General features: G+C 44.8%; 2 protein-coding genes across 4 annotated transcripts; both read left to right on the top strand.

Moving 5' to 3' along the window:
• Window positions 1-15,511: 15,511 nt before the first annotated feature.
• LOC106579239 (SH3 and multiple ankyrin repeat domains protein 1) lies at window positions 15,512-90,856 on the top strand. Its single transcript, XM_045701933.1, has 27 exons — window positions 15,512-16,052; window positions 35,501-36,081; window positions 55,976-56,179; window positions 60,053-60,124; window positions 60,234-60,342; window positions 60,527-60,678; window positions 60,831-60,998; window positions 61,479-61,520; window positions 62,220-62,336; window positions 62,888-62,965; window positions 66,469-66,535; window positions 67,529-67,707; window positions 67,898-68,034; window positions 73,006-73,160; window positions 73,258-73,371; window positions 73,772-73,850; window positions 81,275-81,357; window positions 81,584-81,708; window positions 82,057-82,195; window positions 82,349-82,429; window positions 83,032-83,058; window positions 83,157-83,213; window positions 83,395-83,507; window positions 83,779-83,887; window positions 83,998-84,309; window positions 84,396-87,237; window positions 87,336-90,856. The coding sequence occupies exons 2-27, from the start codon at window positions 35,563-35,565 to the stop codon at window positions 88,282-88,284; spliced, it is 7,029 nt and encodes a 2,342-aa protein (XP_045557889.1). The 5' UTR covers window positions 15,512-16,052; window positions 35,501-35,562; the 3' UTR covers window positions 88,285-90,856.
• Window positions 90,857-91,481: 625 nt separating this feature from the next.
• Window positions 91,482-107,304, top strand: LOC106579238 (protein kinase C and casein kinase substrate in neurons protein 2). Of its 3 annotated transcripts, none has more exons than XM_014158956.2 (10): window positions 91,483-91,803; window positions 96,110-96,178; window positions 96,370-96,526; window positions 97,517-97,752; window positions 98,583-98,738; window positions 103,043-103,218; window positions 103,799-103,919; window positions 104,112-104,179; window positions 106,428-106,507; window positions 106,645-107,304. In XM_014158956.2, exons 2-10 carry the CDS (start codon window positions 96,122-96,124, stop codon window positions 106,755-106,757), a joined length of 1,164 nt encoding a protein of 387 aa, XP_014014431.1. In that variant the 5' UTR covers window positions 91,483-91,803; window positions 96,110-96,121; the 3' UTR covers window positions 106,758-107,304. The 3 variants fall into 3 exon arrangements, with proteins under 3 accessions (XP_014014433.1, XP_014014431.1, XP_014014432.1); XM_014158957.2 differs by lacking the exon at window positions 91,483-91,803 and adding an exon at window positions 91,933-92,102; XM_014158958.2 differs by lacking the exon at window positions 106,428-106,507 and having other exon boundaries at window positions 91,482-91,803; window positions 106,645-106,876.
• The last annotated feature ends 3,619 nt before the right edge of the window (window positions 107,305-110,923 follow it).

The raw sequence follows: 110,923 nt of genomic DNA on the forward strand, positions 1-110,923 counted from the left end.
CCAAGACATGCTAACCTCTCACCATTACAATAATAAGGGAGGTTAGCATTTCACCTCAGTGTGCGCAACAGATCGCATCCTGAGGACACTTTGATCCAATTCTGATTGAGTACCGTAATTTCCGGACTATTGAGCGCATTTGAATATAAGCTGCACCCACTGAATTTTAAAAACATTATTATTTTGAACATAAATAAGCCGCACATGTCTATAAGCCGCAGGTGCCTAGTGGTACATTGAAACAAATTTACACAGGCTTTAACGAAACACGGCTTGTAACAAAAATAAATAGGCTTTAACGAAACACGGCTTGTAACAAAAAATAAAAAATTTGCAGTAAACAGTAGCCTACCAAGAAAGTCATTGCTCCAGACCAAGCTCCCGTGCAGCAGCTCTATTTCCTTTTCCAACAGCCAGATCAATCGCCTTCAACTTGAAAGCTGCATCATGTGCATTTCTCCGTGTCTTTGCCATGATGAGGGTGACAAAATGACTACCGTAATCAGAATGATGGGAAGTTTGAGCGCGCTCGATTTAATCTAAACAGTAAACAAAAAAGTTGTTTGACCTTAACCCGTTCGGCAATTTCATTGGTCTAATGAAAACTTCATGCCGCCAAAAAACTGAGCACGTCACAGAATGTGTTTTTTTATTTTATTTTTTTTAAATGTGAAAGCGGGAAAAATCCATATATTAGCCGCGTCATTGTTTAAGCCACGAGGTTCAAAGCGTGGGAAAAAAGTAGCGGCTTATAGTCCGGAAATTACGGTAGCTTTATTGTTTGATATTGTGATTTTTGCGGTATTATTTTTACTTGTCCATTCGCATTCGGACAACTTAAATCTACAATCTGCTTGTCCAACGATTTGTTTTACTTGCCCCAGGCAAGTGGACAAGCTTTAATGTCGAGCTCTGAAACCCTACAGGTGTCCGGCCCTTAGTCCACTTACACTGACAAGTGTTTACCACTGTACTGCAGATATCAGGAATTGAGTGACTTACAGTAAGTGCCTGTAAGTTTTATGACATATTACTCCAGCCTATTTGATCACAGGCAGCTTATCTTCTTTCAATTACTCATAACCGCCACTAGTGTTCACCACTGTGTTTTTCTTCACTAAATATGTTGTATACTTAGCCTACATTACATACACCAGATGGCTTTGTGATTTGAGGTCAAAGTTGAGTGCAGAAATTATTAAACTGGACTGATATATCTTTTGTGCGGTCCTTTGTCACTGCAGAAATGCCATTAAACCGTATGGTGGCAATTGCTTCCATAGCATTTGTTTGCAATGAATGGATAGATAGTAAGTTATAATATACAAGTGCATTTGGCTTTGTATTCTCCCTGTGTAATGAAAGCATTTTTTTTTTTACATTTCTTTGGATGAGCTATTCATACAACAGTATATAAGCTCACCCTTCTTTTCATCCTAATCATTAAATCATTTTTCTCCTCTCCCTTTACACACATACACACCACAGATATCCACACAATCCCTGCTCTCTCCTCTGCCTGCCCATGACCCACTTCTTCTCCTTCCCATTGGCATGCGAAGGGTTAACTCAGAAGGCAAGAGGAAAGCTTGTTTCTCAGAATCAGGACATAGGACAGCAAAACCAGATAGAGAGCCAATGTAGGACTGGAGTGTAGTGTGTTAAATAGAACAGGCACGCCACCTCAGGCTCAGAGAACGGGGAAGCAGAAAGCCCTTATGAGGGCCCTTACCGTATATGTACTGAAACAGTACTACAGAGGCTGGAGATGGCAGGTTCAGTGGTAGATGTACACCGGAGGGGGGCATACTGTCATGAGAGAATGTGTGTGAGAGAGGGTTGGAGGCAAGGAGAGAGAATAGCAAGGGACAAGGAGAAGGAGAGTGTGTGAGAGGGAGGTAGAATATTGATGCAGAATGTACAATACAATATAGCTTAATTCACTCCCATGGGGAAATTACAACTGGGCTGCAGCAGATGGGACAAACACACACACACAACACACACAGTAGTTGCGTACATATCTAAAGAAACACATTAGAGTGAAAAACGTAGGACTACTCAAGTCAAACGTCCTATATGCTCTGTTGCTTAAGTGCCATCAATTAAAGGCCTTGAGAAAGCTATCCTCAGATATATCCTTTTAACGAGCGTTCGATTGTTGTTTACTGTAACTGGCGTAACAGCCTGCCAGAGCGACACTCAATAAGATGGTGCAACACAACAAAATAGCTGTTCCACCTGACTCTGCAATTCTTTCATATTACATAGGACAGTCCCTAGAGCAGGGGTAGGCAACTAGATTCAACCGTGGACAGAAAATAATAATAATAATTTGTACACTGCAAATTGACCACAACTAAGCCCAAAAATAGATTGTATTGGAAAATAACTATCATGTCGTACCTTGATTACATTTAGACATGATCACATATAAAAAAAATATTTTAAAAATTGTGGGGAAACATGGGAACAGTTTTCCTAAATTAAACATTGTTTTTGGTGAATTCCTGGTGATTTTAGTATTTTTTTTACCAAACACTGAAAACAATTTTGTGAGACAGTTTTGGCCCACGGGTTGCCTGTTGCAAACGCCTGTCCTAGAGTAAAGATGTAGACTAGAAGACAAGCCAGCAAAGCTGGAGCTGGTCAAATGATTCCACTGTAATAACAGCCTTTAAAAACTAGTCCAACACAGAGCCAGATGAAGAGCAATCATCAGTGGCCTATACCCCATCCTTCAGAAGTGCCTAATTGTCAGTAAGCACAGAAATGTCCGTCTCCAAAACTAATCGCACTACAGTAATGAGTTACAGAACAAACCTTAACAAGACCCGACAGTCACTTCTACTCACACTTCTAATCTCAGGCATCATCATCTCAGGCATCATCCCCCTGTTGTCAGCCATATCTGACAGTGTTTATTAGGATCTTGTATGCTTCTGAAACTCACAAATGCAACCAGAACCCTTTGGAATATATATTACAGGAATACATATTACAGAAATATTACAGGAATACTGTCACGTTCGTCTGAAGAATGGGACCAAGGCACAGCGTGAGTATCGTTCCACATCTTTATTATATTGTGAAACTTAGCCAAAACGAACGTGACAGGACGTGACAAATACATACAGGAATACATAGTATTCTTTTTCTGCAGTCAAATGACCAAATCATCCTCTTGTGGCCTCATGGGTGGAATGTTATTAATATTTTTCATAATTAATAAACACATGTTTTACACGCCAAATAATACAGTGTTTCTACGTCAAATGATTTTGTTATATTTCATTCTTCTGTGATGTATAAAAAGTGTAATATTGGGATGCAAACTCAAAATTGAATAAATTTCAACTCTATATCTGACATGATACAGGTGTGAGGTGTTGTCACGTCCTGGCCAGTATAAGGGTTAATTGTCATTTTAGTTTGGTCAGGACGTGGCAGAGGGTATTTGTTTTATGTGGTTCAGGGTGGTGTGTTAGTTAGGAGGGCGTTTGATTTATTATTTCCGGGTTTTTGAGTTATGGTCTATGTTGATGTATTTCTATGTGTAGTCTGGTTGATCTGTTTCTATGTTGAGTTAATTGGGGTGGACTTCCAATTGAAGGCAGCTGTGTGGTGTTGCCTTTGATTGGAAGTCCTATATTAGTTGGGTGTGTTTGTCTGTGTATTTGTGGGAGATTGTTTAGTGTGTGTAAACCTAACAGGACTGTCAGTGTATCGTGCGTTCGTTTTTGTTATTTTGTATGTTCGTTTTGGAATTTATTAAAAGTTCAAAATGTACCATCTCAACTCTGCTGCATATTGGTCCTCATTTTCCGATGATGATTTCGCCATATCGTCCTCCGACGAAGAAATCCCTGACAGGTGTATACTTTTTTTTCAAAGTAGATTGGTTTAAAACTACCAAGAAACACTCTGTGTGACCCGGATTTAGCCCACTGCAGTAAAAGATTATCAAGTGAGTATGTCAGTCAGATTCAGTGGAATATTGGGCCATGATGATCCATAATCAGAATGACCCAGAGAAGGGTTCTTTCCTTTCTCTCAACCTGAGGGAGTTTTTTTTAAGCTGCTATTGGCCATGGCCTGCTTTTCTAGGGCTTCAGGCCACGGGTCTTTAGTGAAGAGCGCTGAGACAAGATCTGAAAAGCAAAACTTGCCCTTGGAAAATGCACGTCATAATGGGTACACAGGGATGAACTGTTGCGTAGACAGATATATGTCCATTGACCCTCTGTGTTTCTTTCTTTTCTCTGTGGATGTGAAACAGTAGAATCACCACTGAACCAAAATTCTGTAGCAAGTTTCAGCTGTTCTGACATGTCATATTGTCTGTGAACTGATGGCTAATCGTGTATAGAGAAATATACAAAATTCAAAGCGAGTTAGGGAGAAATTAATTGTAGTCAGATAACTGGGTCATTCCACTGACTCAGTGCCTTTTGAGAGGTGTAACTTGGTAAAAAAAACAACAACAAAAAACATTTCATTTCACCTCATTTGAAAATTCTGTCATAAAGAGCACATGTTCTACTTCATAAAAAACATTTTGGGATTAAGTGGGTTGAAAATCTTTCTCAAAGTGACGCAGAGTTGATGGGGGGATACGTCAAAAGGCTGAATTTTGGCACTACCAGGCCTTTATTCATATCCAAAATATGATTGATTGAATTCTCCATGTGGTCTATATTAAAGGACACTTCATTTATTGTAACAGACTTTTAAAATTCAATATTGGTGCACAATTTCTAAATAAAATATCAAAGGGAGGCAAAGGCACTCTTTTCGTGGAACGACCCAACAATTACCATTTGTACAATCTGCAAAATGCTGGAGCAGAAGTGCAAGGAAGGTCAGCAAACAACAGATGCTTTGTCTCAACATTTGTAGAATGTAATAACGTCCCAAAACAGACCATGAAAGAAGAAACAAGACTTCCTGTGAGAACAGGGGATTAGGTATACAACCAACAGGTCTAACTTAACTTTTAACTGAAATAAATTTGGGTTGACTTTTTCATCTAATCTTTAATAAATCCATGATTGCATCTGTGAGCTTTGCAACAACAAAGTCTGATAGACTTTACACTAAAAGAGGGACACTTGTTCTGGTCTTCTGTTACAGACAGGCCATAGATTTTGATTGCTGGCCGACCAGAGAGGCTGAGGAGATGTGGTTTCAATGTGTTGATTAGAATTGACAGTAAATAGCTTTTAGCTTCCCGTGAGATTTTGAGTACTGTGTAGAAATAGCTATGCATTCATAATGAAAGCGGAACCAGAGGCCAAACTCTGCTGGTGTCAGGCCCGTTGTCCACTTCCACTGAAAAGTGTTTACCACTGTACTGCAGACAACCGGAATTGAGTGACTTACAGTAAATGCCTGTTAGCAAGAGTTTCCTGTAATACAGTCTGTATGACTTATTAGGCTTAAAAATCAGTCTACAAAACATTAGGAACACTTGCTCTTTCCATGACATAGACTGACCAGTTGACATAGACTGACCAGGTGAAAGCTATGATCCCTTAGTGATGTCTGTCTGCTGAATCCACCTCGATCAGTGTAGATTAATTTCATTTAACCTTTATTTCACTAGGCAAGTCAGTTAAGAACAAATTCTTATTTACAATGACAGCCTACCCCAGCCAAACCCTAACCCGGACGACGCTGGGCCAATAGTGCACCGCCCTATGGGACTCCCAATCACGGCCGGTTGTGATACAGCCTGGAATCAAACCAGGGTCTGTAGTAACACCTCTAGCACTGAGATGCAGTGCCTTAGACCGCTGCGTCACTCGGGAGGAGACAGGTTAAAGAAGTATTTTTAAGCCTTGAGACAATTGAGACATGGAGGCATGGAGTTTTTCCTAGCCACTGTGCTTCTACATCTGCATTGCTCGTTTTAGGCTGGGTTTCTGTATAAGCACTTTGTGACATCTGCTTATGTAAAAAGGGCTTTATAATTTTTACATTTTTTTATTTGATTGTGTATGTGTGCCACTCATAGGGTGAATGGGCAAGACAAAAGATGTAAGTGCCTTTTATAACGGGGTATGGTAGTAGGTGCCTGGTGCACCGGTTTGAGTGTGTCAAGAACTGCAAAGCAGAATGGTCCACCACCCAAAAGACATCCAGCCAACTTGACACAACTGTGGGAAGCATTGGAGGTCAACATGGGCCAGCATCCCTGTGGAATTCTTTCGACACCTTGTAGAGTCCATGCCCCGACAAATTGAAGCTGTTCTAAGGGGATGCAACTCAATATTAAGGTGTTCCTAATGTTTTCTACACTCAGTGCAGCGTTTACCAAACTCGGTCCTCGGAACCCCAAGAGGTGCACGTTTTGGTTTTTGTCCTAACACCACACAGCTGATCAAAGCTTGGTGATTAGTTTATTATTTGAATCAGCTGTGTAATGCCAGGGCAAAAACCAAAGGACCGAGTTAGGGAAACCCTGATCAGTGTATTGGCCACAGGCAGCTTATCTTCTTTCAGTTACTAATAAACGCCACTAGAGTTCACCACTGTGTTGTTTTTCATTAAATAAATTGTATGCTAAGCCTACATTCTTAGATAAACCAGATGGCTTTGTGATATGAGGTCAAAGTTGAGTGTAGCAATGATCTTTCTGGACTGATATCTTTTTTGCGCTCCTTAGTCACTGCAGAAATGCCCTTCAACCGTATGGTGGCAATTGCTTTCATGGCATTTTTTGTAATTTTATATATATTTTCCTTTATTTTCTTCTAACCCTACCAGCCCTCCCCTAATTGGAGCAAAATAATGAACAACAACACTTAGGCTTCTACTTCCAGCTTATACATACTATATACATTTTACGGACACAATCTATTTTACAATAGTTGTATTTTGTTTGTTTTTACTCCTATCCTTCTGCTACATTCAACCACTCTCATCTATTTCTGAAGATTTCTATTTGCCACGTATTTTTAACTGTGCTGTTTCACAGAAGTTCCGGACCTATATACATTTTACGGACACTGTATATTTTACATTAGTTATCTTGTTATTAGTCCCACCCTTCAACTCCACTCAACCTCTCCCATCTATCTCTTAACACCATCTGTATTGGATTTCTATTTGCCATATATTTTTGAACTGTGCTGTGATGTTTCACAAAAGTTCTGAAACTTTCTATTCTCATAGTTTCTACAGATTGTAAATTAAATACTTATTTTTTCTAAAAGTATTATTATATTATTGATTGATTGACTCTGACTTTTCATAGCTGCAGGTAAATGTTGCAATTCTTCAGCCATTCCTGGACCTGCAACCAAAAACAAGCTACATATGGACAGTACCAAAACAAATGATCTAATGATTAACTCTTCGCAAGAAAATCTGCAGAGCTGGGATTGTTGTATCTACCATATATATAACATTCTATTTTTAATTGTATTTTTATTTAACCTTAATTTACAATGACGGCCTACTGGTTGCAAGAATTTTGTATAATGATGTAAATTGAAAAATGTGAAGTTTTGAATCCAGCGTTATTTAGTTATAGATCAATGTGACGTGGAATTGATACATCAAAAATCTCTTCACATTTAAGTATAACTTTTGTATGACTGATGCCTTTAGTGAGAGGTCTAATGCTTTAATATTTAATCATTTCTGCCCTCTGAATTCATATTCATTTTGTCTGGCTTGCCGTTCCAAATAAAATGGAATATCTTTTGCTCATATAATTAAAAAACTGGTCGCTAGGTGTCACGCCTGCTCCCGCTCTCCCTCCCTGGTGCCCGAGGGTGCCAGGCTGCCCAGCACTACGGACTCCTGCCACCATCATTACGCACACCTGCTTCCCTGGTCACGCGCATCAGCAATTCATTAGACTCACCTGGACGCAATCACCTGTGTTATTACCTTCCCTATATCTGTCTGTTCCCCAACTCTGTTCCCGGCTTCAGCATTAATTGTTGTCATGTCGTTTTGTTCCCCCTGTTCTGACGCTGTTCCTGTTCTGTCACTTGTCCATTTATCAAATGTTCAGTCCCTGTACCTGCTTCTCATCTCCAGCGTCAGTTCTTACAGAATGCTGAAGCCACCATTTGAAGCATCAGGGAGTGCTGGCTTTTTGGTCTTGGTGGTGACGTCGGGCCGCCGCCGATGGAACCAGGGGGGTGCCTCAGCTGACTCATCGGGCTTCCACGCACTAGTTGGCTCGGCAGGCTCCCATCCCATGTCATGCCTCAGCTGGATCGTCAGGATTTTAAGCCTTAGCCAGATCATCAGGCTCCCATGTCTCAGCATGCTCGCAAGGCTCGTGGGAGCAAGAGTTAATCAGGGTGATTTTTCCACAAATAGATAGGTATTTTCCTTTCCATGGTAGCAAGATCTTATCTATTTTTGCTAACTTTCTATTAAAATGTATTGTAGAGACATAACTTCTTTCTCTCGGGATATGTATATAGAGTATGTCCACATCCCCGTCAGACCATTTTATTAGTAAACTACACGGTAATGTAAAAGTTGTATTTTGACAGACGTTCCGCTAGCGGAACGCCTCGCCAATATCCAATGGAAGAACGTGGCGCGAAATACAAAACCTCAAAAATGCAATCATTTCAATTTTTCAAACATACGACTATTTTACACCATTTTAAAGACAAGACTCTCGTTAATCTAACCACATTGACCGATTTCAAAAAGGCTTTACAGCGAAAGCAAAACATTAGATTATGTTAGGAGAGTACATAGCCAAAAACAATCACACAGCCATTTTCCAAGCAAGCATATATGTCACAAAAGCCCAAAACACAGCTAAATGAAGCACTAACCTTTGATGATCTTCATCAGATGACACTCCTAGGACATTATGTTACACAATACATGCATGTTTTGTTCAATCAAGTTCATATTTATATCCAAAAACAGCTTTTTACATTGGCATGTGATGTTCAGAACATGCATTCCCACCCAAAACTTCCAGTGAATTTACTAAATTACTCATCATAAACTTTGACAAAATACATAACAATTATTTTAAGAATTATAGATACAGAACTCCGTTATGCAATCGCTATGTCAGATTTTAAAATAGCTTTTCGGCGAAAGCACAGTTTGCAATATTCTGAGTACATAGCTCAGCCATCATGGCTAGCTATTTTGACACCCGCCAATTTCGGGGCTCACTAAACTCAGAATTAGTATTAGAAAAATTGTATTACCTTTGCTGATCTTCATCAGAATGCACTCCCAGGACTGCTACTTCCACAAGAAATGATGTTTTTGTTCCAAATAATCCATAGTTATGTCCAAATACCTCCGTTTTGTTCGTGCGTTCAGGTCACTATCCAAAGTGTAACGCACGCATTTCGAGACAAAAAAATTCTAAATGTTCCATTACCGTACTTAGAAGCATGTCAAACGCTGTTTAAAATCAATTTTTATGGTATTTTTCTCGTAAAATAGCGATAATATTACAACCGGACAATAGTGTATTCATTCAAGGAGGAAAAGAAAAAACAGCATGGTCGCGTGAATGCGCATATCCAATCTCTTTGTCACCAGGCAGACCACTGACAAACTGAGCTACTATACTCTGCCCAGAGACAGAAGACGCCTCAATCCGCTTTCTGAAGGCTTTAGAGAGCCAATGGAAGCCTTAGAAAGTGCTACGTAACCCCACAGATACTGTAGTTTCGAAAGGGACTAGAAAGAAGAACTACAAATTCTCAGACAGGCCACTTCCTGCTTGGAACCTTCTCAGGTTTTTGCCTGCCATATGAGTTCTGTTATACTCAGACACCATTCAAACAGTTTTAGAAACTTCAGAGTGTTTTCTATCCAAATATACTAATAATGTGCATATTCTAGTTTCTGGGCAAGAGTAGTAACCAGATTAAATCGGGTACGTTTTTTTCATCCGGCCGTGAAAATACTGCCCCCTATCCACAACAGGTTAATCAGGGTGATTTTTCCACAAATAGATAGGTATTTTCCTTTCCATGGTAGCAAGATCTTATCTATTTTTGCTAACTTTCTATTAAAATGTATTGTAGTGACATAATTTCTTTCTCTCGGGATATGTATACAGAGTATGCAAAGCCAGCCCCACGCATCAGGCCTGCAGTGCGCCTGCCCAGCCCAGTACGTCCTGTTCCTGCTCCTCGCACTAGCCCTGTGGTGCGGGTTACTAGTCTGGCGCCACCTAAGCCAGCCCCACGCATCAGGCCTCCAGTGCGCAGTCCCAGTCCAGAGCTTCCGGCGACAGTTCCCCGTCCAGAGCTTCCAGCGACAGTTCCCCGTCCAGTGCTTCCGGCGACGTCCTACAGTCCGGAACCGACAGAGACGGCCTACAGTCCGGAACCGACAGAGACGGCCTACAGTCTGGAACCGACAGAGACGGCCTACAGTCTGGAACCGACAGAGACGGCCTACAGTCTGGAACCGACAGAGACGGCCTACAGTCCGGAACCGACAGAGACGCTCCTCAGCCCTGAGCCGACAGAGACGCTCCTCAGCCCTGAGCCGCCAGCGACGCTCCCCAGCCAGGAGTCTCCAGCGACGCTCCCCAGCCAGGAGTCTCCAGCGACGCTCCCCAGCCAGGAGTCTCCAGCGACGCTCCCCAGCCAGGAGTCTCCAGCGACGCTCCCCAGCCAGGAGTCTCCAGCGACGCTCCCCAGCCAGGAGTCTCCAGCGACGCTCCCCAGCCTGGAGTCTACGGAACGGGAGCTACGCCCAGAGCCAGAGCCACCTCTGTAGTGGGAGGATTGGGAGGGGGGGGTATAGCACAGGGACCATTGCTTGACGGTGGCCACCCTCCCTTCCCTCCCTTTAAGTTTGGGGTTGTTCTGTGGGGTATTTGTTTAAGGTGCATTCGGGGTCTGCACCTTTGGGGGAGGGGGGTACTGTCACATCCTGACCAGTAAAGGGGTTATTTGTCATTATAGTTGGTCAGGGCGTGGCAGGGGGGTGTTTGTTTTGTGTGTTTGGGTATTGTGGGTTTAGGTTCTAGTTTTCTTATTTCTATGTTTAAATCTAGCTTTTCTATTTCTATGTGAGTTTTGGCAATGACCTCCAATTAGAGGCAGCTGGTTGTTGTTGTCTCTAATTGGAGGCCATATTTATGGTGACTCCTTGCTTTCCCCAGTCCATCTGGCCGTGCTGCTGCTCCAGTTCCAACTGTTCTGCCTGTGGCTATGGAACCCTAACCTGTTCACCGGACGTGCTACCTGTCCCAGACCTGCTGTCCCATACCTGCTGGAACCCTGACCTGTTCACCGGATGTGCTACCTGTCCCAGACCTGCTGTTTTCAACTCTCTAGAGACAGCAGGAGCGGTAGAGATACTCTCAAAGATCGGCTATGAAAAAGACAACTGACACTTACTCTTGTGTTGCTGACTTGTTGCATCCTCGACAACTACTATGATTATTATTATTTGACCATGCTGGTCATTTATGAACATTTGAACATCTTGGCCATGTGCTGTTATAATCTCCACCCGGCACAGCCAGAAGAGGACTGGCCACCCCTCATAGCCTGGTTCTTCTCTAGGTTTCTTCCTAGGTTTTGGCCTTTCTAGGGAGTTTTTTCTAGCCACCGTGCTTCTACACCTGCATTGCTTGCTGTTTGGGGTTTTAGGCTGGGTTTCTGTACAGCACTTTGAGATATCAGCTGATGTAAGAAGGGCTATATAAATACATTTGATTTGATTTGATATTTAGTTCTGTTTGTTTTCACTTGTGTTTGTGGATGTTGTTTCTAGTATAGTCTGTGCACCTTACTGGACTGTTTTCGTCGTTTTGTTTATTTTGATTAAGTGTTTCTTTAATAAAGAAAGAAGATGAGCACTTTACCTGCTGCGTTTTGGTCCACTCCTTACGACCCTTGTGACAATGGGACCACGCAGTCGTCATATCCCGCTCAGGAAGGAGACGCGTTCTGTCTCCTAGAGTGAATGTACTTTGGTGCGAAAAGTGCAAATCAATCCCAGAACAACAGCAAAGGACCTTGTGAAGATGCTGGACAAACGCATCTACAGTCATGGCCAAATGTTTTGAGAATGACACAAATATTAATTTTCACAAAGTCTGCTGCCTCAGTGTCTTTAGATAATTTTGTCAGATGTTACTATGGAATACTGAAGTATAATTACAAGCATTTCATAAGTCTCAAAGGTTTATTGACAATTACATGAAGTTGATGCAAAGAGTTAATATTTGCAGTGTTGACCCTTCTTTTTCAAGACCTCTGCAATCCGCCCTGGCATGCTGTCAATTAACTTCTGGGCCACATCCTGACTGATGGCAGCCCGTTCTTGCATAATCAATGCTTGGAGTTTGTCAGAATTTGTGGGGTTTTGTTTGTCCACCTGCCTCTTGAGGATTGACCACAAGTTCTCAATGGGATGAAGGTCTGGGGAGTTTCCTAGCCGTGGACCCAAAATATTGATGTTTTGTTCCCCGAGCCACTTAGTTATCACTTTTGCCTTATGGCAAGGTGCTCCATCATGCTGGAAAAGGCATTGTTCGTCACCAAACGGTTCCTGGATGGTTGGGAGAAGTTGCTCTCGGAGGATGTGTTGGTACCATTCTTTGTTTATGGCTGTGTTCTTAGGCAAAATTGTGAGTGAGCCCACTCCCTTGGCTGAGAAGCAACCCCACACATGACTGGTCTCAGGATGCTTTACTGTTGGCATGACACACGACTGATGGTAGCACTCACCTTGTCTTCTCCAGACAAGCTTTTTTCTGGATGCCCCAAACAATCGAAAAGGGGATTCATTAGAGAAAATGACTTTACCCCAGTCCTCAGCAGTCCAATCCCTGTACCTATTGCAGAATATCAGTCTGTCCCTGATGTTTTTCCTGGAGAGAAGTGGCTTCTTTGCTGCCCTTCTTGACACCAGGCCATCCTCCAAAAGTCTTCGCCTCACTGTGCATTCAGATGCACTCACACCTGCCTGCTGCCATTCCTGAGCAAGCTCTGTACTGGTGGTGCCCCGATCCTGTAGCTGAATCAACTTTAGGAGACGGTCCTGGAGCTTGCTGGACTTTCTTGGGCGCCTGAAGCCTTCTTCACAACAATTGAACCACTTTCCTTGAAGTTCTTGAGGATCCGATAAATGGTTGATTTAGGTGCAATCATACTGGCAGCAATATCCTTGCCTCTGAAGCCCTTTTTGTGCAAACAATGATGACGGCACGTGTTTCCTTGCAGGTAACCATGGATGACAGAGGAAGAATAATGATTCCAAGCACCACCCTCCTTTTGAAGCTTCCAGTCTGTTATTCGAACTCAATCAGCATGACAGAGTGATCTCCAGCCTTGTCCTCGTCAACACTCACACTTGTGTTAACGAGAGAATCACTGACATGATGTCAGCTGGTCCTTTTGTGGCAGGGCTGAAATGCAGTGGAAATGTTTTTGGGGGTTCAGTTAATTTGCATGGCAAATAGGGACTTTGCATTTAATTGCAATTCATCTGATCACTCTTCATAACATTCTGGAGTATATGCAAATTGCCATCATACAAACTGAGGCAGCAGACTTTGTCATTCTCAAAACTTTTGGCCACGACTGTATATCCACAGTAAAACGAGTTCTATATTGACATAACCTGAAAGGCCACTCAGCAAGGAAGAAGCCACTGCTCCAAAACCACCATAAAAAAAGCCAGACTACAGTTTGCAACTGCACATGGGGACAAAGATCGTACTTTTTGGAGAAATATCCTCTGGTCTGATGAAACAAAAATAGAACTGTTTGGGCATAATGACCATCATTATATTTGGAGGAAAAAGGGGGACGCTTGCTAGCCGTGAAGCACGGGGGTGGCAGCATCTTATTGTGGGGGTGCTTTGCTGCAGGAGGGACTGGTGCACTTCACAAAATAGATGGCATCATGAGGGAGGAAAATTATGTGGATATATTGAAGCAACATCTCAAGACATCAGTCAGGAAGTTAAAGCTTGGTCGCAAATGGGTCTTCCAAATGGACAATGACCCCAAGCATACTTCCAAAGTTGTGGCAAAATGGTTTAAGGACAACAAAGTCAAGGTATTGGAGTGGCCATCACAAAGCCCTGACCTCAATCCCATAGAAAATGTGTGGGCAGAACTGGAAAAGCGTGTGCGAGCAAGGAGGCCTACAAACCTGACTCAGTTACACCAGCTCTGTCTGGAGGGATGGGCCAAAATTCACCCAACTTATTGTGGGAAGCTTATGGAAGGCTACCCGAAACGTTTGACCCAAGTTAAACTATTTAAAGGCAATGCTACCAAATACTAATTGAGTGTACGTAAACTTCTAACCGACTGGGAATGTGATGAAAGAAATAAAAGCTTAAATAAATAATTCTCTCTACTATTATTGTGACATGTCACATTCTTAAAATAAAGTGGTGATCCTAACTGACCTAGGACAATGTTTACTAGGATTAAATGTCAGGAATTGTGAAAAACTGAGTTTAAATGTATTTGACTAAGGTGTATGTAAACTTTCGACTTCAACTGTATGTTATGTTGGAAAAAGTCAATTATAAATTATTCTGACCTAGTTAAACACAAGTTATCATCCAACAGGCTTTGATTAATTTCCATTATCCTCGCCCACGTGGAAATTCTATAAGAGTAATGTTCATGCCAATTATTCTGTCCCCTCAACACTTTTTAAAACTTTTGGTGCAAGTGAGAAACACATACGAAAGTATTCAAGACAACTAGCTTGATTGAGCCTCCGCCATGTATATCTCACTAGGTCATGGCCTTTGTTTGTATTGAATTGATAGATAGATAGCCAAAATTACTTTTATATTAGAACTTACTATGTATTCTCCCTGTGTAATGAAAGCTAATTTTTACATTTCTTTGCATGAGCTATTCATACAACAGTATATAAGCTCACCCTTCCTTTCATCCTAATCATTAAATAATTTTTCTCCTCTCCCTTTACACACATACACACCACAGATATCCACACAATCCCTGCTCTCTCCTCTGCCTGCCCATGACCCACTTCTTCTCCTTCCCATTGGCATGCGAAGGGTTAACTCAGAAGGCAAGAGGAAAGCTTGTTTCTCAGAATCAGGACATAGGACAGCAAAACCAGATAGAGAGCCAATGTAGGACTGGAGTGTAGTGTGTTAAATAGAACAGGCACGCCACCACAGGCTCAGAGAACGGGGAAGCAGAAAGCCCTTATGAGGGCCCTTACCGTATATGTACTGAAACAGTACTACAGAGGCTGGAGATGGCAGGTTCAGTGGTAGATGTACACCGGAGAAGGGGGGGGGCATAAAATCATGAGAGAAGAGAGAATGTATGTGAGAGAAGGTTGGAGGCAGGGAGAGAGAATAGCAGGGGACAAGGAGAAGGACAGTGTGTGAGAGGGAGGTAGAATATTGGGGGACAAGAGGGAATATGAAAGTGTGTGTTTGTGAGAGAGAGAGAGAGAGAGAGAGAGGAGCGAGAGGGGTAGGATGAGAGGGAGAGAGAGGGATAGAAAGTCAGAATAGAGAGTAACAAGAGCAGCTAGAGTGAGTGAGTGAGTGGAAAATTGAGGTAAAGGGAGAGGGAGGAAAGTGAATGAGTGAGATCCACCTACGAGAGAGAGAGGGAGAGAGAGAGACAGAGAGTCAGAGAGAGAGAAAGAGAGAGAGAGAGAGACAGAGAGAGAGAGAGAGAGAGAGAGAGAAGGGCTGTTTGAATGAGCCACATTGGAGAGGGAGAGTGTGTGAGTGTGTGTGCGAGGGAGAGATGGAGACAGCGCTATAGAGGGGGTAGGGCAGGTGAAAGGGTGTGTGTATGTGTGTGAGAAAGAGGTTGTCAGATCCCCCTCGAAGTAGAGGCTGCTGCTCAGTGCAGTTGCTCTGGGTCCCATTGATACTCATTTAGTGGGAAGAGCTGAAAATGTCATTTTGAATGGAGGGAAAAACATTTGCTATTTTTTTATCTTTCCTTATTTGTCCTTCTGGATCTTTACTCATCTCCACTGGTCCTCCTTGCTCTCTTTGTGGGTGTATAAAGGAGGTCACTGCGGATACAAAGAAACAGAACACAGTCCAGTAAAAGGTATTTATGCTTCAGGTTTCTTTTTAGTTATATGCTGATGTATTGTCTTAAAGAATAATTACTAGAGTAACATTAGTAGGTAAATCATGAGAGCCACAGCAATGTAGAGCAGGTTTTAGTGATTGGGGACCGCCAGAGATAGGTGACAGGAGAAGTGTCAGGAAGGCGAAGGCACAGCGAGTAATAGGATAGGGGCGATGGTTTGATGACAGAGATCCACTGTGCAAAAAGAGAAAGGTAAGACGCTTAGAAGCAAGCTTGGATATACGCAAGAGGTTTGTGGCATAGTCTCAGCGATGCATGATTTGAACAGAGAGGAGTGTGAGCTGGAAAGGCGTTGTGTTCTTTAGAGAGGGAAGTGAGCACAGCGCTGGAGTCTGTGTTGAGAAAGCGGGGGGGGGGGTGTACTACAGAGTGATGGTGGTGAAGAGGTCTAATATAATCTATAAAGTTTTATGCATTATACAGAAAGTATACACACCCCTTGACTAAGATTCTGTGTCACTGGCCTACACACAATACCCCATAATGTCAAATAGGACTTTTTACAAATGAATAAAAAATAAAAAGCTGAAATGTCTTGAGTCAATAAGTATTCAACCCCTTTGTTAAGGTAAGCCTAAATAGATTCAGCAGTAAACATTTTCTTAACAAGTCACATAATAAGTTGAATGGACTAATAGTGGTTAACATGATTTTTGAATGACTACCTCATGTCTGTACCCCATACATACAATTATCTATAAAGGCCCTCAGTCGAGGAGTGAATTTGAAACACATATTCAACCACCAAGACCAAGGAGGTTTTCCAATGCCTCACAAAGAAGGGTACCTATTGGTAACTGGGTCAACATTTTAAAGGCAGACAATGAATATCTCTTTGAGCATGGTGTTAATCACACTTTGGATGGTGTATCAATCCACCCAGTCACTACAAAGATACAGGCGTCCTTCCTAACTGAGTTGCCGGAGAAGAAGGAAACCGCTCAGGGTTTTCACCATGAGGCCAATGGTGATTTTAAAACAGTTACAGAGTTGAATGACTGTAATAGGAGAAAACGGAGGATGGATGAACAACATTGTAGTTACTCCACAATCAATACTAACCTAAATGACAAAGTGAAAAGAAGGAAGCCTGTACATAATACAAATATTCTAAAACATACATCTTGTTTGCAATAAGACAATAAAGTAAAACTGAGAAACGTGTCCTAAATAAAAAGCGTGTTTGGGGCAGATACAACACATCACTGAGTACAACTCTTCATATTTTCAAGCATGGTGGTGGCAACATCATGTTATGGGTATGCTTGTCAGTTTTTTGGATAAAAATAAACTGAACAGAGCTAAGCAGAGGCAAAATCCTAGAGGAAAACCTGGTTCAGTCTGCTTTCCTAAAGACACTGGGAGACAAATGAACCTTTCAGCAGGACAATAATCTAAAACACAAAGCCAAATATACACTGGATTTTCTTACCAAGATTACATTGAATGTTTCTGAGTGGCCTAGTTACAGTTTTGACTTAACATTTTACTGCAGTGGGCTAAATCAGGGTCACACAGTGATTCTTGGTAGTCTTAAACAAGTCAACTTTAAAATAGATATAGAGTTGAAATGTATTACATTTTGAGTTTGCATCCCAATGTTACACTTTATATACAGCAGACTGAAATATAACACAAATGTTTGACATGGAAACACCAGTTAAATATATATATTTAAATTAATGATGAGATTATAAAAAAATATTAATAACATTCCACCCATGAGGCCAAAGAGGGCTCTTTTGGTCATTGACTGCAGGAAAGGGCAACATCAGCTTGAAAATCTATGGCAATCTAGCTATGATCAACAACCAACTTGACAGAGCTTGAAGATTTTTTAAATAATTATGTAAATATTGTACTATCCAGGTGTGCAAAGCTCGTAGAGACTTACCCAGAAAGACTCACAGCTATAATCACTGCCAAAGGTTATTCTAACATGTATTGACTCAGGGGGTGTGAATACTTATGTAAATTAGATCTTTTTGTATTTTATTTTCAGTCAATTTGCAAAAATTTCAAAAAACATGTTTTCACTTTGTCATGGGTGAGATGGGTGAGTGAAAACATATATTTAATCAATTTTGAATTCAGGCTGTAACACAACAAAATATAGAATAAGTCAATGGGTATGAATACAAAGTGGGACAGTACAGGGATTACATGATCACAGGGGGTTCTTCAAAGCCAACACTCGTGTAATCGGGCATATCACTTAAAGGGATACTTCGGGATTTTGGCCCTTTATCTACTTCCCCAGAGTCAGATGAACTCATGAATATAATTTGCATATATCTGCATTCAGTATGAAGGAAGTTAGAGAAAGTTTTGCAAGCCAATGCTAACTAGCATTAGTGCTATGACTTGAAGTCTATGTATCTACTAGCATGATAGCAGTTACTATAGCCTTCCAGACATTGCACTAACGCTAGTTAGCAATTATGCTAACGCTTGTTAGAAACTTCCTTCAAACATCACGCAGAGACATAAAAATGGTATCCATGAGTTCATCGGACTCCGAGGAAGTAAATAAAGGGCTTCATTGCCAAAATCCTGAAGTAGCAGTTTAAGAGTAGATTAATATAACTCCATCACTTATCCATTTAAATTGAGTTTTCTTAGTGTGAATAATTCCTTAATACGTACGGTAGTGCCCCACTTGGACCAGGATTGGGAAATGGTTGAGTATGTACAAACTAGAGCCGAAGAATGAGTAAGGTTGCAAAGCTACTGGTAATTTACCGCAATCTTCTGTAATTTTGGTAATCTATGGTAATTTAGGTCATTTATGCTTGAATAACTTTTTACAAATGCATTTATATTGAATATTTTTTTACATCTGTGACAATACTGTCCATGAATTTCTAGTGGATAAACCATATGGTTCAAGTGACAATAGCCTAATTCATGAAAAAAGCATCTAATCAACAATGGCATTATTTTCAATGAACTCTGCAACTCTTCCAAATATTGACTTTTTTTCACAACTGCAACAAGTTTGTTGCCAAAACATTTACAACAAAGACATATGGACATAGTCAAATGAAAAGGATATTTCATTTCATAATAAACACCAATGGTATTCGCTAAGTTGATGGTTTATATTTATGATAATGTTTTACAGCTTTGTCATTCTATATATTATTTAAAAATAATTTTATTTAATTATTTTATATATTTTACATGTGATAATGCCACACAGAGGGCCAGAGATTAGAAATAATTAGACACCTGTGATAATCGGAGGTACCCAAGAATGCCACTAAATGTCATCTGATAAAATTCCACCCAAGAATTTAAAGTTACCCAGATTCCGGTAGTTTACTGGTAAACTTAGAAAGTTTCCAATAATATACCCTCCCTTTGCAACCCTACATCCTATGTACTACAATTTTGGAAAGGCAATATTGATTCAATGGGTGCATAAACTATTAGAGTTATAAAATGCATTGCATCTTGCTGTGGGAGTTCAGAGGGGTAGAATGAGGAAATGGAAAGGTGAGGAGAATCATCGCAGAACTCATCAACACCCAATTTCACACACTTCCTTTTCTGATGCTTGTCAACAAAATAGATACCATTACCTGATCTCTCTATTCATGTGTTCAGGCTTTGCCGAGAGCACTAAGTAACAGTGTACTTGAAGACAGCCACACACCATTTTAGTTGTATCTCTGGGGTCATGGCCTGGCATAAAAAAACAGTCATATTAGCTAGCCAAGTTGTGCGTGGTAGAGGTTGTTATATGATGGGAATGTGCTATGCGTCAATGGTGTAAGACGTGCACATGAGCTGCAACTCAAGGAGACTTTGATCTTATAGATACAGAAAGTAATTGGCTATGCCTGCCTCTCTCTGGACTTAGTGTACATTATACCAGTCTTACTACAGACACTTATATTTTCTATGGGAAACTGGGAATTAATTTACAGAGAGGAGAAAATACACAGAACTGCAGTTTAATTCCACAAAGATGGTGAAATTACATTCAAAGCGTAATGAGATCAAATTAACCGAAAGAAAATGGGGTTCATGGAAAGCACAACAATGAAAGAAAGCATGAATGTATACCACAATGCTCTTAGTCTCATTGGGCGCTTTTCCACTTGACAGAAATGGGAAATTTCCCTTTGTACCCCTACTATAATTTCTGAATAAAGGAGAGCAATGGACAGGTCACTGTGTAGGAGATTTAACTCTGGTGTTTGCTGCAGTATCTCTCAAGGGTTTATTATGGAGAGTGGGGAAGACAAGAGGGAGACATGTTGGCCATGTTTTTGTGGCAGCGAGACTCCTACAAGGAATAAAGAGGGTGAATTCCGAGCTACTGCACAGTAAGATGCAGAATTTACAATACGACATAGCTTAATTCACTCCCATGGGGAAATCACAACTGGAGTGCAGCAGATGGGACAAACACACACACACACACACACACACACACACACACACACACACACACACACACACACACACACACACACACACACACACACACACACACACACACACACACACACACACACACACACTCACAACTAAATCAACATATTATTCGAGCGAAAAACGTAGGACTACTCAAGTCAAACGTCCTATATGCTCTGTTGCTTAAGTGCCATCAATTAAAGGCCTTGAGAAAGCTATCCTCAGATATATCCTTTTAACGAGCGTTCGATTGTTGTTTACTGTAACTGGCGTAACAGCCTGCCAGAGCGACACTCAATAAGATGGTGCAACACAACAAAATAGCTGTTCTACCTGACTCTGCAATCCTTTCATATTACACAGGACAGTCCCTAGAGTAAATATGTAGGCTAGAGGACAAGCCAGCAAAGCTGGAGCTGGTAAACTGCTACATAGCCATCAGCACTATAAAAATATATATATGTTAAAATAATCTAATCGTACATTGTCAGTTGCTCTTATATTCCAATAACAAAACCATAATGTAGGTTTAACGACAGAATTATACTATAGTAATTTCATTCCCCTTCTGCTGAAACACCACAATTCCTAGCTAATGATTCCACTGTAATAACAGGCTCTAAGAACTAGTCCAACACAGAGCCAGATGAAGAGCAATCATCAGTGGCCTATACTCCATCCCTCAAATAAGTGCCTAATAGTCAATAAGTACAGTCTCCAAAACTAATCGCACTACAGTAATGAGTTACAGAACAAACCTTAACAAGACCCGACATCATAGTCCCCAGTTGTCAGCCATATCTGACAGCGTTTATTAGGATCTTGTATGCTTCTGTTCCTCACAATTGCAACCAGAACCATTTGTACTAACAGGCATACATATTAAGTGAGTCTCACTCAGATTACAGTGGAATATTGGGCCATTGAAATGACCCAGAGACAGGTTCTTCTCTTTCCTTTCTCTCAACCTGATATATATATTCCCACTGGCCCTATGTGTTTCTGTCTTTCTGCTGTGGTTGTGAAACAGTAAGTTACCTGCAGCAGAGATCCCTTTAATGTTCAGTCGCTCTTTTCATGGCATTTTAATGCACTCGGTGAAACCGTGCCAGCCATGAGAGGAGGGAGCTGGGGAGAAAGTGTGCTGCCTCGTGTGCATATTACGCTACTGTTTAAGGGTCATTCTACAGAAGTTGTGCAAATTGGGGGTAACCACTTTTTTTTCCAAATGTATAACCTATTTTCCCCAAACTTTCAGCACACTTCTTACAACACATTATGTCAGGTGGACAGACGTACACTGTATTCAGGAAAGTATTCAAACCCCTTCACTTTTTCCACATTTTGTTACGTTACAGCCTTATTATAAAATGTATTAAATACATTTGTTTCCTCATTAATCTACACACAATACCCCATAATGACAAAGCGAAAACTATTTTTTAAATTTTTTGCAATTGTATTAAAAATAAAAAACTGAAACATCACATGTACATAAGTATTCAGACCCTATACTCAGTACTTTGTTGAAGGACCTTTGGCAGCGATTACAGACTTGAGTCTTTTTGGGTATGACGCTACAAGCTTGGCACACCTGTATGTGGGGAGTTTCTCCCATTCTTCTCTGCAGATCCTCTCAAGCTCTGTCAGGTTGGATAGGGAGCATCGCTGCACAGCTATTTTTAGTCTGTACAGAGATGTTTGATTGGGTTCAAGTCCGGGCTCTTGTTGGGCCACTCAAGGACATTCAGACAGCTGTCCCGAAGCCACTCATGTGTTGTTTTGGCTGTGTGCTTAGGATCGTTGTCCTGTTGGAAGGTGAGCCTCTGAAAAACATCCCCACAGCATGATGCTGCCTCCACCATCCTTCAGTGTAGGGATGGTATTGGCCAGGTGATGTGTGGTGCCTGGTTTCCTCCAGATGTGACACTTGGTTTTCAGGCCAAAGACTTCAATCTTGGTTACATCAGACCAGAGAATCTTGTTTCTCTTGGTCTGAGAGTCCTTTGGGTGCCTTTTGTCAGAGTGACCATTGGGTTCTTGGTCACCTCCCTGACCAAGGCCCTTCTCCCCCGATTGCTCAGTTTGGCCGGGCGACCAGCTCTAGGACGAGTATAGGTGGTTCCAAACTTCTTCCATTTAAGAATGATGGTGGCAACTGTGTTCTTGGGGACTTTCAATGCTGCATAAATGTTTTGCTACCCTGTGCCTCGACACAATCCTGTCTCGGAGCTCTACGGACAATTGCCACAACTTTGGAAGTATGCTTGTGGTCATTGTCCATTTGGAAGACCCATTTGTGACCAAGCTTTAACTTCCTGACTGATGTCTTTATGTTGCTTCAATATATCCACATCATTTTCTTTCCTCATGATGCCATCTATTTTGTGAAGTGCACCAGTCCCTCCTGCAGCAAAGCACCCCGACAACATGATGCTGCCACCCCTGTGCTTCACGGTTGGGAGGGTGTTCTTCGGCTTGCAAGTCTCCCCCTTTTTCCTCCAAACATAATGAGGGTCATTACGGCTAAACAGTTCTATTTTTGTTTCAAGCATGGTGGTGGCTGCATCCTGTTATGGGTAGCTTGTCATCGGCAAGGACTAAGGGACTAAAAAAAAATGGAATAGAGCTAAGCGCAGGTAACATCCTAGAAGAAAAAGGTCTACTTTCCAACAGACACGAGGAGACAAATTCACTTTTCAGCAGGACAATAACCTAAAACACAAAGCCAAATATATACTGGAGATTCTTACCAAGACGATGTTGAATATTTCTGAATGGCCTAGTTACAGTTTTTACTTAAATTGGCTTGAAAATCTATGGCAAGACTTGAAAATGGCTGTCTAGCAATGATCAACAACCAACTTTACAGAGCTTGAAGAATTTAAAAAGAATAACATCAAATATTGTACAATCCTGGTATGCAAGGTTCTAAGAGATTTACCCAGAAACTCTCACAGCTGTAAATGTCAAAGATGATTCTGACATGTATTGGGGTGTGAATACTTATGGAAATGAGATATTTCTGTCTAAAATGTTCAATACATTTCCAAAGATGTTTTCACTTTGTCATTATGGGCTCATTATGGAGTATTGTAGATGGGTAAATATTGTTATATTATTTTATTATCCATTTTGAATTCAGGTTGTAACACAACAAAAAGTGGAATAAGTCAAGGGGTATGAATACTTTCTGAAGGCACTGTAAGTGTACTGACAACGTCATCCCCACAATGACCGCACATACATATCCCAACCAGAAGCCATGATTTACAACATTAATAATGTCTACACTGTATTTCTGATCAATTTGATGTTATTTTAATGGACAATTTTTTTAAATTTCTTTCAATAACAAGGACATTTCTAAGTGACCCCAAACTTTTGAACGGTAGTGTACGTCCAAGAAAACATATTTTAGTCCCAAAACCGTATATTAGATGTTCAGTTGTGACACTTTTTAAAAATACATCATTTACTGACTTGCTCACTCATTTTCTCCAAAATGTTTGCAGACAGACTACTCCATTTGGCCATGCTGGAGAGGGGTGCTTTCCCATCACCTGGTGCTATTTGTAGGGATACGGCTTAAGGCACACATTCTACAGTCTTATAATGTGTGTGATTCGGTAGTGACATCAGAAGGTGGGCACACTTTTTTTTTAAAGATGTTTTAAAATGAACAAAACGACTATTTAGATGAGTACATTTCAATGTTATAAATGAACAACTCAAGATGTTCTATTAAAATAATACTGTTAAAAAATTACTAAAATAATGAATTGCTTTATTTTCAAACATGAAGTTCAGGAGTCAGGGTTTGGGACAGCCACCTCACATTGGAAATAGGTGTTAAAACAATGAATTTGTACTATATTAATTTAACAGCATGTTTGTTATTGCCTTGAATCCCCCATATACTGCCCCCCCCCACCCCCCCCACAATACATTAAGTTCATTGGAAAGTAATGGATTATTCCAAATGGAAAGCCCCAGAGATTGAGTCATTATTCATCTAAATTCTTGAGGAAACATTTCATGACGGGATTGTGTTGGTAATAAGATCTGCATAAGTCTAGCTCATACAGAGTCTGCAGTCTGCACAATGTTACTATACTGAACAAAAATATAAACGCAATCATGGGTGGGCCTGGGAGGGCATAGGCCCACCCACTTGGGAGCCAGGCCTACCCACTGTGGAGCCAGGCCCAGCCAATCAGAATGAGTTTTTCCCCACAAAAGGGCTTTATTACAGACAGAAATACTCCTCAGTTTCAACAGCAGTCCGGGTGGCTGGTCTCAGACGATCCCGCAGGTGAAGTAGCCGGATGTGGAGGTCCTGGGCTGGCATGGCTACACGTGGTCTGCGGTTGTGAAGCTGGTTGCACGTTCTGCCAAGTTCTCTAAAAGGACGTTGGAGGTGGCTTATAGCATTAAATTATCTGGTAACAGCTCTGGTGGATATTCCTGCAGTCAGCATGCCAATTGCACGCTCCCTCAAAACTTGAGATATCTGTGGCATTGTGTTGTGTAATGACAAAACTGCACATTTTAAAGTGGACTTTTATTGTCCCCAGCTGAAGATGCACCTGTGTAATGTTCATGCTGTTTAATCAGCTTCTTGATATGCCACACCTGTCAGGCGGATGGATTATCTTGGCAAAGGAGAAATGTTCACTTACAGGGATGTAAACTAATTTGTGCACAAAATTAGAGAGAAATAAGCTTTTTGTGCATATGGAAAATGTCTGGGATCTTTTATTTCAGGTCATGAAACATGGGACCAACACTTTACATGTTGTGTTTATATTTTTGTTCAGTGTAGAAAGATTTAAAAGTTAATTTTAAATGTAATACATTTATCAGCTTGAAAGCCAAAGAATTACATTCCGGTAGAAAGGGAGCTTTCAAAAATAGCATTGGGGACATTAGAGCTAAAATGTGCTCTGCACAGTAGGCTCCCCACCCTCCCCACCAAGTTTAGCCTATCCCAGGCAGGCAAGGCCCTCAACACACATTCCACCTGACCCATTTACACCCAGTCTGGTGGGGAAAGAGAGCCCACTTTTGATATGCACTAGACCACCGCCAGCCTAGCCCGGATTGAGTGGTCTGTCACCTTAGCTGCTTTCTAGCGAGACTCAGCACAGATGAGTGTGATAGCTGTCTATGAGTGTGATTCCAAGCTGTCTGTTTGAAACCTTGTCAGCCCATCTGTAACCTTGGGGGATGGCTAGATGTTTCCAGAAAAAGGATGACCCTTTGTGAAGTGAAGTTGTTGGATGGGGAGGCTTAAGTGTAGATCAAAGAGTTGGGAAATGTTTACCAAATAGTGTAGGCTCGGGGTAATTATTTTAATCAAGCACTTAATTAATTATTAGATATAATGTCTGTTTGAATAACTGTTTGAATTTCATTTCCCCATGAAATTAGGGTAAGATAATCACTGTTGAGGATGCTGAATTATACTATTATTTGTTCTTATCTGATTTAAAATACATTTTAAGGCACCAGACATTTATTTTTGACAGACATTTAATTGTATTTACCTGCAAAATCTGAAAATGTATACATTTTAGATAGTTGACTGTCTCACATTGAATTTTTGCATCAAGTGCTGCCTCAGTTTGTTATAAAACAGTAGTTAGAAACGTAGCTAGCATACAACAAGGCCTCAAGGAGTGTTTGTGCCCTGTATTGAGTACTGCAGCCGCCCTTCAGAAATTATCCACTGAAGCTTACAGTGCCTAGTGAAAGTCTACACACCCCTTGCACAATCTTAATATTTTGCTGTTTTAAAATTAAATGTAAAACAACTATTGTGGTGGCGCATCATGTTACGGATATGCTTGTCACCTGCAGGGACTGGGGAGTTTGTCAGGATCAAAATAAATATGAAAGGAACAAAGCCCTGGTAAAACGTTAGAGGAAAACCCGCCTCAGTCTTCTGAAAACCCTGGGATAGAGTTTTAATTTATCACTGGGACAATTACACAATTTAATGTCAAATGGCTTTTCCAAGAGATGTTGAGTTTTCCTGAGTGTTCCAGCCACAGTCCTGATTTAAATTTGCTTGAAATCTGAGACGGTTTGAATATGGTTGCCCATCAATGAACTCCCAACCAAATTTACTGAGCTTGAGCAATTTTGACAAAAACAATGGATAAATATTGCCCTAAGAGTTTTGCAAAGTTGGTAGAATATTATTCAAAATTATTCACAGCTGTAATGGCTGCCAAATGTGCTTCCACCAAGTATTAACTCTGGGGTGTGTAGACATATGTTTTTTGAAAGTTTGTTATTAATTTGGAAAATGATCTATCATTTTCTTTAACTTTGAAAATGTTCAGTAGTTTGTGTAGATCGGTAGGAAAAATATCCAATTTATTCCGTTTTGAGATAAAAAATATAACGCCGCAAAATGTGAGGACTGTGCAAGAGGTGTGTAGACTTTCAGAAGCGACTGTAGCTCTTCCTCCTCATCTTCTCTCATGGGAGTAACTATCTACGTCAGAGCTCTGATAACTCTGACCACTCCCCACTTCGATGACCAATGACCCACTCGTAGGTAAAGTACCTCCCATATAACTTATCAACGCCCCTGTCTCATTAAAAGTGTTTATTCCGTCAGTCTCTCTATTTATGAAATAGACCTAGGCTACAGCACATCCCTAACTGTCCCATATCTAAATAGAGGGGACTAGCAGCGTGAAAGCGGTAGAAGGACGGAGACCCAGTGAAAGAGAGGGATATGGAGGACAGAACTTGGCCGCTCCACTTTCACAGGACGTAAAAGTGGGACAATCTGTTCCTTGGATACTCTCCTATTCTAGTTTCTGGGGACCAATACACTGAAAATATATCTATACTCATGCTCTGTCCTACATAGACAGCGAGGGAGAGGAGAGCGTGAGTGTGAAAGAGAGTGGAATGCTGTGCCTTTAAAGGAAAATTCCACCCCAAAACGATCTTTTGGTATTTGTTTTATTAGTCCATCATTGATACAGTCCCAAAATGTTTTGCATGTCACCTATCAAGTTTTCAATATATAGAACTTTCAAAATATAGAAATACAGCTTGTATGATGCATTTTGCATCATATGATGCAGCATTTTGCACAGTAGCGTTTGGTGCTGTTTAAGATGAGGGAGACAATTCTTTTTTTCTCTTACAGCATATTGGATAACTGTCATTCATATTCCATTCCCCAGCTCAATGTAACATTGATAGGTTTAGGCAACTAGATGATACTCACATTTTCCCTATACCCATCATGAGGTTGCTACAACCTAACCTATGAATGAAAGTTTACAATGTAGGTACACAGGTCGAGAGAAATTTGAGTAATCAAGGCGACAGACATTGACACATTCAATACCGCCTTGCACAGTTTTGCCTGCATCTAGCTGATCTAGGGTGTAATCCTTAGTCCAACAGTTGCAAACGAGAGTTCCTATTGGACAAATTCAGTTATGTTTATTCTCGCTTTGTTCCATTTGCTTCCGTTTAAGAAACATTTTTCAACAGAATAGGCGGATTGAATCCACAACTGATCACACGCAAACACAGTTAACTTTCATATAGGGGTGTGCCGAGTAGTCGGACAAAACAAGTATCGTAACGGATATGGGCAATTTTCTGGATACGATTATGATCCGAGTATGTTCTGTAATTATCCGTGAAAAAAATATATATTTTCAGGTGCCAGCAAGCATATTTCTCATGTCAGTCAGTCACAGAGTTTCTAAACCATTCTGTACTGTCTTCAAGTCAGTCATATGTGGTCTAAATAACTCAACTGGCTAGTTTGCCTGTCTGTAAAGAGAAGGGTGGGCTGTACGTTGATCCTGCTGCTCTGATTGGATAGAGTGAAGCTGTATTTCTCCATCCACTCGCTTCATCATTTCACCCAATCACTTTTCCTCACATGTTTTTGGTCTGATCATTTAGATTGCTGCTGCCGGCTACTATGATAGATCACATGGGGAGGATGTTTGCTATCAATGTGCATAATATTTAATACATGGGGCAAGGGTAGATTAAACTAATGCACGTTCTGACTGAGTGACAGCAGACTTGGCTGCCCGCTGCAAGTTGACACAGACACCGACCCCTCCGTTCGCTGCTCCTAATCTGCAGCTTTTTTGCAGTGAGAACGGTCAGGGATGTATTTTGCCAACATACACTTGAAGTCGGAAGTTTACATGCACATATGTTGGAGTCATTAAAACACATTTTTCAACCACTCCACAAATTTCTTGTTAACAAACTATAGTTTTGGTAAGTCGGTTGGGATTTCTACTTTGTGCATGACACAAGTAATTTTTCCAACAATTGTTTATAGACAGATTATTTCACTTATAATTCACTGTATCACAATTCCAGTGGGTCAGATGTTTACATACACTAAGTTGACTGTGCCTTTAAACAGCTTGGAAAATTCCAGAAAATGATGTCATGGCTTTAGAAGCTTCTGATAGACTTATTGACATCCTTTGAGTCAATTGGAGGTGTACCTGTGGATGTATTTCAAGGCCTACCTTCAAACTCAGTGCCTCTTTGCTTGACATCATGGGAAAATCAAAATAAATCAGCCAAGACCTCAGAAAAATAATTGTAGACCTCCACAAGTCTGGTTCATCCTTGGGAGCAATTTCCCAACGCCTGAAGGTACCACGTTCATCTATACAAACAATAGTACGCAAGTATAAACACCATGGGACCACACAGCCGTCGTACCACTCAGGAATGAGACGTGTTCTGTCTCCTAGAGATGAACGTACTTTGGTGCGAAAATGCAAATCAATCCCAGAACAACAGCAAAGGACCTTGTGAAGATGCTGGAGGAAACAGGTACAAAAGTATCGATATCCACAGTAAAACGAGTCCTATATCAACACAACCTGAAAGACCGCTCAGCAAGGAAGAAGCCACTGCTCCAAAACCTCCATAATAAAGCCAGACTACGGTTTGCAACTGCACATGGGGACAAAGATCGTACTTTTTGGAGAAAAATCCTCTGGTCTGAGGAAACCAAAATAGAACTGTTTGGCCATAATGACCATCGTTATGTTTGGAGGAAAAAGGGGGACGCTGGCAAGACGAAGAACACCATCCCAACTGTGAATCACGGGGGTGGCAGCATCATGTCGTGGGGGTGCTTTGCTGCAGGAGGGACTGGTGCACTTCACAAAATAGACGGCATCATGAGGGAAAAAAATTATGTGGCTATATTGAAGCAACATCTCAAGACATCAGTCAGGAAGTAGATGCTTGCTAGAAAATGGGTCTTCCAAATGGACAATGACCCCAAGCATACTTCCAAAGTTGTGGAAAAAATGGTTTAAGGACAACAAAGTCAAGGTATTGGAGTGGCCATCACAAAGCCTTAACTTCAATCCTATAGAACATTTGTGGGCAGAACTGAAAAGGCATGTGCGAGCAAGGGGGCCTACAAACCTTACTCAGTTACACCAGCTCTGTCAGGAGGAATGGGCCAATATTCAACCAACTTATTGTGGGAAGCTTGTGGAAGGCTACGCAAAACGTTTGACCCAAGTTATGCAATTTAAAGGCAATGCTACCAAATACTAATTGAGTGTATGTGAACTTCTGACCCACTGGGAATGTGATGAAAGAAATAAAAGCTGAAATAAATCATTCTCTCTACTATTATTCTGACATTTCACATTCTTAAAAGTGGTGATCCTAACTGACCTAAGACAGTGAATATTTACTAGGATTAAATGTCAGGAATTGTGAAACTGAGTTTAAATGTATTTGGCTAAGTTTTACCGTATGCAAACTTCCGACTTCAACTGTATATTTAGGTACACTACCGTTCAAAAGTTTGGGGTCACTTAGAACTGTCCTTGTTTTTGAAAGAAAATAAAACATTTTGTCCATTAAAATAACATCAAATTGATCAGAAATACATTCTTAATGTTGTAAATTACTATTGTAGCTGGAAATGGTTTTTTAATGGAATATCTACATAGGCGTACAGAGGCCCATTATCAGCAACCATCACTCCTGTGTTCCAATGGCACGTTGTGTTAGCTAATCCAAGTTTATCATTTTAAAAGGATAACTGATCACTAGTAAACCCTTTTTCAAGTATGTTAGCACAGCTGAAAACTGTTGTCCTGATTGAAGAAGCAATAAAACTGACCTTCTTTAGACTAGTTGAGTATCTGGAGCATCAGCATTTGTGGGGTCGATTACAGGCTCAAAATGGCCAGAAACAAAGACCTTTCTTCTGAAACTCGTCAGTCTATTCTTGTTCTCGTACAATACTGTGTACTACTCCCTTCACAGAACAGCGCAAACTGTCTCTAACCAGAATAGAAAGAGGAGTGGGAGGCCCCGGTGCACAACTGAGCAAGAGGACAATGACATTAGAGTGTCTAGTTTGAGAAACAGACACCTCACATGTCCTCAACTGGCAGCTTAATTAAATAGTAGCCGCAAAACACCAGTCTCAACGTCAACAGTGAAGAGGTGACTCCGGGATGCTGAGTTGCGAAGAAAAAGCCATATCTCAGACTGGCCAATAAAAATAAAAGATTAAGATGGGCAAAAGAACACAGACACTGGACAGAGGAACTCTGCCTAGAAGGCCAGCATCCCGGAGTTGCCTCTTCACTGTGTTACTACAGATCCTGGTTCGATACCGGGCTGTGTCTCAGCCGGCCACAACCTGGAGACCCACGAGGTGACGCACAATTGGCCCAGCGTCGTCCGGGTTAGGGGAGGGTTTGGCCGGCCGGGATTTTCTTGTCCCATCGCGCTCTAGCGACTCCTGTGGCGGGGCGGGCTCATGCACGCTGACACAGTCGCCAGGTGTACTGTGCTTTCTCCGACACATTGGTGCGGCTGGCTTCCGGGTTAAGCATGCATTGTGTCAAGAAGCAGTGCGGCTTGGCTGGGTTATGTTTCAGAGGGCGCAGGGCTCTCGACCTTTGCCTCTCCTGAGTCCATACAGGAGTTGCAGCGATGGGACAAGATCATAACTACCAAATGTATATAACGAAAAAATGGTTAAAAAAACAACAAGTTATTTACCTTATTTACATAAGTATTCAAACCCTTTGCTATGAGACTCGAAATTGAGCTCAGGTGCATCCTGTTTCCATTGATCATCCTTGAGATGTTTCTACAACATGATTGGAGTCCACTTGTGGTAAATTCAATTGATTGGACATGAATTGGAAAGGCACACACCTGTCTATATATGGTCCCACAGTTGACAGTGCACATCAGAGTAAAAACCAAGCTATGAGGTCGAAGAAATTGTCCATAGAGCTCTATGACAGGATTGTGTCCTAGGCACAGATCTGTGGAAGGGTACCAAAAAATGTCTGCAGCATTTAAGGTCCCCAAGAACTCAGTGGCCCCTATCATTCTTAAATGGAAGAAGTTTGGAACCACCAAGACTCTTCCTGAAGCTGGCTGCCCAACTGAGCAATCTGGGGAGAAGGGCCTTGGTCAGGGAGGTGACCAAGAACCCGATGGTCACACTGACAGAGCTCCTCTGTGGAGATGGGAGAACCTTCCATGGACAACCATCTCTGCAGCACTCCACCAATCCACCAATCAGCCACTCCTCACTAAAAGGCACATGACAACCCGCTAGGAGTTTGCCAAAAGTCACCTAAAGGATTCTCAGACCATGAGAAACAAGATTCTCTGGTCTGATGAAACCAAGATTGAACTCTTGGCCTGAATGCCAAGCGTCACGTCTGGAGGAAACCTGGCACTATCCCTATGGTGAAGCATGGTTTGTGGCAGCATCATGCTGTGGAGATGTTTTTCAGCGGCAGGTACTGGGAGACTAGTCAGTATCAAAGAAAAGATTAACGGAGCAAAGTACAGAGAGATCCTTGATGAAAACCTGCTCCAGAGAGCTCAGGACCTCGGACTGGGGCGAAGGTTCACCCTCCAACAGGACAATGACCCTAAGCACACAGTCAAGGCAACGCAGGAGTGGCTTCGGGACAAGTCTCTCAATGTCCTTGAGTGGTCCAGCCAGCGTCCGGACTTGAACCTGATCTAACATTTCTGGAGACACCTGGAAATAGCTGTGCAGCGACGCTCCCCAACCAACCTGACAGACATTGAGAGGATTTGCAGAGAAGAATGGGATAAACTCCCCAAATAGAGGTGTGCCAAGCTTGTAGAGTTTTATCCAAGATGAATTGAGGCTGTAATACCTGCCAAAGGTGCTTCAACAAAGTACTGAGTGAAGGGTGTCAACATTTATGTAAATGATTTATTTCAGCTTTTGATTTATAATACATTTGCAAAAATTCAAAAAAAACAGTTTTTGCTTTGTCAATATGGGGTATGGTGTGCAGATTGACGAGGGAAAAAAATATTTAATCCATTTTAGAATAAGGCTGTAACGTAACAAAAAGGGGCCTGAATACATTTACATTTACTTTACGTCATTTAGCAGTATCATGTCTTGATTGTTTACACAGCTACTGAGGGTGGTGAGACATCAATGCCAGCCCAAAGTCATTGTGACTTTGTTGCAAGATGCACAAGTGATGAGCTCTAGATACTATGTTCCAACGTGAAGATGAAAAGAAAGATTGAAGAAAAATATATTATGGAACCTTTCCACAAACCCATCCAGTCATCTTTGCTTCCTGGGCCCTGAAGGAGGGCAATTCATCTTATTCCTCGTTATCATGATTAATCCTCCTCTGAGCCTCCTCTTATTTTCAACTCCTTCTCCCTCCCCTTGGCTACACACCTCAGTGAACCCATATGTTCTGTTCCCCATATCCCTGTTAAAGACCCTGTTTGAGCCCCAAACCCTTTCTCCAGGTTTCCACCAGGGTTTATGGTGCTAATCAGAGTTCCGACCTGTGAGTTTAGGCCCTAATTTTCAGATCATTCAATTTTCCCCTTGGCAGCCTCTCTCGCCAACTTCAGCAGCCTTTCAAAAACACAGTCGTCAGATGGTCCTGAGCTCTCACTGTTTTCAATTCAGTGTGGGCCAACTCCATGTACAATTGGTCATGCAGAGCAAGCCAACAAGTGTGATGTATTCAGTTTTTTAAATCATAAGAGTTTTATCCTTTTATTGGGAGGTTCATGAGGCTTCAGTACCTATTGTGATTGTAAATGTTGCTCAAACATGTGATGTAGGCCTATTTCCAGTACCATCTCTTACACTCCTTGTTTGCCAATGAGTTCGTCCTCTCATCGCTCCTCATCCAGTCACTTTCGCTTATATCCTACTTTTCCTCTCAGCGCTCTCTTCAACTTTCTCTCATCACCCTTCCAACCGCCCAATTGTTCTCACTCTGTATTTCTCCCTCAACCTGATTACTCTGCTTTATGCAGAATACATCTCACTCTCTCTCTTTCCCTCCCCAATAAGTTAGCTCTTTGACGCTCCATTGGCCTGTCTACCTTCTGTCTGTCTTTCTCTTCTCTTCTCTCCTCCAGTGCAGACTCCCAAGTTCTTCAATATTTAATGAGACAATGTACATAAATCAGCCTATCTCCGTCCCTCCTTGTTCATTTCATGACGGTGGTAACCTCCTAAAATTTCCGAAGCATTAACATGCTGCGGTTTAGCAACATGTGAATTATAGACACCATCACCATCAATGTGAGGCGTGGTTCGGGAATGTCGAATATAATGCCGCCAACAACAACTAGAGTGTAGGATGAACGGTAGCGTTGTCCATTTCATAGGTGGTTTCCTGCAGTTCCTTTTACATGTGTTGATGGATTGTTTCTAAGCGATTTTCATTGAGCCCCCTCTATAATGTATAGTATGTGTGTTAACTGAAGTGGTTAGAGACACATTTCCTTCTTCACCATTCTCCAGTTGGCCGGCTCATCTCTCTGTCATGCCCGCCTCCTTTGGAGCCCGTCACTCACTGGCTCCTTGGGGATCCCTTTCCCACCTTGCTCAATCCTCGGTTCCACATCCTCTTTACACAGCAGCTATTCAATGGGTATGCTTCCTGTTTGCCTTATGTGTACTGAGACATGAACAGACCCTATTGATCTGCATGCATCAAACATACCTCCAGCATACTGTCATTCAGTGGTGCTAACACAAACACTGGTTGAAAACACCAAAACCTATCTATCATGTTTTCCATGTAAACCTATGTGAGTGATGTGTCTGTGCTTTTTTTCATGTCTGTAATTCTTAAATCATCATGAGCTTTCCAGAAGCGGCCCTTCTGTGTTAGTTTGCCTGCTACTAGTCTAAAATGAATGCTGTCCCTGTGGCGTCATGTGATGTTTTATTGAGCTCCGTCTGTCCATTTGAGTCTACAGATTCACATCTACAGTATGTGGGGCTCACCGCCTTCATTTTCAATTCCGACCTCAAAACTGCCAATAGGGCAGTGGGGAATCCCAACTTCATCCACCATCGTTAAGACGTTTTTTTGGACAAGATCCAACTCTGCATGATGGCAGGCCCTGTAGCCAGACTACGCCTCATAGTGAAACCAGTACAAAGCATATGGAGGGCTTTCCCAGCCAAATGCTCATGAAAGGACAACATTATTACTGGGCAACTTGCTGTTAGTTTCACTAGAGAAAACAATAGGACTATACCATTAAAAAAAATGAAGCACAAAGCTCTTGACCATTTTCAATACTAAACTGCCTGTCCTCTCTCTCCTGCAATGAACCTGCAAATATTCATAGAGTTTATATATAGGCCGTCTTTCATCAGCCCTATTCCCCCATGTATTCTCGACAGCAAAATGGAAAATGTGGACCAGCACTCATTCACCTAGGCTATGTGAGAAACCAATGTCACCAATGAGTTATTACTTCTATTGCATATGCCTACGCTACTGTTAATACCAAATGCTTTACATTTTATGCGTTCATTTATTTTCTCACAGTTTGAGAAGTGTGTTGATTTGAGTGTTGTCAGTCAATGTGTTAATTAGCCATTCGTTTAACCCTTTACGTCCCTCTCTCCTCCACAGCATGTTTTTGGGGGTGAAGACAGTGTCGCACGGGACAGCCATGTCACGTTGCCACGACAGCAATGTCACCTGGCCCTCTCTGCAGTGACCCTGCACAGCAAAGGATGCTGGGAAATAGCAAACACTATTATCCCGGGGAGGACGACAAGTATGGGGAGGATGAGGAAGAGGAAGAGGAGCAGGGACGAGAGAACAGAAAGGGGGAGAGTAGAGAGAAGGAGAATGGAGGGATAGAAGGGCTCGAGGAGATGGAGATAAAGGGAGGCAGACAATCACGCGAAGGTAAATGGGAGGGAGGTAAACCCTCGGCCATTGTGGTTGGAAGACAGAGAGGAGACCGGACACTGAGGCCAGCCAATCCAAGAAATAGAGGCATCCCCTATACATCCAATCAGGCCCCCCAAAAGCAGCAACACCATCTCATTCCAGCCAATCAGCAGCAGTATCACCCGGCCCCGTCCACTCAGACCCAGAAGAGACGCGCTCACATGGAGCGCAGTATGACCACAGTGGCGCCCATAGAGGACACTCACCTGACCATGATGGTGTTCCGCATTGGAATCCCTGACATCAAACAGACAGTAGGTGCATGTTTCATAGTACTGCTAAGTACAATTATGTCAAGCTGTTATTATATTCTTCTCACATTACTATCATTGGATACATACAGTGTAACAGCCAAGCCCAGGCCAGAGATCAATCCTGAGGGGAACCATACTACATTCAGAACAACCATCTCTCTCACATGGGTTATGAATCTATGAAGAACAGAGACTTGACTCAGGTTAGGCTACATGCAAGTGCTAAACACGGCTCACTTAATAATCCAAAGTAATTGACAGTGTTCTCACTTCTCAATAAAGTTATCAATGATTTGAAGCGATAGATGCTTTCTCAGTACTGCATAGATAGGTGTGATTGTGGGTGAGAGTTGGCCAACCCCCTTGCTCCATACTGTATCGGCATTTCAGGTGAGAATGGATACCCTTTGTTAACCCCTCCCCCGATATGATTCTTCTCCGTACTCCAATTCCCAGAACATTCCCAACTGTTCTACATGTCAGCTGATCTGCCCTCAATATAACAGTAATTGCTAATTATCTAATAGAGTTTTAATGAGTTTGAGGAGGGCGTGAACACAAAAGAGGGCATTTGGTGTCTTGGTCTTAAAGCACCGTCACCCACGGGGCATCCTAGACTATCCACTACCCACCCCAACAAACAGCTTAAAGTACCTCGCACAGGAAATATAATTGTTCACAATTAGATGGAGAGAATGAGGAAATGAAGTGGAGTGGAGGCTGAAAGAGAGAAAGAGAAGGAGAGAGGAGAGAGAAAGAGAAGGAGAGAGAGAGAGAAGCGCAAGATGTTAGAAAGGGAGACAAAAAGAGGCATGAATAGGTAAAAAGAGGAAGATCAAGGTCACAAACAACATACTTGGGCTGAGAATTCCCAGGGACCTCACGTTACGATATTATCACGATACTTTGGCGCCGATATGACATGTATTGCGATTCTCAGAATTCTATAAATATTGCACTTCGATACTGCGATTTTACTGCAATTCGATGTTCCAAACATATTGCTCACCATATGTCTGCTGCAGAGGGACAAGAGTGAGCCCATGAGAAAATTTGTTTTGATCTGTCATGGAAATAAAGGTGCTGAAAACAAATTGGCTCACCTCACTACTTAAAAAGAAGATGGAGAACAAGCTATGAACAGAAAATACTGGAGTTTTGGTGCAGGTACAGCCGACTAGCGCAAAAATATTATTGCGATATTGTGAACAATAATATTGTGATATATCATCAAAAATAATATCCCAATATGTAACTGTATCGATTTTGTCCCCCAACACTACAACATACATCTCTGTACATTGATAAATCTCTCAGTAGTTAATAATTTCTGAACAATGCTATATTTAATGCAATGAGGATAGCTGCTGAGAGCATCCCAGAAGAACCCTGTCAGAAACAACAGAATGATAGGGTGGAAGTGTCACACTGATATATAAAGTGCATTCAGAAAGTATTCAGACCCCACTTTTTCCACATTTTGTTACGTTACAGCCTAATTCTAAAATTGATTAAATAGTTTTTTCCCCTCTTCAATCAACACACAATACCCCCAAAACAGGTTTTTAGAAATGTTTGCAAATGTATAACATATTTGAAACTCAAATATCACATTTACATAAGTATTCCGATTTTTTACTCAGTACTATGTTGAAGCACCTTTGGCAGCGATTACAGCCTCGATTCTTCTTGGGTATGACGCTACAAGCTTGGCAGACCTGTATTTGGGGAGTTTCTCCCATTCTTCTCTGCAGATCCTCTCAATGTCTGTCAGGTTGGATGGGGAGCGTCGCTGCACAGCTATTTCCAGGTGTCTCCAGAGATGTACGATCGGGTTCAAGTCCGGGCTCTGGCTAAACCACTCAAGGACATTCAGAGACTTGTCCCGAAGCCATTCCTGCATTGTCTTGGCTGTGTGCTTAGGGTCATTGTCCTGTTGGAAGGTGAATCCTGAGCACCCTGGAACAGGTTTTCATCAAGGATCTCATTGTGCTTTTCTCCGTTCATCTTTCCCTCGATCCTGAGTAGTCTCCCAGTCCCTGCCGCTGAAAAACATCCCCACAGCATGATGCTGCCACCACCATGCTTCACTGTAGGGATGGTGCCAGGTTTTCTCCAGATGTGACGCTTGCCCTTCAGTCCAAAGAGTTCAGTATTGGTTTCATCAGACCAGAGAATCTTGTTTCTCATTGTCTGAGAGTCCTTTAGGTGCCTTTTGACAAACTACAAGCGAGCTGTCACGGCTTTTACTGAGAAGTGGCTTCCGTCTGGCCACTCTACCATAAAGACCTGATTGGTGGAGTGCTGCAGAGATGGTTGTCCTTCTGGAAGGTTCTCCCATCTCCACAGAGGAACTCTGGAGCTCTGTCAGAGTGACCATCAGATTCTTGGTCACCCTGACCATGGCCCTTCTCCTCCGATTGCTCAGTTTAGCCGGGCGGCCAGCTCTAAGAAGAGTCTTGGTGGATCCAACCTTTTTTCATTTAAGAATGATGGAGGCCACTGTGTTCTTGGGGACCTTCAATACTGCAGAAATGTTTTGGTATCCTTCCCCTGATCTGTGCCTTGACCCAATCCTGTCTCGGAGCTCTATGGACAGTTCCTTCGACCTCATGGCTTGAACTGTGGGACCTTATATAGACCGGTGTGTGCCTTTCCAATTCATGTCCAATCAATTGAATTTACCACAGGTGGACTCCAATCAAAGTTGTAGAAACATATCAAGGATGATCAATGGAAACAGGATGCACCTGAGCTCAATTTCGAGGCTCATAGCAAAGGGTCTGAATACTTAAGTAAATAAGGTATTTCTGTTTTTTATTTTTAATACAATAGCAAAGTTTCAAAAAAACTGTTTTTGCTTTGTCATTATGGGGTATTGTGTGTAGATTGATGAGGAAAATAATTAATTTAATCTGTTTTAGAATAAGGCTTTAACGTAACAAAATTTGGAAAATGGGAAAGGGTCTGAATACTTTCCGAATGCACTGTATTACAGTGCCTTCAGAAAGTATTCATACCACTTGACTTATTCCACATTTTGTTGTGCTAAAGTCTGCATTTAAAAAGGATTAAATATACACTACCTGTCAAAAGTTTTAGAACACCTACTCATTCAAGGGGTTTTCTTTATTTTACTATTTTCTACATTGTAGAATAATAGTGAAGACATTAAAACTATGAAATAACACATATGGAATCATGTAGTAACCAAAAAAAGTGTTAAACAAATAAAAAATATATTTTATATTTCAGATTCTTCAAAATAGCCACCTTTTGCCTTGATGACAGCTTTGCACAATCTTGGCATTCTCTCAACCAGCTTCACCTGGAATGCTTTTCCAACAGTCTTGAAGGAGTTCCCACATATGCTGAACACTTGCTGGCCGCTTTTCCTTCACTCTGTGGTCCAACTCATCTCAAACCATCTCAATTTGGTTGAGGTTGGGGGATTGTGGAGGCCAGGTCATCTGATGCAGCACTCCATCACTCTCCTTGGTAAAATAGCCCTTACACAGCCTGGAGTTGTGTTGGGTCATTGTCCTGTTGAAAAACAAATGATTGTCCCATTAAGCCCAATCCAGATGGGATGGCGTATCACTGCAGAATGCTGTGGTAGCCATGCTGGTTAAGTGTGCCTTGAATTCTAAATAAATCACTGGCACTGTCACCAGCAAAGCACCCCCACACCATAAAACCTCCTCCTCCATGCTTTACGGTGGGAAATACACATGCGGAGATCATCCGTTCACCCACACCGCATCTCACAAGCACACATCTCCAATTTTGTCTGCAGACCAAAGGACAAATTTCCACCAGTCTAATGTCCATTGCTCGTGTTTCTTGGCCTAACCAAGTATGTTCTTCTTATTGGTGTCCTTTAGTAGTGGTTTCTTTGCACCAATTCGACCATGAATGCCGGATTCACACAGTCTCCTCTGAACAGTTGATGTTTAGATGTGTCTGTTACTTGAACTCTGTGAAGTACTTATTTGGGCTGCAATTTCTGAGGCTGGTAACTCTAATGAATTTATCCTCTGCAGCAGAGGTAACTCTGGGTCTTCCATTCCTTTGGCGTTCCTCATAAGTACCAGTTTCATCATAGCGCTTCATGGTTTTTGCGACTGCACTTGAAGAAGCTTTCAAAGTTCTTGAAATGTTCCGTATTGACTGACCTTAACGTCTTAAAGTAATGATGGACTGTCGATTCTTTTTGCTTATTTGAGCTGTTCTTGACATAATATGGACTTGGTCTTTTATCAATTAAATTTTTTTATTTTTATTTCACCTTTATTAAACCAGGTAGGCTAGTTGAGAACAAGTTCTCATTTGCAACTGCGACCTGGCTAAGATAAAGCATAGCAACTTCGACACATACAACAACACAGAGTTACACATGGAATAAACATAACATACAGTCAATAATACAGTAGAACAAAAGAAAACAAAAAGTCTATATACAGTGAGTGCAAATGAGGTAAGTTATTAAGGCAATAAATAGGCCATGGTGGCAAAGTAATTACACAATAGCAATTAAACACTGGAATGGTAGATGTGCAGAAGATGAATGTGCAAGTAGAGATACTGGGGTGCAAAGGAGCAAGAAAAATAAATAAATACAGTATGGGGATGAGGTAGGTAGATAGATGGGCTGTTTACAGATGGGCTATGTACAGGTGCAGGGATCTGTGAGCTGCTCTGACAGCTGGTGCTTAAAGCTAGTGAGGGAAATATGAGTCTCCAGCTTCAGAGATTTTTGCAGTTCGGTCCAGTCATTGGCAGCAGAGAACTGTAAGGAAAGACGACCAAAGGAGGAATTGGCTTTGGGGTTGACCAGTGAAATATACCTGCTGGAGCGCGTGCTACGACTGGGTGCTGCTATGGTGACCAGTGAGCTGAGATAAGGCGGGACTTTACCTAGCAGAGACTTGTAGATAACCTGTAGCCAGTGGGTTTGGTGACGAGTATGAAGTGAGGGCCAACCAACGAGAGTGTACAGGTCGCAATGGTGGGTAGTGTATGGGGCTTTGGTGACAAAACGGATGGCACTGTGATAGACTGCATCCAGTTTGTTGAGTAGAGTGTTGGAGGCAATTTTATTGATGACATCACCGAAGTCGAGGATCGGTAGGATGGTCCGTTTTACGAGGGTATGTTTGGCAGCATGAGTGAAAGAGGCTTTGTTGCGATATAGGAAGCCGATTCTAGATTTCATTTTGGATTGGAGATGCTTAATGTGAGTCTGGAAGGAGAGTTTACAGTCTAACCAGACACCCAGGTATTTGTAGTTGTCCACGTATTCTAAGTCAGAGCCGTCCAGAGTAGTGATGCTGGACGGGCGAGCAGGTGCGGGCAGTGATCGATTGAAAAGCATGCATTTAGTTTTACTAGCGTTTAAGAGCAGTTGGAGGCCACGGAAGGAAAGTTGTATGGCATTGAAGCTCGTCTGGAGGTTAGTTAACACAGTGTCCAAAGAAGGGCCAGAAGTATACAGAATGGTGTCGTCTGCGTAGAGGTGGATCAAGGAATCACCAGCAGCAAGAGCAACATCATTGATGTATACAGAGAAGAGAGTCGACCCGAGAATTGAACCCTGTGGCACACCCATAGAGACTGCCAGAGGTCCGGACAACAGGCCCTCCGATTTGACACACTGAACTCTATCAGAGAAGTAGTTGGTAAACCAGGCGAGGCAATCATTTGAGAAACCAAGGCTGTTGAGTCTGCCAATAAGAATGTGGTGATTGACAGAGTCGAAAGCCTTGGCCAGGTCGATGAATATGGCTGCACAGTAATGTCTCTTATCGATGGTGGTTATGATGACATTTAGGACCTTGAGCGTGGCTGAGGTGCACCCATGACCAGCTCTGAAACCAGATTGCATAGCGGAGAAGGTACGGTGGGATTCGAAATGGTCGGTAATCTGTTTGTTAACTTGGCTTTTGAAGACCTTAGAAAGACAGGGTAGGATAGATATAGATCTGTAGCAGTTTGGGTCTAGAGTGTCACCCCCAATGAAGAGGGGGATGACCGCGGCAGCGTTCCAATCTTTGGGAATCTCAGATGATACAAAAGAGAGTTTGAACAGGCTAGTAATAGGGGTTGCAACAATTTAGGCAGATAATTTTAGAAAGAGAGGATCCAGATTGTCTAGCCCGGCTGATTTGTATGGGTCCAGATTTTGCAGCTCTTTCAGAACATCAGCTATCTGGATTTGGGTGAAGGAGAAATGGTGGGGGCATTGGCGGGTTGCTGGGGAGGGTGCCGGGCAGTTGACCACGGTAGGGGTAGCCAGGTGGAAAGCATGGCCAGCTGTAGAGAAATGCTTATTGAAATTCTTAATTATAGTGGATTTATCAGTGGTAACAGTGTTTCCTAGCCTTAGAGCATTGGGCAGCTGGAAGGACGTGCTCTTATTCTCCATGGACTTTACAGTGTCCCAGAACTTTTTTGAGTTAGTACTACAGGATGCAAATTTCTGTTTGAAAAAGTTAGCGTGGTGAGGAAGGCACTTTTAAAGAATAGCCAGGCATCATCTACTGACGGGATGAGGTCAATGTCATTCCAGGATACCCCGGCCAGGTCGATTAGAAAGGCCTGCTCGCAGAAGTGTTTTAGGGAGCGTTTGACAGTGATGAGGGGTGGTTGTTTGGTCGCAGACCCATTACGGATGCAGGCAATGAGGCAGTGATCGCTGAGATCTTGATTGAAAACAACAGAGGTGTATTTGGAGGGCGAGTTAGTTAGGGTGACATCTATGAGGGTGCCCGTGTTTACGGATTTGGGGTTGTATCTGGTAGGTTCATTGATAATTTGTGTGAGATTGAGGGCATCAAGCTTAGATTGTAGGATGGCCGGGGTGTTAAGCATGTCCCGAGCTCAGAAGATAGATGGGGGGCAATCAATTCACATATGGTATCGAGGGCACAGCTGCGGGCAGAGGGAGGTATATACAGTGGGGGAAAAAAGTATTTGATCCCCTGCTGATTTTGTACGTTTGCCCACTTACAAAGAAATGATCAGTCTATAATTTTAATGGTAGTGTGTGCTCCTAATCTCAAGCTCCTAACCTGTATAAAAGACACATGGGAGCCAGAAATCGTTCTGATTGAGAGGGGGTCAAATACTTATTTCCCTCATTAAAATGCAAATCAATTTATAAAATTTTTGACATGCGTTTTTCTGGATATTTTTGTTGTTATTCTGTCTCTCACTGTTCAAATAAACCTACCATTAAAATTATAGACTGATCCTTTCTTTATCAATGGGCAAACGTACAAAATCAGCAGGGGATCAAATACTTTTCCCCCCCACTGTAGCAAGCGGCAACAGTGAGAGACTTGTTTCTGGAAAGGTGAATTTTTAGAAGTAGAAGCTCGAATTGTTTTGGTACAGACTTGGATAGTAATACAGAACTCTGCAGGCTATCATTGCAGTAGATTGCAACACCGCCCCCTTTGGCAGTTCTATCTTGGCGGAAAATGTTATAGTTAGCGATGGAGATTTCAGGGTTTTAGGTGGTTTTCCTAAGCCAGGATTCAGACACAGCTAAGACAGCCGGGTTGGCAGAGTGTGCTAAAGCAGTGAGTAAAACAAACTTAGGGAGTAGGCTTCTAATGTTAACATGCATGAAACCAAGGCCTTTACGGTTACAGAAGTCAACAAATGAGAACACCTGGGGAGTTTGAATGGAGCTAGGCACTGCAGGACCTGGATTGACCTCCACATCACCAGAGGAACAGAGGAGAAGTAGGATAAGGGTACGGCTAAAGGCTATACGAACTGGCCGTCTAGCACGTTCGGAACAGAGAGTAAAAGGAGCAGGTTTTTGGGGACGATAGCATAGATTCAAGGCATAGTGTACAGACAAAGGTAAGGTAGGATGTGAGTACATTGGAGGTAAACCTAGGCATTGAGTAATGATGAGAGTGATATAGTCTCTAGAGACGTTTAAACCAGGTGATGTCATCGCATATGTAGGAGGTGGAACAACATGGTTGGTTAAGGCATATTGAGCAGGGCTAGAGGCTCTACAGTGAAATAAGACAGTAATCACTAACTAAAATCTCTAAATAGGGTTATCTTCTGTATACCACCCCTACCACAACATAACTGATTGGCTCAAACGCTTTAAAAAGGAAAGAAATTCCACAAATGAACTTTTAACAAGGCACACCTGTTAATTGATCAAATCCCTGAGCTGACAAGGTTAAAAATCTGTTGTTCTGCCCCTGAACAAGGCAGTTAACCCACTGTTCCTAGACCATCATTGTAAAATAAGAATTTGTTATTAACTGACTTGCCTAGTTAAATAAAGGTTAAATAAAAAAATGTAATTGAAATGCATTCCAGTTGACTACCTCATGAAGCTGGTCGAGAGAATGCCAAGAGTGTGCCAAGATGTCATCAGATTACCTGGCTTCCAGAATCATCCGACCTCAACCAAATTGAGATGGTTTGGGATGAGTTGGAACTTAGAGTGAAGGAAAAGCAGCCAACAAGTGCTCAGCATATGTGGGAAGTTCTTCAAGGCTGTTGGAAAAGTATTGTAACACTTTGGGCTTCGTGGGTGTGGAGTCAGTCGCAGGAAGCAGGAAAACGTTTGTAATGTAATTTAATAAGTACTGAAAACCGAGGAAATATGTCCAAACACAACAGGGCGAAACAATAACCCCGAAGTCCAAAATGCATGTACCACAAAACATACAAAGTGACGACACGTAACAAGCCCACACACAAAACAGGTGGAGAGGCGGGCTTAAATAATACAACTAATTACTAATGGGAAACAGGTGTAACTCATAAAGACATAACTAACAGAAAAACGAAAAAGGGATCGATGGCAGCTAGTAGGCCGGTGACGACGACCGCCGAGCGCCACCCGAACAAGGAGAGGAACCGCCCTCGGCAGTAGTCGTGACAGTACCCCCCCCCCCCCCCCCCGACGCGCGGCTCCCGCAGCGCACCGACACCGGCCTCGAGGTCGACCCGGAGGACAAGGCGCAGGGCGATCCGGATGGAAGCGATGGAAATCAACTAACAATGATGGATCCAGTATGTCCCCCACCGGGACCCAGCACCGGGACCCAGCACTTCTCCTCCGGACTGTACCCCTACTGCAGGCCCCCCACCTGGCGTCTTGAGTCCAGAATGGAGCGTACTGTATACGCCGGGCCCCCGTCGATGTCCAGAGGGGGCGGAGGGACCTCTGGCACCTCACCGTCTTGTAGGGGACCAGCTACCACCGGCCTGAGGAGAGACACATGAAACGAGGGGTTAATACGATAATAAGAAGGGAGTTTTAATCTATAACACACCTTGTTTATTCTCCTCAGGACTTTGAAGGGCCCTACACGCTGCGGACCCAGCTTCCGGCAGGGCAAGCGGAGGGTCAGGTTTCGGGATCGAGAGCCAGACCCTGTCTCCGGTGCGAATATGGGAGCCTCGCTGCGGTGGCGGTCAGCGCTCCTCTTTTGCATTTCTCCTGCTTGTTTGAGGGATTCCTCCACAGCTCTCCAGGTGTCCTTGGAGCGCTGTACCCAATCCTCCATGGTGCCAGGACCGGCTGGTAGCCTAACACACACTGGAAAGGCGACATGTTAGTGGATGAGTGGCGGAGTGAATTTTGCGCCACCTCAGCCCAGGGTAAATACCTCGACCACTCACCTGGCCGGTCCTGGCAGTACGACCGCAGAAACCTACCCACCTCCTGGTTCACTCTCTCCACCTGCCCATTGCTCTCGGGGTGATAACCGGAGGTCAAGCTAACCGAGACCCCCAGACGCTCCATAAACGCCCTCCATACATGGGACGTGAACTGGGGACCCCGATCAGAGACGATGTCCTCCGGCACCCCGTAATGCCAGAAGACATGGGTGAATAGAGCCTCCGCAGTCTGTAGGGCCGTAGGGAGACCGGGCTATGGGAGGAGACAGCAGGACTTAGAAAACCGATCCACAACTACCAGAACCGAGGTATTCCCCTGAGACGGGGGAAGATCGGTAAGAAAGTCCACCGACAGGTGAGACCACGGCCGTTGTGGAACGGGGAGGGGTTGTAACTTCCCTCTAGGAAGGTGCCTAGGAGCCTTGCTCTGGGCGCATACCGAGCAGGAAGAGACATAAAACCTCACGGCCTTAGCCAAGGTGGTACCAGTACTTCCCCCTAAGGCCGTGCACTGTCCTCGCCACCCCAGGATGACCCTACGAAGGTAGCGTATGAGCCCATCGAACCAACATGGGCGCATCAGTGAACAGCGCCTTCAACTGGTTGAAGGCTCTGTCCGCTTCAGCCGACCACCGCAAACGCACCGGTCCCCCCTTCAAAAGTGAGGTAACGGGAGCCGCAACTTGGCCAAAACCCCGGATAAACCTCCGGTAGTAATTGGCAAAACCCAAAAACCCTGCACCTCCTTCACCGTGGTGGGAGTCGGCCAATTACGCACAGCATTAACACGATCACACTCCATCACCATCCCTGAGGTGGAAATGCGATAACCCAGGAAGGAAACGGCTTTTTTGAAGAACTCACATTTCTCAGCCTTGACGTATAGATCATGCTTCAGCAGTCTACCAAGCCCTTTGCGCACTAGAGACACATGCTCGGCGCGTGTAGAGGAGTAAATAAGGATATCATCGATATACACAATCACTCCCTGCCTGTGCAGGTCCCTAAGAATCTCATCCACAAAAGATTGAAAGACGGCTGGAGCATTCTTCAACCCATACCGCATGACGAGGTACTCATAGTGGCCCGATGTGGTACTAAATGCGGTTTTCCACTCGTCTCCCTTCCGAATACGCACCAGATTATAAGCGCTCCTGAGATCCAGTTTCGTGAAAAAACGCGCTCCGTTAAATGATTCCACTGCGGTAGCAATGAGAGGTAGCGGGTAACTGAACCCCACTGTGATAGAATTGAGACCTCTATAATCAATGCACGGACACAAACCTCCCCCCTTTTTTTCACAAAAAAGAAACTCGAGGAGACAGGTGAATGGAGGGCTGAATGTACCCTTGCCCCAGAGCTTCCGTGACATATGTCTCCATAGCCAACGTCTCCTCCTGAGACAATGGGTACACGTGACTCTTAGGAAGCGCAGCGTTATCCTGGAGGTCTATCGCACAATCCCCCGGTCGATGAGGTGGTAATTTAGTCGCCTTCTTTTTACAGAAGGCGAGAGCCAAATCGGCATACTCAGGGGGAATGCACAAACCTGGTCTGAACTCTCCACCGACGTGGCACCGATGGAAACACCTAGACATCTACCTGAACACTCCTCTGACCATCCCTGGAGAACCCCCTGTTTCCACAAAATCTTAGGATTGTGACTAGCTAACCAGGACACCCCCAGCACCACTGGAAATGCAGGTGAGTCGATAATAAAGATACTAATTTGTTCCTTATGATTCCCCTGCGTTACCATGTCCAGTGGCACCGTGGTCTCCCTGATCAGCCCTGACCCTAATGGTCGGCTATCTAAGGAGTGCACGGGGAAAGGGGATTCTAACGGTACCAGCGGAATTCCCAACTTAAGGGCTAGTCCGCTATCCATAAAGTTCCCAGCTGCGCCTGAATCGACTAGCGTCTTATGCTGGGAAAAGGGAGCAAAATCAAGGAAAAAAATTAAGACAAACCCATGACCAACAGAGGATTCTGGGTGAGTGTGGTGCTGACTCACCTGGGATGAATGAGGAGTGTTCTGCCTGCCTTCTCGACTCCCAGAGGGACCCCCCCAGCACCGGTCGGCCGTGTGTCCTCGTCAACCACAATTGGTGCAGGAGGGGCGCCCTCCTCCGGTTCCCCTTGACGCAGTTCCCCCGAGCTCCATAGGAATCGGTGCAGGCAGGCTAGGAGCTGGAACTGACAGGACCCTCTCTGAACGCCCGCGGGCAGCCAGCAGATTGTCCAGTCGTATAGACATGTCGATCAGTTCATCTAGGGAGAGTGTAGTGTCCCGACACGCTAGCTCCCTGCGGACGTCCTCCCTGAGGCTACACCGGTAGTGATCTATTAGGGCCCTGTCGTTCCACCCAGCTACAGCCGCAAAAGTCCGGAATTCTAGGGCAAAATCTTGCGCGCTCTTCCTTCCGGGGGATGATCGAAGACGGCCCTGAAATGGCGGGTGAACTCAGAGTAGTTGTTTCGTGCGGAATCGGGTCCATTCCACACAGCGTTGGCCCACTCCAATGCTCGGCCCATCAAGCAGGAGATGAGGAGGCTCACGCTCTCCTCCCCCGAGGGAGTCGGCCTCATGTTCGCCAGGTATAATTCAAGTTGTAATAGGAATCCCTGGCACCTTGCCGCTGCTCCATCATACTCCCTCGGAGGCGTAAGACGTAGTGCCCCAGATCCAGACGGGGAAGGGAGTGGAGGAGGTGAGCTCGTCGGGTGAACCGGAGGTGAAGGGAGGAGACCACTCCTCTCCCATCGATCCATTCTCTCCATCATCTGGTCCATGGCTGACCCAATCCGATGGAGAACGGTGGTGTGATGGAGGACCTGTTCCTCCATCGATGGTAGAGGGGTGGTGGCTGCTTCTGCTGACTCCATTTCTATGGTGCGGGCTTTCGTAACACTTTGGGCTTCGTGGGTGTGGAGTCAGGCACAGGAAGCAGGAAAATGTTTGGTACAATATGTAATTTAATAAGTACTGAAAACCGAGGAAATATGTCCAAACACAACAGGGCGAAACAATAACCCCGAAGTCCAAAATACATGTACCACAAAACATACAAAGTGACGACACGTAACAAGCCCGCACACAGAACAGGTGGAGAGGCGGGCTTAAATAATACAACTAATTACTAATGGGAAACAGGTGTAACTCATAAAGACATAACTAACTGTCACGATTCCCACCGACGGTGGCGCCCCCTCCTGCTCGGGTGGCGCTCGGCGGTCGTCGTCACCGGTCTATTAGCTGCCACCGATTCCCTTTGCTTTTCCCTTTTTTTTATTTTACACACCTGTGGTAAATTAGCCATTAGAAGGGCTATTTAGGTTAGCTGGCCCGCTCCTTTTCGTGCGGGATTAATTGTTGTTTCTGACTGTCTTGTTCATGTTCGGCTTGGCATTGTCACACTTTATTTATTCCCCTGTGTTTGGGAACTTTGATTTTCTTTCTCAAAGTGTTATTAAAAGTACAACACTCCCTGTGCTCGTTGCTTCCTGCGCCTCATTCCTAATCACGACTACCAACGCCGTTACAGAATCCCGCACCACCATAAAGGTATGGAATCAGCGGAAGCAGCGAGCACTCCTCTGCCCTCGATGGAGGAACGCGTGCTCCACCACACGACAGTCCTACATCGCATCGGATCGGCCATGGACCAGATGATGGAGAGGATGGACCGATGGGAGAGAAGTGGTATCCTCTCTCCACCTCCACCTCCCCCGATACAGCCATCTGCGCCTCCCCTGACGTCTGGCTCTGGCGCGCTTCGTTTGGCGCTCCCGAGGGAGTGCGATGGGGCGGCGGCTGGGTGCCAGGGGTTTTTGCTCCAGCTTGAGCTGTACCTGGCCACCGTCAGACCTGCTCCCACGGGGAAGGAGAGCGTGAGTGCCCTCGTTTCCTGCCTGACGGGCCGAGCTCTGGAGTGGGCTAATGCGGTCTGGAACGGTCCAGACTCGGCGAGGGACCACTACCCAGAGTTCACCCGCCGCTTTCGGGCCATGTTCGACCACCCTCCGGAAGGAAGAGCGGCGGGTGAACGGCTGTTCCACCTCAGGCAGGAGACGAGGAGTGCGCAGGACTTCGCGCTGGAGTTTAGGACCTTGGCTGCTGGGGCGGGGTGGAACGACAGGGCCCTCATAGACCACTACCGCTGCAGTCTCCGGGCGGACGTCCGCAGGGAGCTGGCCTGTCGGGACACAGCTTTGTCCCTGGACGAGCTGATTGATATGTCCATACGTCTGGACAATTTGCTGTTCGGAAAGGGTCCTGCCCGTTCCACCCCCGTGCACCCCCGCTCCTACCCCTATGGAGGTGGGAGGAGCCGTGCCAAGGGGCACCGGAGGAGGTGGCTCCTCCTGCACCAGCTGTGGTCGGAGAGGACACACGGCCGACCGGTGCTGGAGGAGCCAGTCAGGGAGTCGAGATGGCAGGCAGAACACTTCTCAGTCACCTCAGGTGAGTCAGCACCAGATTCACCCAGAACCCCCTGTTGGTCACGTGTTTTTACCAGTTTTTTTTACTAAATTTTTCCCCTCTTCCCAGCATAGGGCGCTAGTCGATTCAGGCGCAGCTGGGAATTTTATGGACCGTGGACTTGCCATTAAGCTGGGCGTTCCGCGGGTGCCGATAGATTCCCCTTTCCCCGTGCACTCCCTAGATAGCCGACCATTAGGGTCAGGGCTAGTCAGGGAGTCTACGGTGCCACTGGACATGGTAACGCAGGGGAATCATAAGGAACGCATTAGTTTTTTCCTTATTGATTCGCCTGCGTTTCTGGTGGTGCTGGGGGTCCCCTGGCTGGCTGGTCACAATCCCCGTATTTCGTGGAAACAGGGGGTTCTCCAGGGGTGGTCAGAGGAGTGTTCAGGGAGGTGTCTAGGAGTTTCCATAGGTGCCACGTCGGTGGAGAGTCCAGAACAGGTGTCCACCTTGCGCATTCCCCCTGAATACGCCGATTTGGCGATCGCTTTTTGTAAAAAGAGGGCGACTAAATTACCACCCCATCGACAGGGGGATTGTGCGATAGATCTCCAGGTAAACGCTGCGCTTCCCAGGAGTCACGTGTACCCCTTGTCACAGGAGGAGACGGCGGCTATGGAGACATATGTCACGGAATCCCTGGGACAGGGGTACATTCAGCCCTCCATCTCACCCGCTTCCTCGAGTTTCTTTTTTGTGAAGAAAAAGGAGGGAGGTCTGCGTCCGTGCATTGATTACCGAGGTCTAAACGCTATCACGGTGGGATTTAGTTACCCACTACCTCTCATCGCTACGGAGGTGGAATCATTTCACGGAGCACAGTTCTTCACAAAATTGGATCTCAGGAGCGCGTATAATCTGGTGCGGATCAAGAAGGTAGACGAGTGGAAAACCGCCTTTAGTACCACATCAGGCCATTATGAGTACCTCGTCATGCCGTATGGGTTGAAAAATGCTCCAGCCGTCTTTCAATCCTTTGTTGACGAAATTCTCAGGGACCTGCACGGGCAGGGCGTGATTGTCTATATCGATGACATTCTGATATATTCCGCCACCCGTTCCGCGCATGTGTCCCTGGTGCGCAAGGTGCTTGGTAGACTGCTGGAGCATGACCTATACGTTAAGGCTGAGAAGTGTGAGTTCTCCAAACGAGCCATCTCCTTTCTGGGTTATCGCATTTCCACCACGGGGGTGGTGATGGAGTGTGACCGCGTTAAGGCCGTGCGTAATTGGCCGACTCCAACTACGGTGAAGGAGGTGCAGCGGTTCTTAGGCTTTGCCAATTACTACCGGAGGTTTATCCGGGGTTTTGGCCAGGTAGCGGCTCCCATTACCTCACTGCTGAAGGGGGGGCCGGTGCGTTTGCGATGGTCGACGGAGGCGGACGGAGCCTTCAAGAGGTTGAAGGCGCTGTTCACCGACGCACCCGTGTTGGCGCACCCGGACCCGTCTTTAGCATTCGTAGTGGAGGTGGACGCATCTGAGGCTGGGGTGGGTGCCGTGCTATCACAGCGCTCGGGTACGCCATCGAAACTCCGCCCCTGCGCTTTCTTTTCGAAGAAGCTCAGTTCGGCGGAGCGTAACTACGATGTGGGGGACAGGGAGTTGCTAGCGGTGGTTAAAGCTCTGAGGGTGTGGCGGCACTGGCTTGAGGGGGCTAAACACCCCTTTCTCATCTGGACCGACCACCGAAACCTGGAGTACATCCGGGCAGCGAGGAGACTGAATCCACGTCAGGCGAGGTGGGCCATGTTCTTCGCCCGGTTTAGGTTTACCATCTCCTATAGACCGGGTTCCCTGAATACTAAGGCCGACGCGCTGTCCCGTCTCTATGACACGGAGGACCGGCCCATCGATCCAACTCCCATCATTCCAGCATCTAGGCTGGTGGCACCAGTGGTATGGGAGGTGGACGCGGACATCGAGCGGGCATTAGTGTTGGAACCTGCGCCTGCGCAGGTGCCCGTAGGGCGCATGTATGTGCCGCTCGGTGTTCGTGATCGTTTGATTCGGTGGGCGCACACGCTACCTACTGCGGGTCATCCTGGTGAGGCGAGGACAGTGCGGGGTCTAAGGGGGAAGTACTGGTGGCCCACCTTGGCTAAGGACGTGAGGTCCTATGTCTCTTCCTGTTCGGTGTGTGCCCAGAGTAAGGCTCCTAGGCATCTACCGAGAGGGAAGTTACAGCCCCTCCCCGTTACACAACGACCATGGTCGCACCTGTCCATCGACTTCTTAACAGATCTTCCCCCCTCTCAGGGGAACACGGCGATTCTGGTGGTTGTGGATCGGTTCTCTAAGTCCTGCCGTCTCCTCCCATTGCCCGGTCTCCCTACGGCCCTGCAGACTGCGGAGGCCCTATTTACCCACTTCTTCCGGCACTACGGGGTGCCGGAGGACATTGTCTCTGATCGAGGTTCCCAGTTCACGTCCAGGGTCTGGAAAGCGTTTATGGAGCGGCTGGGGGTCTCGGTCAGTTTGACCTCCGGTTATCACCCCAAGAGCAATGGGCAGGCGGAGAGGGTGAACCAGGAGGTGGGCAGGTTCCTGAGGTCGTATTGCCAGGACCGGCCAGGGGAGTGGGCGAGGTATATTCCCTGGGCTGAATTAGCCCAGAACTCACTTCGCCACTCCTCAACTAACATATCACCCTTTCAGTGTGTGTTAGGTTACCAGCCGGTCCTGGCACCATGGCACCAGAGCCAGACCGAGGCTCCTGCGGTGGAGGACTGGGTCCAGCACTCCAAGGAGACCTGGAGAGCCGTCCAGAACTCACTCAAGGAGGCCAGTGCGCGGCAGAAGAGGAGTGCTGACCGCCACCGCAGTGAGGCGCCCGTGTTCGCACCGGGAGACAGGGTCTGGCTCTCGACCCGGAACCTGCCCCTCCGCATGCCCTGCCGGAAGCTGGGGCCGCAGTGTGTAGGGCCCTTCAAAGTCCTGAGGAGGATAAACGAGGTGTGTTATCGGTTGCAACTCCCTTCCTATTACCGTATTAACCCCTCGTTTCATGTGTCTCTCCTCAGGCCGGTGGTAGCTGGTCCCCTTCACGAAGATGAGGTGCCGGAGGTCCCTCCACCCCCTCTGGACATCGGGGGGTCCCCGGCGTACAGCATACGGGCCATTCTGGACTCGAGACGCCGGGCGAGGGGCCTGCAGTACCTCGTGGACTGGGAGGGGTACGGCCCGGAGGAGAGGTGCTGGGTGCCGGCGGAGGACGTCCTGGACCCATCTATGTTGAGGGATTTCCACCACCTCCGTCCGGATCGCCCTGCCCCTCGCCCTCTGGGTCGACCTCGAGGCCGGTGTCAGGAGGGGGGTACTGTCACGATTCCCACCGACGGTGGCGCCCCCTCCTGCTCGGGTGGCGCTCGGCGGTCGTCGTCACCGGTCTATTAGCTGCCACCGATTCCCTTTGCTTTTCCCTTTTTTTTATTTTACACACCTGTGGTAAATTAGCCATTAGAAGGGCTATTTAGGTTAGCTGGCCCGCTCCTTTTCGTGCGGGATTAATTGTTGTTTCCGACTGTCTTGTTCATGTTCGGCTTGGCATTGTCACACTTTATTTATTCCCCTGTGTTTGGGAACTTTGATTTTCTTTCTCAAAGTGTTATTAAAAGTACAACACTCCCTGTGCTCGTTGCTTCCTGCGCCTCATTCCTAATCACGACTACCAACGCCGTTACACTAACAGAAAAATGAAAAAGGGATCGATGGCAGCTAGTAGGCCGGTGACGACGACCGCCGAGCGCCACCCGAACAAGGAGAGGAACCGCCCTCGGCAGTAGTCGTGACAAGCATTCCTCATGAAGCTGGTTGAGAGCATGCCAAGAGTGTGCAAAGCTGTCATCAAGGCAAAGGGTGGCTATTTTGAAGAATCTGAAATATAAAATATATGTTGATTTGTTTAACACTTGTTTGGTTACTACATGATTCCATATGTGTTATTTCATAGTTTTGATGTCTCCACTATTATTGTACAATGTAGAAAATAGTAAAAAGAAAGAAAAACCCTTGAGTAGGGTGTGTCCAAACTTTTGACTGGTAGTCTATATCTACTACACTAGATATAGGACAGACACTTCAAAACCTTATTCCTTATGATGTATTGTCGTACTGTCTTGTTATGCCATTAATGAATGTGTTATTCAATGCATCCCTTCCCCGCCCTCCACCCCTTCCCCCTGTCCCCGTCCCCATCCCCCTTTAAGAGGGTACACACTGTCATTGCACACGGAATGAGTCCATGCAATTTATTATGTGACTTGTTAAGCATATTTTTACTCCTGAAATGATGTAGGCTTGCCATAACAGTGGGCTTGAATACTTATTGACAATTTAGCTTTTCATTTTGAATTCATTCGTAAACATTTTGAATAACAGTAATTCCACTTTGACATTATGTGGTATTGTGTGTAAGCCAGTGACAAAAAATCTACATTTGATCCATTTCAAATCCAGGCTGTAACACAACAACATTTGGAAAAAGTCAAGGGGTGTGAATACTTTCTGAAGTTCCGCTCTCTCCCAGGAATCACACACACCATACGTCTTGCATACACACGTCTCTCTCACACATAGACACACACACACACACACACACACACACACACACACACACACACACACACACACACACACACACACACACACACACACACACACACACACACACACACACACACACACACACTCAGGTATTTCCTCCAAGGGACGGCATTGCTATGGCAACGGGTACATTGCTCCTCTAATGATCTCGCCATGTGTTGTTGGCTACAGTATCAAACGGCTAGACAGAGGGGGAGAAAACTATAGAAAATGTTGTCCCCCTAAAAATAAAACAATAATATGGAAATATACTCCATAAACATCAGCATAAAATTATATTAATGCAAAGTTACCAGATGCATATAAAAACATCAAAGACATTGTCCATTGTGACCAGAAAGCCTCTAGTGTATCAAACACAGACATACGTGGGGGGGGAAAGCGCTTTATCCTCCAAAGAAGTCTATGAAGAAAATCTCTGTCTTCCATTGATTGCAATGCAGGTCTAAGGTTATGGCTAAGGCAGATAACTGGTTTAGTTGACAGAGTGAGTGTTGTACTCTGGGTCCTTGTAATTATTGAGTCTCATTGTGTGTCTTGAGTCTTGTTAGATAGTTAATAGACATGGCAACTGATTAATAATTTACACACATTTCATTTGTATTCAAATGAGTCAGAATGGTGATAGCTGAATCAGTAGCTTTGCAGCGAATGAGCACATTTGACGCTCAATAGTTAGTATGCTAGATCGGTTAGATTATTTGTTTATTTCAAGTAGAGTAAACATGATTATTGTCAGTTTTCAATGAGACCAGTAAAAGGCCAATGATAGAAAGGTGAAACTAATTTCCATAAAGTACTTTCTATGTCTACTTTTAAAACAAACTCTTGTCAATCACGAGCCGATAATACAGCCTTGTCGCTAAAATGTCACCATGTTATAAATAATTAACTGCCATGATGCTTTAGATTTGGATCACAAATTGTATGTCAAGCTAATTATACACCTTCCAGTCAAATCAAATGGCATTTAAAATGTAGAACTCACCTTTGCCCCAATCCTTGCTTCCACCCAACACTCACACACGCATGCACGCACACACACACACCACCTTGAAAATAATACACTCATGATTTTCATACCTATTAACTGTCCACTGTGCTTTCTCGTCTCTCATCTCCTCCCTCTGTCAGAGGTGTCTGCAGTTTGACCCTGACTTCACGGTGTGGAGTGCCAAGCAGCAGGTCGTCTGTTCGCTGAGCGAGCCACTGTGGGACATCTACAACTATGGCCTCTTCCAACCCGCCGGAGAGGGACGAGATGCCATGTTCCTGGAGGAGGAGCGCTGCCTCCGAGACTACCCACAGTCCTTTGAGAAAGGGGTGCCTTACCTGGAGGTATTTTGATGGGAGACACTGGATGTTAGAGAGTGATGCAATAATAATACACTACCGTTCAAAAGTTTGGGGTCACTTAGAAATGTACTTGTTTTTGAAAGAAAAGCTACTTTTTTTGTCCATTAAATAACATCAAATTGATCTGAAATACAGTGTAGACATTGTTAATGTTGTAAATGACTCTTGTAGCTGGAAATGGCAGATTTTTTAAATGGAATATCTACATAGGCTTACAGAGGCCCATTATCAGCAACCATCACTCCTGTGTTCCAATGCCACGTTGTGTTAGCTAATCCAAGTTTATCATTTTAAAAGGCTAATTTATCATTAGAAAACCCATTCGCAATTGTTAGCACAGTTGAAAACTGTTGTTCTGAATGAAATAAGCAATAAAACTGGCCTTCTTTAGACTAATTGAGTATCTGGAGCATCAGCATGTGTGGGTTCGATTACAGGCTCAAAATGGCCAGAAACAAAGTACTTTCTTCTGAAACTCGTCAGTCTATTCTTGTTCTGAGAAATGAAGGCTATTCCATGCAAGAAATTGCCAAGAAACTGAAGATCTCGTACAACGCTGTGTACTACTCCCTTCACAGAACAGCGCAAACAGGCTCTAACCAGAATAGAAAGAGGAGTGGGAGGCCCCGGTGCACAACTGAGCAAGAGGACAAGTACATTAGAGTGTCTAGTTTGAGAAACAGATGCCTCACAAGTCCTCAACTGGCAGCTTCACTAAATAGTACCCGCAAACACCAGTCTCAACGACACCCAAAAAAAAGCCATATCTCAGACTGGCCAATAAAAATAAAAGATTAAGATGGGCAAAAGAACACAGACACTGGACAGGAGAACTCTGCCTAGAAGGCCAGCATCTCGGTGTTGCCTCTTCACTGTTGACGTTGAGACTGGTGTTTTGCGGGTACTATGTGTGCTAACTGTGCTAGCAGCTGGCTAACATAATTGCAAAAAGGTTTTCTAATGATCAATTAGCCTTCCAAAATAATAAACTTGGATTAGCTAACACAACGTGCCATTGGAACACTGGAGTGATGGTTGCTGATAATGGGCCTCTGTACGCCTATGTACAGTTGAAGTCGGAAGTTTACATACACTTAGGTTGGAGTCATTAAAACTCATTTTTCAACCACTCCACAAATTTCTTGTTAACAAACTATAGTTTTGGCAAGTCGGTTAGGACATCTACTTTGTGCATGACAAGTAATTTTTCAAACAATTGTTTACAGACAGATTACAAACCAGACTCAGTTATACCAGCTCTGTCAGGAAGAATGGGCCAAAATTCACCCAACTTATTGTGGGAAGCTTGTGGAAGGCTACCCAAAACATTTGACCCAAGTTAAACAATTTAAATGCAATGCTACCCAATACTAATTGAGTGTATGTAAACTTCTGACCCACTGGGAATGTGGTGAAAGAAATAAAAGTTGAAATAAATCATTCTCTCCTATTATTCTGACATTTCACATTCTTAAAATAAAGTGGTGATCCTAACTGACCTAAGACAGGGAATTTTTACCAGGATTAAATGTCAGGAATTGTGAAAAACTGAGTTTAAATGTATACTGCTCAAAAAAATAAAGGGAACACTTAAACAACAACATCCTAGATCTGAATGAAATAAATAATCTTATTAAATACTTTTTTCTTTACATAGTTGAATGTGTTGACAACAAAATCACACAAAAATAATCAATGGAAATCCAATTTATCAACCCATGGAGGTCTGGATTTGGAGTCACATTCAAAATTAAAGTGGAAAACCACACTACAGGCTGATCCAACTTTGATGTAATGTCCTTAAAACAAGTCAAAATGAGGCTCAGTAGTGTGTGTGGCCTCCATGTGCCTGTATGACCTCCTTACAACGCCTGGGCATGCTCCTGAAGAGGTGGCGAATGGTCTCCTGAGGGATCTCCTCCCAGACCTGGACTAAAGCATCCGCCAACTCCTGGACAGTCTGTGGTGCAATGTGGCGTTGGTGGATGGAGCGAGACATGATGTCCCAGATGTGCTCAATTGGATTCAGGTCTGGGGAACGGGCGGGCCAGTCCATAGCATCAATACCTTCCTCTTGCAGGAACTGCTGACACACTCCAGCCACATGAGGTCTAGCATTGTCTTGCATTAGGAGGAACCCAGGGCCAACCGCACCAGCATATGGTCTCACAAGGGGTCTGAGGAGCTCATCTCGGTACCTAATGGCAGTCAGGCTACCTCTGGCGAGCACAGGGAGGGCTGTGCGGCCCCCCAAAGAAATGCCACCCCACACCATGACTGACCCACCGCCAAGCCGGTCATGCTGGAGGATGTTGCAGGCAGCAGAACGTTCTCCACGGCGTCTCCAGACTCTGTCACGTCTGTCACGTGCTCAGTGTGAACCTGCTTTCATCTGTGAAGAGCACAGGGCGCCAGTGGCGAATTTGCCAATCTTGGTGTTCTCTGGCAAATGCCAAACGTCCTGCACGGTGTTGGGCTGTAAGCACAACCCCCACCTGTGGACGTCAGGCCCTCATACCACCCTCATGGAGTCTGTTTCTGACCGTTTGAGCAGACACATGCACATTTGTGGCCTGCTGGAGGTCATTTTGCAGGGCTCTGGCAGTGCTCCTCCTGCTCCTCCTTGCACAAAGGCGGAGGTAGCGGTCCTGCTGCTGGGTTGTTGCCCTCCTACGGCCTCCTCCACGTCTCCTGATGTACTGGCCTGTCTCCTGGTAGCGCCTCCATACTCTGGACACTACGTTGACAGACACAGCAAACCTTTTTGCCACAGCTCGCATTGATGTGCCATCCTGGATGAGCTGCACTACCTGAGCCACTTGTGTGGGTTGTAGACTCCATCTCATGCTACCACTAGAGTGAAAGCACCGCCAGCATTCAAAAGTGACCAAAACATCAGCCAGGAAGCATAGGAACTGAGAAGTGGTCTGTGGTCCCCACCTGCAGAACCACTCCTTTATTGGGGGTGTCTTGCTAATTTCCTATAATTTCCACCTGTTGTCTATTCCATTTGCACAACAGCATGTGAAATGTATTGTCAATCAGTGTTGCTTCCTAAGTGGACAGTTTGATTTCACAGAAGTGTGATTGACTTGGAGTTACATTGTGATGTTTAAGTGTTCCCTTTATTTTTTTGAGCAGTGTACTTCGCTAAGGTGTATGTAAACTTCTGACTTCAACTGTAGATATTCCATTAAAAATCATCCGTTTCCAGCTACAATAGTCATTTACAACATTAACAATGTCTTCACTGTATTTCTGATCAATTTGATGTTATTTTAATGGACAGTTTTTTTCTTTTCTTTCAAAAACAAGGACATTTCTAAGTGACCCCAAACTTTTGAACGGTAGTGTATTCGTATCCTATTTAGCTTGAGACTTTTCAGGGAGTGCATTTAAAAACTCATTAAGACTAATGGGCTGGCTCCAAGTCAGATTTTCATTGCATTTTCTTTAACTGACTTGATATGCATTGATTTGACCTCAACCTTAAACACAACCAGCTTGTAGGTCAAAACAGATTTGGATAGATGTATTTATATACATTTGTTTTTTAGTGGGTTTGCAGTGCTTCGATTTTTCACTGCGGAGCTCCACTTATTGTGAAAGCAATACACAGTACAGTGATACCCATGCACTGATATTATGATGCCCTCTGGTGGTGTGTCTGTTGCGGGTGTTTATGACCTGGGTGGGGTTCCAAATATGTAAGAGGTCAGGGCTAGAGTTGGTTCCAGAAGGACTACAGTGTTTAGATTAGGCAAGGTTGAAGCCAGGGGTATGAAAATAACGTGTTTTCATCCTTCAGATGGTTTTAAAGATTTGATTCTACTGCAAATATTTTCTGTTCCACAGTTTAGGTACAAGACCAGGGTATACAAACAAACAAACCTGGATGAAAAACTACTTACTAAACTGCACACCAAGGTACTTCCTATGTCCCCTTTTTTAGGTGAAACATATTTGTACAGCTATGGAAATGAAAGTTTATGGCAGACCAATATTTTTAATGTCCAGTCAACATCTTCCATTGCAGGCGAGTCTGAAAAAGTTCATGGACTACATTGTGAGTGGATCATTAGATAAGATATCAAAGGTCCTGGACAAAGGTCTCGACCCAAACTACCATGACCCTGACAATGGAGGTGAGTTGAAAACTAGCTTGATAGGGTTACTACTGCATGACTCTGACACTGTTTTCAGTCAAATGTCAAATGATCATTACCGATATTAACAACCCCCATAATCTCAAACTCTTTCCCTGCTCCTCCCTCTCTTCTTGATCCTCCATTTCCCCCTCCCTCCTTTCTCTCGCTCGCTCATCTTCAGAGTCTCCCCTGTCTGTGGCGGTGCAATCTGGTATGACAGTGGAGGGGATCAGGGCGCTCGTTCAAGGTGGGGCCCATGTCGACTTCAGAACCAGAGATGGACTGACAGCTGTACACAAGGCTGTCAGGGCACACAATCATGTTGCGCTGCTGGTAACTAGGACCACACACACACACACACACACACACACACACACACACACACACACACACACACACACACACACACACACACACACACACACACACACACACACACACACACCATGGGTTTAATAAGCATGTATTTTCTCCATCCTTGCAAGGCTCTACTATCCATGGGAGCGTCTCCTGATTACAAAGACAGATGTTGCCTGACCCCGCTGTACCACTCAGTGCTGATAGGTGGCGACACCTCCTGCTGCGAGACCCTACTCTACTACAGGGCCAGACTGGGAGTGAGAGATGAAAACGGCTGGGAGGAGTCTCACCAGGTATCCGTCTGGCTGTCTAAAGCAGATCAATTTCCCTAAAAAATAAAAAAAAGAATCGTCTCCATCCGTATGATTGTCACAAACAATGTCTCAGACAGCACTGGCCCTATTTTGACAAAAATTGGCTGAGGGATGTGTCTTGCCATAGAGATATGATATCTACAAAATTACACTGACTGGACCAAGGCGGTAGCTATAGTAATGAACTGAAATTTGTTAGTCACACACAATAACTGGATCATTTGTGGAAGGTGACATGTATACTGTTGTTTTTTTGTCTATTCATATTTTTGTCTTCTGTGTATTATCATACGTTGGTATAGTACATTAGGTTTTACTTTACTTTCAGTCTCCTGTCCTGTCCATGTCTTAAACATTTCATCCCTCTTTCTCTACTCTCCTTTCTCCTCCATTGAGAAACACTCTCACTCATCTCTTTCCATTCATTCCCTTTCCTCCGCTCTTCCTTTCTCTCCACAGCTCAGGGATGAAGAGGAATTTGGAATGCAAGAAATACACAAGGTACTCATCATGTAATCCATTAATACTTCGATTTAAGTCATGAAGTTGGGGGAAGAGTAACACTTAGGGTCATGACCTTACATGACCTTCCATGGTCTCAAAGTGGTTAAGAAAGAAAGAAAGAAAGAAAGAAAGAAAGAAAGAAAGAAAGAAAGAAAGGGGAGATTGGTCATTTCTTCCTGAAACAGTGATCCTTCCCAAGTGCCAAATCCGTACATTCATTTAATGTAACTGTTGAGTCCAATGCGAATAGACATTAGATACCATCTCGTGCTGACATCTTCTATCTCTGCATCATTTCCTCAATTTTTCTGTGCTGTGCTGTTCACCAGTGTGGTGTCATGCTATTTTACTTTTGTTCACATTAGCTTGTGTAGTGTCCTGTGGTACTTCTTTAATTTGGTTTCTTGTGTTATTTCAAGTGCAAAAAAGAAAGAGAAAACCTTTAAGCAGAAGGGGAAGTCAAAGCTAATTTATATCATTTTATTTTGCAATGGTTCAGGTATTCATCAACTCTATATCTTTCTATTCTGTTTATCTTTCATGTTGTCACAAATGTTGCTACATACAGTATATTTCATTTGTTTGAAATTGATTGTGACGTGATGATCCTTCTACAACCCCTGAGATTTTCTATTGCTAATAATTGTCATATTTAGATATTTAGATTTACACTTTCTTTACACACCGTCCCCCAAGGCCTGCCAGAATGGTTTTGCCCAGCACCTGGAGCACCTTCTGTTCTATGGGGCAGATACCACTTCTCAGAATGCCTCAGGGAACACTGCACTTCACATTTGTGCCCTGTATAATAAGGTAAGTATAATTTAAAATACGCAATAAAGAGTGTGTGTGTGTCCATTCAAAGTTGAACTTAAAGAAACTGGTATGTGAGTTCCAAAACTACTGTATGATACTTTAGTCCTGAATCAAGTTAAGGTCTGCTGCAGCCATTTTTACCGAAATTCAAATCATTTCTGGATAACAATGAAGTACCTTTACAATTAAAATGGTAAAAAAATAAACAAATAGTTTCTTAGCAAAGAGCAATTTCTCAAGCAAGTATGTTGCTAGAACTTTCTGGGAGTGGTCTGAGTGGGGAGGGGAAAACATTACATTTGCTGTTATTGGCAGAGAGGCTTGTAAATCTCTTTCTTATTGGTCTATTAACTAATTTACCAAAACTCCCTCCCACCAAAAACAGGCTGAAATTTAACATCTCTTAAACTAAAAGGGCATTATCATCACTTTCACAATTTCACAGAATTATTCCAACCTCAAAGTGTGGAAATAGAAATAAAACACAGGAAATTACATTTTTGACTGCACTGAGCCTTAAAACAGTGACTTTCTTTCTGGCCTATCAGGAAAGCTGTGTTCGTGTTCTGCTCTACAGAGGTGCCAATAAGGAAATGAAGAACAAGCATGGACAAACCCCCTTTCAGGTATCAATAACAACGTCATGGTTTCAGGGTTATTATAGGTACTAGACGGTACTAGACGACCAGTTTTGATAGCCTTTAGCCGTACCCTCATCCTACGCCTCCTCTGTTCCACGGTGATGTAGAGGTTAACCCAGGCCCTGTGTGTCCCCAGGCGCTCTCATTTGTTGACTTCTGTAAGCGTAAAAGCCTTGGTTTCATGCATGTTAACATCAGAAGCCTCCTCCCTAAGTTTGTTTTACTCACTGCTTTAGCACACTCCGCCAACCCTTATGTCCTTTCCGTGTCTGAATCCTGGTTTAGGAAGGCCACCAAAAATTCTGAGATTTCCATCCCCAACTACAACATTTTCCGTCAAGATAGAACTGCCAAAGGGGGAGGAGTTGCAATCTACTGCAGAGATAGCCTGCAAAGTTCTGTCATACCTTTCAGGTCTATGCCCAAACATTTCGAGCTTCTAAATTAAAAAATTAATCTCTCCAGAATTAAGTTTCTCACTGTTGCCACCTGTTATAGACCCCCCTCAGCTCCCAGCTATACCCTGGACACCATATGTGAATTGATTGCCCCCCATCTATCTTCAGAGTTTGTTCTGTTAGGTGACCTAAACTGGGATATACTTAACACCCCGGCACTCGTACAGTCTAAGCTAGATGCCCGCAATCTCACACAAATTATCAAAGAACCCACCAGGTACAACCCTAAATCTGTAAACATGGGCACCCTCATAGATATTATCATGAACAACTTGCCCTCCAAATACACCTCTGCTCTTTCAATCAGGATCTCAGCGATCACTGCCTCATTGCCTGCATCCGCTATGGGTCCGCGGTCAAACAACCACCCCTCATCACTGTCAAACGCTCCCTAAAACACTTCTGCGAGCAAGCCTTTCTAATTGACCTGGCCTGGGTATTCTGGAAGGATATTAACCTCATCCCATCAATAGAGGATGCCTGGTCGTTCTTTAAAAGTAATTTCCTCACCATCTTAAATAAGCATGCCCCTTTCAAAAAATGTAGAACTAAGAACATATATATAGCCCTTGGTTCTCTCCAGACCAGCACAAAAACATCCTGTGGTGGACTGCACTAGCATCGAATAGTCCCCGTGATATGCAACTTTTCAGGGAAGTCAGGACAGAACAGAAATTTGCATCCTGTAGCTCTAACTCCAAAAAGTTTTGGGACACGGTAAAGTCCATGGAGAATAAGAGCACCTCCTCCCAGCTGCCCACTGCACTGAGGCTAGGAAACACTGTCACCACCGATAAATCCACGATAATTGAGAATTTCAATAAGCATTTCTCTACGGCTGGCCATGCTTTCCTCCTGGCTACCCCAACCCCGGCCAACAGCTCTGCACCCCCCGCAGCTACTTGCCCAAGCCTCCCCAGCTTCTCCTTCACCCAAATCCAGATAGCAGATGTTCTGAAAGAGCTGCAAAACCTGTACCTGTACAAATCAGCTGGGCTAGACAATCTGGAACTTCTCTTTCTAAAATTATCCGCCGCCATTGTTGCAACCCCTATTACCAGTCTGGTCAACCTCTCTTTCATATCGTCCGAGATCCCTAAAGATTGGAAAGCTGCAAAGGGGGTGACACTCTAGACCCAAACTGTTACAGACCTATATCCATCCTGCCCTGCCTTTCTAAAGTCTTCAAAAGCCAAGTTAACAAACAGATCACTGACCATTTCGAATCCCACCGTACCTTCTCTGCTGTGCAATCCGGTTTCCGAGCTGGTCACGGGTGCACCTGGGCCACGCTCAAGGTACTAAACGATATCATAACTGCCATCGCTAAAAGACAGCACTGTGCAGCCATCTTCATTGACCTTGCCAAGGCTTTCAACTCTGTCAATCACCGTATTCTTATCGGCAGACTCAACAGCCTTAGTTTCTCAAATGACTGCCTAGCCTTGATCACCAACTACTTGTCAGATAGAGTTCAGTGTGTCAAATCGGAGGGCCTGTTGTCCGGACCTCTGGCAGTCTCTATGGGTGTGCCACAGGGTTCAATTCTCGGGCCAACTCTTTTCTCTGTATATATCAACGATGTCGCTCTTGCTGCTGGTGATTCCTTGATCCACCTCTACGCAGATGACACCATTCTGTATACATCTGCCCCTTCTTTGGACACTGTTTTCACAAACCTCCAAACGAGCTTCAATGCCATACAACACTCCTTCCGTGGCCTCCAACTGCTCTTAAATGCTAGTAAAACTAAATGCATGCTTTTCAACCGATCGCTGCCTGCACCCTCCCGCCCGACTAGCATCACTACTCTGGACGGTTCTGACTTAGAATATGTGGACAACTACAAATACCTAGGTGTCTGGCAGACTGTAAACTCTCATTCCAGACTCACATTAAGCATCTCCAATCCAAAATTAAATCTAGAATCGGCTTCCTATATCGCAACAAAGCCTCCTTCACTCACGCTGCCAAACATACCCTCGTATAACTGACTATTCTACCGATCCTCGACTTCGGCGATGTCATTTACAAAATAGCCTCCAACACTCTACTCAGCAAACTGAATGCAGTCTATCACAGTGCCATCTGTTTTGTCACCAAAGCACCAAATACCACCCACCACTGCGACCTGTATGCTCTCGTCAGCTGGCCCTCACTACATATTCGTTGCCAGACCCACTGGCTCCAGGTCATCTATAAGTCTTTGCTAGGTAAAGCTCCGCCTTATCTCAGCTCACTGGTCACCATAACAACACCCACCCGTAGCACGCGCTCCAGCAGGTATATCTCACTGGTCATCCCCAAAGCCAACACCTGCTTTGGCCACCTTTCCTTCCAGTTCTCTGCTGCCAATGACTGGAACGAATTGCAAAAATCGCTGAAGTTGGAGACATATCTCCCTCACTATCTTTAAGCATCTGAGCAGCTTACCGATCGCTGAGCAGCTTACCGATCGCTGCTGCTGTACGCAGCCCATCTGTATATAGCCCATCCAACTATCTACCTCATCCCCATATTGTTTTTTTTTACTTTTTTGCTCTTTTATTTAAACACAAGTATTGCACATCATCATCTGCACATCTATCACTCCAGTGTTCATTGGCTAAATTGTAATTACTTCGCTACTATGGCCTATTTATTGCCTTACCTCCTTACGCCATTTGCACACACTGTATATATACTTTTTCTATTGTGTTATTGACTGGATGTTTGTTTATTCCATGTGCAACTCTGTGTTGTTGTTTGTGTCGCACTGCTTTGCTTTATCTTGGCCAGGTCGCAGTTGTAAATGAGAACTTGTTCTCAACTGGCCTACCTGGTTAAATAAAGGTGAAATTAAAAAATAAAATAAACAGGTAAATAAACCATTGAGTTAAAAATCAGTTGCTTGTTTTAAATGTATTATTTGCAAAGCATTTATTAAATTCTGTGTTTTTGTAGAATTGCTCCTGTACCTGGTGCATGTATTAGGGGGAGTGTTGCACAGTTGCATGTAATTGTGTGTCTACATGTGTTTGTGTTTTGAAGGTAGCAGTAATGTCAGGCCATTTTGAAATCGGGGAAATCATCAAAAACCACAGAGATGCAGATGTAGGTAAGTTTTGGTCCTCCACTTGGGTTATCTTCAGATTCGGGAGTGATTGATAGTGTGTTTTGATGCATGAGTGTCTACTATATTTGTTTTGTTCTGTCTGCTATAAAACACCTTTCAGTGCATCATTTGGTATGAATGTTCTGCTACATCAATCAACCTTTGACTCACAATATATGTTGTCTTTTGTCATCTTAAGTTGTTTGATCACACTGATAGATAGTATTTGAAGTGGTGCATTGGATCAGAATAGAGGCTAATCCCTAGACATTTTGCAAACTATTTTGTTTCTGAAAGCACTGTGTTGGTTCAGAGGTGGCCTGAACTTGTGGATACCATTTATGTGCAGTTTCAAAGGAAGTTGCTAACTGGCATTAGCTGAATGACTGGGAGTCTATGGTAACAGCTTTTTTTTAAACTTGGCACGTCAGTTAAGAATTCTTATTTACAATGACGGCCTACCATTGAACATTGGGTTAACTGCCTTGTTCAGAGGCAGAACGTCAGATTTTTAACTTGTCAGCTTGGGGATTCGATCTAGCAGCCTTTCAGTTACTGGCCCAACGCTCTAACCACTAGGCTACCTGCTGCCCCAACAGCTAGCTGTTACCGTAGACTATAGACTTCCAGTTATTGTACTAGTTAGCATTGGCCCGCAAAACTACCTCTAACTTCCTTCATAATGGATGCAGAGAAAAAAAAACGATAGCCATGAGTTCCACTGACTGAGGGGAAGTACATAAAGAGCTTTATTGCCAAAATCCCGAAGTATCCCTTTTACCTCAAGTTATCCTTTTGATGATTGCTTGCCCAGTTTCAGGGTTGTGTGTGTGGTGTTCAAGTCCATCCGTGTTGCTTGTGTATTGTCTTTCCATCCGAATCACTTGGGTCTGGTTGATAATTGTTCACACTCTCACAATATTTCCTCCTTCTTTCTCTCCCCCTCTTCCACTAACCTTACTGCTCTCCCACCTACCTGTCACTCTCTTTTCTCAGTGCCCTTTCTGGAATTCCCAAAGTATGCTCCCAAAAGAGGAGAGAGTGCACGCACGCTCCCTCTCCTCATGGCTCACCCCCACCCCCTCCTGCGTGCTAACAGTGATAACAGCATGACAATGCCTGATACCATGGCCCTGCCCAACAAGGCTGCTAGATCCAATCCCATCCCTGGACAGGTACTGAGAGGCACAGTATGGAGATGCAGTGGGAAAATGTTTATTGGGGAGCTATGCTTTAAGCTACTTTTAGTTAACAATTTGTGAGATTGGGTTTGTGTAAGTGTCAACACAATTATATCATTCAGCCTATGTATTTATATAATCAGTGTGTGTGTTTGTGTACTTGTTTGTTCCCCTCTCTCTCTAGGGTCGCAGGGCCTCTGTAGGTGTGAGGAGCTCCAGCAGTCCCAGGGCCCGAACCCGCTCCCCATCACGAGGAAGAGGAGGAGGACAGAGTGACACAGAGGAGAGGCATCACAGCAAACCACAGCGCGGCAGACAGGGGTGAGGACATAGTGGAGGGAGTGACCGTGCATAGAGTTGAAGTCGGGAAGTTTACATACACTTAGATTGGGGTCATTAAAACTCATTTTTCAACTACTCCACAAATTTCTTGTTAACAAACTATAGTTTTGGCAAGTCGGTTAGGACATCTACTTTGTGCATGACACAAGCAATTTTCCAACAATTGTTTACAGACAGATTATTTAATTTATAATTCACTGTATCACAATTCCAGTGGCTCAGAAGTATACATACACTAAGTTGACTGTGCCTTTAAACAGCTTGGAAAATTCCAGAAAATTATGTCATGGCTTCAGAAACTTCTGATAGGCTAATTGACATAATTTGTGTCAATTGGAGGTTTACCTGTGGATGTATTTCAAGGCCTACCTTCAAACTCAGTGCCTCTTTGCTTGACATCATGGGAAAATGAAAAGAAATCAGCCAAAAACCTCAGAAAAGAATTGTAGACCTCCACAAGTCTGGTTCATCCTTGGGAGCAATTTCCAAATGCCTGAAGGTACCACGTTCATCTGTACAAAAAATAATATGCAAGTATAAACACCATGGGACCACGCAGCCATCATACCGCTCAGGAAGGAGACACGTTCTGTCTCCTAGAGATGAACGTACTTTGATGTGAAAAGTGCAAATCAATCCCAGAACAACAGCAAAGGACTTGTGAACATGCTGGAGGAAACAGGTACAAAATGAGTCCTATATTGACATAACCTGAAAGACCGCTCAGCAAGGAAGAAGCCACTGCTCCAAAACCGCCATAAAGAAAAACAGACAACGGTTTGCAACTGCAGATCGTACTTTTTGGAGAAATGTCCTCTGGTCTGATAAAAGAAAAATATAACTGTTTGGCCATCGTTATGTATGGAGGAAAAAGGGGGAGGCTTGCAAGCCGAAGAACACCATCCCAACCGTGAAGCACGGGGTGGCAGCATCATGTTGTGGGGGTGCTTTGCTGCAGAAGGGACTGGTGCACTTCACAAAATACATGGCATCATGATTGAGGAAAATTATGTGGATATATTGAAGCAACATCTCAAGACATCAGTCAGGAAGTTAAAGCTTGGTCGCAAATGCGTCTTCCAAATGGACAATGACCCCAAGCATACTTCCAAAGTTGTGGCAAAATGGCTTAAGGACAACAAAGTCAAGGTATTGGAGTGGCCATCACAAAGCCCTGACCTCAATCCTATAGAAAATTTGTGGGCAGAACTGAAAAAGCGTGTGTGAGCAAGGAGGCCTACAAACCTGAGTCAGTTACACCACTGGGAATGAAAGAAATAAAAGCTGAAATAAATCATTCTCTCTACTATTATTCTGACATTTCACATTCTTAAAATAAAGTGGGGATAAAATAACTGACCTAAGACAGGGAATCTTTACAAGGATTAAATGTCAGGAATTGTGAAAAACTGAGTTTAAATGCATTTGGCTAAGGTAAACTTCCGACTTCAACTGTATGTAAATGTATTTATAAAATAATGTGAAAATGCTTGTCAGGGATTTCTTCGTCGGAGGACGATATGGCGAAATCATCATCGGAAAATGAGGACCAATATGCAGCAGAGTTGAGATGGTTCATTTTGAACTTTTAATAAATTCCAAAACGAACATACAAAATAACAAAAACGAACGCACGATACACTGACAGTCCTGTTAGGTTTACACACACTAAACACGGAACAATCTCCCACCAATCCACAGACAAACACACCCAACTAATATAGGACTTCCAATCAAAGGCAACACCACACAGCTGCCTTCAATTGGAAGTCCACCCCAAATAACTCAACATAGAAACAGATCAACCAGACTTCACATAGAAATACCCCAACATAGACCATAACTCAAAACCCGGAAATAATAAATCAAACGCCCTCCTAACTAATACACCACCCTGAACCACATAAAACAAATACCCTCTGCCACGTCCTGACCAAACTAAAATGACAATTAACCCTTATATTGGCCAGGACGTGACAGTACCCCCCCCTTAAAGGTGCTAACCCCGGAAGCACCTTAAGAAAATTAACCACAAACAACAACAAAACCAAAATTCCCCCCTACTAAAGGGAGGGAAGGGAGGGTGGCTGCCGTCAACGACGGCACTGTGCTACACCCCCCCTCCCCAACCCACCTATATCTGGAGGTGGCTCCGGTTCTGGCCGTTCCAGGCCGTCGGGCCACTCTGGCAGACCCGGGGGGCAGTCGGGCCAGTCTGGCAGCTCGGGGCAGTCTGACCAGTCTGGCAGCTCGGGGCAGTCTGGCAGCTCGGGGCAGTCGGCAGCTCTGGCAGCTCGGGGCAGTCGGGCCACTCTGGCAGCTCGGGGCAGTCGGACCACTCTGGCAGCTCGGGGCAGTCTGGCCAGTCTGGCAGCTCGGGGCAGTCTGGGCAGTCTGGCAGCTCGGGGCAGTCTGGGCAGTCTGGCAGCTCGGGGCACTCTGGCAGCTCGGGGCACTCTGGCAGCTCGGGGCAGTCTGGCAGCTCGGGGCAGTCTGGCAGCTCGGGGCAGTCGGGCCACTCTGGCAGCTCCGGGCAGTCTGGCCACTCTGGGAGCTCGGGGCAGTCGGGCCACTCTGGCAGCTCGGGGCAGTCGGGCCACTCTGGCAGCTCGGGGCAGTCGGGCCACTCTGGCAGCTCGGGGCAGTCTGGCAGCTCGGGGCAGTCTGGCAGCTCGGGGCAGTCTGGCAGCTCCGGCAGCTCCGGGCAGTCTGGCCACTCTGGCAGCTCGGGGCAGTCGGGCCACTCTGGCAGCTCGGGGCAGTCGGGCCACTCTGGCAGCTCGGGGCAGTCGGGCCACTCTGGCAGCTCGGGGCAGTCGGGCCACTCTGGCAGCTCGGGGCAGTCTGGCAGCTCGGGGCAGTCTGGCAGCTCGGGGCAGTCTGGCAGCTCGGGGCAGTCGGGCCACTCTGGCAGCTCCGGGCAGTCTGGCCACTCTGGCAGCTCGGGGCAGTCGGGCCACTCCGGCAGCTCGAGGCAGTCGGGCCACTCTGGCAGCTCGGGGCAGTCTGGCAGCTCGGGGCAGTCTGGCAGCTCGGGGCAGTCTGGCAGCTCAGGGCAGTCAGGCCGCTCTGGCAGCTCCGGGCAGTCTGGCCACTCTGGCAGCTCCGGGCAGTCTGGCCACTCCGGCAGCTCCGGGCAGTCTGGCCACTCCGGCAGCTCCGGGCAGTCTGGCCACTCTGGCAGCTCCGGGCAGTCTGGCCACTCCGGCAGTTCCGGGCAGTCTGGCCACTCCGGCAGTTCCGGGCAGTCTGGCCACTCCGGCAGTTCCGGGCAGTCTGGCCACTCCGGCAGTTCCGGGCAGTCTGGCCACTCCGGCAGTTCCGGGCAGTCTGGCCACTCTGGCGGCTTCTGACTAGCGGGCGGCTCTGGCGGCTCCTGACTAGCGGGCAGCTCTGGCGACTGTTGACTGGTGGGCAGCTCTGGTGACTGTTGACTGGCGGGCAGCTCTGGTGACTTTTGACTGGCGGGCAGCTCTGGTGACTGTTGACTGGCGGGCAGCTCTGGTGACTGTTGACTGGCGGGCAGCTCTGGTGACTTTTGACTGGCGGGCAGCTCTGGTGACTGTTGACTGGCGGGCAGCTCTGGTGACTGTTGACTGGCGGGCAGCTCTGGCGACTTTAGACTGGCGAGGCTGGGTTTACGCACTAGATGCCTGATGCGTGGTGCTGGTACTGGATATGTCAGCTGTGAAACACACACCTTAGGGCTAGTGCGTGGAGCGGGAACAGGACGTACTGGACTGGGCTGACGCACTATAATCCTGGTGCGTGGTGCTGGTACCGGATATGCCAGCTTGTGAACACGCACCTCTAGGCTAGTGCGTGGAGCGGGAACAGGATATATAGGACCATGGAGGCTTACTGGCGGTCTCAAGCTTAAACCTGGCATCGCCCTTTCTGGCTGAATGCTTACTACCCCCTGGTAACTGCGGGGCGTTGGTATAGCGCGTACTGGCCTAAAAACACTTGGCCTCGCCATAACACCCATTACCCCGAAGCATAATACCTGTCCATTAACTGGCCTCCGAGAAACAGTCCGGGGATTTGGCCTGGGGCTCCAAACTTGCCCCGCCAAACTACACATATGCCCCCCCAAAAAATTATTGGGGTTGCCTCTCGGGTTTAATCGCCAGTCGTGTTCCTCGGTAGCATTCCTGGTCTTTGCTCCATTTCTTCCATGTATCCAATCCAAATTCCCTCTGCTCCTTCCTCTGCTGCTTGGTCCTGGTTTGGTGGGAGATTCTGTCAGGGATTTCTTCGTCGGAGGACGATATGGCGAAATCATCATCGGAAAATGAGGACCAATATGCAGCAGAGTTGAGATGGTTCATTTTGAACTTTTAATAAATTCCAAAACGAACATACAAAATAACAAAAACGAACACACGATACACTGACAGTCCTGTTAGGTTTACACACACCAAACACGGAACAATCTCCCACCAATCCACAGACAAACACACCCAACTAATATAGGACTTCCAATCAAAGGCAACACCACACAGCTGCCTTCAATTGGAAGTCCACCCCAATTAACTCAACATAGAAACAGATCAACCAGACTACACATAGAAATACCCCAACATAGACCATAACTCAAAACCCGGAAATAATAAATCAAACGCCCTCCTAACTAATACACCACCCTGAACCACATAAAACAAATACCCTCTGCCACGTCCTGACCAAACTAAAATGACAATTAACCCTTATATTGGCCAGGACGTGACAATGCTAAATATTGTGTTTTTACATCCTTCTCGGTTGTCTACAGCAAATAGGCTTTTACCAACTTTGAAGCTTCAACACGCTTTATTTTAATAGTGTAAACCACTGGCATGACTCCTAAGCCATTTTATTTCCATCTCGGCTACTGGTATCACCAGGTGTTGTTCCGCTACACACTAACACAAATTCTTACTCTGTCCCGCCCTGTCTTTCCTCTTGCAGTGCGACCTCAACAACGGGTGGTGGTGGGGGGTCAGCTGGGGGTCAGATGAGGCGTATGTACAGTGCGGTACCAGGGCGAGTGTACGTGGCCACGAGGGCCTACAATGCCCACGGAGACAAAGAGCTTAGCATCAGCAAAGGAGACAAAGTCAAAGGTAAGAGAGATTCAGAGAGGAGTGGGTTTTTTGGAATGCATTGTGTTGATTATAAAGTTTTGATTCACCTCTCTTCTCTTTTCTCCCTCTCCCTCAGTGTTGAGTGTGGGAGAGGGGGGGTTTTGGGAGGGCACAGTGAAGGGTCGTACAGGCTGGTTCCCCTCAGACTATGTGGAGGAGGTGGGTCCTCCCATTAAGGACAATCGATCAGGTGAGACGACATTACCAACCTTATAGAAACCAAATAATATGTGTGTTCAGACAAAGTCACTATCTCCACTCGCATTTCATCAGCTCAGACGAACACCAACCAAAATCCATCTACAGATGCTAGCCCCGCATTTACTGAATGACTCGTTTTCCCTTCATTCAGTTCCCAGCGTTCTATTGACTGCAGGACGTCCTCACAATGCTACAAGCAGTAGGCCATGTATCACACCCACCCAGTAACAGTAATGACACCACCACAACCGACTTGATCATAGTGTGTTTCAGAGATGTACTGGAATACAAAGTATACAAAGACAACCGGAATAAACAAATAGTGGAACACAAAGACACACAAAACACACATCAATATAATTGTGACACATTAACTTTTTGTGTTCCAGAGACGCGCAGTGAGAAAGCCAAGAGGAAGCTGTTTCGTAATGTTACCGTGGGAGCATATGATGGTGTGGATGGCCCCAGGTAAGACTGGAATTGATAAAAGCTTGTCATGTGTTGCTCCTCAAAGATTAGATGTAGGGATGAATGACCTAATTTTGACCCCTGGGAAACATGGTCACCATGGTCACCAAGTTACAGTGCCTTCAGAAAGTATTCATACCACTTAACTTATTCTACATTTTGTTGTGTTACAGCCTAAATTCAAAATTGATAAAGAAAAAGTATATATCTCTCCCATCTACATACAATACCCCATAATGACAAAGTGAAAACATGTTTTTCGACATTTTTGCTAATTTATTGAAAATTAAATACAGAAATATCTCCTTAACATAAGTATTCACACCCCTAAGTCAATACATGTTAGAATCACCTTTGGCAGCAATTACGGCTGTAAAATTCTTCAAGCTCTATCAAGTTGGTTGTTGATCATTGCTACACAGTCATTTTCAAGTCTTGCCATAGATTTTCAAGCTGATTTAAGTCAAAAATGTAACTAGGCCACTCAGGAACATTCAATGTTGTCTTGGTAAGCAACTCCAGTGTATATGTGGCCTTGTATTTTAGATTATTGTCCTGCTGAAAGGTACATTTGTCTCCCAGTGTCTGATTGTAAGCAGACTGAACCAGGTTTTCCTCTAAGATTTTGCCTGCACTTAGCTCTTTTCCATTTATTTTTAACTCCAAAAAACTCCATAGTCTTTGCCGATGACAAGCATACCCATAACATGATGCAGCCTCCACCATGCTTGAAAATATGAAGAGTGGTACTCAGTGATGTTTGTTGGATTTGCCCCAAACATAATGCTTTCTATACAGGACATAAAGTTTATTTCTTTGCCATATTATTTGCAGTTTTACTTTAGTGCCTTGTTGCAAACAGGATACATGCTTTGAATAGTTTTATTCTGTACAGGCGTTCATCTTTTCACTCTGTCATTTAGGTTAGTATTGTGGAGTAACTACAATGTTGTTGATGGAATCAGCTAATTTGTTCGTGTTTCTGAGGTGTGTGTTTCTGGGTTGAGAATTGGACGAGGATGTGTGTGTGTGTGTGTGTGTGTGTGTGTGTGTGTGTGTGTGTGTGTGTGTGTGTGTGTGTGTGTGTGTGTGTGTGTGTGTGTGTGTGTGTGTGTGTGTGTGTGTGTGTGTGTGTAGTGTGTAGTGTGTGCGAGTGTGTTTGTGTGCGTGTATCAGCTGTATTTAGAACATGCTAGTGCTAAAGGCACTGAACTAAACACGGGTCAATTCTATTTCTTCAAATCAAATTTTATTGGCCGCATACACATATTTAGCAGATGTTATTGCGGTGTAGCGAAATGCTTGTGTGCCTAGCTCCAACAGTGCAGTAATATGTACATCTAGCACAGTGTTTCCCAACTCCAGTCCTCGAGTACCCCTAACAGCACACATTTTTGTTGTAGCCTCGGACAAGCACACCTGATTCAATCATCAAGCCCTCAATGAGTTAAATCAGGTGAGTTTGTCCAGGGCTACAACATAATGTGTGCTGCTGGGGGTACTAGAGGACTGAGGTTGAGAAACACTGATCTAGCAGACAGTCGCTTGACTCTCCTGCGACTCTTCCTTGGCTCTCGCTCGGCACTTCCTTGGTTCTTCCTTGGCTCCCCCTCGACTCTTCCTTGGCTCCCCCTCGACTCTTCCTTGGCTCTCCCTCGACCCTTCCTTGGCCCTTCCTTGGCTCTCCCTCGACTCTTCCTTGGTTCTTCCTTGGCTCCCCCTCGATTTTTCCTTGGCTCTCCCTCGACCCTTCCTTGGCCCATCCTTGGCTCTCCCTCGACTCTTCCTTAGCTCTTCCTTGGCTCTCCCTCGACTCTTCCTTGGCGCTTCCTTGGCTCTCCCTCGACTCTTCCTTGGCTCTCCCTCGACTCTTCCTTGGTTCTTCCTTGGCTCCCCCTCGACTCTTCCTTGGCGCTTCCTTGGCTCTCCCTCGACTCTTCCTTGGCTCTCCCTCGACCCTTCCTTGGCCCTTCCTTGGCTCTCCCTCGACTTTTCCTTGGCTCTCCCTCGACTCTTCCTTGGCTCTCCCTCGACCCTTCCTTGGCCCTTCCTTGGCTCTCCCTCGACTCTTCCTTGGCTCTCCCTAGACTCTCTTCCTTGGCCCTTCCTTGGCTCTCCCTCGACTCTTCCTTGGCTCTCCCTCGACTCTTCCTTGGCTCTCCCTCAACCCTTCCCTGGCTCTTCCTTGACACTTCCTTGATCATCTTTGCCACGAGGAGCCCAACTTGTGTTGTCCTCGCTCACATGACTCATCACCCCTCCGAATTTGCCCTTCCAGTCCCCTGTTTATTTTTCCTGTTAAAAATAATGGCGAAATGTTGACAATGGTTTCCCTTCTCCCCCATAGACGGGTTAGTTGTTTAGCAACAAACCCGACGCGTGCACAGCTATGAGTCAAAACAGACGAGGTTGGCTTAGACTGTTAACAATATGTAAACTCAATTTTGTCTCCAAATGTTCTTTAAAACTTTAATACATTTGCACAATGAGCACTTGTTGTCTCTCAAATACATTGTTACAGTTATTGGTTAGTTAACTAGCAAATGTTTGCCATATTAGCATAGACATGACATCAGTCAAAACACCTCAAAACAAGATAGATACAACGAGCTGAAAAGAACCAACTACGATTCCCCACAAGGCAGCTTGTTGCTAGCAATTTGACCGTTCAGAATTGTTACAACGCACGCCTTCTGGCCACATTGATGCGCGCGCATCATTTTCTTGACGTTGTCAGCCAACCCTTCTATTGCATCTGTCTACTCCGCTAGCGTCAAACTGCAGCCCAGCCCTAGGAAGCTGTAGCTGTGCTGTGCATCATGAGGGCTAACAGTGCTCTGTGTGTATGTGTGTTTGTCTGTGTGTTTCTACGCGTGTGAGCGTGCGGCACGACGTCCTGATGATGAGTCATGGGGATTTGGAGGTGATGAGCGTTCGTTCGGTCCATCGGCAAGTGTGAGGAGGGACTCCACGCCCCCGGCGTTTTTGGGTTTACAGTGTGTAGCTGACATTAGCCGTGCGCTAAGAAGCTCTCATTATCAGTCACAAAGTCAATCAGCTTAATAAAGGTTTACTGGTATTTGGCAATGTGAACAATGGCCAGTGACTCAGACGGTGAATGACGTCTGTGTGAAGAGGGAGAGGGAGAGTGCATGTAGGAATGTGTGTAGTACAGTGGTAGTGATTATGTGGCCTATTGTAATACAGTGGCATTTTGAGCCGGATCCAGCTGCAGATGTATGTATGGCCGCTGCTACCCACTGTATTTTCTGTGCTTGGGATAATGTCAATGAGAATTTTGAGTGGGTTTGGTTTGAATGTGAATGTTGTGAGTGCTGTTCTGTTCATAGGGTATTGTGTATTTTGGCCGATAAGGAAATCTCTCTGGAGCGGAAATCAGCTGTTTGGGAATCAGTGGACGTTCAAATAAACACACCATCCCTGCTTCCTGTTACCCCATCTCCCCTCACATTATATCCACCCCCCACTTCCCCCAACTGCAAAATCACCTCTTTTCTCTCTCTTTCATGCTAAACCACCACTCTCACATCTATAGTTCACTCCCTCCACTCTCTTGCGCTGTCTGTCCCTGTCGCGGAGAACCATCTCTGTCGCTCTCCCTTTCACTCACCCTCCCTCTTTCCCACCCCCTCTCTCTCTCCCCCTCTTTCGCTCTGTCTCAAGCAGGCAGGGTGTAGACATGCTAGGCCAGCACTCACTCGCTCTCTCTCTCTCCTCTCACTCTTCCCATCTCTCTCTCCTCCTCTCCTCCACTCTCGCGGCTCTCTCTGGCTGTACTCTCGCTGGAAGACCGGGAGGCGGAGGGAGAGGAGGGGGTGGAGGAGAGAAGGGGGGGGGTGGCAATGGGGGGATGCAGAGAGAGAGATCTGTCTCGCTCTCTCTCCCTCTCTTCTTCGTGGCCGTCACTGGGCCCCAGAAACAGAAGCGTGTGGTTCATTTACAGGTAGAGGCTGTTTCCTCATTCATTGCCTGGCTATGGATGTGAGGAGAGGACAATGGAGAGAGGGGAGAGGTAGATGCAACAGAAAGGCCGTGGATTTGAAAGGCAGATTAATGAGCTATGTATTGCGTTTGTGCATGTGTGCTTGTGTATATATGTGCGTGTGTGTGTTGAATCGTCTTTTTCCTGTGTGTGAGAACGTTTGTGTGTGATGGAAGTGGCTATTGAATGTACTGTAGGCTCTGACTGCAGCGTGTTTATCTCTGTCTCTCCTCTCATGTATTTCTGAATGTAATCTGAGAGCATTTTGTAAATGCATTTCTTGTAATGTCAGCCGGTGTGTGTTTCATTTTGTATCACCATTTCAAATGATTTATTTTGTTCATGGTATCATTGATTCTGGTTAGGTAGGTGGATTTTTATAGCTACAGTATATATTGCCATATCTCATGAATTGTGTGTGACATTCATTTTGTGTTTCATAAATGTGCATCTGTGTTGGTACCACTGACATATAGGATGAAAGTCTTGTATAGAAAGGGACAGAGGACACAGTGGTTTGTTTGTGGTTTCCTTCATTTGACTGTGTAAACTGGTGTGAGCATAGTCACAGTGTGGTTGAGGGTCGTCTTGGGACCAGTTCATCTGTGTCTCTGTCCCTGGGTTGTGGCTGCATGTATGTGTCATTGTGTCTCATGGTTTCATTGTATGTATGGAAATGTCAGTGGAGGCTGCTGAGGGGAGGACGGCTCATAATAATGGCTGGAATGGAGCGAATGGAATGGCATGAAACACCTGAAAACCATGTGTTTGCTGAATTTGATACAGTTCCACTCATTTCGCTCCAGCCGTTACCATGAGCCCGTCCTCCCCAATTAAGGTGCCACCGACCTCCTGTGGTAAAGGTAGAAGATGAGTGTGTATGACTAACATGCTGCTTCGTCTGTATAATTGTGGAGGCTACAGAGGATGAGTCAGGAGGGAGGGTACATGATAACACTTTAGGCTACTATAATACTAGACTCCTGTAATAATGTAGACTACTGTAATACTGTAGGCTACTGTAATAACGTAGGCTACTGTAATACTGTAGACTCCTGTAATAATGTAGACTACTGTAATACTGTAGACTCCTGTAATAATGTAGGCTACTGTAATACTGTAGACTCCTGTAATAATGTAGACTACTGTAATACTGTAGACTCCTGTAATAATGTAGGCTACTGTAATAATGTAGGCTACTGTAATACTGTAGACTCCTGTAATAATGTAGGCTACTGTAATAATGTTGCCTACTGTAATAATGTGGGCTACTGTAATACTGTAGACTCCTGTAATACTGTAGGCTACTGTAATATTGTAGACTCCTGTAATAATGTAGGCTACTGTAATACTGTAGACTCCTGTAATAATGTAGACTACTGTAATACTGTAGACTCCTGTAATAATGTAGGCTACTGTAATAATGTAGGCTACTGTAATACTGTAGACTCCTGTAATAATGTAGGCTACTGTAATAATGTTGCCTACTGTAATAATGTGGGCTACTGTAATACTGTAGACTCCTGTAATACTGTAGGCTACTGTAATATTGTAGACTTCTGTAATAATGTAGGCTACTGTAATACTGTAGGCTACTGTAATAATGTAGGCTCCTGTAATAATGTAGGCTACTGTAATAATGTGGGCTACTGTAATAATGTGGGCTACTGTAATAATGTGGGCTACTGTAATACTGTAGACTCCTGTAATACTGTAGGCTACTGTAATATTGTAGACTCCTGTAATAATGTAGGCTACTGTAATACTGTAGGCTACTGTAATAATGTAGACTACTGTAATACTTTAGGCTACTGTAATATGTGAGTGTCATACTATGAGCACTGAGTGTCATACTGGCCAATGGGGAATTCATGTTACATAAAAACACTCATGCACATTTAAGATCCTTTCCTGAACAGCAGGGACAGAGCGAACAGGAGCGAGAGGGTTAAATGGTGGACTATTTCAAAGATCCACAGCATCATAGCTACACCTCTATTGCCTCGGGGATAGAACGATACCGTTCTCAGACAGTAGTGGATTGCAACCAGCCGTTTGAACACACTGCTGCATGTAGATTTGATCCTTTGAGAGGGAACGCGCGAAGGAGTCAGGGTGAGAAAAAAGGAACGAGGCGTGAACAGCAGATGGATGGAAGGCGGCTTTTTTTTGCGTTGGCGAAACACTAACGTTGACAGTATGACAGAGCACAAGCGACGGATGAAAAGGGACGGTGCAAACTGTAGACCTCTTGCACGAGAAGTTAAAAGTTGAATCTTCAGCTTTGCAATGGCTTCCGGGCACTGCCTGCTCACACCAAGTTCAGCAACTCCCAATAAAGCAAAGACTCTCGTCCCCAGTCACATTGTACCTGGGTGGATTTGCACAGTCAGTAGTCGGTCGGCGGGGCCGCCGTCAGTTTGAGTTTATTCGAGCAGCTAAATGCAGAAAAAAGCAGAACCCGGAATTAGCTGCTGGGATTTCAAACCAATGGATTCAACCACAGGTCATACAGCGACCAAAGAGCCAGACATCCTAATGGAGCTACAACAGTGTGAATTGAGGCCGGCTGCATAGAATTGAGACCTTAAATGAACGGAGATGGAGACCCTGTTGTTGTATACGGCTGTGGAGCCGGAGTCTACAGTATGAGCTGACCTCGGAAAACAGTGCGAATTGAGACCCGGCCGGGCTGTCTAGGATGGCGACCTCAAATGAATTGGAGACACTGTTGTTATAGTACAGTACATTATATGGGTACTGTGGAGTGTGAGGCTACAGTATACATTGAGCTCTCTGCATGAGGCAAAACTGCTGTAATGCATCTGTAAATCTGACAACGAATAGGAGTTCCAGACATGGTAATGGAGCAATGAAACAGCATGGACAACTCTGGCTGCCGCGCCATAACACTACTCCTACCATCTCATAACAAGACGGCCATGTCAATCATCAATTAAGAAAAAAAAACATCCTCATGTGGCAATGAGTGGTAGCCAAGATATCTAGTGCAGTGAACGCTTGAGGAAAGCTAGTGCAGCATTACAGGTGCATTTATAAGTTCTAATTATTAACAGTGAAGAGTCTAGGCACCCTTTTTCATGTACATTCCCTCGTGCTTCCTGGTGCTAGTCAGCATTATGCTGGATTATGTAGAGGTCTCTCCAGTGCACTCATCCTTGCCCGTCATGACATCGACTCTACCCTGGTTGTCGGGTGTCTTCGTATGGTGGTGGTCTTGGTATGACATGCCTCAACCCCCCCTCCCATCTTTTGGTGCAGTGTGATTTCATAATGCGATGCAGTATAGCTGTCTCCCAGATTCAGAAAAGCTTTATTTGCATGACAATTAGACTTTCTGCTGCTGAAGAAGTCATGTAGCTTGCGCTCTCTCACCCCCCCCCTTATTATTATCTCTCAGTGACTACATCATTAAGGAGAAGACAGTGCTCCTGCAGAAGAAAGACAATGAGGGCTTTGGCTTTGTGCTTCGGGGAGCCAAAGGTGAGTGCGAGCCTCCCCCCCCCCGAAATACCCCTGGATGTCTACAATCTCCGGCTTCCGCAGTCCTCTACTCTTCTGTTATTTCACGTTCCCTCCTTGCACTTCCTCTCTCACCCAATTCTTCCATCGTATCTCTCGGCCTCCCTTCTCCCCCTACTTTAACACTATTTTATTGCTTCTCTCAAATCCCCCTCATCCTCTTGTTCTTGACTTGTTCTCTCCGCAGCCCAGACTCCTATAGAGGAGTTCAGTCCGACCCCAGCATTCCCCGCGCTGCAGTACCTGGAGTCTGTGGATGAGGGGGGGGTGGCCTGGAGGGCTGGTTTAAGGATGGGGGACTTCCTTATTGAGGTATGGATCCCTGGAAAAGCTTGTCACCCTGACAGTTTATGCAGGCCTGGTAACGTGGGTCCAACTTTTGTGATCACTATCAAATTGTACATTTGTTGATTTGTTAAGAGTTTGAACTTGTATCGTGTTGAGTGCAGTGTGACAGTTTAGTGTTGTTGACAGCCAGTGTTATCTCTCTGTGCGTGTGCATGAGTGTGTGTGCGCGTGTGCATGAGTGTGTGTGTGTGTGTGTGCGTGTGCATGTGCGTGTGTGTACGTGCGTGTGCGGGTGTGTGCGTGTGCGTATGTGTGTGTGTGTGCGTATGTGTGTGTGCGTGCGTGCGTGTGTGCGTGTGCGTGTGTGCGTAGGTTAATGGTCAGAATGTAGTGAAGGTGGGCCACAGGCAGGTGGTCAACATGATCAGACAAGGTGGCAACGCTCTAATGGTCAAGGTTGTCATGGTGGCCCGCAACCCAGAGATGGAGGAGACCAACCTCAGGAAGAAAGGTATACTTTTTAGCTTGTTCTGTGTAATGTACACAATTCATGTTTATAACTTTGTAATAATAATGCTTGTTCGCAATACCGTAACAGCTACTCTGTGTATGTTTATAATACAGCAGTAAGCAGTAAGTTTGTTTGGTCCTTGTCCCTTGGCAGTCCCCCAGCAGGCTAAGAGGCTGACTCCTCCTGCCATTGCCCTGCGCTCTAAATCAATGACATCAGAGCTGGAAGACATGGGTAAGACAATGGAAGAAGAAGGGTCTGGGAAGCATAAAAAGCAGGGAGAAAAGGAGAAGAAAAGGATTGTTCACATTAGAATTCTGACCCATAGAAAACGACGTTAATTGAAAAAGTCCATTAAATATTAAGTGAGTTGATGCAGGGAAGCTTGGATGTTTCGGGGTATAGGTAAGATTTCATGTTTTAATTACCAATGGCTTAATGAGGAGGACTGTGGGGATACATGTCCTCTTTCAAGTGAATGTATAAACACTAGGTAAGATGTAGATACAGTGAAGTCATTCACATTGTGGAAGCTCGACGTTATGCACATAACCTCTGCTCAATGTCTTCTTTTTCTGCTAAATCAAATGGACGACTAACAGTGGAGAAAGGTGGGAAAAGGTTGAGTTGTGTGACGTCATTGTCATGGTCGTCGTCTTCCTCCTCACCATCATTATCACCATCACGTCATCAGAGTCATCATCAGTGTTAATGTAGAAAATGTACTGTACTTTATTCATGTTATTTTGTGATACTACAGAGATGCCTACAATAGCAGTCTCAGTATACTGTTATAGCATAATATGACAACCTTCTTTTCTCTAATTATGCTGCAGTTGCCTCTCCATGGAAAAAGAAAGCAGGTGAATATCTCTCTTATCATTACCTTAAATCAGCCCTTAAGCCTCCATTCAAAATCAGTCTGCTCGGGTCCTAAGAATATATCACCTCTGTTTTTCAGAGTACGAGTCCTCCCAGGTGCCTGATAAGAAGAGGACAGTCTATCAAATGGCACTGAGTAAGATCTGACCCCTGTCCCCCCCTTTGTGTTTCCAAAAAGGGCCATCTTTGAACTGGGTGACAATAATGTGCCGCCGCTTTCAATCGTCTTACGCTTTTGATCTCTCTCTTCCTTCTCTTCTATATTTTATTTCTCTCCCTCTCCTCGCTCTGTCGCTCTATCGCCCTCCGTCTTTCAGATAAACTGGATGAGATCCTGGCGGCAGCTCAGCACACAATCACATCAGACGGACAGGGTCAGCGGGGTCACGGAGGGAAGAGAGACCGAACCAAGAGCATCGCCCCCAATGAGGTAGTGCATCATTCTTGACATTACCCTACCATGACTGTACCTGCAGGTCCAACTGGCCCTGGGGATCTTACCCTCAATTCAGTGCTTGTGTCTGTAACGCTGGATGTGAAAGAAACCTCACAGAACAGGATATGAACTTATTGCTTCCTCCATATTGCACTATATATCCCTTTTACTGCCAATGCACTTTTAATGCGGCATCACTTCCTCCCGTTCTCGGGCATCTCTCCCTGTGTGTCTTTCTCCATTGTGTGTCTTGCAACACATAAAGCCAAGTCATGACCAGTTGGTTGGTGTGATGCCGCCTGGATTTGGTTACAGCCAGGGTCAATATCCCCCCGGCCAGCCTCATGGAGTAATGCTGCGACAGAAATCTATTGGTAAGTCCTACAGATATTATTGCTATGACTGTCAAAAAGCTACATTCTGACTGTTTGTTAACTGTTTTCCAACCAGATAGTCTGTTTATCTCTGTGTGTCCCTGTTTCAGGTGTGATGGAGGAGGAGAGGCAGTACCTCCACAACCCGGCCATGAAACTGGCCCGTAGTCTGTCAGAGGACATCCCCCCTCCCCCCAACACATCCGCCCCAGAACCCCCCTTATCTTCTGACCCCCATACTGTTTGGAGGGGGGAGCAGTCTGCCCCCCAGCCCCCGTCCTCCCAGGCCCAGGCCCTCCTCACCCAGCAGCAGGCAGCCCACGCCACCCAGGCAGGCTGGGACAGGGAGGCCCTGGCGGGGCCAATCAACAGCACGGCATGGCCCCGACGCTCCGGAGAGGAGGAGGACAATACACAGGGGAGCCCCCGGAGGGGATGAAGAGAGGTGGGGGCAAAATGGGGCCGTTGAGGAGGGGCTACAGTAGTGCTACTCCACCCACAAGCGCAGCTCCCAAAACTCAACAGCAGCCCCAGCAGCAGCAGCCCCAGCAGCAAGTGGCGACCCGGGAGAGGGGCGGAGGGGCAGGCAGGGGTGGGGGAGGCAGGAAGGGCGGGAGGGGCCCTCTAGTAAAGCAAACCACAGTGGAAGGTGGGCTCAGCAGGCACCACCGAGGGGGGCAAGGCCAGGGGGGTAAGCGCTCAGGGGCCAAAGAGAAGAGCTCCATCCCCATCCCCACCATCATCGTCAAGGCCCCCTCCACCAGCAGCGGCAGTGGCCGCAGCAGCCAGGGCAGCAGCGTAGATGCCGAGCATCCGCCTCCCGACATAGACGACCCTACCTCCCCATCCGCCTCCCCCGACACCCCCATCACTCCCGGCCTGCCTTCCCCTGTGTCCCCCTTACCACCCCAGCCCCCTGTCTCTTCCACCATGCCCCCTTCGACTGTCGCCCCCCAGCTGCCCCCTAACCTGGAGAATCTGGACTTCACCAACCAGTTCAGGGGGGCCTTCGTCGGGGCAGCGCGCCGGGACCGGGAACGTTTCCGTGACATGAGGAGGAAGAGTGCTTCCTTCTTCCTCTCCTCCGAAGAGGACATCCAAGGGGAGGCGGAGGGAGGTGGGGGGGTATGGACCCAGCCTCTACAGGGGATGGGGATGGATGTCCCCACCCCCCGCCTCCGCCCCTCCAAGTCCATCGACGAGGGCATGTTCTCTGGGGACAATTACGTCCACTACGCCAGCAGCATGCCCCCTGCCTTCGGGCTGCCTGAGTACCACTCCCCTGTGATGGGCCAGGACGGCCAGCCCAAGTCCGCTCCCTCCAACTACGGCCCAGGCTCTCCAGCCACCACCTTCATCCACCCTCTGACTGGGAAGGTCCTTGACCCCTCGTCCCCCCTGGGCCTGGCACTGGCTGCACGGGAAAGGGCCCTCAAGGACGACCGGAGGACCCGGCGGGAGGAGCGGCACTTTGGCCGGCAGATGTCCAGCGTGGGGACATTTCCTACCTCTCTCCCGTCCCCCACGCCGTCCCTGTTCCCCGCCATTACCTCCCCTGCCTCTCTGAGCCGCCCGCTGTCACCCAGGATATTACGCTTGGGAGGTGAAGGGGGAGGGGAGAGAGTGGAGAGGGACCAGGCAGCCGGAGCCAGAGAGGGCCTCAGAGTTCGCTTTTCAGAGGACAGAACCAACCAGTACCAGACCCAGTATTATCAACAGAGTCCTAGAGACAGGGAGCCACCTGGCCCGCCCATGCAGCCGCCCGGCCCACCGCCTCAGCCTGCACCCCGCAGACCCTCGTTCCTACAGATGGAGAGCAGTGCAAACTCTAGCTACATCCCCCAATACCGCCTACCCACAGCCCCAGCCCACCCACATGAAGATGGGGGAGAGGGAGGAGGAGGAGTGGGACTGGGGCTCATGGTGCTTCCACCGCCCACCCCCTCCATAGACATAGATGATGAGTTTGTCTTTGTTGACCCCCTACCCCCTCCCTTGCAGTTCGCCAACGGCCAAGGCCAGAGAGAACTGCAGAGGGGATACTCTCAACAGCATCAACACTCAGCTCAACACGCCCCTCTCGCCTTGCCACCCCCGCCGCCCCCCCTCCCCTCCCCTAAAGTACCTCCACAAGGAGGCTTCGCCTCCAACGCCCCCCTCCCTTCCCCCCAGACCGGGGACTCTGCTGCCTCCAGCCTCACGTCCTACGACAGCGAGGTGGCCAACCTCACCCAGTCAGCTCTGTCTCCCTCCCTCACCTCGCCCCAAATATTCCCCCGTTCCTCCGCCGCCACAGTCGCCTCCGTTTTACCCGCCCCCTCACTCCACAGACCCCAGCCCATGTCCCATGCACACCCCTTCTCCAGTGGCCCCAGCGTACCGGTTAACCCCGCTAATATGGGGGCCCCTGTTTCCCCGATGACCTTAGCACAGGACCGAGGCGCGGCCACCCTCACTACGACTGTGACCTACGCTACCACGATGACCGTGACCGCCGCCGCCACCAGTACCACCGCCTCTGCGCCGTCTTCAGACTGCAATGTAGCTGGGAACGCCCCCAGAACCGCCATCAGTGCTGTTGGCAAGGCAGGCGACCACCAACCCTCCAGGATGAAGACTGGAGACTGGCAGACAGAGACGGTGGTGGACTCTGGGATTGAGGAGCTGGACAGTAGCAGCGACCACCATCTGGAAACACTGGGAGTGAGTAGACTGAGGGGAGAGAGAGGAGGAGGAGGAGGAGGAGCGGAAGGGGAGAGAGTGGGTGGCGTGCACCCGGATCCTTACTTCACTTACTCAGGTGGGCAAACATTTGAAGCGCACCATGCCAAACACACGGCCAACCCCCCTGTGTATCCAAAGACGATGCAGTACAAAGAGGGGGGCATCAAGGACACAAGGGAAGCGTTGCGTCGACAGGCAAGCACCAATCCGCCCTGCCAGAGTGTCCCACCACACCCCCAGAGACAGGCCAACCCAGAGGAGGAGGCCAGGAGAGGAGAGGGAGGAGCAGCGGACGAGAGGAAACAACGCAGACAGAGTCGGCCCAAGATGGAGGACAGCTTCGGTTCCACCTTGGCTGCCTGTCTTGAGCGGCCCAACACCCTGGAGCCAAGACCCTTGTCCTGGAGCGAGGGGGTTGACCCGGGGCAGGGCCTTGAGCGAGGCGGGGGTGGGATGTCTGTGGAGGGGCGCAGGCTGCACTCACCCCTATCGGGAGTAAAGGCCAGCATCATCAACGAGCTGAGCTCCAAGCTGCAACAGATGAGCAATAAGAGCACGGAGGACTGGAGTCAGTCTGAGATGCGAGGTCCGAGTCCCATTAATCCGAGGTCGCCCACAATGCAAAGGTAAGGCTGTTGTTGTTTAGTCAATTCTAAGGGTTTCACTCAGTGACTCCACGGCACTGCCTACTGAGTACAGTGATCCCTTTTTTATTCTCTTTCAGATATTCAGGGGATTTCTCTGCCTCGTTTCAGAGCCCCCCCACAGGCCACTCCACTTCCCCCTTACCCACCTCCTCCCCGCAGCATCGCCCGTCAATCTTCACCCCCAATCTCACTGCCACCCCCTCCGGCTCACCCTCCCACCAGCCCCCACTCCAGCCTAACTGGATCCACTCCCCCTCTCCCCAGATGCCCACCTCCCCCTCTCACTCCTCCCACCCTCCTCTCTCCCCCACTTACTCCCCCTCTCAATCCCACCCTCCTCTCTCCCCCACGTACTCACCCTATCCCACATCCCCCAAACATCGCACTAAGTACCGTGGAGCCAAGATTTTTGACTTCCAGTGTACCCCTGGTCCAGAGCTGAGGTCGTCTATGTCCCGCCGGCGTGCCCCCAGCCCCCTCATCTACTCCACAAACCGCCCCAGCCCCGCCCCTCCCAGACCCTCCTCCCTCCCCATCCTCCCCAGCACCCCTGTCTACAACACCCCCTTTGAGTTCCCCGTTCCCCTAACTCCCTCATCCCCAGGTCACACCCTAGGAGACCCCTTCAACCCCTCCACCTCTCCTCTTTTTCCCACATCCCCACAACCTCCCCGCGCCCTCCTGGTCTCCCGCTCCCTCTCCCCCACCCAGTTCCTCTCCGGCGCATCCTCACCCTCCATGCACCTGCCCCCCTCTCCATCCTGCCTCAACTACCCCCACCTCACCCCTCCTCCCCCGGCCAAGCCCTTCGCCATCAAGCCCCTGTCCTACTGGACCAAGTGGGACGTGGCCGACTGGCTTTCCTACCTGAACCTGGGGGAGCACAGGGAACGTTTCCTGGATAACGAGATCGACGGCTCCCACTTGCCTTCCCTCACCAAGGACGACTTCCTGGACTTGGGGGTGACGCGCGTCGGCCACCGCATGAACATCGAGAGAGCGCTGAAGAAACTGACTGACAGGTGAGGGAAGAACGGCAGAGTCAATGCACAGACAGAGGCAACATGTCAGCCAGGGGGCAAGTGGAAATAAAGAGGGAGAAGGAAGGACCGGATGGAGAAGGAAAGACAAGTGCCTCTTTCCTTCCCTGCGAGCCAGATGAGTCCATCCCCCTTCCCTTTTTAGTCATTAAGCATTTATCCTTAGAGTTAATTTGCTAAGTTATTCCATCTCTCTCTCTCCCCCTCTCTCTCCCTCTCTCTCCCCCTCTCTCTCTCTCCCTCTCTCCCCCTCTCTCTCTCTCTCTCTCTCTACATGTATTTCTCTCTATCATTTAATTGACTACCTTCACTACTTTTCATTTTCTATTTATTCTTATTTCTTGATTTACCCCCCTCCCTCTTTCCTCAGGCTGTTCTCTCCCATGCATGACCCTAGCCCCTCCCCTGAGCCACAGGCAGAGAGTGAAAGATGAGGTGACTCAGGGCTCAGAGAAAGACAGAGAAACACACGGACCGAGATGAGTTCTATAGAAGACCATTGGACACAGACTGTGAGCTGGACAAATGGTGTAAAGGATCACGACGGAAAAGGCTTAATCACACCAGGAGAGATTTGTTATGAGTGGAGGACAATTGTCTATTTACACCCACTGTACAACTACTGATAAATAGGCTTTTAATTAACACATGGACACACACAGACAGACACACACACACAGACACACACACACACACACAGACATTTGACTGGTGATTCTCACACTCCATCTGCTGCCTGGCGGTTGCAGTACTGGGAGAAATGCTAACAAGAATCTTGAGATTGTAATGCTGCTACCCATACAGAGAGGGTAAGCCCATGGATATACTAAAGGTGGTGGTTGGGTACCTCTAATAAACAATACAGGCCATATTCTTATCCTGGAATTCATGCGCAAACTCTGACGCGCATTAGAGCATGGGATTGGAAGCTTTTGTTGGAATGTCTAAAAGTTTGAATATGGTCCTAAAATGGAAAAGTACATGACATTTTAAGTTAAAGTAAACAGTAAAAAAAAAAGTAAAATAGTGGACTTTTTATACTGAGGTCAGTTTATGCCCTAATTCCCTAGTGATTTCCCAACAAGCTTTCTACGTATTTTACTAACTCTGAGTAACAATATAGCTTACATGTAAAAATTGATTCACAGATCCAAATCATGAATTTGTTTCGTACCAAGTGCTGATTGCAATCATTCATTTCAAACGGGTCAGAGTATTATTGATATTTAATCATCCAGATTTGTGTGTAACGACGAATACTCGAAAAATATTCAAAACATATAGTCGTAATATGTCATTTTTACTATGATAGTTATTATCTTTAGAAAGGCCGTCCGGAGTATGTAGGAGAGGGGCAGAGGATGATCAAATGTTGGTTTGTTTTTCCCTGAGACATGACTGTATTGGAGTCCACAGCCATGACTCAGGGTTTGCTATGAACTCATGTCATTTTACACTACAAAAGCTGTTTGTCATTCATTCATTCATGATGATGATGTTTACGACTATACCAGGGATGTGAGCGTCTTTTGTCCCATGTCGACTTTCACACACACAGGTGCAGCGATCAAAAAAAAAGGGCTTTTACTGTGCGTCTGTCAGTCTATACGGTATGTATGGTTTCCTAGGCCTTCTTCCTCTGTGAGTGTGTGTCTGTTTGTGTCGATCTGTTTGTCAGCTTGCCTGGTTACCCATGATCCTTTCCCCACCCTCTGTCCCTCTCTCATATGCCTTCTCCACAACTCAACGCCAGTTTTCTAATGGTTCGAAAATGTAGAGATGTATATTTTGCACCAGTTGACAATCCTAACTTTGCCCTATTTCATAAACACCTCTCCAATATCTCAAGAGAAACCTTTTTCAGATCCACATATTTCAGAAAAACACATTCAAACACACACAGATACACACACAGGCTCTTTTAGGTTCCTTTTGGCTATTGCCTTCAGTGAAATGCACTGTAAGGTGAGGAATACACTCAAAACCTGTACACATCCTTTATAGGCCTATATAATATAGTGATAATGACGAGTATGATAACGACGACAATAATAACATCAATTATAGTATAATTTTAAAACAATTATTATATTAATCATTAGGTATATGTAAAAAAGAAATAACACTACAGAATCGCTGTCTTCCAAATAGTGTGAGAAATGATTTGAAGCTACTTGTTTTGTTTTCTCTTTATGTATTATTTCCGGTAAATGCTTTCTATACTGCTCGACTTGTTCTACCATTACCTACTTCATCCTCCCAGTGAAACTCCTACACATCAACACACACCCTTTACTTCTTTAGGGTTGTTGCCTTTCAACAACCTTCTGACGGAAATGATTGAGCGGTAGTGTAGGAAGCATTACGTTCTATGATTTAAAGAGTATTTTAGGACTAGTAATATATACATATGATGACTATTTACAGTATGAGCAAATGTATGCAGCGATAAGAGGTATTTATGAAGTTATGTTCAAAATGAAATACAGAAATATACCGATATGATAGAGTTATAACTAAGGTGTTGAAATAAACGCTGAATAAACTATTGAACTCTATTGATATTTTTTCCCTCTCTGAATCCAAGGTTTCCTGGTTCACATAAAGATCCAATCTAGACTGGCCTGTTATGATTGACTCATTTAGCAGCGTCTCCTTCTCCCAGCCCACCAGGGGCCTTATGCCATATTGTTCCTATGTTCAGGATTAATTCAGATCTGGCGGAATGAGGAAAAGCGGCCACATGAAGTACTTGGATTCATCTGTTGTGGTCATACAGTGTAGGAGGTAGGGTGGGTCTTTAAGAAGTGGGTAGTCAGAGGAGAAAAAGAGAGAAACTCGATAGGGGTAAACGAGAAGTCGTTCCCTGACACACTTGGATGGGTTCTTCTGCAGTGGGTTGCCAGGACCCACTGCATCAGGGGAACTCCGACTCCCACTTTGCACCCAAGTAGTGTGGCAGTGTGTGTACTATGTGGTCTGAGAGTATGGCGGCATAGTCTCTTAAAACAGACAAATCCCAAGTCTCATCAGAGAATGGAGTGTTGCAAAAGTGCACAGGGTGAACGTGACAGTTCACGGGGCCACCCCTCACTCACACACTAATAAGCTCCCATGATGCGGTGCCACATTGACACAACGCTGTGACCAGTAGAGGGTCGAAATGAACTTCTACAATTCATTAGCACCATATTGAGAGAGGTGAGGGAAGGAGAGTAAGGGAGGGAGGGAAGGAGAGGAGGAGGAGGATGAAGTTTCTTCCAGCTGTTTTTCTAATAGACTAAGAGTTGTAAGAGTTGTAGAGAGAGAGGGAACTAATGAGCGAGCAAAAAGGGGTAGGCGAAACGAATCATCTTACACATTGAGTATTGAGGAAACTACGAGGAGAGTAAAGAAGGGATGGGGAGACTTGGATAGCAACAGCAGAAAAGAGCAAGAGAAATTTGACCAACAGTGGAATGAGTATTAGGATGGAACAGCCCTGCTAACATAAGAGGAGAGAAAGGTAAGAATGTTTTTTTCCTCTTGCCCATCAATCATTATGTGATTTTCATGCAAATTAACTGTCTCTGTCTTACTTTCGTTGGATCTGCCTTGGTGACTCAGTCTTTCAGATCACACTGGTGTGTGTAACTTTAAGTGCCAGGGAAAATTGGGTCAGTGAGTGAGGAGTGAGGAACATGTGTTGTGGGAGAGGCATTCGGAGAGAAAAGAGAGACGGAGAGAAAGGGAGAGAAAGTCGGAACGGCCCTAGAACTAGCAAGTGGCCTCTTGAGTAGTCACTGGTGATTCAGAGGGAGACATGTAAGTGATGGATTCTCCCCGGCATGGTTTTTATTTTGTCATGTTTGAATGAGGACTTGATCCTTGTAATGATTGAATGCAACTTGAATTTATTTTTATTTGAATTATAGTCTATGATACTGTTCAGCGTTGTGAAACTGAGCCAAGACAAACTAGCCAATTGATACTTAAAAACCCCAGTCCCCTACCCACCTTACCTCGGCATGCTGAAGAAGAGATGGGTAGAGACGGACATGTAATAAAACAAAGTTGCTATAGTGGGACTGTATTTAAAACCGAACAACAATCCTGTGACATTTATCAACAGTAGGCCTTCTGTACTGTTATATCATGTCATAGAAGACCAGCTGTAGGAGGGAGATGGTAGATAAGCACAGCAGCAAGGGGGAGAACTTTTCAGAGACAAAACCTTGGTTCTTCTCTTCCCTCTGCGTTAGTCTTGTGATGAGGTGTGGTTAGTCAGTTTCACACAGAGGAAATTATCACTCAGCCAACAAAGTGCCAATGTGTTAGGGAGATAAATAAGCCTGTAAGTGTCTGAGTGCTTGTGTGTTTGTGCATGAATCTGTTTTTATCTTGTACTGTTCAAAGTACCTCCTATACTGACACAGCCTCATATCTTTTCCTCAGTTGGGTTATAACAAAGCTGTGTTAATTATTTCAAACAAAGCTTTGACTTAGAACTACAGTAGGCATATTATCTGATTTGCTAAACCCAAACACTCTCCTCGCACTTTGTTGTCATGTTTTCCATGAGCATGGAAGGGACGTGTGAGAGTAGAAGATGGCTCGGCTAATAGTGAGGGAGGCCGTTAGTCAGAGCCAGGGAAATATGACCTTTCCCTCCCTGTTTATTTTGGGACAGCAGCAGGAAGAATGTCGGAGCGGGTGTTCTATTCCTGCTGTTAGATTCCAGTCTATAAATTCCAGTCTCGGAATGACACTCCCCTTACTCACGATGGGTTCAGAGCAGAGGAGGCTGATGTGAGGCACTATAGAAGGGTGGGCTCATTGTAAAGGCTGGAATGGAATTCATGGAACGGAGTCAAACATGTGGTTTCTATGTGTTTGATGTGTTTGATACCGTTCCATTTATGCCATCCCAGCCATTACAATGAGCCCGTCCTCCTATAGCTCCTCCCACCAGCCTCCTCTGGTTCAGCTAGTATATCATAGATGTAAGCAATGTAATGTATATAGAATGTTGCAGCTGGTTCCAGTTCCGAAGGCTCAGTGAAGGAGTTGCTTGTCGTTGTTTGTTGCATTATCGATTTCAATGAGATTCTGTATTTTCCAAATCATATCATATTTCATATTTAATTTGAGTAGATTCTGTACAAATCTGTACTAATTATGTCATCAAGCCATTAAGTTTGATCACTGGCATGTACATTTCAGATTCAAGAGCCAAATGCTTATATTTAAAAGATAGATGTATATCTGTTGATATTGTAGTGAACGGCAGGGAAGCGAACACGGGTTGCAGGCGTAAAAGGTAAACACCCTACGCATCACGCCAATAGGTATAACCCACTTGGTAAAAATTGTAATGTGGCTCATATAGCTGCACTGCCCCTTCCTAACAGGGAGGCAAATCCCCGTGCTTCGACTGCTCAGCCCCCTCACATGTCCCGGGCCGTGTGTTCCGATGGCCCCACGGCTCGTGGTGGAAAAAGTACCCAATTGTCATACATGAGTAAAAGTAAAGATACCTTAATAGAAAATGTCTCAAGTAAAAGTGAAAGTCACCCAGTAAAATCCTACTTCAGTAAAAGTCTAAAAGCATTTGGTTTTAAATATACTTAAGTATAAAAAGTAAATGGACTTGCTAAAATATGCTTAAGTATCAAAAGTGAAAGTATTAATCATTTCAAATTCCATATATTATGCAAACCAGACGGCACAATTTGTATATATACTGCCCAAAAAAATAAAGGGAACACTTAAACAACACATCCTAGATCTGAATGAAATAAATAATCTTATTAAATACTTTTTTCTTTACATAGTTGAATGTGCTGACAACAAAATCACACAAAAAGAATCAATGGAAATCCAATTTATCAACCCATGGAGGTCTGGATTTGGAGTCGCACTCAAAATTAAAGTGGAAAACCACACTACAGGCTGATCCAACTTTGATGTAATGTCCTTAAAACAAGTCAAAATGAGGCTCAGTAGTGTGTGTGGCCTCCATGTGCCTGTATGACCTCCCTACAATGCCTGGGCATGCTCCTGATGAGGTGGCGGATGGTCTCCTGAGGGATCTCCTCCCAGACATGGACTAAAGCATCCGCCAACTCCTGGACAGTCTGTGGTGCAACGTGGCGTTGGTGGATGGAGCGAGACATGATGTCCCAGATGTGCTATGGCCAGTCCATAGCATCAATGCCTTCCTTTTGCAGGAACTGCTGACACACTCCAGCCACATGAGGTCTAGCATTGTCTTGCATTAGGAGGAACCCAGGGCCAACCGCACCAGCATATGGTCTCACAAGGGGTCTGAGGATCTCATCTCGGTACCTAATGGCAGTCAGGCTACCTCTGGCGAGCACATGGAGGGCTGTGCGGCCACCCAAAGAAATGCCACCCCACACCATGACTGACCCACCGCCAAACCGGTCATGCTGCACGATGTTGCAGGCAGCAGAATGTTCTCCACGGCGTCTCCAGACTCTGTCACGTCTGTCACGTGCTCAGTGTGAACCTGCTTTCATCTGTGAAGAGCACAGGGCGCCAGTGGCGAATTTGCCAATGTTGGTGTTCTCTGGCAAATGCCAAACGTCCTGCACGGTGTTGGGCTGTAAGCACAACCCCCACCTGTGGACGTCGGGCCCTCATACCACCCTCATGGAGTCTGTTTCTGACCGTTTGAGCAGACACATGCACATTTGTGGCCTGCTGGAGGTCATTTTGCAGGGCTCTGGCTGTGCTTCTCCTGCTCCTCCTTGCACAAAGGCGGAGGTAGCGGTCCTGCTGCTGGGTTGTTGCCCTCCTACGGCCTCCTCCACGTCTCCTGATGTATTGGCCTGTCTCCTGGTAGCGGCTCCATGCTCTGGACACTACGCTGACAGACACAGCAAACCTTCTTGCCACAGCTCGCATTGATGTGCCATCCTGGATGAGCTGCACTACCTGAGCCACTTGTGCTGGCGGTGCTTTCACTAGAGTGAAAGCACCGCCAGCATTCAAAAGTGACCAAAACATCAGCCAGGAAGCATAGGAACTGAGAAGTGGTCTGTGGTCCCCACCTGCAGAACCACTCCTTTATTGGGGGTGTCTTGCTAATTGCCTATAATTTCCACCTGTTGTCTATTCCATTTGCACAACAACATGTGAAATGTATTGTCAATCAGTGTTGCTTCCTAAGTGGACAGTTTGATTTCACAGAAGTGTGATTGACTTGGAGTTACATTGTGTTGTTTAAGTGTTCCCTTTATTTTTTTGAGCAGTGTATATTTTTTATTTACAGATTGCCAGGGGCACACTCCAACACTCAGACATTAATTTACAAATTAAGTATTTATGTTTAGGTAGTCCGCCAGATCAGAGGCAGTAGGGATGACCAGGGGTGTTCTCTTGATAAGTGCGTGAATTTGACTATTTTCCTGTCAAAATGTAACGAGTACTTTTGGGTGTCATGGAAAATGTATAGAGTAAAAAGTACATTATTTTCTTTAGGAGTGGAGTGAAGTAAAAGTAAAAGTTGTCAAAATATAAATAATAAGGTAAAGTACAGATGCCCAAAAAATTACTTAAGTAGTACTTTAAGTACCTTTACACCACTGCCCAAGGCCGCCATCCCACTTCTGACAACAATGTATAGAACTACGGTGCAGGGATGCAAACCCGGGTTGCTGGTATGAATGGCAAACACCCTACACATCGCGCCAATAGGGTTAACCCACTTGGTTGGAATTGTAACACGGCACAGTACTTCATATAATGATGAAATCTCTGTGAAAGTACTGAAGGTTGTTTATGATCTTTTCCTCTGCTCTTCAAAGACATACCCAAAAATGTCGACGCTCCCTAGAGAACCCAATGAGGACTCCAGGATGCAGAGCTTCTGGATGGTGAGGAGGAAGTTACAGATATGAATATAAACATCAACCTTTTACAACAGTTCATGACTACCATTAACTGATTTTCTATGTGTTCTTATAACAGGAGAGTCGAATCTATAGCAATGCCTCTTTCTGCAGTTCCTCCTGATCCTGATCAACTCTTCTCTCCTCCATCCCTCTCTCCCCCTCTTCCTCCCCAGCCAGGGAACTATGAACGAACCGTCCGACGCACTGACCAGTCCTTCCATGCATGTAAAGATATCATGGCCTGTTTCAATGAGAGGGCCAAAGTAGAGAAGCAGTACGCCCAGCAGCTCAGTGAGTGGGGCAGCAAGTGGAAGGCCATAGTAGACGCCCGTAAGTGAAGGAGAACCAAGAAGGACTTCAGGACTGGACTTCTATACTATAGCACTCATTATAAACTGTCAAAATTATGAACAAATACACTATGCCAAATCCTCCCACCTGGTCTTTGTATTATCAATCAGGCTGTTCTCATAGACTAGATGTAACATATTAAACGAAATCCGGGACACTCAAATTAGTATGATACAGTATGGTACGTTTGGTATGGATACATAAGACAGAAGTTTGCAAAATAACACAAACGTCTAGCAACCCAAAGGATGCGTGTTCGAATTTCATCACAGACAACTTTTGCATTTTAGATAATTAGCAACTTTGTAACTACTTACTACTTTTTAGCTACTTTGCAACTACTTAGCATGTTAGCTAACCCTTCCCCTAATGCTAACCTTAACCTACAGTAATTCCTAACGCAAACGTCTAGCAATCTAAAGGTTGTGTTCGAATCTCATCACAAACAACTTTTGCATTTTAGATAAATAACAACTTTGCAACTCCTTATTACTTTTTAGCTACTTTGCATCTACTTAGCATGCTAGCTAACCCTAACCCTAACCCTAACCTTAACCCTTTAACCTAACTCGTAACCCTAAACCTAGCATTAACCTTACCCCTAGCCTGGCTAAAATTACTGTTAGCGACCTAGCAACCTAGCTAATGTTAGTCACAACAAATTGAAATTCATAGCATATCATATGTATAGCAAATTCATGACATATTGTACAAATTGCAATTTGTAACACATCATACGAATTGTAATTCGTAACATATCATAAGAAATGGTTGATGGACATCCACAAATGAATGCATACCATACCAAACGTAACATATCACAGTAAATTGAGTGTCTCTGGATTTTTGTTTGCTATGTTACATTTACCCCTGAGTCCAGGTTGCATCAATCTAATTAGTTATCATTCCCTAATCAGTTAAAAGTCTTCTCTCTTTTTATCTTTCCCTTTCTCTTCTCTATCACCCTAGGGCCGCTCTATGGCTCCCTTATGAGGGCGTGGCAGTGTTTCTTCTCCTCCGCTGAGCGTCTATCCATTCTCCATTCCTCTATCTCCCAGTCCCTCGTTACAGAGGAGGGGGACAGAGTAAAGAGCTGGCAGAAGGATACCTTCCCTAAGAAGATATTCTGTGGATTCCGTGAGACCCACGAAAACGAGACAGGGTTTGCACGCGCTCAGAAACCCTGGGCCAAGAGGCTGGGAAAGGTTACAAAACCCATATGTTAGGTGTCTTCATGAACTGGTTCCCTGTAGCTCAGCTCAGTTGGTAGAGCATGGTGTTTGCAACGCCAGGGTTGTGGGTTCGATTCCCACGGGGGGCCAGCAAAAAAAAATGTATGAAATTGTATGAAATGTATGCATTCACTACTGTAAGTCGCTCTGGATAAGAGCGTCTGCTAAATGACTAAAATGTAAAATGTAAACTGACCAAATGAGCCCGCATTTGTGTGCGTTGGGGGGATTGTACTTCACATCCCTATTGCTTGATTACGAGGAAGTCAACTTTATGCCTAACTGTTTCTCTACAGTACTTTAGTTTTACGGTAGTCTAAGTTTGGGCACCATTACATTTACATCTCCAAGGCTAGTAGCATGCAAGGCTTACCCTTTGCTGGTGAGATTAGAAGCTAGGTGATAAATTCCTGAACCCTCAAAATATATTTTATGTATCCTACTGTATGCGGCACACCCTATTATAGTGATTGAATTACTCCCAAGGGAGGTGTTATTTTAGCCTATGAGTAGTAGGACATGTGTAGTAGAACTGGGTTCAAATACAATCTTTTTTTATGCAATACTTTAGCTGTGCTTGATTGAGAAGTCTTTTGCATTGAAACCAATTAAAAAGTCCCAAATGTGCAAACCCCACCCACTACTTGGCACTCCAAGGCAGGCTAAAGCAAACACTCAAAGTATTTGAAAGGATTAAAGTAGTATTTGAACCCAGATCTGATGAGTAGTGAGTGGCGTGTTCATGGAAGCAGGGAATACAATGTTTTAACTTTGTTTTGCATATTTTTACCCGTATGTCGTAGCTGGAGAAAGCCCGTGGTGCATACCATAAGGCTTGCCATAAGGAACAGATAGCCATAGACAGAGAGACGCAGGCCAAGGAGAACACAGAGCTGAGTCCTGAGAAACTGAAAAAGATCCAAGACGCTCGAGAGAAGGCCAGTGTGGAGAAAGACAAAGTGAGAAAAACTGAAAGGCTACTAACTCACAACTGCTCAATTTATATTCATTAATCTGAGAGTGTGGGATGCTCAACTAGACAGATATGGAAATGTTGCACTTCCCTAGCCCATGCCCCCATCTGGTAGACTATTTTAAGGAATTTTTCCCACATACAGTTTCCTTTTATGGCAGGGGCAAAAATGTGTTATTGTAACCACCATAGTAACCACCTTCCATGTTATTGTTAGGCACCATCTTTGTTTATCCAGTAGTAAATTATTTTAACTTACACTATATATACAAAAGTATGTGGACACCCCTTCAAATGAGTGGATTCGGCTATTTCAGCCACACCCATTACTGACAGGTGTATAAAATACAGCACACAGCCATGCAATCTCCATAGACAAACATCGGCAGTAGATTGGCTAGTACTGAAGAGCTCAGTGACTTTCAACATGACACAGTCATAGAATGCCACCTTTCCAACAAGTCAGTTTGTCAAATTTCTGTCCTGCTAGAGCTGCCCCGGTCAACTGTAAGTGCTGTTATTGTGAAGTGGAAACATCTAGGAGCAACAACGGCTCAGCTGCAAAGTGTTAGGTCACACAAGCTCACAGAACGGGACTGCTGAGAGCTGAAGCGCATAGCGCATAAAAATGTCCTCGGTTGAAACACTCACAACCGAGTTCAAACTGCCTCTGGAAGCAACATAAGCACAATAACCATTCTTCGGGAGCTTCATGAAATGGGTTTGCATGGCTGAGCAGTCACACACAAGTCTAAGATCACAATGCCAAGCGTCAACTGGAGTAGTGTAAAGCTTGCCGCCATTGGACTCTGGAGCAGTGGAAACACATTCTCTGGAGTGATGAATCACACTTCACCATCTATCAGTCTGACGGAAGAATCTGGGTTTGGCGGATGCCAGGAGAACGCTACCTGCCCCAATGCGTAGTGCCAACCATAAAGTTTGATGGAGGAGGTATAATGGCCTGGGGCTGTTTTTCATGGTTCGGGTAGGCCCCTTAGTTCCAGTGAAGATAAATCTTAACAGCACAGCATACAATGACATTCTAGACGATTCTGTGCTTCCAACTTTGTGGCAACAGTTTCGGGAAGGCCCTTTCCTGTTTCGGCATGACAATGCCCCAGTCCACAAAGCGATGTGCATAAAGAAATGGTTTGTCAAGATCGGTGTGGAAGAACTTGACTTGCCTGCACAGAGCCCTGACCTCAACCTCATCGAACACCTTTGTGATGAATTGGGACGCTGACTGTGAGCCAGGCGTAATCGCCCAACATTTAGTTTAAAGCCTTCCCAGAAGAGTGGAGGCTGTTATTGCAGCAAAGGGGTGACCAACTCCATGTTAATGCCCATGATTTTGGAATGAGATGTTCAACGAGCAGGTGTCCACATACTTTTTTTCATGTAGTGTACAGTATATAGGGACACTGGCTAAACCAGAAGGGCCCATTCATATACATTCATATACAGTACCAGTCAAAAGTTTGGACACACCTACTCATTCAAGAGTTTTTCTTTATTTTTCTATTTTCTACGTTGTAGGATAATAGTGAAGACATCAAAACTATGAAATAGCACATATGGAATCATATAGTAACCAAAAAAGTGTTAAACAAATCAAAATATATTTTATATTTGAGATTCTTCAAAGTAGCCACCCTTTGCCTTTGTTGACAGCTTTACACACTCTTGGCATTCTCTCAACCAGCTTCACCTGGAATGCTTTTCCAATAGTCTTGAAGGAGTTCCCACATATGCTGTGCACTTGTTGGCTGCTTTTTTTTCCCTTCGCTCTGCAGTCCAACTCATCTCAAACCATCTCAATTGGGTTGAGGTCAGGTGATTGTGGAGGCCATGTCATTTGATGCAGCACTCCATCACCCTCCTTCTTGGTCAAATAGCCCTTACACAGCCTGGAGGTGTGTTTTGGGTCATTATAGTCCCACTAAGCCGAAACCAAATGGGATGGTGTATCGCTGCAGAATGCTGTGGTTAACCATGCTGGTTAAGTGTGCCTTGAATTCTAAATAAATCATTGACAGTGTCACCAGCAAAGCACCACCACACATCACACCTCCTCCATGCTTCATGGTGGGAACCACACATGCAGAGATAATCCATTCACTTACTCTGCATCTTACAAAGACATGGTGGTTGGAACCAAAAATCTCAAATTTGGACTCATCAGACCAAAGGACAGATTTCCACCGGTCTAATGTTCATTGCTCGTGTTTCTTGGCCCAAGCAAGTCTCTTCTACTTATTGGTGTCCTTTAGTAGTGGTTTCTTTGCAGCAATTCGACCATGAAAGCCTGATTCACGTGCTTGCTATCTTGAACATGCACGCTTTATATATCATTACATAAGAAGAAATGTATAGTTTCAGTAACCTCGAAATGTGGCCATGGATGTGTTACTCATTTTAACGTTTAATGTTTACTGTATTACATAGTAATATGGAATTGTGCTTGGTTGACAATATCAACATTTAAATGAGATGTATCTACAGCCTGGATAGTTTCATCTGAGCCATTGGCTTAATGCCATTCTTTAACTTTTATTTTTGGTTGAGTTGGAGACGTGAATCCAACATATCATTTGTTATCTTGTCGACAAGTTAATAAGCTATTTATTGTATGATAAAAGTGATATTGAGGAGTGTTTGGTTTCCAATGCAACCAAATATCAGCATTTGAAGGAGATGTATCTTCCACTTGGATAGTTCCATCTATGCCACTGATTTAGTCTGGCTTTAATTCCAGTTTGTATACAAATGAATAATTAATATGTTGGATTGATGTATCCATCTCAACCAAAAATCTAATTTAAAGAATAGGACTAAATCAAATCAAACTTTAAATGCACTTTAAACTGTTCTTTAACTTTAACTTCTGGTTGAGATGGAGACACGAATACAACATATTAATTATTTATTAAATTTTGAATTTGTAGACAAACTGGAATTAAAGCTAGACTAAGTCATTGGCACAGATGTAACTATACAAACAGAAGATATATATCCTTCAAATACTGATATTTGGTTGTGTTGATATCCAAACACAATTCAATATCACAAAATATCATTCAATTTGAAATCAACCAGGGCTTGAAAACCTAGGCCTATTGTATTGTCTATTTTTAGTTCAATTCTGGGGTGAATTGAAACAATAGCTGTTGATGACTTTGCAAATGCTATATAGGCCTAAGTAGCAGCATTGATGATACATAAGTGGCAAAGTATGGTCACATTTCAATTGCTCTGTTAAACCTACCCTTTGGAATGACTTCAATAGCAACAGTGAGTATATTTAGAATTTAAGTGGAGATCTCTCAACAATCTTTCGCATGATAGCACTTTGGAAATAGTCAGTGAGAAATATCATAGCTCAGGAGGGCTGGGCTTGGCTGGGTTAAAACCTTGGATGAGAGACCGAAGGGTAGCTGTAGATAGATCAATTATCCAGTAGAAGATGCTGCCCGGCCTGTTGTTATTTTCTTCTGATAGTGGATATAACATTGAAGATCTGACATTGATTTAAATGTACAAATTCAACATATTTCATACAAGGTTTATCTGTATTGTAATTTGATATCCATGATGAAATGTCAACCTCAAAACAACAGTTGATTACTTTTTTCAAATCCAATGTATTTTCCACATAGATTCCACGTCACAATACATTAACAAATTACGTTAAAAACAATGGGACTGTGTGTGGCAAGCTTACAGTATTTGTTGGCAAGCTTACGCTGTCTTTGTTGGCAAGCTTACAAAGTCTTTGGTGGCAAGCTTACACAATCTTTGGTGGCAAGCTTACACAGTCTTTGTTGGCAAGCTTACACAGTCTTTGTTGGCAAGCTTACACAGTCTTTGGTGGCAAGCTTACACAGTCTTTGGTGGCAAACTTACAAAGTCTTTGGTGGCAAGCTTACACAGTCTTTGTTGGCAAGCTTACACAGTCTTTGTTGGCAAGCTTACACAGTCTTTGTTGGCAAGCTTACACAATCTTTGGTGGCAAGCTTACACAGTCTTTGTTGGCAAGCTTACACAGTCTTTGGTGGCAAGCTTACACAGTCTTTGTTGGCAAGCTTACACAGTCTTTGGTGGCAAGATGTGTTTTGATGGTATGACATCACTACTCTGATGTTGTGACAGGTCCGCGAGAAATGTTGTTGGCAAGCTTACACAGTCTTTGTTGGCAAGCTTACACAGTCTTTGGTGGCAAGCTTACACAGTCTTTGGTGGCAAGATGTGTTTTGATGGTATGACATCACTACTCTGATGTTGTGACAGGTCCGCGAGAAATATGAGAAGGTGTTGGAGGATGTAACGTCCTATGCGCCTCGCTACATGGAGGAGATGGAGGCCATTTTTGACCAATCGCAGGAGGAGGAGAGGAAGAGGATCAGCTTCCTCAAACAGGCCTTCCTGTCCATCCACAGACACCTGGACATCACCAACAATGAAAGGTACAGGAGCCTCCTCCTTCTGTCTCTGTCCTCACTCGTGTGGGTGCGTGCGTGCATTTCAAGTTTTATTGTCACATGCACAAGTACAGTGAAATGCTTTTCTTGCAAGCTCTTTCCCAGCAATGCAGTAATCGATATTTAAAAAAAAAAATGTTTTTCAAAACACAAGAAAGTAAGTAACCTATATACAGAGTCAGTTCCAGAATCAGTACCAATACCATATTTACAATGTTCAGGGACACTGGAGTGGTAGCGGTAGATATGCATAGGGGTAAGGTGACTATGCATCGGGATATATATGATAAACAGAGTAGCAGCAGCATATATAATGATTGTATGTGAGTGTGTGCGTGCGTGTGTATAGAGTCAGCATGAATGTGTGTGTGTGTGTGTGTGTGTGTGTGAGCAAATGAAGTGTGTGAGTTTGTGTGTGTGTGTTGGAGTGTCAGTGTGAGTGTGCATAGAGTTGTGTGTGTGTGTGTGTGTGTGTGTATGTGTGTGTGTGTGTGAGAGGTCTGTGATGATCTAAGTGTTCATTATACGAACATCCTCTCCCGTTCTGTCTGTCGCTGTCTGTCAGTGTGAAGACCGTGTACAGTGAGCTCCACCACACCCTCACGTCCATCAGTGAGGCGGACGATCTAAGGTGGTGGAAGAACAACCACGGCCCAGGCATGCCCACTGACTGGCCAACGATTGAGGTAAACAACTGTTACTCATTATATTGACCTTTGACCTTTGCTAGTGTTGATAGGCATATTCCCACCAGCCATATAGAGTGAGAGCTCTATACAGTAGATTACTACTGTATACATACCATGTGTTGTGTGAAATCAAATGATATGGAGAGAGTTTAATGAGAAGGAATAACCAACGCTTATCTGTATCATCAGGAATGGATCCCACCTGTAAAGAAGCCGAAAAATAAAAAAAGAGACAAGAAAGGCCAGAAGGATAAACCGTAAGCTGTGTGTGTGTGTGTGTGTGTGTGTGTGTGTGTGTGTGTATTTGTATCCAACATATTACAATGTCCATTACAATTGATTACTGGAAAACGTCAATTAAACGTTGAGTCTCAAATACATTTCAACAAATATACGCTGGGTCTAAATGAATTGTTTACAAAGTTACCATGAATTACCATGAATTGTTTACAAGGTTTAATGTTTGATTTGTTAAATAAAATAATTCAGTAATGACTAGAAAACATTATGGCAAGCATCCCTTTTCATCCCCAGTAAGAAACTGCTAGCCATTGGCTGCTAACAGAACTTCTAGCGAGTGGTGTAAAGTACTTAAGTAAAAATACTTTAAAGTACTAATTAAGTAGTTTTTTGGGGGTATCTGTGCTTTACCTTACTATTTATCTTTTTGACAACTTTTACTTTTACTTCACTACAATCCTAAAAAATATAATGTACTCTTTAATCCATACATTTTCCCTGACACCCAAAAGTACTCGTTACATTTTGAATGCTTAGCATGACAAGAAATGGTCCAATTCACGCACTTATCCAGAGAACATCCCTGGTCATCCCTACTGCCCCCGATCTGGCGGACTCACTAAACACAAATGCTTAATTTGTAAATGATGTCTGAGTGTTGGAGTGTGCCCCTGGCTATCCGTAAATAAATAAAAAACAAGAATAGTTAAGAATCTGGTTTTCTTAATATAAGGAATTTGAAATGATTAATACTTTTACTTTTAATACTTAAGTATGTTTTAATAATTACATTTACTTTTGATACTTAAGTATATTTAAAACCAAATACTTTTAGACTTTTACTCAAGTACTATTTTACTGGGTGACTTTCACTTTTACTTGAGTAATTTTCTATTAAGGTATCTTTACTTTTACTCAAGTATGACAATTGGGTACTTTTCCTACTTCAGTAGAAGTCTACAAATATTTGGTTAGAAATATACTTAAGTATCAAAAGTATATGTAATTGCTAAAATATACTTAAGTATAAAAAATAAAAGCTAAAGTGTAAATCATTTCTAATTCCTTACATTAAGCAAACCAGATGGCACAATCTTCTTGTTTTTTATATTTCCCGGATAGCCTGGGGCACACGCCAACACTCAGACATCATTTACAAATGAAGCATTTGTGTTTAGTAAGTTGGCTAGATGAGAGGCAGTAGGGATGACCAAGGGTGTTCTCTTGATAAGCTCGTGAATTAGACAATTTTCCTGTCCTGCTAAGCATTCAGGGAAAATGTATGGAGTAAAAAGTACATGATTTTCTTTAGGAATGTAGTGAAGTAAAGTAAAGTTCCCCCTTAGCTCAGCTCGCTGGTCACCATAGCAGCACCCACCTGTAGCACGGGCTCCAGCAGGTATATCTCTCTGGTCACCCCCAAAGCCAATTCCTCCTTCGGCCGTCTCTCCTTCCAGTTCTCTGCTGCCAATGACTGGAACGAACTACAAACATTTCTAAAACTGGAAACACTTATCTCCCTCACTAGCTTTAATTAAGCACCAGCTGTCAGAGCAGCTCACAGATTACTGCACCTGTACATAGCCCATCTATAATTTAGCCCAAACAACTACCACTTCCCCAACTGTATTTATTTATTTATTTATTTTGCTCCTTTGCACCCCATTATTTCTATTTGTACTTTGCACTTTCTTCCACTGCAAATCTACCATTCCAGTGTTTTACTTGCTATATTGTATTTACTTCGCCACCATGGCCTTTTTTGCCTTTACCTCCCTTATCTCACCTCATTTGCTCACTTTTTATATAGACTTATTTTTCTACTATATTATTGACTGTATGTTTGTTTTACTCCATGTGTAACTCTGTGTTGTTGTATGTGTCAAACTGCTTGCTTTATCTTGGCCAGGTCGCAATTGTAAATGAGAACTTGTTCTCAACTTGCCTACCTGGTTAAATAAAGGTGAAATAAACATTTTAAAAAATTAAAAAAGTAAAAGTAAAAAAATATATATGAATAGTAAAGTAAAGTACAGATACCCCCCCCAAAAAAAAACAAAAAACTTAAGTAGTACTATTTTTACTTGCGTACTTTACACCACTGCGAAATAGACACCTGGCTCAAATTGATGCCTTGGCTCTAATAAGAGCCTATTGTGTTTATTGATTTAAGGAAATAAATGCCTGGGCAATTAATTGAAGTTTTATGGTAAGACATTTCTAGATGAACTCCCTTATTCATTCTATCATTCCTCCATCCTCTAGTGTGATGATTGGAGGAGTGAAGGTGCGAGCTCTGTATAATTATGTTGGAGAGGAAAGTGATGAGCTGTCCTTTAAAGCAGGTGACATGACCGTTTAAAACACAGTTAAATTCAGCATTATGTCTAAAGCATTGAAAGACTACAGTTCCTTTTGCCAGTCCAATGTCTCAAGTGTGTCATCCAGAATCATGCCTGTTTCCATACCTGTATTATTCCAGGTGAGGTGTTCCTGAAGGTTGAGGAGGAGGACGACCAGGGGTGGTGCAGGGGGATGCTGGACGGAGGGAATGACGGCTTCTACCCTGCCAATTATGTGGAAGTTGTGCAGTGATGTCATCCTACCACTCTCAAAACTCTCAAGCATTATGTCAGCAACTTTTTTAATGAAATGTGCATGTCTTCATGGAAAAATCCACTTTGGTGCAAAATGACTTTGAATTTTGATTTGACTGATTTAACGTAAAAGGTTGACGCTCACAATGGTATAATCATCAAGCTGAAATGTGTAATGTTACCAATACCTTAAAGAGAGACATACAATTCCCTTAATTATTTTACAATCTAACCTAAATGGTTTGAGCTCAATATAAATGAACTTCTATCACACGCTATTTCTACTTTTGCAGGTGGTTGTGGGCAGGGACACATTTGGCTGCCTCTGTCACTACTTTAAAATGATTTAATTAGCAGTATTAGTATTTACCCTTGACCAGGAAAGACCACACGTTTACAGTGATTTGTGTATGCTGATATTAAAATCTGAAAGCTGTATGATAATGCATATTATATATGATTGAAGGACATACATAATTCTTAGTAAACTAAGTTCTACAAGTGGCATTGGGTTGTATTAGAAAAGTAAAAGTCCTAAATCTTTACTAAGCTCAATGTTTGTGTCTTTTTTATACTGACACCAAAGTGTTGCATTCGGAAAGTATTCAGACCCCTTGACTTTTTCCACATTCTGTTACGATACAGCCTTATTCTAGAATTGATCAAACTGATTTTTCCCCTCATCAAACTACACACAATACCACATAATGACAAAGCAAAAACTGTTTTATTTTTTATTTTAGCAACACCAAAAAAACTAAAAAACTGAAATATGACATTTCCATAAGTATTCAGACCTTTTTACTCAGTACTTTGTTGAAGCACCTTTGGCAGTGATTACAGCCTTGAGTCTTCTTGGGTAGGACGCTACAAGCTTGGCGCACCTGTATTTGGGGAGTTTCTCCCATTCTTCTCTACAGATCCTCTCAAGCTCTGTCAGGTTGGATGGGGAGTGTTGCTGCACAGCCTCACGAGGACATTCAGAGACTTGTGCCGAAGCCACTCCTGCGTTGTTTTGGCTGTGTGCTTAGGGTTGTTGTCCTGTTGGAAGGTGAACCTTCGCCCCTGTCTGAGGACCTGAGCACTCTGGAGCAGGTTTTCATCAAGAATCTCTCTGTACTTTGCACCATTCATCTTTCCTTCGATCCTGACTAGTCTCCCTGTCCCTGCCGCTGAAAAACATCCCCACAACATGATGCTGCCACCACCATGCTTCACCGTAGGGATGATGCTAGGTTTCCTCCAGATGTAACGCTTGGCATTCAGGCCAAAGAGTTCAATCTTGGTTTCATCAGACCAGAGAATCTTGTTTCTCATGGTCTGAGAGTCTTTAGGTGCCTTTTGACAAACTCCAAGCGGGCTGTCATGTGCGTTTTACTGAGGAGTGGCTTCTGTCTGGCCACTCTACCATAAAGGCCTGATTGGTGAAGTTCTGCAGAGATGGTTGTCCTTCTGGAAGGTTCTCCCATCGCCACAGACGAACTCTGGAGCTCTGTCAGAGTGACCATCGGGTTCTTAGTCACCTCCCTGACCAAGGCCCTTCTCCCCCGATTGCTCAGTTTGGCTAGGTGACCAGCTTTAGGAAGAGTCTTGGTGGTTCTAAACTTCTTCCATTTAAGAATGATGGATGCCATTGTGTTCTTGGGAACCTTCAATGCTGCAGAAATGTTTTGGTACCCTTCCCCAGATCTGTGCCTCAACACAATCCTGTCTCGGAGCTCTACGACAATTCCTTCGCCTCATGGCTTGGTTTTTGCACTGTAAACTGTCGGATCTTCTATAGACAGGTGTGCGCCTTCCAAATCATGTCCAATTAATTGAATTTACCACAGGTGAACTCCAATCAAATTTTAGAAACATCTCAAGGATGATCAATGGAAACAGGATACACCTGAGCTCAATTTCGAGTCACATAGCAAAGGGTCTGAATACTTATGTTCATTCAATATTGGAATAAGACTGCAACATAACATGTGGAAAAAGTCAAGGTGTCTGAATACTTTCCGAATGCACTGTATGTTTGAAAATGAAAGATCAAGCCATCTTCTATGCACACATTTAGTTCAAATCAAATCAAATTGTATTAGTCCCATGCGCCGAATACAACAGGTAGACCTTACAGTGAAATGCTTACTTACGAGCCCCTAAGAGGACTGGCCACCCCTCAGAGCCTGGTTCCTCTCTAGGTTTCTTCCGAGATAAATATATATATACTACTTTACCAAAAGTATGTGGACACCTGCTCGTCGAACATCTCATTCCAAAATCATGGGCATTAATATGGAGTTGGTCCCCTCTTTGCTGCTATAACAGCCTCCACTCTTTTGGGAAGGCTTTCCACTAGATGTTGGTACATTACTGTGGTGACTTGCTTCCATTCAGCCACAAGAGCATTAGTGAGGTTGTGCGCTGACCCTATTACGGGGGCTGAGTCACTGGCTTACTCGTGCTCTTCCATGCCGTCCCTAGGAGGTGTGCGCCACTTGAGTGGGTTGAGTCACAGACGTGATCTTTCTATCCAGTTTTACGCCCCCTTGGGCTCGTGCGGTGGAGGAGATCTTCGTGGGCTATGTCTCAGGGTAGTAAGTTGGTGGTCTGTTGATATACCTTGAGTGGTGTAGGGGCTGTGCTTTGGCAAAGTGGGTGGGGTTATATTCTGTCTGGTTGGCCCTGTCCGGGGGTATCGTCGGACGGGGCCACAGTGTCCCCAGACCCACTCCTGTCTCAGTCTTCAGTATCTATGCTGCAATGGCTGCGGCTAGGGAACCCTGACCTGTTCACCGGACGTGCTACCTTGTCACGCACCTGCTGTTTTCAACTCTCTCTCTCTCTCGCTCTACCGCACCTGCTGTCGCGACCTCTGAATGCTCGGCTATGAAAATCCAACTGACATTTACTCCTGAGGTACTGACCTGTTGCACCCTCTACAACCACTGTGATTATTATTTGACCCTGCTGGTCATCTATGAACGTTTGAACATCTTGAATAAAAATCTGGCCTTAAATGGCCATGTACTCTTATTATCTCCACCAGGCACAGCCAGAAGAGGACTGGCCACCACTCAGAGCCTTGTTCCTTTCTAGGTTTCTTCCTAGGTTCTTGCCTTTTTAGGGAGTTTTTCCTAGTCACCGTGCTTCTACATCTGCATTGCTTGCTGTTTGGGGTTTTAGGCTAAATTTCTGTATAGCACTTTGTGACGTCTGCTGATGTCAAAAGGGATTTCTAAATACATTTGATTGATTGATTGATGTTGGGCGATTAATCCCAAAGGTGTTCGATGGGGTTGAGGTCAGGGCTCTGTGCAGACCAGTCAAGTTATTCCACACCGATCTCGACAAACCATTTCTGTATGGACCTCGCTTTCTGCAAAGAGGCATTGTCATGCTGAAACAGGAAAGGGTCTTCCCCAAAGTGTTGCCACAAAGTTGGAAGCACAGAAATATCTAGAATGTCATTGCAGCATTAAGATTTCCCTTCACCGGAACTAAGGGGCTTAACCCGAACCATGAAAAACAGCCCCAGACTATTATTCCTCCTCCACCAAACGTTACAGTTGGCACTATGCATTTATTTTTTATTTAACCTTTATTTAACTAGGCAAGTCAGTTAAGAACAAATTCTCATTTACAATGACGACCTACCAAAATGTAAAAGGCCTCCAGCGGGGACGGGGCCTGGGATAAAAATAAAATAAATACAATATAAATATAGGACAAAAGAACACATCACAACAAGAGAGACAACACAACACTACATAAAGAGAAACCTAAGACAACAACATAGCAAGGCAGCAACACATAACAACACAACATGGTAGCAACACAACATAACAATAACATGGTAGCAACACAACATGGTAGCCGCACAAAACATGGTATAAACATTATTGGGCACAGACAACAGCACAAAGGGCAAGAAGGTAGAGACAACAATACAACACACAAGCAGCCACAACTGTCAGTAAGAGTGTCTATGATTGAGTCTTTGAATGAAGAGTTTGAGATAAAACTGTCCAGTTTGAGTGTTTGTTGCAGCTCGTTCCAGTCGCTAGCTGCAGTGAACTGAAAAGAGGAGCGACCCAGGGATGTTTGTGCTTTGGGGACCTTTAACAGAATGTGACTGGCAGAACAGGTGTTGTATGTGGAGGATGAGGGCTGTAGTAG

Source organism: Salmo salar, chromosome ssa19 (assembly GCF_905237065.1).
Source record: "Salmo salar chromosome ssa19, Ssal_v3.1, whole genome shotgun sequence".
NCBI lineage: Eukaryota > Metazoa > Chordata > Actinopteri > Salmoniformes > Salmonidae > Salmo > Salmo salar.

What these genes read in the sequence shown, in the direction of transcription:
- LOC106579239 (XM_045701933.1), top strand. Translation starts at nt 35,563, where the DNA reads ATGTCACCTGGCCCTCTCTGCAGTGACCCTGCACAGCAAAGGATGCTG. An exon ending in GCTGGGAGGAGTCTCACCAG is followed by an intron (nt 60,999 to 61,478) that starts GTATCCGTCTGG and finishes TTCTCTCCACAG; the next exon opens with CTCAGGGATGAAGAGGAATT. An exon ending in AGTCTATCAAATGGCACTGA is followed by an intron (nt 83,214 to 83,394) that starts GTAAGATCTGAC and finishes TCCGTCTTTCAG; the next exon opens with ATAAACTGGATGAGATCCTG.
- LOC106579238 (XM_014158956.2), top strand. Translation starts at nt 96,122, where the DNA reads ATGTCGACGCTCCCTAGAGAACCCAATGAGGACTCCAGGATGCAGAGC. An exon ending in GGATGCAGAGCTTCTGGATG is followed by an intron (nt 96,179 to 96,369) that starts GTGAGGAGGAAG and finishes CTTCCTCCCCAG; the next exon opens with CCAGGGAACTATGAACGAAC. An exon ending in AAAGGCCAGAAGGATAAACC is followed by an intron (nt 104,180 to 106,427) that starts GTAAGCTGTGTG and finishes TCCATCCTCTAG; the next exon opens with TGTGATGATTGGAGGAGTGA.